Genomic DNA, 125,103 nt, shown 5'->3' with positions numbered 1-125,103 from the left:
GAAATTAAAGCCATTTCCAGTCATATGAAAAAAATGCTCTAAATCACTTTTGAGTTAGAGAATTGCAAATTAAGACAACTCTGAGACACCATTGCACATCCATCAGATTACCTAAGATGACAGGAAAATATAATGAAGAATGTTGGAGGGGATGTATTATCTGGTCTCTGGAACATCTTTTCTTGGGGCAATCTGGAAAATGGGTTGTCCTCAAGGGGCAACTCTTCCACGGAATTGTTTTATGATTCGAAGTTAATTATAGAGATACCTCAGATGTTCCTGAAAAAATCTCTTACAAAACATCTCAATACAAGTTAGCACAGCCTCTCAAAATTGTCCTTTTCCAATAACTAGTTCATGTTGGTAAAAACCAACTTGTAGTTCTAATTAGAACTCGTTGTTCTAATCTAATCAATCACAAAGCTGAAAGGGGAAACACCAAACTGGGAACCCATAGTTCACCTGAAACTTTAGGGGACATAAGTCTTTACATATTATACATATCTTACATATATTATTTACATATACATATCTTACATATATATTATTTACATATTATACATATCTTTACATTCTAATGAGTTAGAATCACTTTAACATACAAGATTATCTGATCTTATTGCTTTCTAAAAGTTTTCTACTCTGATCACAATTTCTTTAGGAGGATTAAATGCTAGTGAGGATTCAATCTTATACATGAAAATATAAGTAACAATACTCTTACAGGTAGAAGCTTTCCGCCTTAGGTTCAGTAGTTATACAAATGAATTTATGTATAAGAGGCTGATTTTACTCCAATTATAATAAAAGACTGAAAGGGTACTTAAGTTATTAATCCCCAATTACAGCACATTTCATAAAAAACAACAACAACAACAACAACAACAACCAAAAAAAACAAAACAAAACATGTTTGCACCATAGGACAGAGTACAAACAGATATTATTTCCACATTGGTAATAAATTTGAGCAAAATTTACTTTTCCATTGATGTTAACATAAAATATTCCATAAATTACATCTTTCCAAAAAACTGATTGCACTAAGATTCTCTTCTCTACTCCACACTGAAGATGTTTCTGATTTAGTTTCAATAATTAATAGAATAACAGTTGGGTCCCCACAGTTGTAGCAATATCCAATTATTCTTATATCATTTTGAAATATTTAAGGACCTTATTTCACACAGATATATACATCTAATAACAGACAGATGACTAGGCCAAGTACTCATTAATGACTATCTTTTGAGATGAAAACAGTAAGACCTTACTTACTTGCATTGTGCTGTGCCTTCTACTGACCACTTACTCAGATTATGTAAATTTGCTGTAAGAGAAAAAAATCAGGGATGTGATTATAACAGGATCAAACTGGTCCTTCAGGCTCAAGCCAAAGGGCACATATTTGGCAGGAGAAAGCATCATTAACTCTGGCCTCAGGTAGGAGTAACAACTGACAACCAATCATGCATTCCCAATTACATTTCATGGCCAAATTTAGGAATATTCAGGTGGGGAAATATTCCTGTTTAAAGGAACTCAAAGGGGAAATTGAGCCAAAAGGATCCCCCTTTGGACTAGGACAAAGGTCAACCTTCCATCTTTTCCCAGGGCTGATGACTTTGCTCACAAGATGGTTTCAAGAAATCTGGTAAGTTTACAAATTAAAGGGACCCCAGAAAAGGGACTGAGCCTGCTTGCCCCTTCCTGTCCATGCCATCTGCTCTTAGAACTGCCATGGGTTGTGCTCTTTGATGTCCCCTCCCACCCATCCTCACACCCATATGAAAGGGGGAATAGACTAATCCTACTGAACACTCTCATATCCCAAATGAATTGCTCTAAATAAGCAGAACCAATCCAGATAAGGCTTTTACCTCCTTTCCATACAGTAGTTAAATTTTTTTCTCCTGTTTTCATAATTTATCCAATATTTACTGAATCTTACCACTCAATAGTGGACCCAACTGGTAAGATTTTTTCTTTTCCCCAAACTATTGCAGCCCTGCGAGTTCTCTGGGAGAGGTTCCTTAAATAAATTTCTCTTTTGTTTTAGGAAGGAAAAAAGATGGTTCTTAAAATTCATATCTATTACAAAAATGGGTAGAAATCTCATATAATTTACAGTCATGTTTACAATTTTAACACAGACACATCAATTTTAAAAGCAATTTTATTTTTAAAATTGACCAGTACTTAAATTTAGTTTGTAAGACTCCCTAAATTTTAACTAGGTGTTCCAATCAAACTCAATTACTTTTTTTTTTTTTTTTTTTTTTTTGCTGAGGCAATGGGGATTAAGTGACTTGCCCAGGGTCACACAGCCAGGAAGTGTGGTATTCTATCCACTATGCCACCTAGTTGCTACAAGTTTTTCAAACTCTTAAATCTTCTGTTCACACTGTCAGCACCAACTGATTAGGATTTTCTGCCCATGCTCTTCCCATTCCTACGTGCTTAAATTTTCTTCCTTTTCTTTCTATATATGGATCCCTTTAGTGGACTTTGATTATAACTCCTTTAAAACTGCACGTCTTCTTTCTTATTCTGTTCCAACATTTTTCTTCTACTTGCTTTTACCATCATATCTCAAATAATCATCACTGCATTGAGTCTATTTTCCTTCTCTCTCTCTCTTTCATCTTGTCTCTCACCCCTCTGCATCTATCAGGGAAGGATGGAAGGGGAAAAAGAGAAAGAGAATCTCTCTTTCTTCTACACCATCTATTACCCACTCTCCTCCTCTTCCTTGAGGACCCCAGCTTTTGGGATTCCATTCCTCCCACACACTTGCCTGTCTTATCACCTTCCTGTCTACATGTTTAAGTCCCCTCAGCCGGGGTACCCAGCAAGCTGGAGTTTTTCTCTTGTCAGCCAAATTCCCATCTATTAAAGCTGTGGCTTTTCACATGTCTCATTCTAGCTGCATTTCCTCGGTTAAGCTTCGGTTTTTACTAAGTCGAGACCTCTATTCATGGCTCTCCTTATCACTGTAAGCAAAGGCCATCCTACATCAGCCACTGCTTTCTTTCCCTCTTCTTGATGGAACATATCACACAAGGAGGGGCTCCAGGCTCTTTGGCATTTTCTAGGTGTCCTCATACTCACATGATGCTCCACATGTGTCCAACACATGGATGATCTCACTTCACATTGAGATCTCAGGCTATGCTGGGATTCCCCCTGGCTTTGCTCCTGCTCCCTTAATTTCTTTGGTACCTTGCCAACTATGTCAATTATATGGTCCAGAGTTTCCCAACTGTAAAGTCCGGGCTAACTCTCTGGAGGGCCTCAGGATTAGTCAGAGTCCGTATCAGTCAAAGTCCTTGGTCTTTAGGGGGATAAGTGAAGGAGGCAGGCAAGCTGCCACATGACTTGCCAAAGATGTAGCCTGGATTATGGAGTCCAGACTCTCCAACTTCTCTCTTCCTCGTCCTGCAGCCAAGTGACCCTGACCTCTCTCTCTCTCGACCCTCCAATCCTTGCCTATGATTACCTCACTACCACATATTAAGCAAGCACCAATGGTGAGGGGAGCCATCATCTAAATATATGTTTATAGAGCCATTATCTCACATGGAATAGGTAATTAGCCTTGTGCTCTGCTGTCTGATTCAAGCACACCTTTTCAGAGTTTCAGCCCTCTACATCCAACCAAGGGAACTCTGAGCCTCCTTCATCCCCAAGCAAGGGGTACCCCTCCACCAAAGAAGCAAATTGATACTGAAAAAAGAGATTGGGAGTTCCATTATTATTATAAAAATCCTTTAATAATCATATAGGTTACTTACATAGGGGGTGTCTGGGTGTGGCCACCAGATGATTCTGTGAGTCATCATTGATTCACTACTTCTTCCTTTCTTCCTTCCTTCCTTCCTTCCTTCCTTCCTTCCTTCCTTCCTTCCTTCCTTTCTTTCTTTCTTTCTTTCTTTCTTTCTTTCTTTCTTTCTTTCTTTCTTTCTTTCTTTCCTCAGGCAATTGGGGTTAAGTGACTTGCCCAGGATTACACAGCTAGGAAGTGTTAAGTGTCTGAGACCAGATTTGAATTCAGGTCCTCCTGACTTCAGGGCTGGTGCTCTATCCACTGCCCCACCTAGCTGTGTACTGATGACCACAGCAGTAGTACTGATTCACTATTCAGTAAAATGTCCTACTCATCAGATGTCCAATTTAACATGTCCAAAATTGAACTCATTATCTTCTCTTCTTTCCAAATTGACTGTGGCTGTTTAAAGTATAACCATCTTCCTATTCACCCAGACTCACAAAGATAACCACATGTTATCCTTGACTCTTCACTCTCAATTCCCATAGTCATTCTGTTGCCAATTGTACCTTCAGAATATCTCCCATATATACCCTCTTCTTTCCTCTGATGGTTCCATCACCCTAATGGGTGCCATCATCACCTATATCTGGACTAGTGGTTGGTCTTCCTGCCTCAAATCTTTCCCCACTTCCATGTATCTTTCTCCTAACCATCAAATTGATCTTCCTAAAGTGCAGGTCTGACCGTGTCACTCTCCTATTTGGTAAACCCCAGTGGTAACCTATGGCCTCCATGATCAAATATGTGCTCCTCTATTTGGAATTTCAATATGATCCCCCTCCTACCTTTCCAGTCCTCTAACATTTTACTCCCCTCCACATACTCTATGATCTAGTGACACTGACTATTCCCCAAAAGATTGGATCAGGTCAACTAGCAATTGTTAAGACACTCCATCTTTCAAATCTGGGCATTTTTACTGACACCTGGAAATCTCTCTGTCTCCTAGTTTCTCTGGCTTCCTTTCAGTCCCAGCTAAAGTCCCACCTTCTATGAGAAGCCTTCTCCACTCTCCCTTCCTGCTAGTGTCTTAACTCTGAGACGATTCACCTGTATATGTCTTGTTTGTACATAACCGTGTACATGCTGTCTCTTCCATTAAGCTGTAAATTCCTTAGTATCTGGGAATGTTTTTTGCCTTTCTTTACATCGCAATGCTTAGCACAGTATCTAGCACATGGCAACCATTTCTACATGCTTTTTTTGGACAACATCTATTAGTGAATTAACAAACAAGTAACAACCACGTACTTGATAAAATCAAAGAAAGTAGAAGGAAGGAGGATCAAGAACAGAATCCTCTGACTATGGGCAATATAAAGAAGGGACAAGGGAGCCATGCTGAAAATGACACTTTAAAAAAATGCTATAAGTATTTTATTTTTTCCAATTACATGTAAAGATAATTTTCAACATTTATTTTTGAAAGATTTCGAGTTACAAATTTTTCTTCCTCCTTCTCCTGCTCCCCTCCCAAAGATGGCAAACAATCTGATATAGATTATACATGTGCAATCATGTAAAATATATTTCCCTATTAGTTATGCTGTGAAAGAAGAAACAGGACAAAAGGGAAAAACCGTGAAACGCCCCCCTCCAAAAAAACTAGAAAATAGTGTACTTTAATGAACATTCAGACTCCGTAAGTTCTTTCTCTGGAGATGAACAGTATTTTCCATCATGAATCTTTTGGGATTGTCTTGGATCACTGTATTGCTGAGAAGAACTAAAAAATCACTTTTGATCACCACACAATGTTACTGTTAATTGTGTAGTGTCTTTATGGTTCTGTTCACTTTAGTCAGCATCAGTTCATGAAAGTCTTTCCAGATTTTTCTGAAATCTTCCTGCTCATCATTCCTCATAACACAGTTATAGTCCATTACGTTCATATACCACAATTTGTTTGACCATTTGTCAATTGATGGGCCTCTCAATTTTCAAATCTTTGCCACCACTAAAAGAGCTACTGTTAATCTTTTGTACAAATAGGTCTTTGTTCTCATTTTTATATCTTTGGGATACAGACCTAGCAGTGGTATTGCTGGATCAAAGGATATGCAGTTTGCTAGCCCTTTGGGCATAGTTCCATACTACTCTCCAGAACAGTTGGATCAGTTCACAACTGTACCAACAGTGCATTAGTGTCCCAGTTTTCCCACATCCTCTCCAACAGCTATCATTTTCCTTTTTTTCCACATTAGCCAATCTGATAGGTGAGAGGTGGTACCTCAAAATCGTTTTCATTTCCATTTCTCTAATTAATGATGATTTAGAGCATAAAATGGAGTTCCCTTTGTCCATCTCAGTACAAAACCATGTATACTCTACTCTTATGACTGCTCTGAATCAGTCAATAGTCTTTGTTGTCATTGTTCTTAAGGTTCAGTCCTGACTTTCCGTGACTCTATAGTCCGTGTCTCGATAAGGTCTGTTTTCTGAACTGTGTGCAACTTCATTTCACAAAGATTAGGCCAAGACTGGGACCCCAAGGTGGCAATGAGACAGAAGCATGTGTTTTCTTGTATCCTTTTCCTATAAGGAAGTTTTCTACCTGTGGTTTAGGTGCTTTCAAGAAGCCCTATTGTTCGATTAGAAGTGGGTTTGACTCAGTTCCTTCAGATCCAGGATAAGGCTAGTGGAGATGTAGACCAGAAGGTGGTAGTAGAGAGCAGCTCAGCAAACACAACATACAGCGTGAGTCCAGAAGAGACACCCAGTAGAGATAGTATTGACCTGGTAGGAAAATGGAACCCAGGAAGATATGTTTCCCAACTGAGAACATGGGAATACATCATGATGACAATAGCAGAGGATATCAATGCCTCTCTAGCACTAGAGGTGTGAAGTGCCCTGGCCACATATGCTCCAGCCGTGTTCCCCAATCAATCAATAAATCAATGTTTACTAAGTGCCTAGAGATAGCAAAGTATAGCTGGCCTCAGAACCAGACAAATTTGGCTTCAAGTTCTTCACTGGACAAGTCAGTTCACCTCTCTCGCTGCTTTAGGCAACTCTCCAGGAATAGAAGTTGAAAAAAAAAGGTTCTGATCTGCAGTAATAATGGAGTTTTTCCATCTAGGAGTTTCCTGTACTAATAAAACCACAGACCTAGTCCCTGCCCCCATTCCTACGATGGTAAATACACAAAGACAAAAGTAAAATAATCTTTCCTCTCAAGGAACTTACATTTTATTGGGGAAAGACAGCATGTCCATGCATTCTTTCTCACCTCCACCTCCCAGAATCCCTAGCTTTCTTTAAAACTTAACCTACACGAGGCCTGTCCTGATTCCCCCAGCTCCAGTACCTTCCAAATTTTATCTCGTGTTTACATATATGCAGGTCTTGTCGAATGGTATGTTCGCAAAAGTTGTCTAAATGTAGTTCACTTGTGGCAGGAATAGATATCTCTGGAGACTGGCCAATGCTTTTCCAAAGGAGATTCTAATTTCCATCCTGAGGGGAGCATGGAAAAAGGCCATGGTTAGGCACTTGCACTTTTTTGTCAGTCTCTAACAGGAGTTATTATATATTACATATAATATAAAATTACATCTGTTCCCTCAAATATAGTAGTCTACAGCCCAGTTTCCTAAACTGTGGCTAGTGACCCCATATGGGGTCATATCACTGAATGTGGGGGTTGTAAAATTATGATTTATTATTTTATTATTTATTTGTAATCTTATTTTATGTAGCTATATACCCAGGGTCATGAAAAAATTTCCTGGGTGAAAAGGGATTGTAAGTGAGAAAAGTTTAAGAAACCCTGGACTAGGACTCAGAAGGAAAACCACTTCCCTGATTGCTCTTAAGAGGTAGCATAGGTCTTAGTTTACATCAATTTAACTCCTTCTCCTAAAATGCTGGCTATACAAATAGATCATTAGAAATAATAAATTGTGAATAAAATTGTGAGTGCTGTCAGTCAAGCAAAACAGCAAACTGAAATTGGAGAAGTTCTACAGTTTCAAATATACATAATGGTGAATAAACTCAAGCTAGCAGTGAGGTGAGATCTCAGCTCAAGCTAAGAGAGAATGCCCAGTCTGACTCAAGGAGATCCATTCTAGTAGTCTCTGGAGAAGCAAGTCAGAATTAAGAGACATGTTGAAAAGCTAGCTTCTTCTATCTGTCCGTAGTTTCTCTCTTCCATTTCATGTCCTTTCCCATTCTGAATTTCCAATTCTGGAACCATACATTTCTTCCCCAATACATTTTTCCATCACAATCAAATAAGTGCTTCACAGGAAATATGTAATGTCTCATGCTTAGCATTTTCTCTGACAATCTGGAGTCATGTCTCCTTCCAACGTATAGACACACACAAAATTTTCTTTTTAAAAAACAATTGAGTCATTTATTTGTTTATTTGTTTATTTTTTCTTTATTAAAGCTTTTTATTTACAGAACATATGCATAGCTAATTTTTCAACATTGACCCTTGCAAAACCTTGTGTTCCAAATTTTCCTCTTCTTCCCCCCACCCCCTCCCCTAGATGGCAGGTAATCCAATATATGTTAAACATGTTACAATATGTTAAATCCAATACATGTATACACATTTATACAGTTATCTTGCTGCACAAGAAAAATCAGATCAAGAAGGGAAAAAAAAACCTGAGAAAGAAAACAAAATGCAAACAAACAACAACAGAAAATGCTATGTTGTGGTCGACACTCAGTTCCCACAGGCCTCTCTCTGGGTGTAGATGGCTCTCTCCATCATAAGCTCATCGGAACTGGCCTGAATCATCTCATTGTTGAAAAGAACCTCGTCCATCAGAACTGATCATCACATAATCTTCTTGTTGTGGCGTTCACAAAATTTTCAAGGCCTAGTTGGAAGACAACTCAAGTGAATATACTTATTTTATGCGATCATATATATACTGCACTTACATGTAAATACGAGATACGATACAGGAAATTTGAAGTGGAAGGACAGTCCTCATGCAGGAGGTGATTCCTATAAGTGAGACAGACTTAGATTTTGTGAGGGCAAATAAGATGCAATGAGTCTGAAAGGGACTCTGGAGTTAGATTTTGAAAGGCCTTCAAAATGCCCCACTGAGCAATTTCTATTTTATATTAGAAGCATTTGGGAGTTACTTGAGTTTTGTGAGAAGACTGGTACTCTGGGATCTGTGTGGAGGTTGTGTTGGATAGGAGAAGAGAGAAACTTGAAGGAGGGTGGCCAGTTGAGAGATTACTGCAGGGGACTGAACTAGGTGGGTGAGCATGTGAGTGGAAGAGAAGGGAAAGAAGTATGTGGAAAGTGTAGATGGAGACAAAATAAGCAAAAGTTGGGAAAATGATTTGATATTGGGCACAAAAGAGTGAGTAGTCAATGATGTGGTCAATTTCCAGTTATTAATCTGGGAATCCTCTACATGGAAATGATAATAGAACCTGGAGGAGCTGATGACATCACCAAGAGAAATAAGTGTTGAGAGAGAGAAGACCCAAGATGGAGTCTTAAGGTACGCTCATGCATAGAGGTGAGACATGGAGAATGACCCCATCTAAAGAAGTGGCCAGTCGGGTGGGCAAGGGCCTTAAAAACCCAGAGAGGAGAGAATGTCTGGAAGGACAGGTTGGTCAACTGTATCAAATGCCGTGGAAAACTCAAGAATGAGGCTTGAGAAAAGGTCATTGGATTTAGCAGTTCAGATCATCAGCAATTTTGGGGAGAGCCATTTCAGTTGGATGATGAGATGAGAAGCCAGAGTATCTGAGGTTGAATAATCAGTCAGAAAAGAGAAAGTGGAAGTAATACAGTCCAAATCATTATTCTAGGAGTTTGACCTGGGAAGAAAGATGGAGGCCAATTGCCAAGTGGCTGGTGTTGTAAACATGGCAATGGCTTGGGCATATTTATAGGCAACAGGGAAAGAACCGGTAGAGAGGAAGAGCTTTCAAATTAAGGCAGGGGCTCATGGCAGACATAATCAGGGGGATTAAACAAGAGGGGATAACATAAAGGCATCCAGTAGAGCACTTGGCCCTGGGGAGAAGGGCTATGTCCCCATTGAAGACTGGAGCAGAGAAGGAGAGCAGAGAGAGTGACATGGAAGACTTTTCCCATGTAGAGTTGGTGGGAAGAGGTAAACATTGGTGGCAGGTGGCTTCTGTTTTATAAAGTGGCAGCAAGTTTAAGTCAAATAAATCATAAGGCCTCTGGCTGAGAGGGGTGAGAGTTTGGTGTAGGAGGTTAGAGGAGACAATTTGGGGGAAGGTGATGGAGATTCATCTGAGGAAGAGAAAAAGGATTGCCTTGGGCATTGATTAGCTAATAAATCTAGTACTCCCCAGCATGCTCTGAGTAGGAGCAGAGGAAGCAGGTGGTGGAGGGAATCCAAGGATGGAGTTTGGCAAGGCATGAATGGTGATAAGACAAGGGACAAGTAATTCAAGAGTAGAAGACTTGAGTAATGTTGACCTGGTTAACCACAAGCTCAAAAGAGATCGCACGAGTTGTAGGAAGGTGTGTGTTCTTCCCATTAATAGAACAACTTTTGGAAAGTATATCCCTAATGGAGGGAGAAGGAATTTTTCTTTTCTTTCTTTTTTTTAACCTCCTAATTTGCCATGCTATTTGATGAAATGACTTTTGCTTTGAATTAATGTATCTTATCAAATCAGCTTACTAAAAGTAAATGCATTAAAGAGAGCCCATTTAGCCATTTCCCAACTGATGGACATCAACTTTGTTTCCAATTTTTTTTTTTACCATTACCTTATTCCAGTTTTACATATAAAGAAAATGAGGCCTATAAATGGAAAGGGAAATTCCGATAAGCACTGAGATGAGATTTGAACAGAAAGCCAAAGCGAAGGTACGAGGCTCTTTCCATTAGGATATGGGGCTCCATGCCTATGGCTTTTCCTCCCTTCCTCTGTGGAAACTCCTTCCTCTGATGTGAATCAGCACCTGTTCTGTAACTTAAAAGTTACCTGAAGGGGCTGAAAGCTTAAGACTGCCCAGAGTCATGCAGTTAGGGCCAGAGGCCGGCTCTCTATAGTAAGCTCCACAGCATCTCTCACAGCAGCTCAGTATCGACTTTAATGAAACAAAATCTACTTTTAACGAGCATTTGTAAAAGAACTATCTTTGGTCAGACTCCCAATTTGGAGTTGGGAAAATAGCACCAGGCGTGTATATATATAACTGTTTAATGCTTTTTACCACAAGGTGGCAGTGTCCTGGTATATTTCAGAATCTAAACTGATTCTGTTTACAAGCTCCTAGCTAGATTTAGAGGAGGAGGACCTCAGGGGCCATCTAATCCAATCCCAATCTTCAACAGCCGAGGAAACTGAGGCTGGACGAGGGGAAAGGACTTGGCTAATGTCACACAGGCTGTAACTGACTGTAGAGCCAGGGCTCCTGCCACAGTACCCTGCTGGCTGATGGAGAACCCACTGAGGTTTTTAAAGACTCAACAGTTGCTGGTAGGGCCCTCGGAGGCCTTCAAGGCTTAAATGAGCAAGAGGCCCCTCTTTGAAATCCCCAAATGGCCATCTGAGCTCTTGGTTAAGCCCTCCACTATGGTGGAACCTAACTTCCTGAGGCAGGTTGCTCCAATCTTGGAGTGTCGGAAATTTTAACTTATATTTTGAAAAGCTGTATTTAGGTTAGGTTGTTCAGGGGAGAGAGCACTGGGTCTGGAGTCAGAAGACCTGAGTTCAAATTCAGCCTCAGATACTTACTAGCCGTGTGGCCCTAGGCAAGTCACTTCACCCTATTTGCTTCAGTTTCCTTATCTGTAAAATGAGCTGGAGAAGGTAATGGCAAACCACCATAGTATCTTTGTGAGAAAACAACATGGTCCACAGGGTCACGAAGAATCTTCTTCAGCCTTTTTAACTGAACAAATTCATGGGGGAGTTGGGGAGGCTTGAGTTCCAGTTTCTCTTCTGCCACATATGTCTGTGTGTCATTTCATTTCTCTGAGCTGGTTTGGTTGTCTGTACGATGGAAATAATTACTACGCAGAGTTGTTGGGAAGCTCAAGTAAGATAATGGGTGATAATTTACTTTCCAAATCTTAAAGCACTAAAGAAATATCACTTATTATTAAATCAAATGTAAATCTGCACCTCTGAATTTCTTTTTTTAAAAATTATAACTTTTTATTGAGAGAGCCCATGCCTGGGTAATTTTTTACATTATAATATATAATATATATAATACTCACTGAATATATATATATGAATATATGAATATATATTATGTATATTGATCCTTTGATCTATTATATGAATATATATATGAATATATATAATAATAATACATTATAATATTAATAATATAATATATATATAATACTCACTGAATTTCTAATAAAGACCTTGCTGTCCCCTCCCCAGTTCAATCCTCCAGGACCACAAAACTGCTCCTTTTTCTTCTTCTTCGACTTAAACTTCAGCTAGAATTGACCTTTAAGATCATTGAGTCCAATGATGAGCTGCAGATCGGCAAATTGAGACCTCGGGGAAGTCCAACGATTTGCCCGACATCACATAAGGGATAGAATGAGAATTCAAACCCATACCTGGCACTTCTTCCACAAGTCCAGGTATCAGAACCTGTTCTACCCTCCAAGGCTAAATACCCTCAGTTCTTTCAACCAAACCCAATATCGCAATATCAAAGTTTTCAAAGAAAACAGTTAAAAACAAATAAATAATAAAATTTGCAGTGGCAGCAAAGAGAAAGTTCTTTTCCTGTCCTGATCCCTGGATCTGAACATCCTCCGGTTTTTTAATGGCCTTCCTAGTATGTGGCCCCCTTGACCTGAACCCTCCCCAAGGTGATCTGCTCAAGGCAGAGGGCAGCGGGCCTCTCACCTCCCTGGCCCTGGACCCTCGACCTCTTTTCATGACGACCTAAGAGACCCTTCTGTTGTTTGGCTACCACGTTCTACTGCTGGGTCATAGCAAGTTTATAATTATGTGATTGTTTTTTCTGTCTAAACTAACTTATTATCTGAAAACTTATTCCCTCCTTCAGAGCAGGAAGGTGTGTATGGGGGGGCTATTGAAACAAAATATCTCATACGTTGTTAGATGTAGGTAGATTGTTTTGGCTTAATTGTTTGTTTTTTTGTTTTGGGGGGGGGTTTTGGACAAGGGAGGATTCAAACTGAGGGGGATGTGTGGGAAATGATCACTAATAAAACAGCTTTGAAAAGGAATGATCAGTAACATGTAAAAACTTTCAATGATGATGCAATGAAACTTGGACAGAGCAAGTAATATAAAAGGGAGCAAGAATGAGCCTGTGACCTCTTGCCACAAGAACTGCCCTCACCAAGGCCCAGCAATAAGTACTCTGTAATTTATGACTTTAGAGAGTCGCTTGGGTCACTGGGAGGTTAAGTACCCTGTTCCTTGCAATCACCCAGCCAAGATGTAGCAGAGGTAGGGCTCGCATCTACCTCTTCGTAACTCCAAGGTCTTCTATCTATCCATTGTTTCACAGTGCCTTTTACCAGAAAAATAATATACGGGAAGAGCCGGCTCCACGGCCGTGTATGTCAGTGTGACCTCTCTGGCAATGATATCCCCCAGATTCTATGTGGCGGTTCTCTAGTCACGCTCCTGCAATAGACGGAGGCTGGCCAGCTGTGGGGTTGGGGGAATGTGGGTCAGATGGTGGAAGGGTTGCCACAATGGGGGAGCAAGGGGGCGCCATCAAGGAAAGAGCCAGACCTTCCCCGAGCTCTACCTCCTAGAAGTGAGCGGACGATCTTCCCTAGTTGCTTTGTTGGGGAGAAAAGGGGGCAAATTGAGAGGTGGGTCTAGATGGTTCAGTGGTTAGGGTCTGTTCACTGGAACGCTCCCCCTGACAAAGTTGGCTCTCCCAGCTTATGTTTTGGGATAAACCTCCTTCATATGAGAGCAGGCTGAGAGCCGCGGGACACGCTTATCCTCCTAGATCAAGCTCAAATAATCTGAGCCGCAGGGTAAGAATGCTGAATTGGGAATAAAACAAAACATGGCTTCAGAGGATCTTGGGATCGTAGATTTAGAGACCATTGAGTCCAACCCATTTCATTTACGGATGGGAAAACAAACAAGTGACTTGTCCAGGGTCATATAGCTAGTAATTGTCTGAGACTAGATTTGAATTCAGGTCTTCCTGACTCTCAGTCTAGCACTCCATTCACTATACCATGCTGCCTCCCGATTCTACTCTTGTATCACTCTGGTAAATGACTTAACTCTCTGAACCTCAACATTCTCATATATAAAATGGGTATAAGAAGAACACTTATCTCATAGGATCGTTGTGAAAACCAAAGAAGAAGGCCCTTTGTAATCCTCAAAGCACTATAGAAACGTCAATTATTATCAACATTAATATTATGACTGCACAACTGAACACAACTAGGCGTGACTGGGCATAGAACCTTTCTTGCCAACAGGGCAAAGTTGAATTTAATAATCCAGAACAACAATAACACAGGCCGGAAACTCAAGTCTCCTCCTGTGTCCCCCGACACTCTGGTACAAGTGGCCACTGTTCAAACATGTTCTGGCTTCGTGGGATCCAGGGCTCCCCCCCCCCCATTCTCTTCATTGTTTGCATCAGGGAGAGGGATGAGGGGGGGGGGGATGAAAAACCAGAGAATCTCATTTCAGGGAACAAATTGTACCGGATTCTGCTTCCATTTGCTTAACAGGGAGCGTGGTGAGGGGTAAAAGAGGGAACTTTTTCTAGGGCTGTGCTCCAATTTTAAAAGCAAGCTGTAAGCTAGGGGAGGAGAAGGAACCTAGCATTCAAGGAGAAAAGCCCTTGGAGCCAAACAGGCCCCGGGGGGCTCAGGTTCTGGAGCTCCTTACTGGATTTCTAGGTTTTGTCTTGAGGGTTGAGCCCCTGGGGGTGTTGCCACCTGGGGAAAAGGGAGGCTGGGGCAGAGAGCTGATCCTTATTGAATGGAGACTTCCTAGCTTTAGAGCCTTCCCAGCAATCAGTCATGTAAGAAGCATTTATTAGGCACTTCTTGCGTACCTGACACTGTTCTACAGGAGATGGACAAAGAGGGAAATATGCCCTGCTTTTGACCAATCGACAAGCATTTATGGAGTGCCTGCTGGATGCGGGGCTTTGTATTACACGCCGGGGTTCGCACGAAGACAAGGAGTGAAACATTCCGTGTCCTCCCGGAGTTTCCGGCGGGGCGGGCTGGCATTGGGAGCAAGGCTGAGGCCGGGGGCTTCTCATCCCTCCTGCTGCCTCCAGCCAGCCTGCTTCCTTCCTCTCCAGGGACAAGAAAACGCTCGGCCCAGGCGGGGACAGCCGGGCAGGGGTGGGACGGGAAGGGAAGGCTGCCTGTGCTCACTTTCTGAAGGAAGGATGTGACTTGGCTAGTGGGAGCGGGCCCCTGAGCCCGGCCGAGGGGGCCGGGAGGAGGGACCTCTGGGCAGGGAGGCTGGTGTTCGTGCGGGGCTCTGGGCTTCGCCCCGGGTCAAGGGACCTATGAACAGCTGCTGCTAACTTTCTTCCTGCCCTCCAGGAGTGATTTACATGCTGTCATAGACCTCTGGTGGTTCCGCAGTGTACAGCGCTCTCTCCCGCGCTCTCTCCCCGGCTCTCCGGCTCTCTCTGGATCGCTCTGATCATTCTGTCTCTGTCTCTCGTCTCTCTCTCTGGATAGCAGTCTCGGGCTGGGGCTCTCTGCTTCGTTCTGTCTCTCTGTGTGTCTCTTCGTCTCTCTCTCTGTCTCTTCGTCTCTCTCTCTGTCTCTTCGTCTCTCTCTCTCTCTCTCTCTCTCTCTCTCTCTCTCTCTCTCTCTCTCTCTGTCTCAGTTTCTCGTCCTCTCTCTCTCCCTCTCTGTCTCTCTGTGTCTGTCTCTGCCTGTCTCTGTCTCTCTGTGTGTCGCTCGCTCTCTTTGCCTGGACCTAGGAGGGAGAGAGAGGCTTCCCCTCAGACTCTCCTTCTCTCCTGCTCCACCCCACCCCCGCCCCCGTCCCCGCCCCCTCCCCCTCCCCAGCCGCTCCCGGGAGTCTTCCCACTGTCGCTACAGGTCCAATCCCGAGTGCGGGTGGGAAGTTGAGAAACTCGGGCTGTGTGACCGGAGGCTGCGGCGGCACCACCGGGCGGCGGCGGCAGGAAGCCGGCCCCGGACACCCGGCTCCGCCGGACACCGACTGGGTCCCCGCGAGCCCAGCGGCCGCGGCTCTCCGAGCAGCCGGGGTTGTCGTTCGGGGACCGTCCGGGAGCCGCTCCGTCCCGAGCCGCGATGGCGCTGCCCTCACCTGTGGGGCTGGACTGCTGCACCTGCTGCCTGGACCTGGCCAGCCGCAGCGGGCAGGAGGCGGGCGGCGGCGGCGGCGGCGGCGGCGGCGGCGGCGGCGAGGGCGGCGGCGCGGGCGCCCCGGCCAGCCCCAGCGTGAGCAACTTTCGGCAGCTCCGGGAGCAGCTGCTCTTCGCCAACCTGAACGCCGACAAGCTCAACCGCATCATGCGCCAGGACTCGCTGGAACCCGTAGTGCGCGACCCCTGCTACCTGCTCAACGAGGGCATCTGCAACCGCAACATCGACCAGACCATGCTGTCCATCCTGCTCTTCTTCCACAGGTAGGCGAGCGCTCGGCCCGGCCGGCCGCGCCGAGGGGACCAGACCATGCTGGGGGGGGAAGGAGGGGGGGGAAGGCCTCTCTCTCAGCCGGCCCGGCGAGTCAGCGCGGGGCCGCGAGTCGCACCCTCCCAGCGCGCCTTCCCGCGCGCCACTGGGCGTCCGCACTCGGGGCCGCGCGGGGCGGGTTTCGGGCCCCTCTCTCAGAAAACCGGCTCGAGTCGCCGCGCCCAACGTCCGTTCGCTTATGGAGCCGATGGGCTCCATGGAAATGCGGCTCTCAAAATAGTACCAAAAGCCCGGCTCCAGGTGGGGAAGCGGGAGAGCGAAAGGAGTCGGAGGGGGGTGGGACGGGGAGGGGGAGGGGGAGGGGGGAGGCTGGAGGCTTCGCGGGACACTAGCCTATAAGTTGTCCCTGCCGGTTGGCACAGCTTGGGGGGCATCGGCCTCCCTGTAGGACCGAAAGCCTAGGCGGGGGTTACAGTGCCCTTGGGTACCACCCCAAAGGTTTTTCTCCCCGGGGCGCCCTCGGGGAGCGAGCTAGGCAAATATATCTTGGGATTCCAGATTCAGGGCTAGGAAGGTCCCAACCCTCTTCATCTTGTGAGGAAACCGAGATCCCATACGTGAAGTAACTTCTCAAAGTCACCGAATCTGAGAAAGGCAGCTAATCTAAGCCCTTCATTTTACAGATAAGGAAACCGAGCACACAGATGTGAGTTAACTTGCTTAAGAGTGTAGACACAGTTCTTGGGGATATAAGCCCAGGAGAAAAAACAAAAATAAAAAAAATCTATCTTAAAAAAAAAAGAGTGTAGACACGGAAATCTAAGTGAGGGTCTTTAATCCTTTTTTGTGGGCGTGTCATGGACCTCAGCAGTCAATCTCATGAAGAATCACATTTTAAATATATACAAATCAAGTCCAAAGGAAAATCATTATATTAAAAAACAATGATCAAAATGTGCCTTTTATTTTTAAAAACAAGCTCACAGATCATAGGCTAATTTAGATTGTGTGTATGTGGGTTTTTGGTTGTTTGTTTCCTTTTTTGGTGAAGCAGTTGGGGTTATGTGATTTGCCCAGAGTCACACAGGTAGGAAGGCCGGATTTGAACTCAGGTCCCCCTGACTTTAGAACCAGGGCTCACAGGTGTGAACCCCTGACATAAAGCTGGAAGGAACCTCAGTGGCTGACCTATCCATTTTCTTAATTATAGGAAAATCGAAAGCCAGAATTAGAGTAACTTGGCCCAATTTCATAGGATCAGATATCTAGAAGTCGACAAGCAACCTCTCATTTTCTACATCAGAAAACCGAAGCCCACGTAGGTTAAAGAACTTCCCAAGGTCATCACACCAGGGGGACATCTGAAAGTTCCAGCTGAAACAGCAAACTGGCCATGACTTTCAAATTCAAAGCTGATGTACCTAATAGGAAATGAAGAACAGAAATTTAAAGCTAATAGAAGCAGATGCACAAGGAGGTGGGGGGGGGGGGTGGCAAGGAAGGAAATTATCTGGGTCCCTTTGATGTTTGTAGGGTAACGGAGGTGGGAAGAATTTTTTCTTCCCACTGAGAATGGTGACCCAAAAAAGCAGACAAATGGCTCTTGAACCCTGGGAGAGAAGCTAACGGCTCTCAATTCTGTGCACAGGAGAAAGCTGAAACCAAAGGCTGCTCTGCTCTGCATGGCATGTTGAGCGATCCTGCCAGGCAGACTCTAAAGGGACAGGACTCTCATGCCTGAGAAAAGGCTAAGCTAGAAGCCCTCTCACTGATTTGGGAGGCAGCCCCCTTGAAAAGCCAACTCCTTCCAAGTAGGGAGAAGTTGAGCCTCAGGCAAAAGAGCCATCTCTTATTGAATGTGCTTATAATGGAGAGAGACTCCCAGCAACTTGCTGCCCCCTCACCCAATTCCCCAGTCTCTCCGCTGTTTTCAGCACTCCAAGGCTGGCTCTCCAAGATGGCTAACTTAAGGGCCCAGACCCCCTAGGGACTGCTGAAGCTCTAGTGGCATTTCCCCTCCATATTGACATGACTGCAAAAAGTCAGGCCGACACCAGTGCACAGATTGCTGGTGCTTGGGGGAAAGAGAGCTGGGTTGGACTTGGGGGGAATGTCTTCAAACTTGATTTCTGGTCCCAGCTCAGCCAGGGACAGGCTTAGTCCCTTCTCCATTGGGGACCTCAAGGTCCACTCGGAGATCTTGCAGCTTTAGGAGCTTTGCACCTACGTGATGAGGTCTGACCCATCCCTGGGAAAGGCAGTTGGCTCTCTAAGGACACCATGGCATACCCTGATGAATAGAAGGGATCCTTCAAAGAGTGCTTTAAATCCAAAAGATTCTTTGTGTATATATATATATATATATATATATATTTTCTTTTGCATGCGACCTACAATTTTATTCACAAAGGGAATTCTCAGGGAGAAAACTTCTTCCATCAATGTAAAAGGGCACCAAGAAGGGTCTCCCAGCCAAGATGTGGCAGAGCTAGGATTCCAGTCCAGGACTTCCCTACTAAGAGGGCCACTCTCTATCCACTGTGCCACAAATAAAGAAATAAAAAGGCTGGTCCCCAAAGCTACATCTCTTCAGAGAGAACGACACAGGGCAGGGACCCCAGATGCCACCCTTGGGTGGGGTAGCACACAAAGCACATCTAACTTTAGCAAAGGACAGCTCATCTTAGTGTGCAGTGCTTTTCCTATTGCTGTAGAACACAACTAAGGAGATAAGGCCATTGGAGACAGATAGTCATCTTGGACAATTATATAAAGGAACCAACCTCCGCAGGCCAGCATCCCAGAATACTTAATGGAATCGTTCCTAAACAGCGATCAAACAATGATTATGATCAGAGAGTGTTCATGGAATGCTAGGAGGTCCTGAACTTGAGCTAGAAGTTCCGACTGTTTTCGGTGTCCCGGACCCTTTGAGAAATTCATGTCTTCTCATGTCTTTTCAAAATGTTTTTTTTTTAAGTGCATAACATACATAAGATTACAAAGGAAGCTAGTTATTTAAAATAGTTATCAAAATCCTTTCCCCCCCAAAATCAGTTCACAGATCTCAGATTAAGAGCCCCTGACAAGTATAATCTAGTACTTTCTTTTGAAAAACCGGGGACAAAATTTTCAAAAGATTCACCTCAATTTCCATCCAGCCGTGTTTCTTGGAGGTAGTCCAATACAGATATTGGCCCAGATTCTGGTCAAAGGGCACCACCCAAGATCAAAGAATTGACTAGGATTTGTTCCAGGAAAGATTTTCTGGTATCCTAGATTTTTGGACTAGAGATGGATTATTTCCGATAGGCTTAAAAAAATAAAAGAGAGCGAGGGAGAATGTAGTATAGAGAAAAGAGACGCTGAATGGGGAGACGTGGGGTTTAAAGCCCTGGCCTTGATAAATAGCAAGCAAGTCTGAGAGCTGGGCTCAACTCATGGCTCACAAGAGCTGTACAGAATAACACTGTGCTATAGTGGACAGAACAGTGAATTCCGAGAAAAAGAAACTAGATTCAAATTCCACCTCTCCCACTATATGGCCTTACAATTTCCTTATCTGTATCACAGATGACAAATTCTCGAACTTTTATCTTGCTAATAACTTGAGAGAAATGGTAATTAGGGATACAGAGATGAGTTCTCATATTTCACCTTGAAATATTAAATTTTTATTGATACCTTTTATTTTTTTCATTTCTACACATATCCATCTCTTCCCTATTCATAGGACCATCCCTTGCAACAAAGATTTTTTTAAAAGAAAAAAATAAAATAAGAAAAGAGAAAAAGAAAGAAGTTCAGAAAAATCAACCTGCACATCACTGAGTTCGATAGTATCTGTAAACTCTTGCATATCCACAGCCTCCACCTATGGCAGGAAGGAACATTTTCTAACACTTCTGAGCTTGATCATTAGAAGATGTAACAGTGTTTCAGAGTTGTTATTGTGGTTCCTATTCTCATTGTTGTAGCCATGGTTTATATAGTTTTCCTGCCTACTGAATTGATTCTGAACCTCCCCATGCTTCTTCTAATTCTTCACGTTTGTTATTTCTTGCAACATAGTAATATTCCATTCTATTTTTAGATCACAATTTGTTCACGCATTTCCCAATTGATGGTCCCCTGCTTTGTTTTTCGAGTTCTTACCATAAGAAGTTCTGCTAGGAAAAGTTAGGTGCATTATGGGACCTATCTTTGACATCCTTTTGGGTTATATTCCTAGCAGCATGGGTCAAAGGACATTTTAGTTACTTTGTAAAGCACAATTTCAAATTGGTTTTCAGAAGGATAGGACTAATTCACAGATCATTAATGTGCTTATGTTTCCTTCGCCCTCCCAATATTGATCGTTCCCATCTTAATCAGTTTGGAGCAGGGTGGGGTGGGGTGGGTGTTGTGTGAAACTATGGAGGTGTTCTTATTTGCAATTGTCCTTTTATTAATGATTTGGAACAATCTTTGATTAATACTTTGCAGTTATTTTTGATAGTATTTTATTTTTCCAAATACGTGTTAAGGTAGTTTTCAACATTCACCTTTGCAAAACCTCTTATTCCACATTTTTCTCCCTCTCTCACCCCCTCCCCAAGACAGCAAGCAATCCGATATGTTAAACATGTTGCGCTTCTTCTAAACATATTTCCGTAATCATCATGTTGCACAAGAAAAATCAGATCCAAAGTGAAAAAACATGAGAAAAGAAAAAAAAAAAAGCAAACAACAACAACAAAAAGGTGAAAATCTATTTTGCAGTTATTTTAAGATTTATTTGTTCATATCCTTTGACCACTTATCCAATGGCTCTTGTGTGTGTGTCTTAGATTGATATACTTAGAGATATTTGATACAAACCTTTTTCTTAGGCAAAGATTGCCTTTTTTATTTTACTCGTGCAAAAGTTTTAAAATTTTATATATTTGATATGACATCTTTTATCTTTTGTGATTAGCTCTGTTCCTTATATGGCAAAGATTTCTCCACCTCAGCCATTTTGAATTTACTGTTTTTTTAAAAAAAATTTTTATTATAGCTTTTTATTTACAAGATATATACATAGGTAATTTTTCAGTATTGACAGTTGCAAATCCTTTTGTTCCAGCTTTTTCCCTCCTTCCCCCCACCCCTTCCCCCAGATGGCAGGTTGACCAATACATGTTGAATATGTTAAAGTATAAGTTAAATACAATATATGGATACATGTCCAAACAGTTATTTTGCTGTATAAAAGGAATCGGACTTTGAAATCGTGTACAATTAGCCTGTGAAGGAAATCAAAAATGCGGGCGGACAAAAATAGAGGGATTGGGAATTCTATGTAGTGGTTCATAGTCATCTCCCAGAGTTCTTTCCCTGGGTGTAGCTGGTTCAGTTTATTACTGCTCCATTGGAACTGATTCGGTTGAACTTACTGTTAAGGTTTATGGTATGTTAAGATTTGTGAGAGTCTTTTTGCTAGAGTTTTTAGAAATTGTATGATCAATGATGTTGGTATACAGCGGAGAGGGGCAGGGAATAAAAATTGATACAAGCACACTGATATCTGTTAGAGAACTATGGAAAACCATACCATTGCCCCAGTTCCTTATGGTTTACCTACTGTTATAGTTCCAAGAAGATACTCCCAGACTCTAAACTGAAATCTCACAGGAAAGGCAGCAATGGCTTTTTAGAGGCAAACCCTCTTAACAGTTTGAAAATTCTTAAGATATAATTGAAACTCAGAGTTATATTAAAGTATCCCCCTTGACATTACAGTTCCACATACAGCATCCTTGGGCTGTTTGTAGGTTTCACAAAATCATGGACTTCAGAATCCTACAACTTCATTGTTAGAAAGACACCCCAGCCATCACATATCCCAATCTATACCTGAAAAAGGACCCCCATGCTTACTAAATGATTTATTGGAAGACACGGAGAGTTATCCTGCCACATTCCTTTCAGCAACCCAACTTCTTAAGATTCAGACCCAACCACCAAGATTGAAGAGAAAAAAGAAACATCTCTTCAGCAGCCCTAGGTTAACAGATAGTCCTATCTCGTCATAAAAGGAGACCTAGGACGTGGAGTGTCTTTCCATTAGTTTGGGAAGTCTAGCTGTTGGCTGGCAAAATCCACAATCTGCCCTCCATTTTACTTCTGTCGATGGAAGAGGAGGGTTATTATGGCAACGTGGAGGCAGGTCAAACCAGTTTGACCTGGACTACTTCCACCAGAGAGGGAGATGGAGCATCTAAGGAATTGAGACACAGATCCATCTTCCCAGCTATTGGCATTCCAAGTTTCCACATGCTGAGGTTTGCTTAGCAAGTGGATTATGGGAGATGGAAGGCATTCTCCTGTTGATGTCACCTGCAATGACCCTTATAGTTAATCTCAGACTACTCTGTACAAAAACATCTTTGAAGAATGAAAGAAGCATCTTGAGGCTTCAACTCTGTCTTTAAGATCCCCAGCGGTATCTGAAGCCTTGTTCAACCTTACACTCTCCAAGGATGGGGAGCTCCTTATCTCCCGAGGGACCCAAAAAAAGACCTACCTCAAACATCTTTGTCCTTTCTTCTGAAGGACCGGGCCAGGGCAAAGAAAATGAGAACTGGAAGAGGGGAAAGGGAGGAGAAGAAAAAGGGAGAGTGAAATGGAAACCCAAGGAGAAGGGAGGGGAGAGAGAGGTTGCTGCCCATGCTTGGCAAAAAGAATGAAGTAGAAAAAATGCCCCGTGTAATGCAAAGGGTAGGTCATACAGTATAATCGAATTTTATTTGGCACATTTAAGGTGTAGCATTTTGGGACACTCCCCAACTAGTACAGTGGGTTCCTCAGACAAGTTTACCCCAAGTTCAAGATATTCTGGAGATCTGTAGCCACTCAAAATAATAGTTCGGGAGCCCCAACTGATGTGTTTACTTTTGCTAGTCAGCCAGAGGACACAATTAGGTCAAGACAAAGGCATTTAATGAAATAACATAGTAAGAAAAGTAGGAATAAAATATTTCCCCCATAAAACTAGGGCACACTTTTCCTCAAAGACACTATCAGTGGCAAAAATAGGTACCTATGTAAGGTACACATGGAGAAGCACACGTAAGGAACAAATGTCTAGAGCAAACATAAGGAGAAGCACACGACAAGGGAACAAGGAAGAGACAGTTGGTGATTGAAGACGATGTGTAGAATTGGAGAGGGGAGGGTGCTCTCGGTGAATGGCCTCAATCTGCATGTCGGGAGGTGAGGTCCTCTGCTGAGAGGAAGGGGGCAAGCTGGATGGTGGGGGGGGGGGACTTGAGGAAAGAAAGGAAAGTTTGAAAAAATTGCTAAAGGGAGTAGGATCAAACATCAATCAGGGAAATATTAAGGCCTTGCTGTGGAGCAGTGGGGGATCAAATGACAGTAGGTAACAAATGTGTGGGGAACCTAGTCAGCACAATTGGATGTAACAGTAGCTCAGGCCACCCCCCAGTGCCATGCAGTGAATGCCAGATGTCAACCTAGTCTATATTATACCCTTGAGTTCCTTACTCCACTGTCTTATTCCTTCCACATCCCAGCCGTGGATTACTGCCACCATCCTTCTCATTCATTCTAGCTTGAGTGCCGTTGTACCCCCTTGACAGATAAATTACCATATATTTTATATTATCAACAGTTATTTTAAATGGAATTTCTCTTTGTATCTCTTGCTGTTGGATTTTGTTAGTGATGTAGAAGAATGCTGAGGATTTATGTGGATTTATTTTGTATCCTGCATCTTTGCTAAAGTTGTGGATTATTTCTAATAGCTTTTTAGTAGAATCTCTGGGGTTCTCTAAGTATATCATCTGCAAAGAGTAATAATGTGGTTTCCTCATTACATACTCTAATTCCTTTAATTTCTTTTTCTTCTCTTATTGCCAAAGCTAACATTTCTAATACAATACTGAATAGCAATGGTGTTAGTGGGCAACCTTGTTCCACTGCTGATCTTAATGGGAATGGTTCTAGTTTATCCTCATTACATATGATGCTTGCTGAGGGTTTTAAATAGATGCTAGTGACTATTTTAAGGAAAAGTCCATTTATTCCTATACTTTCTAGTGTTTCTAATAGGAATGAGTGTTGGATTTTATTAAATGCTTTTTCTGCATCTATTGAGTTGATCATATGGTTTTTCTTAATTTGGTTATTGATATAGTCAATTATGCTAACAGTTTTCCTAATATTGAAGCAGCTCTGCATTCCTGGTATAAATCCTACTTGGTCATAGTGTATTATCCTAGGGGTGGCTTTCTTTAATCTCTTTGATAATATTTTATTTAAGATTTTTGTATTAATATTCATTAGGGAAATTGGCCTATAATTTTCTTTCTCTGTTTTCACCTTACCTGGTTTAGCTATCAGCTCCATATCTGTGGTCATAAAAGGATTTTCCCCCTATTTTTTCAAATAGTTTATATAGAATTGGAATTATTTGTTCTTTAAATGCTTGGTAGAATTCACATGTAAATCCATCTGGCCCATTTTTTTCTCAGGGAGTTGGTTAATAGCTTGTTCTATTTCTTTTTCTAAAATGGGACTGTTTAAGTAATTTATTTCCTCTTCTGTTAATCTGGGCAATCCATATTTTTGTAGATATTCCTCCATTACACTTAGTTTATCAAATTTATTGGCATAAAATTGGGCAAAGTAACTCCTGATAATTGCTCTAGTATCCTCTTCATTGGTGGGTAGTTCTCCCTTTTCATTTTTAAGACTAACAATTTGATTTTCCTCTTTCCTTTTTCTAATCAAATTAACTAAAGATTTATCTATTTTGTTGTTTTTTTCATGAAACCAACTCTTAGTTTTATTTATTAATTCAATAGTTTTTTTAGTTTCAATTTTATTGACTTTTATTTTTAGAATTTCAAATTTGGCATTTGGTTGGGGTTTTTTAAATTTGTTCTTTTTCTAGCTTTTTTAGTTGCAAGCCCAATTTATTGATCTTCTCTTTCTCTATTTTATGCAAGTAAGCCTCTAGAGATATAAAATTTCCCCTTATTACTGATTTGGCTGCATCCCACAAATTTTGGTATGTTGTCTCATTATTGTCATTCTCTTAGATGAAATTATTGATCGTGTCTATGATTTGCTGTTTCACCCATTCATTCTTTAGGATAAGATTATTTAGTTTCCAATTGCTTTTTGGTCATTTTCTCCTGGCCCCTTATTGAATGTAATTTTTATTGTATCGTGATCTCAAAAAATGCATTTACTATTTCTGCCTTTCTGCATTTGACTTTGAGGTCTTTATGTCCTAAGATATGGTCAATTTTTGTATAGGTTCCATGAACTGCCGAGAAGAAAGTGTACTCCTTTCTGTCTCCATTCAATTTTCTTCAAAGGTCTATCATATCTAGTTTTTCTAGTATTCTATTTACCTCTTTAACTGTTTCCTTATTTATTTTGTGGTTTGATTTATCTAGTTCTGAGAGAGCAAAGTTGAGATCTCCCTCTATTATAGTTTTGCTGTCTGTTTCTTCTTGCAACTCTCTTAACTTCTCCTTTAGGAATTTAGATGCTATATCACTTGGTGCATATATGTTTAATATTGATATTGCTTCATTATCTATAGTACCTTTCTAGCAAGATATAGTTTCCTTCCTTATCTCTTTTAATTAGATCAATTTTGCTTTTGCTTAATCTGAGATGAGGATGACTACTCCTGCTCTTTTGACTTCACCTGAAGTATAATAGATTCTGCTTCAACCTTTTACCTTTACTCTGTATGTATTGCCCTGTTTCAAATGTGTTTCTTGTAAACAACATATTATAGGATTCTGGCTTTTAATCCAGTCTGCTATCCACTTATGTTTTATGGGAGAGTTCACTCCATTCACATTTAGAGTTAAAACTACTAATTCTGTATTTTCTGCCATTTTATTAACCCCAAATTATCCTTTTCTCTTTCCTTTTCCCCTTTCCCTTCTCCCCAATATTTTACTTATGAGCACTACTTGCCTCACAGTCCTCCCTCTTTAGAGACTCTCCCCCTTTCTTATAACTTTCCCCTTCTATTTAGCCTACCCCTTCCCTTTTCCCCTTTCCCCTTCCACTTTTCTATAAGAGATGTTTCTCAGTGAAACCAAATATATCTAATATTCTTTTTGGGGGGGCCAAATCTGATGAGAGTAAGATTCACAAATATTCATCACCCTCCCTTCTTTCCCTCAGTTATAATATGTTTTCTTTGCCTCTTCCTGAAATATAATTTCCCTCATTTTACTTCCACTTTCCCCTTTTTTTCTGTTACAATCTCCTTTCCATCTCTAGTTTCTTTTTTATATTATAACAGTAAAATCAGATTATACATGTATTTTCAATGTATACCCATAACAGAAATACAATTCTCAAGAGTTTTTTTTTCTTTTTACATTTTTATGCTTCTCTTGAATTCTATATTTGGAGGTCATTTTTTTTTTTTGTTTAGCTCTGGTCTTTTTATCAAAAATAAATGGAATTCACCAGTTTCATTGAATGTCCATCTTCTTCCCTGAAAGAAAATGCTCAGTTTAGCTGGGTAGTTTATTCTTGGCTGCATTTCAAGTTCCTTCACCTTTTGGAATATCAGATTCCAGGCCCTTCGATCCTTTAATGTGGAAGCTGCTAGATCCTGAGTAATCCTTATTGTGGTTCCTTGGTATTTGATTTGTTTCTTTCTGGCTGCTTGTAATATTTTTTCTTGGTCCAATAATTCTCAAATTTAGCCACAATATTCCTTGGGGTTTTAATTTTGGGGTCTCTTTTAGAAGGCCTTTGGTGAATTCTTTCAATAGGCATTTTACTTTCTGATTCCATGATATCTGGGCAGTTCTCTTTGATGATTTCCGGAAAGATAGTGTCTAGGCTATTTTTTTCATCATGTATTTCAGGGAGTCCAATGATTCTTAGATTGTCTCTTTTAGATCTATTTTCCAGATTGACTGTTTTCCCAATTAGGTATTTTACATTTTTTCCTATTTTTTCATTTTTTTGGTTTTGCTTGACTGATTCTTGTTGTCTCATTGACTCATTCATTTCCATTTGTTCAGTTCTGAATTTTAGTGAATTATTTTCTTCATTTATTTCTTTTACTTCTTTTTGTATTTGTCCAATTGAATTTTTAAATGTGTTGTTTTGGTCTATGGAATTTTTTCCATTTCACAAATTCTATTTTTTAAGGAGTTATTTTCTTTTTCTATTTCACAAATTCTGTTTTTCTGGGAGTTGCTTTCTTTTTCCATTTCATCAAATCTATCTTTTAAAGAGTTATATGCTTTTCCCATTTCACTAAGTCTATTTTGTTTCTCTGTCTCTCTGTGTGTCCTTGTCTCTGCCTCTCTCCTGTCATTTTGTTCCTGCATCATCAACCACCCACCCATTGTATATTCCTAATTAGATGGTCCTGTAGACATCTTAAAGATGTCCAAAACAGAATTCATTCTCTTTCCTTCAAAACCGTCCCCTCCTATATCTTCCATTGACTCCTCCACCCACCTTCCATCTCACTGCCCCCTCCTTAGTTCAGGTGCCCATTACCTCTCTTCTGGATTACTGCAATAGCCTCCTATTCTGTCTCCTTACATTCATTCTCTCCCCTCTCCAGTCCAATGCACCCAGCTGTCAAAATCATCTTTCTAAGAGCAGATCTGACCATGTCACCCCTTACCCATCCTGCCCAAAAAGATCCCAGAGCCCCATCTCTCTTCTAGATCAAATATAAGTTCCTCAGGTTGGCCTTTTAAAGGCTTTCATAATCTGACTTGTTCCTTCTGTTCATGTACCCCAAGGTCTATACAAATGAGTTTGCTCCTATTCTCTCTGTACAACATTCCATCTCCCACCTCCACATATTTGCACAGGTAGCCCTCCCTGTCTGCCATGCACGTCCTCCTCCCTTTCACCTCACAGTTTCACTACCTTGATTCAGACTTCAGATCAAGTGATTATCTTCTGAAGAATGCATATCCCAATTCTCACTTCCCTTCCCATCACAATCTCTTTCAGAAATTCATTTGTCATTAATTTTCTTTATACATGTTCACCACACCACCTTCCACACACAATGAAACATAAGCCCCACTTGCTGTTTTTCTATTTTTCTAGCCTTATTCAGTTCCTAGAACTAAGAGTGGTTTCATAGATGCTTGTAGAAAGAAGGAAGGAAAAAAGGGAAAGAAGGAAGGAAGGAAGATTGGAAGAAAGGAAAAGTGGAAGAAAGTAAGGAAAAAAAGAAGGAAGGAAACAAGAAGGGAGGGAAGAAAGAGAAAGGAAAGAAAGCCAAAAAAGGATGGGAGAAAGTAAGGAAAAAAGAAGAAAAGTAGGAGGGAAGGAAGAAGTGAAGAGGGAAGGAAGGAAAGAAGGAGAGAAGCAGGAGGAAGGGAAGGAAGCAAAAAAGGGAGAAAGTAAGGAAAAAAAGAAGAAGAAAGAGTAGGGAGGAACAAGGAGGAGAATGAAAGAAGGAAAAAAGAAGGAGAAACAAATAGGAAGGAAGAAGAAAAAAAGAATAAGTAAAGGTGGAGAAGAGGAAAAGGAGACAGAGGAAAAAAGAAGACAAGGAAGGAGAGAAATGGAGAGAGAAGAAAGAAAAGAAGGAAGGAAAAAGAAAGGAGGGAAGAAAGCAAAAAAGCAGGAGAAAGAAGAAAAGAAAGAAAAGAAGAAAGAAATGAAGGAGTGAAAGAAGGAAGGAAGGAAAGGAAAGACAAAAGAAAAGAAAAAGGAAGAGAAAGAAGGAAGGAGAAAGGGAGGGAAAGAGAAAAGAAAGAAGAAAGAGAGAGGAAAGGATAAGAGAAGAGAAGGAGTGGAGGAGAAGAAGGAGAGTCTAAAGATCTAAACCGGAGAAATACATTGTCAAGTAGGAAATTACTTCAAGGCCCACTGAACATGAAAGAGCTGTTGGTAGGGAGAGTTAGGTTGGAGGTGCTGAGAGATTACTGGTTAAGGGTCGGCTTCAGGAAGTGAAGAATCAGAGGGCTGGCCTTCTTTAAACCCTTGGCTCAGGTGGGCTTGCTCTGTTTGAGGAATGATTCTTCTCTAAAGCTCTTCCTTTGGTCAATCCAGGAGGTCCTGGCTAAACATTCCAGGTTTGGGCTGCTTTGTTGTTAACTGAGGTTAAAAGTCTGCTTCGACCAGGGAGACCCTCAAGGGCCCCTTTCCTCCCCCACTGCCTGCAGTGGCTCAGGCCCCTTCAAATGAAACCCTCTGTTTGGGAGGAACTGGTTAGGGTTTCCTTTGCTTTTTCTCCTGCCTCGTGCCAGTCATGCCCAACATTCATGTATGATTTGGAACGGGGTAAAAAGTTAATCCTCGGCCTTAACAGGCAGAGCCCTCAAGGGGTTCCCAACTTCAAGGAGTCTATTTAGGTTGGTTGGTTGGTTGGTTGGTTGGTTGGTTGGTTGGTTAGCTGAAAGAGGGAGCCTTGACCTGTGATTTCTTTGGCGTCAGGACTTCCTGATGTGAAAAGCTGCTTTCTGCCAGAGCTGAGCAGCAATTGGTGAGCTACGGACAGGCCTCGAGAATCAACTGAGGCACCTCAAAAAGTAACAGTCTGCACTGAAGCTAGGGCCGACACCCACAAAGCCATCTCCGAGCCTGGGGTCAGTGCTGTGCCTTGTCATGATTATTTATTTTGAATGAATTTATCAGAAGCTTTTATATATCTGAGCTAGCTCAAGGCACAGCTTTATAGGAACAGGACGGCTGAGTCTGGGGAGGGTCAGAGGCAGGGCTGCCAGTAGGCAGCCCAGAAGGGGCTACGAGGCCTGAAGCACCCTGAGGGTCTGGGGGTGGTAAGGAACACGAACGGTGACAGGTGGACAGGCAAGAGACACAAAGTGACTAACTTGGCCTCCACCCCGGTCTGGCTGAGACTCTCCTCAGTCACCCGCTGCTCATTCGGTGCTTTTGCTTTCCTGTCCCTGAGAGACAGGCCGCACTGTCTCCTTGGGCCTATTTCTGTCCTCTCAGATGACTTCCCAAGTCCCCGATTCCAGGTTGGGTGCTGGCGACATTCTTCAAAGCAGCCTCAAAGGCCAGGAAGGAAGTCTGGGTCGTGGGGACCGAGGAGTCCGCAGCGGACCAGAGGACCGCCACGTCTCCGGCCGCCTGCCGGGCCTGTGTTTATTTACTGTGACTGGGGTTTAACTGGAACGTTCTTCCCTTTTGTAATAAAGCGCCATTCAATGGGAACCGTTGCCAGTGTCAGGTCGGGATGCCGTTTGCCAAGGACTTGGCGTGGTCACTGGAGAGAGGGGTGGGAAACAGGGATTCTCTTTTGGGTTTAGGAAGAGAGAGCAGCTAGGGACAGACTGTCCCAGGCTAGTGACGAGCAGGAAGGGACAAGGGTCATGTCTACATTTCAGTGCAGTAGCCTTGTCAGGCAAGGCACGGAAGGCAGCAAGGCATCTCTGCTGCCAGAAGGCCTGAGCCTACACTGGATTTAGCCCCAGTTAATGCCTTGGGGAAGCGGGCCAGAGGGCCACAGAGGGATGGAGGAAGCTTTCCACAAGGCCCCCCACAAAAAACAATAGAGATGTAGGGGCAGCTGGGAAAATGGATACCTCTTCTCCATTTTCACCAAAGCAACATTTCCACCTTCATTCTGCTCCCTGCCCCCACTCCCTCCAAGTGGTGTAGCAGGTGCTTTGGGACATGGGGGAAGGGATGTGGCCAGGCAAATGTGCTAACCTTCTACTTGGGATGGGACTAGATCTTGGCAAGACTGGGGAGGAGGCAAGATCGGGAAGCCAATGTCTGCTGCTCTCCCACCCATCCACGCCCCCTTCCCACTGTGGTAGTGGTCCTTTTGCAAACTGAATGTGTGGCCCAGGATGGCTACTGGGTGCACAGCACAAACTGTTCTGCATGGAGTCGAGGGAGGGGTGGAGAATATCATGCTCATGTCTCATTGTTCCACGGTTCAGTGGGCACATGACCAGAATGGCTTTTTATCCCCCTGAGAGTCCTTTTCCCTGTAGTCAAGGCCTACCTGAAGAGAAGCAGTGCGGTTCAATGGATAGGCCCCAGGAAGATCTGGCTTTCGATTGTGACTCGCTCCCTTTCCCTTCCTGAGCTTCACTTACCTCTGTGCTAAGAGGAGGGACACTGGTGGTCCTCGAACTCTTTTCTCAGAGCTCCCAGACACCAGAGGCAGCTTCCTCAAGGAAACTTGCCTTCCTCACCAAATATTTGTGCTTTGGTATTCAGCTCATTTCCTCTGCTCAGGGGAGATGGAAACCATCTGGTAACATCTCAGGAATCTGGCCGGCTCCACTCTCGAAGGACCTTCCAGGTGGGGGATCAGTTAAAGCCAGAGGAGAAAGGGGAGAACAAGGGAGAGGGAGGGAAGGGATGCCAGGCTCTACTTCCTAGCTTGTCCCGCCCCAGCTCATCCACCCCCAAGTTTGGTTGGCAAGGCTGGCAGACAGAGCCCCGACCCACGTTAAAACCCGATACTACAGAGATGTGCTGCAGAGATCCCTCTGGTGTCCCAGGGGCTACTGGTCTGGCTCAAGTTCATGGTGATTTCAAATAGTCTCGTCGGGGGGGGGGGGGGGGGAGGTTTGTGAGGAACATACTCATAATCAAAGAAACAGGCCGGGCTTCAGGGGTGCCGCACACACAGCTGGAAAAGCCAAGGATGGGATGGAAGGGGCTTGCTGTGTGGGGTTCACCGGGGAAGGGTGGAGATGTCGTGATGGAACAGGCTAGGGTCTGGGGATAATGGCACTGTTGTTACCAAGGGGAACACCAAGATGCAATGATAACCAATGGCAATGGGCCCCTCAAACCAAGAATCAGAAGTGGGGTCTCCCCACCCTTTGGCCCTACCCTTTCTCCCCACCCTTTGGCCCTACCCTTTCCCCCCACATCTGCTTCTTGCCTTTGCTGCTCTTACTGAGGATTAAAGGAACTGTTTGCTGTTCAGAGAATTGTCCTCGGGACAGACTTGACCATGTGCTGATTCCAGATCCATTGCCCTTACGTTCTGAAAGTCAACCAAGCTAGCATGAGTGCAGAAAGGTTCTCGGTGGTTTTTCTGGCTAAGCCTGAGAATTAGGTTTCTGGTTTAGTGCAATTAAGCCCCTATTGACTTAATCTAAGAAATGGCTCTCTAATGAGCTAATTTGCCTACATTCCCTTCACCACCACCCACTAGTCCCATTAATCATCGATTTCATTTGCTCCAAGAATCAATTAGTCCTCCCCCTCTCTTTCTTCTCCCCCGTCTTCACTTTCATTACTCTAGGGAAAAAGTCTACATGGCAGGGGTCCTCAAACTACGGCCCGCGGGCCAGATTCAGCAGCTGAGGACGATTATCCCTCTCACCCAGGGCTAGAAAGTTTCTTTATTTAAAGGCCCACAAAACAAAGTTTTTGTTTTTACTATAGTCTGGCCCTCCGACAGTCTGAGGGACAGTGAATTGGCCCCCTATTTAAAAAGTTTGAGGACCCCTGGGACTCTAGAGGAAAAGGAAACTGTTCTTGTAAAACAGAAAAAAAGAGAAAAGAAACAAGAAAGCAAAGCCCATGAAAAAGAATAATGGGTCCATGACTTGAACTCAAAGCCATGGTAAAAATGCAATGTTGCCCTTCGATGACGGGGAGGTCCATCCTCAGCATCATTAGGACTTCCCAAGGCCATTCCTGCCAGGGTTTTGTTCATAACGGGACTTGTTCGTAAGTGACCTTGAGTACTTTCTTGGGGAAGTGGTATGATGAGAAGGTCCAGTGAAGCTCCCGATGCTGTAGTAACTGGGAAAGCGATACAGAATCATCCTCAGGTTTCTGGCTTCTCACTGGTGGGGAGCATGGCAGTTCCTTTCCAGTGTCCTTACCTTCTTCAGATGGTACCCAGCTTTGGAAACTGAACCCTCAGTCTTTCCACTCACAGCTAAATGTTAGATTGCCCCTAAGACACTTTGACCAATTATGTAAAAAACAATTAATCACATCAATCTCTTTGGTTTTAAATGTGACATTTCCAAATAGATCTCTCTCCACTTCTCTTCCCGATGGGCAAAAACAAAGCCCAAAAAGGCATTTTACCAAACGAGGCTGACGATACATCTACTATTGCCCTGACCTCTCCCAAAGAAAGGAGGGCAATACAATGACTTCCCCACATTCAAACACAGTTACAGCGCAACCAGTTTCTGTGGCTCTTTTTCTATTCGATTCTTTCCATTTCCATTGGTACAGCCATCATGTCCATTGTCTTCCTGGTTCTTATTTCACTCAGCATCAACTCATGCATCTTGGAATTCTTCAGACCTGTTCTTTTTTATGGTACAGCGATAGGACATTGCATTCATCTAACACAATGTATCTAGACACTCTCTCTGCCTTGCTTTACTCCAGCTGTTGATTAGAAGACTATGCTTGAAAGGGAGCCTAGGGAAGGGGACACCTGCATCCAATGTCCAACTTTTGATGTGTTGGTTGCTGGGCTGAGTTGGGGTTTTTTAAACCTCTCTTTTCTTCTTTGTCTATGGGATGGCTCTCTTGGAGTTGGAAGGAAAGAGCTGCATTGGGAAATGTTGGTAAGGTCGATACAAAAAGATATCAATACATTAAAAACCATTTTCAAGCTCTGTCACTTGGCCCTTCTCAAGGCAACAACCTGAGTTGTCCTTCAGCGGGTGGACGACACGCTTTTGGCAAATGAGACAAATAAGCAGAGACAATTTCTGGAACATCCAGCATGCATTAAACCAAAAACAAAAATAGCCATTGTTATTTAATAGGTGCCATGGAATATATGAGAGAGACAGCTTAGCGTAGAAGTTGGAGAGCTGGCTTTGGAGTTGGGAAGACTTGAGTTTGTCTCCCTCCTGACACATCCTGGCTATGTGTAAAGTCTCAGTGCTCTGGTCAGTTCTCTAAGAGTAGACTTTGCAGAGAAGATGTCAACCTAGATTGGTAGATGGAGTTTTCCTCACCTGGATGATTCCAATACTAATGAAATCTCAGGGCTAGTCCCTGTCTCTGTCCCTTTAGAGTATATAAATCAGGTCCATCAGCATTTATTAAGCACTTGTGCTGTTAATTCATTAATGTGCTATATTAAGGCCCTGTGCTAAGCCCTGGGTATACAAAGAAAGGCAAAAACAATCCTTGCCCAAGGAGCTCGCTGTCTAATAGAGGAGACCAGATACAAGCAGCTATGTACAAACAAGATATCTACCAAAGAAATTTGAGTATTCTCAGAGGGAAAGGACTGACACTGAGGAGAACCAGGAAGGGCTTTTTGCAGAAGATAGAATTTTATCTGAGACTTAGAGAAAGTCAGAAAAGCGAGGACTTGGAGGTGAGAAGGGAAAGAGTTCTGTGCACGGGATACAGTCAGGGAAAATGAATGGGGTCAAGAGATGGAAAATCTTGTTGGTGGAACTGCCAGGAGGCATTGGATCACAGAGTACATGAGAAGGAGTAAAGTGTAAGAAAATGGAAAGGGTAAGAGGGGCCAAAGGGTTTTGAAAATCAAATATGGGATTTTCTATTTAATATTGGAGGTAATAGGGAGCCACTGAAGTTTATTGATCTGGTGAGTGACATGATTAGACTTTGATAGGTGAGTAAAAAATGGAGGCATTTGAAGCAGGGAGACTATTCAGAAGGCTATTGCAATAGTCCGAGCGTGAGCCATTGAAGACCTGTGCCGGAATGCCAGCAGTATCAGAGTAGAGAAAGGAGTGTACATGAAAGATGTTAATAAGGTAGAATGACAGATCTTGGCAGCTGATTAGGGATAAGAGAGAATGACAAGTTAGACCTGACTCCTAGGTTGTAAACCTAGACAACTGGGAGGATGCTAGTGTCCCCAACAATAACAGGCAAATTAAGAAGGAGGAGCTCCGAGGGCAGAAAATGAGTTCAGCTTCAGATACATTGAGTTGCTGATGTTTATGAGACATCTAGTTTGAAATATCCAATAAGCAGTTGGAGATCAAGACTAGAACTTCGGAGAGAGGTTAGGACTGGACAAATTTAAAAATTATCAGCTTAGAGATGATCATTGAACCCGTAAGAGCTGATGAGTTCACTAAGAGAAGGAGTCTGGAGCCCAGCTTCTTAAACTGTGGGTTGTGACCCCATATGGGGTCTCATAACTGAATGTGAGGGAGACAAAAGTTTGATTTATTATCAGTAAATGTTTGATTTGAATACCTATTTTGTGTATCTATATACCTGGGGGGGGTGTCGAAATTTTTCAGATGGAAAGGGGTGGAAAAAGTTTAAGAAGTCCCAGTGTAGAAGGAGAAGAGAAGATGGCCAGGCGTGAAATGGGGGTGTGGGGGTGGGGGTGGACATCTGTCATTAGCAGGCAGGATCTGGGTGAGGATCCAGCAAAGATGACTGAGAATGAGGGATCATACAGGCCAGAGGGGAACCAGAAGAGAGGGGTGTTATGGGAACTCTAGAGAGAAGATAGTAGCAAGGAGAAAACCAGCTTGAAAGAATGGTTAGTGCTAACCCTTAGTCTTCCCTAAAAAAAGGAATAGGAGTTCATCATCATTCAGAGAATCCTGAATGGATGCTCAAGGAAAGTATTTTGGCACCAGAAGAAGTGTCCTTGGAAGGATAGGGGAGAGATAGTTTGAGAGGAGGAAGGAAGCCATTCCCAAAGGGGACCAGGTGGGGCAAGAGTGAACCTGTTCTCTCAGGGTGAGTTTGTGTTTCCAGGGACAGGCAGGTCAGTGAGCTGGATTTCCTGTCCTTCTCCTCGCTCCTGGCCAGAATACTGACTTTTAGGACTTTAATAGACAGGAGAGAGGAGAGACCTTTCTGCTCCTGGCTAAATTCACCCTCTGAACTCTTGGTCCAGATGGAGAAAGGAAGTGGAATGGGGAAAAGAGGAGTGAGCAGAACCGGCAAAATTCAACTTGCTTGCTCCTCCTCCCTCCTCTTCCATTATCCCTCTCCTGTCTTCTACCTAGCCCTCCCCAGATCCAGGGGCCTCATCTTCTCAAGGCTGTTCAGAATTCAGATTTAGCCCTCAGCCTTTCTGCTAGCAACATCTGCTCACAAGGTCAGATTTGTAAGATTGGTCAACTGCATCCCGCTAAGGCAGGAACAGGACGGGAAGACAGGAAGGGGTCGGCGTCTGTGGCACTGACAGGTCCTTCCAAGTCCATGCCATCCCAGAGCTCTTTGAACATGTGAGTAAAGTATCGATAACTGCTTAAAAGTGGCAGAGAAGGGACTAAAATGCATGGAAAGAAATGAATCTCCTGACATCAATCTGGTACAAAGAAACAAAAGCCCCACGGGGGGCCTCCAAGATGGAGGATTTCTGGAACTACGATGGCAACCGCCCAAAATGAATCTGTAGCGGTAGTATTCTAGGTGTTGAAGACAGACTCACAGGGGAAATATTTGAAGGCCAAAGGGGTCTTCCAGTTCATGCCACAGAGACGATAAGGCTGTCCCTGATAGCAAGGGTGACTAGAAACCTTTGTGTGCCCCAGCTGGACACTTGACAGCATTCTGACATTTCGATGGCCCGAGATACAAATTTAGAATGGATTACAAATGTCATGAATTTATCTGTGTTGGAAACCTCCTGGCATGTGTCCTGGAGAAGGTGCAGAGAAAGACAGCTATGATGATTGAGGAGATGAGAGGGAAGGACAAATAAAGGCTGAGAGTAGTTGAAATTAAAGTCTGTAAAATGGTGGAGCGGAGAGAATGATCGTGAACTTGTTTACTAAGCAAAAGCAAGCCTGCTTATGGGATTTGTAGGAATCATAAGGCAAGGCTAAAAATCTTGGGGTTATTTATTTAGAAAAAGGAGTTAAGGGGTATAGAGGGGAAGGAGAATGGATAACAGGCATTTTCAAGAATATGAAAAAGCAAAAAGAGACCAAAAAGAAGCATAAATGACATCACAAAGGATTCAGATGAGCCGTCAGCAAGAATTTCTTGACAAAGAAAGTTCTTAGCCCCTGAACTACTTTCTCGGTGCTTACATGCACAGCGTAACCATAGAAGGGGTGAAATACCTCTGGGATGGTAGGAATGGTGCACTGTCTAAAAGTGTCTGAGATCCAGTTGATAATTTGGGCAGGAGGACGATCTAGAGAGACAATGGGAAAAACGGGGGTGGAATGACCCAGCGTTTCTATGAGCTAAGTGGAAAAGCAAAACTGTTGGAAACAGCAATCTATATGGAATATTTGCAATAGGTGAAAGTACTTTTGCAGATCTTTTTATAGTAAAATCTGGGAAATCTTTTGAGGTCATTAAAACCAGGATGGCGCCTTATATGTCTGGTATGCTTTGGGACAGGAGGGACTGGGGGCCCAGGAGGGTTCATTCCAGATTCATGTTTTTATAATTGTCATCCTTCAGCCTTCTCTTTTCTTTAAAGAAATGTAATTTTTATTTTATTGATAACTTTTTTTTAACATCACTTTCATTTTTCAATATGGCCCTCTCCTCTCACCTTCCCGGTGAGGCTATCCCTGGTAACAAAGATTTCAAAAGAAAGAAATGAAAAAACAGTCCAGCAAAATCAACCAACATATTAACTGGATCTTGCCATATATTGTGGCACTGAAGTCCCTCGCCTCTGGGGCCAAATGTGATCATTAAAATGACACGGGGTTTAATTTTGGTTTTGAGTTTTGCTGTAGTTCTTGCCCTTATGGATGCTGTTTTCTTGGTCTTACTTATTTCCTTCGGCATCAACTTATCTAAGTCTTCATATTCATTCTTTCTTACTATTTCTCATCACATTCGTGTATTCCTATTTATTTAGCCATTCCCCAATAAACAGACCTTGGCTTTGTTTCCGGTGTTTTCCTACCACAAGGTTAAATAATCTTTATGTCTGAATGGAAAGGTGGTTTCCATTTAGTCTTATTTTCCAGCTCTTTTATCACTTTTTTTATGGTGGCCCCTCAGGTTCTTCCAGTGAAGCCATACTCCAAACCCTTATATAATGATAATCAACACTATGTGTATTTTGCAAAACAACACTCTCAAGGACAATCCCAAATTCTCCAAGTCCTTAATTCTCATCCCGACGCACAAAGAGAGAAGTAGCTAAAGACCAACCTCCAGGCGGTGCAGGAGTTCCCTAGCACAAAGCTTCTTAAACTGTGGGGTTCGACCCCACATGTGGGGTTGCAGAATTGGATGTGGAATCATGAAAAATTTGGCAACAGTAAAAGGTATCCAATGTTCCACCAAGATTGAGTTCTCTGTGTAAAAATAAACAAGCACATCCATCTCAGTAGGATGCAAATTTGCTTTCATCTTTAATATATGGTAAATTCTAGAATTATCTTAAAGTAAATGTCTTTATGATTTATTATCAGTGTTTGAGTTGTATACTTAGTTTATATACTTTTATACCCAGGGCCGTGTAAAACTTTTTCAGGCAAAAAAGGGCCCCGAGTGGAAAAAGTTGAAGAAGTCCTGCCCTAAGGGAGCACCTTTCTGGCTAATTTAGGAGTACAAGGCATAAGAACCACAGTGGTCCTGGAGGAAGGTTGCACAAGTGTGCCCGTGGAAGGGGAAGACAATTAGAGGATACCTCCGGAGAATCTGGCTGATTAAGGCATAGGAACGGGATGCTCCTTCGCTCCTTAGAAGGAGTGAGGGAAAATCGGGGAGGAATGTTGCATACACTGTGGGACTCGGGTTGATATGTTGCTTGGGTTCCCTTGCTTACTGTTGATTGAATTAATTGTATCAGAGAACCTTCTCACACAAAGTACTCCTGTATTTTGTAGACTTTTCACTTCTCTGGACTTTCCCCTCCAACTCAGGTGGCACATACATACAATGGTTTATGGTAGTCTCCCCCAAACAAACCTTCATAAATACTCAGATCCATAAGGCATTGAACAACGGAAGAAGGCCCAGAAAGGATTCACACCTAAAGCCAGAGGCAGCAGGGTCCAAAGGGTCCTCTTTCAATATTTCCCTTTCCCCTAGCCCAGGAACCTCTACAGTCCATATGACTCACAGTACAATCCTAGATGTTGTTTTGCGGGAGCAAAGGTCAGAGTTTGCTCCTCTCTGAAGCTCCCCATTGTAACGCTACCTTCCATAGCTCGGATCTTGGTTGCTGCCCTTCATTTCTGGCATGTATCATGAGACCTTCTTGTCAAAATCCCCGGCCTCTGCTCTCAGCAGTTGAATGTTAGTTATCCGCAGTATTTAATTCTCTCAAGCAGAAGGCCAGCAGAATAATATATTGACGTCTCTACTTGAACCAAATCCCAGCATACTGAAAGCTCAGAGAGCAAGAGTTGGAAAGGCCCTCAAAGACCATCTAGTCCAACCTTCTCATTTTACAAAAGAGGAAACTCAGGCACAGAGGGAGGGGTGACTTGTCCAAAGTCATACATAGGAGTTTAGCTCTAGGGCTGGAGGGCACCTCTGGTACCATTTGTACAACCACCTCATTTGCTCCAACGTGATAAATTTAGTCCAAATGAAAAGTTTCCTTCCTACAGGAGGGTGTAAACCTGTGGCCCTCAGTCCAAGAGGTAGAAGATACTGAGAATATATAAAAGTTCCAGGAGAGTTTAGAAAAAAATAACAACCCTCCTGTAGGAAGGGTGTAAACCTGTGGCCCTCAGTCCAAGAGGTAGAAGATACTGAGAATATATAAAAGTTCCAGGAGAGTTTAGAAAAAAATAACAAAATAAATAGGGTGAGTTAATGAGGACACACACCTAATATTTGAGGCTAAAAACAAAGCCACACCGTTCCACAAAGCTTCCCTGTTACCCCTATCAGAGCCAAGATACAGAGGCTGGCCACGATGACTTGGCTTGGGTTTTTGAATATCATCTCTGCCTGAGTTCTCATCTGGTACCATATTATCAACCTTATGGTGCCCCACGATGGTGCTCGGATCTAGAACGACTAGCACCTGGGAGAGAATGTTGTTAACCCACTTTCTCTGTAACACCCTACTCCCCATGCCCACACCCACACACAAGCACACTTACACACCCCATTCTCCAGCCATCCCCTACTTTCTCTAGTAGTCACACACCAAGGCTAGCTTCTGTACTGCCAAGCGGCACGATTGACATTTGTGGCCTCTTCGACGTCATCGAGTTCGTTATCTGCCATTTGATCAGCGGATATCTTTCCGAACCGGCACTTCTGTCATCAGGGACGCCGATTGCGGTGCCCTTGAGAAGAGTCTGAGCCTTGAAATAGACAACCAAGGTTTCCGCAGATCTGACATATTTTACTGTGCTCTCGTTCTTTAATGCTGGGTGATCACTGTTTAGCTTGAAGCAGAGAAGGTTCAGGGTGATGGGCAGTGTGGGGCAGTACCTCCAAGTCCGTGGAGGATTATCTTATTGAAGGATTAGGCTTGCTCTTTGTGGCTCCAGAAGGCTGAACTAGGGTGGAAGGTTTTAAAGAAGCAGATAAAGGATTGATGTCAAGAAGGACTTCCTCCCGATGACAATGGCCTCCCAGTGGATTGGGCTTCCTTGGGAGTTATCAGCCTCTCCCTCATCGAAAGGCTTCAAGCTGGGGATGGCCACTCCTCAGCCCAATGTGTTATAGTAAGGGTTCCCTTCATGTGTGAGTGTGATGACATGACCGCAAAGGGTCCTTGCAACTCTCACATCTTGGGATTCAGCGTTCCCCACCCCTCCCCAACCAAGTCTTCTCTTCTGCAAGCAAAAAATCCCCCCATTCCCTTCCCTCGCTGCTCCAAAGGCATGGGAGTGGAAGGCAGTGACACACATGTTGGAAAGTGTTTTGCTCATGTAGACATAAGCTTCCGTGCCCTTTTGCCAAGCTTACCCCAAGTGTAAGAATAACCTCCTATTTTTACACCTATGATGCTCTACTTTTTCCTGGGCTACTCAGCAGGCAGGATTAGTATCAGACTTAAAAGGAATTCTCTGTTTCTTGATAACAAGCTCCATTTTTCCTCAGCTTCTCTCTTCCTTGTTCTTCCTGTCAAACCTGGATTTCTTGTGATTCCATCCAAGGACATGGCTTCTGTTTTTTATCCTCTAGCTATTTTTATATTCACTAAGGTGGCACAGTGGAGAGAACTATAGGCCTGGAGTCAGGAGAACCCAAGTTCCAATCCAGTCTCAGAAATGTACTAGCTGTGGGACCCTGGCCAAGTCACTTTGCCCTGTTTGCCTCAGTTTCCTCATCTGTAAAATGAGCTGGAGGAAAAAATAGCAAAGCACCCTAGAACCTTTGCCAAGAAAACCACCAGTTGTGTCACAGAGGGTCAGACACAACTGAAAAACGACCCAACAATGACCGGAACCTGTGAGACTGGACAGATCACTCTCCTTCTCTGCTCTTCAGTTTCTTCCTCTGCAAAATGGAGAAAATAACCATTTCATTCCCAGCCTCACCGATTAGCAGTGAGGAAAGTGCCTTCTAAACATTAAATCACTAGAATAGGAGTTCTTATTATTATCAAATACCATTTCACATGGGGGAGGAAGCATGGGAGAATAGAAAGAGCACCGGGAGTAGTGTTGGAGGCTCTTACTTAGCTGTGTGACTTGGGACAAGTCCCTTCTCTTCCCTGGGCCTCAGTTTCCTCCTCTGTAAAATGAGGGGGTTGGACTAAGACTGCTGAGGTCTCTTCCAGCTCTAGGGCTAGGATCCAATGTGTGACCCCGAGCAGATAATTTCCCCTCGTGGGCCTCAGTTTCCCACTCTGTAAATTGAGGGAATTGAACTCAATGGCCAGTGAGGATCCTGCCATCTCCAGTGCTCTGATCCTATGAGCCTGTATGCTGGAGTCTAGTTATTTTGAATCATCTATCAGCCTTCCTTTTTCCCCAGTGAAATATTATCCCAGTTCTCAGGCTTTGGAACTCCTGGGTACTTGCATCTTCTGATCTTTCAATTCTCCATCCCTGCTCAAATCCAGCTCTTCCCGTGTGCGCCACCCTCCCCCCAAACGTATAGGGTACACCTCGAGTTGTTTTGATGGCAGCGGGGCCAGGGTTTGCCCTCCATTGTCCATCCCATCTCCCTACGAGCCTCCTTGTCACACACTTATTTAGAAGACTGATGAACAGACTTCAAAGGGCGAGTCTGTGATCAGGTGACCAAGCAACCCCAACTGCCCCACAAAGACATCAGACCTTTGGGGAACGGGCCATAACCTTGCTCTCATTTTCCCAGTGCTCTCGGCCAGCTTAGGGTGATGACCCAAAGTGGGGATAATATTTCACTGTGGAGCGGCTGAGTGCTGGATGGAGGCAAAGGATTACCTCATAGCTCCTCTGTGATTTAGTCCTGTTCAGAGGGCCAAGTGTCATGCTTCTTATATACCTTTCAATACTCCTAGAATATAGCTCCCATTAATCATTGGGAGGAGGACAGCACAGACAGAACCCTTATGTCCCAATGTAGATCGTAACAATCCAAAGGACAATCCTTCTTACTTTCTTTTCCTACCTATGTGATCCTTCCTTCTCAGTCTGGGATGTAGGCTCATCTGTCGCCTTACCCAGAAGGCCCACTATCCCCAAGGCTTTAACCTAGAGCCATTTTCTCTCCTTATTCCCTTGATGATCTCATCCATTCCCATGAGTTTAAGGATCATTTCCACATCAATGACTCCCACATTATATACTGAGCCCTGCTCTCTTGGAAGTTATTTTGTACTTGCTATGTATAGGATACCCTGTCCCCCCAAAGGAAGAAAGATCCTTCCCCCTCCCCATGTGCCATGATTAAATCCAATGTGATTTGAGGAGTGAGAACATAGTAACAGTTTGGAGGAGCGGACAAGACTCAAGGAAGGGGCAACACTTGAGTTTAACCTCAAAGAAACTTAAGGATTCTACATTTTAGCATTGAGGAAGGAAAGCTTTCCAGGCACGGGGGCTAGCCTGTGCAAAAGCCCACAGGAGAAAGATGGGATGACGGGCCGGGGAAACGACCAGTAGGCCGATCTGGTGGGAATGCTAAGTGGAGAAAGGGAAGTAATGTGTGTGGTACAAGATGGATGAAATAAAGGGGGCTCCAACGGCAGAGGCCGAATTGAGCTTTTCTCCTCAAAGTAACATGGAGCCAGGAAATGACATGGTCGGACCTGTGTCTCGGGATGATTTTGGCAATTGTACGGAGGATGAATTGGAGAAGGGAAACGCTGGAGACGGGGAGAACAACCCAACCTCCTTAACTCCAGTCCCACATCACCAAGTGCCTGCTAGACATCTCCACCTGGATTTTCCATCAGCACTTAAATTCAACATGTCCAAAACAGAACTCTATCTTCCCCCTGAAGCCCCCCCCTCCGAATTTTCCTATTTCTCCGGGAGGCACCACCACCCTTCCAGTTAACTGTATTCATAGCCTTGGAGCCATCCCAGACTCTTCCCAGCTTTTCCTATCCAATCCGATGCCAAGTTCCAGAGGTCCTAGCTCCCCAGAGTCACATTCTGTCCCCTTCCCTGCACTCACACAGCCACTACCCTAATCCGGGCCCCTCTCGCCTCTCACCTGGCCTACTGCATTGGCTACCTAATTGGTCTCCCCGCTTCTAGTCCCTAACTTCTCCCATCCCGCCTCCACACAGCTGCTAAAGTGATATTCCAAAGGTCAGCTACCACCATATGCTAAAGTTGCAGTCCTTTCTAGGTGTCTGTTTCAAAGTTATTTTTGACTCCAATGCTCTTCTTTCCTCTCTGAGTGATATTCTCCCCCTCCGTCTCGGGAAATAATCCCAAGAAGGTTAGGGATCGTGAAATCCCAAGCCAGAGACTGAAAATTATCAAGGTGCTTTTTCCATATTTGCTGCTGATTGAAGGCAAAGGCTTTAGGAGAAAAAGCTATATTTGAGAAGTGAGTAACCAAGCAGAAAGATCCCATCTGAGGATGTGATTCAGATTTCTGGATGATCGCTTAAAATATAGGAATGACAGGCTCTTGGCCAAGGATGGAGTGTACCTAACCGGAGCCATAAATTCCAGTTTTGGCACCTGAGGCATGCAGCATGAAAGTGCTTTCAAATCTACTTTGTAATTCATTATGTAAAAATAATATAAGGAATAGGGGAGCCAAATTCGGTTTTGCTAGAGGGGAGATTAGTTATATTAGCTCTCAGATTATTAACTCTGTGAGCCCCAGGTAGTCTCCTATTTAAACTACCCATTCTCTGATAAAGAAAGCAATGCTCTGTGAGTTGTTTCTACCTACTCAGGGAGTGCTTATGCACATTTTGGGTGGGGCAGAAGGAGCTTTGGACTTGAAATCAGAAAGGCTTGGGTTCGAATCCCACCTCAGACATTTATTAGCTGTGTGACACTAGACAAGTCACTTAATTTCTCCGAGCTTCAGTTTCTTCATTGTAAAATGAAATAATAGTAGCACCTACATCACAATTTTTTTGTGTGGAAATCAAATGTGATAATATACACGTAGTACTTGGCAAAACTTACAAGTGCTACAGCAGTGTCAGCTATTCTTATTCCTGTGCCCTTTAAATCCAGTGCCCTAGCACAAAGCCCTATTCATCCTGTCTTAGTTGTGGATCAAGACCTAAAGGTTCGCCTGGGATCTTGTGACTCTGATCAAGAGAGCTTTACACTGAAGATGGAATGGTGGGAAAAAAACTGGCTATTTGTGTCCATCAAGTTAGACACTCCAAAAAGTAGCAGCTGGAGCTCATCCGGCCTACCGATTTGTAGTCCCAGCACTCAGCACGGTGCCTGGCCCATGGTGGGACCTTGATAAATACCTGTTGACTGGCTTTTGCTGAGAATCAAAGTCCTTTTACTCCTCACGTCCTGATCTTTGGGGAAACATTTGTCCTCATCTGTTTGCACACCCAGTAGTTCTAGTCCCAGGTGTGCCACAAGGAGGTGACTCTCCCAGCCGCCAAAGCAAAAACGAGACCTAGAATAAATGGCAAGAGGAATTAGCTTCTACATTATGGAGGAATGCTAGCGGAGAATATGTCTATGATGCAGTCCCATTTATAGTAAACAGCATCACTTTACTTCCCCTTCGCCATAATATCTCTATGATTTCAATGAATCCAAAGGAGAGTCACGGACCCCCAACTATGAGGTGAGAAATAGCTCCACTTTTATATACAATGGCCATAGCTCTAAGGCTGGCAGGGACTTCGAAGGCCATCTCCCCGGCTCCTTCATTTACAGATGGGGAAACTGAGGCTGTGGAGGTAAAGTGACTTTTCTAAGGTCACACATAGGAACTCAGAGCTAGAACTGGACGGTCCCTCAGAGGACTTTTAATCCTCCCCTCTCATTTGACAAATGAGGAAGATGAATCCAAAGGAGGGAAAGTTTAGCTACCTTCAATTGGACATGTAGTCAGTCAGTCAGTAGCCGAGCTATAATTTGAACCCAAGTCCTCTGCCTTGGAATCCAGCCCTTGTCCCACTGCACTGCCCTGCTCTGAAAGTCTAGTTGGGGAAGGTCAGTGTCTACCCTGATACCCCAAGCAAGCCTGGGCTAGGGCCTTTTATTACACTAGCCAGGTGTCCAGGTAGAGTTAGTACCGAACTTGGAGTCAGGAACATCCAAGTTCATTTTCAATAGTATTTTAGTTTTCCAAATATGTGTAAAGATAGTTTTCAACATTCATGTTTGTAAACCTTTGTGTTCCAGATTTTCCTCCTTCCTTCCCTCCCTTCCCTCCCCTCTCCTCCAAGCAGCAAGTGATCTGATATAGGTTTAAATATATGCTCTGAAGACTCAAGTTCAAATCCTGCCTCAGATACTTAGCAGCAAGTCACTTAATCTTTGTCTGCCTCAGTTTCCTTATCTATAAAATGGGGATGATAATAGCATTTACCTCCTAAGACTGTTGTGAGGATTCAGGGAGATTTTATTTGTAGAGCTATATAGAAATGTTAGCTACCATTATTATTATATATATTATATTATATATAAATATATATGTTATATATAATGATATATATATGTAACCAACAGGTCTGCCATCTTGTTCTGTCTGTGCCCTTTAAATTCAATGCTCTCGTGCCTCCGCCTCAATTTCTTGGGGTTCAGAGGTTAGATGACATGGCCAAAGTCTCACAGCTAGTTAGCTGGGTTGGAGCTAAGATTCAACCTGACGGGCGATAATCAGTTTTCCAGTTGGGAGGCCCTTGGAGACAGCCACCCCAAGCTTTTCTGGAGCGAGCTGGAAGAAAGCCAAAGATGACCTTGCAAAGGGCAATGAATGTGCTCCAGATAATCAGCACAGAGTACAACACACCCCTAGCAGAGCATGGGAAACTTAGAGTCCTGCCGGAGCCAGAACACCAATGTGGGAACCACGCCAGCCCTGGGCGGCCCCTGTTCTAGGCTGCCCAACGAGGCTTTCCCTGGTTTCCTTAGTGAATTAACAAGCATTTTGGGAGCGCCACGCGAGGAGCCCCTGCCTAGGTCCTGGGCCTGCTCTTGCTGCTGGCTCTCTGGAGCTCCGAGTGCCCTCGGGCTCTGCCAGGGAGTAATGACTAATGAACCAAACGTCAGGGAGGGGCCTCTGATCTCAAGGACAGAACATGCCCATGAAGGCAAAGTCTAATTTGTTTAGCAGCCGACAGCGAACACTCCTGGGATCTTAATGACCAGGAGGATGGGTGCATCCCCTTGGGAGAGAAAGGCATCTTCCTCGCGGGCCATGGCACCTTGGCTCCCGTAAACAACCGGAGCTGTTTGTGCACGGGTACAAAGTTCAGGCCGCAGCAGTTAGCCAGTCAGCCAGACAGACAGACAGGCAGGCAGGCAGGCAAACAGGCGGGCTGGCGGGCGGCCAGCACACGCAACCGAACCACACTCAGGCTCTTAAATGGCTCTCTGTAATACTAAAAGAAACTGCAAGGAAAAGGAGCGAGGGCAGGAGGAAGAAGGGAAAGGCTGATGGGGAGGAGCCCAGCGGCAGCTACCATTGCCCCACCCCTGACAAAAGAAGCCCCAACTTCTCACCCACAACGGGTCCCAGAGGGGGGAAATCGCTTTTTCACCTTCTTGGCTCAGCTCATTAGAAAGCCCTGGAAGACCAGAGAATGATTTCACAAACTTAGCTGGTGGCTCCATATGGAACCGGGCAATCTGCCCATTTCTCCTGTCTCATCCCCCCATTCCAAGTGCTGATTTTACTTTGAAAAGATCAAAATATTCCATTTGTTGAATGGATATTCTGGATCTCCTTTTCCAAAACGGAGGACGTAGTTCTCCGGGGCCAAGCTATGACATGGCATGTGTACTTGTTCTGGAATCAAAGAGCTAGTGAAGCTCAGTACCACATGACTCTGGTCAAGTCCTTGCCCCTTCCTAAGCCTCAGTTTATCCTCCTGTAAAGTAAAAGGGTTGGACTAGATAGCTTCTGAGGTTCCCTTTCAGCTATAGGTCTAGAATCCTGTGTGGAATCTTGAAAGAGTCCCTGCTCCTTTTCCAGGCCTCAGTTTCTCCTCCTGTAAAGTGAAGGGGTTGGATTAGCCAGCCTGCAAGATCCCTTCCAGCCTGTTCATCTATGACCCTGTCTTTACCCCTGTTACAGTGGGGCTCCAGACCAACCCCATAAAGAGGCTACTTTGAGCAGGCACTTGGGGACTGGTCTCTGTGTCTTCCACTGAAAGTTCGGTCTTGACGATGCCCAGGATCCTTTGCAGCAAAGGCCAGCGAGCATAGCAGAACCGGCCCTGGGAGAATCTTTGGAGTAAAGCTGCTGGCAGGTGCTAAATGTTAGCTGGTGCTTTGTCAGTGGGCCAAGGGAGAGAACTCTGGGAGGACTTTCAAATGTCCTTGGGGACCTTCTCCCCAGGAAACCTAATGAAGTGCCATTAAAATACTGTTTTCAGAAGGGACCTCAGAGACCAGCTAGTCTAACTCCTCGTTTTACAGAGGGGGAAACTGAGGCCCAAAGAGTTTGACTTCTGAGGTTACACTCAGAATCCTAGATCTGGAGCTGAATTGGACCTCAAAGGTCATCCACTCTGACCCCGTCTTTTTCCCAAAGGGGACCTAGGGAAGGCAAAACGCCCTGTCCAAAGTCATGCCACGTCACAAATGGAACTCAAATCCAAGTTCTCTGACTCCAGAGGCAGGATTCTTTCCACTTCACTCCCTGGTAAGCCTTTTACATAGCCACTCAACCACTTTCTCCCTTATTCCCAAAGCCACCACTCGTGTAAAGCAGGGCATGTCATCCAATGGCCAAGTTGGAGGGGGCGCTTCAGAGATTCTCCCTCATCCGCCTGAGGTAGAAATTGCAAAGCACGCAAAGCGATTGGCCTGCTGGTCCTCAACACGAAACAGTTGCTCTTCTTTGGGTGGTTACTGTGTCTGTCCGAAGGACATTGTGCTAGGCCCCGGGAAAGGAGAAAGATCAGAGAGAGCATAAGAACATATTGTCCTTATCTTCACAAGGCTCTCCATGTACACACATACACACACACACACATGCACGTTTTTCCATTTAATTGACTTTTTTTGGTATCTAGCATAGTCAGTACCTTCAGGACAAGGACTGGGTACAGTGGGGCTCTCCCAGAGAGAAATCCCCACCAGATTTAGAGGTAAAGGACGTGGGTTCAAATCCTGGCTTTGCTACTTCCTATATGACTTTTCTTATTATTTTTTTTAATATACAAGGCAGTCAAAGTTAAGTGACTTGCCCAGGGTCACACAGCTAGTAATGTCAAGCATCTGAGATCACATTTGAACTCAGGTCCTCCTGACTCCAGAGCTGGTGCTCAGAGGTCCACTGCAGCGCCACCTAGCTGCCCAGCAATTCATTTTTCAAGCAGAAACTATGATATGGTGAAAAGATCACTAGCTCTAGAGTTGGAGGTCCTGGATTCCAATCCTGCCTCTGACACATAGCACCTGTATGACCTCGGGTGAATCCCTTCCTCTCCTTGCACCTCAGTTTTTTCCTCTTTAAAATGAGGGGGTTGAACTAGATGAACTCTGAGAGCTGTTCCACTTCTCCATTTAGGATCTTTTGCTCCTCGGGATATTCTGTCTCTCAGTATTGTCCACGGTGCTCAGAAAACAGTCCTTGAAGATGATGAATGCCTCAAAGAGAACGGAGGATGGCAACCTGCATGACTTGAGAACCGATAGGACAGTTAATGAATCTGTTTTTACCTTAACATCAGTTATTTACATATCATACAAGATTCAGTACTCATCAATGTCAGTCAATAAAAAAACACTTATTAAGCACCTACTATGTGCCAAGCACTGGGGAAATAAGAGACAAAAATGGAATGGTCCTCGTCCTTAAGAAGCTTATATTCTGTAGATCGGGAAGGGATGATCCTAAAGAGCATACCCAGATATCAGTTACCATTGGATCGTTGTCGCCAGAATCAATCAATCGGTAAACATTTATTAAACACTTCCTATTTGCCAGGCATTGAATGAACCTGATCCCAACAGGCTCAATCTTCCAACCAGAGTGGCGGGACATTTTTACTGTGGCTGTGGTTCCTACTTAGTTAATGACTGATTACACCCTAAAGGCTTTTCTCCAGTGTCTTACCATGGAATATAGATTAGCCAGCTTTCTTGGAGGCTTTGCCAACAGAGCTCAAGTTCTGTCACGTTCCGTCATGTAGGAATGGCTTCGAGTATGATCCTAATGGCAGACTACATTAAGAGCAGCCTACTTAATTCCAGGGGGGGCTCATCTCCAATTAGATAGTGAATCTATTGGTCCCGGAAGAAAGCAAAATCCAGCCTGGTCCTCAGTGCCAGGGAACTGCCTCCACTCTTGCAGCGACTGTGCAAAGCGTCAGAGAAGGGAGCAGAAAACAAAACGGCGATCCAGGACAATTCCAAGGGACTTGCGAAGGAAAATGCCATTCACGTCTAGCCAAAGAACCGTGGAGTCTGAACACAGATAGAAGCATAGTATATAGTATTTCCATTCTCTCCATTCTCCCTTCATCTTTGTACTGCTTTTTGGTTCTCTGTTTTTCATGGCTTTTCCCTTTTGTTCCGATTCTTCTTTCACAACATGGCTGATGGGAAAATATGTTTAATATGATTGTCCATGTATAACGTTACTATATCGGATTGCTTGGGGAGGGGAAAGGGAAAGGAGGAAGGGAGGGAGAAAATTTTGGAATTATTTTTTAAGTGTAAAAACCTTTTTAAAAAGAAAAGGGAGCAGCAGAAGGGGCTAAGTTTTTCAGTTGCCTATAATTCTGACTTAGCTATTGGTAGTCTAAACGGGAGCTCCTTTACTGATGAGCGATACCACTGGAGGAACTGATATGTATCAATAATTCTCATCGCGAATGAATCCAGAAGACCAAAGGAAGTTGCGGCCCAGTGGCAAACTGACTGGCAGATCCTCCTCAGGGAGGCCAAGAAAGGCACGGGTACAGCTGAGGTGAAAGACAACAACTAAAATTGATTAAATGCTCATCTATCGTGTGCGAGGAGTCTCTGTGTGTGTGTGCCGGATGTCAGGGATCTGAAGGAAAAGGGGGCTACGAGGAACTGCATTCTGGGGTGGGAGGAGTGCACCAACAGCCAGGGGATGAGCTTGGAGAACAAACAAAGCAACTGAGCCTTGAAGGAAGCCAAGTAGAAGGAGGGAAAAATGAAAAGGAAGGGCATCCTGTGCACAGGGGGTTGGTGAGGATTCTGGGAACGGTTAATAATCACACAATCAATCGAATAAATCATTTTGGCTAGAATAGGGCATTCAGGAAGGGAAATACTATGAAATATGACTGGAAAGATGGGCGGGAGCCAGATTGTGGAGAACCTTGAAAGTCAGGCCTGTCAAGGACTTGTTTTTGTTGTTGTTGTAAGAATGCCTTCCAGTGTTACATCACAACCTGCCTAGCGTTTACCGTCTTAGAGAGTTGCCTGAAGCTCAGAGATGTCAAGCATCTAGCTCATGGTCACACAGCTATGTGATGCCAGAGGCAGTTCTTGAACCCCCATCTCTCTAGGACTTACAAAATAATAGCTAAAGTGGGATCTCTGTTGCAAGAGATAGTTTCCTGTCCTGATGAATATGCAGTTATTTCAAAGGTTCGCATCACTCTGTTTTATCACATGGATTATTACTGAGTTATTCCACGAGAAGCAAGTTAGCATTGTGGTTAGAGAGTTGGCCTTGGGGTCCAAAAGACCTGGGGTCAAGTCTGAAGCCTGGCGCATTATAGGTTGTGTCACCCAGGAAACTTTTAAAGCAAGTTGTAGAGCAGGTCCCAACCTGCACGAGGAAAGGGAGTTTCCTTGTCCTCATATGTTCTCCGAAGCGGTGCCCTTCACCATCTAGCTCCCACCCACGACTGGCTCGTTAATTATTCTGTCAGCCTCTAATTCCTTCCAGCTTAGCCTCTGTGTGTTTGTGTGTGGATCCAGATTGCCGGGACGGCTGGATGTGTGAAGATATATATGTATGTTGGGCAGGGTGTGGTGCGTACATGTGTTTCTGAGGGAGGAACAGCTGGAAGCGTGGTAACTATATCTGTGGAGACGGGAAAGTCAGACATCGTGGCTTTCTGCTACTAGGGAGGCTGGTGTTGACCAGTGGATCGCTCGAGCTTTGTAGTAGGTAGGGTGAAGACCAGTCAAGTGTCCACACTGAGTCTGGAAGGAATATGGCAGGTCCCCTGAGCAGGAAGGTCCCCCAGGAGCGGGGACCACCAGGCTGCCTAAGGATAGGGTGAACTGGGCAGGGTCAGAGACGGAGGTCACGTATGTAACCTATGTCCAATTGCTCAGCCTTCTTAAAGGGAGCTAGAGGAGGGAGGGAGAGAATGGGGAATTCAGAATTTGAAGAAAAATGCTAAAATTGTTTTTACGTGTAATTGGGGGAAAATATTAAATAAAAATGGAGTAGGTCAAAGTTTGTGGAGAAATCAGTTTTAGTATTGGGGCTGGGGGTGATCATTGAACTTCTGTCTCAAAAGTAAACAAAAAATATGCCTCTAAAGGAGCATGTGTAGAAAAAACAAAGTGTATCTGAAAAGGAACATGTGTGAAAAAAAAGCGAACAAAAAGGTATATCTGTAAGGATGTTTGTGTCAAAAACAAACAAAAATGTCCATCTGTAAGGGAGAGTGGGAGGTGGGTGGGTGGATGGTTGTGTGTAAAAAATAAGCAAAAAAGCATATCTGCAAGAGAGTGTGTATATATCAATATATATATATATATATATCCATAAAAAAAAAGTGTATGAAAAGCAAACAAAAAAGTATGACTAAGGAAGTGTGTGTGTGTGTGTGTGTGTGTAAAAAACAAAAAAGTTTCTCTGTAAGGGAGTGTGTATGTGTAAAAAACAAAAATATATTAGTAAGGTACTTTGTGTATGCATGTGTGTGTGTGAAAAGCAAACAAAAAAAGTATAACTGTAAGGGAGTGTGTGTGTGTGTGTGTGTGTGTGTGTGTGTAAAAAACAAAAAAGTTTTTCTGTAAGGGAGTGTGTATGTGTGAAAAACAAGGATATTACTAAGGTACTTTGTGTATGCATGTGTGTGTGTGTAAAAAGCAAATAAAAAAGTATAACTGTAAGGGAGTGTGGGAGGTGGGTGGATGGTTGCCTATTTATGAAAAACAAACAAAAGAGTATACTCTGTGTGTGTGTATGTCAAAAACAAACAAAATCTGTGAAGGACTCTCTGTGTGTGTGTGTGTGTGTGTGTGTGTGTGTGTGAGAGAGAGAGAGAGAGAGAGAGAGACAGAGACAGAGACAGAGAGACAGAGACAGAGATAGACAGATAGAAAGAGACAGAGACAGAGAGACAGAGACAGAGATAGACAGATAGAAAGAGACAGAGACACACAGAGAGACACACAGAGACAGAGACAGAGAGACACACACAGACAGAGAGAGAGAGAGAGACTTTAAGAGTCTATAGCATCTATCATTCTCACTCTGGACTCTCTGGGCAGGTACTCCTCAGAATAGATTTCGAAACCTTGCTTGGTGCACTCCACTAAATGCTGGGCAAAATTCTCTTAGCTCCCAGATGCAGACCTGAAAGGGACATCGGTGGCCCTCTGGTTTACAGAGTTGCAAACTGAGGCCCAGAGAGGAGGAAGTGACTTGTTTGTAAGGTCACATAGCTGAGAGGAACCTCAGTGGGCACTGAGTCCAACATCCCCATACCCTTGTTTTACAGAGCAGGAAGGTGAGTCCCAGAGAGCTCACCGAAACTACGGCCATGGGGAGTATCAGAGGCAGGCTTGGGCTCTGCCATACTATAAAGCCTGAAGGAGAATCCTTGGCTAGCTCCAGTCCAGCCTGGATCTTTCCTGAAGCTGGAGTCTAGGAAGGCCAGAGCTAAAGTGCCCAAACTCTCACGCCAGCAGAAAGACTAATGATCAAAGTGCTCATTGGAACAGGAAAGTGATTTCAGTCGGCAAATCAAGTATAAACAAGGCCCGAATTAATTAATCTGTTAAGAGTAAGTTCCCATTATAAGAGGCAGCTTGGTGGTATGGCTAGTCAGACTTGGGAGCAACAAGAAAGGCATGATTTCAAGGTTCCCACTGGCTGCATAACCCTAGGCAAGTCACTCCTCTCAAGGCCCCAAGATAGCTCTGTGACTCACGGAGATCCCGGCTCTGCCTTAATGAAAGGACTTTCTGTACTGAGTGTTCTTATACCAGGAAAGGCATCAAAACATACATTTAGAATTGGAAGCACTTCAGAGGCCAGCTCCCTTACTTTACATGTGAGGAAACTAAGGTATAGAGAAAGATTAGATGACTTTGTCAGGTCACCTAATCACTTGGTGCCGTAAGTGACACAGCTAGTGGGTGGAGAAGGCAGGATTTGAATCCGAGACTTCCTGAGTTCAATCAAGGCCAGTGGCCTGTCCATTATGCTGGGTTAAAAGATCTCCAGCTGGGAAAGGAAGGAAGGAAGGGAGGAAGGTAAGAAGAAAGGGAGGAGGGAGGGAGGAAGGAAGGAAAAGAGGGAGGGAGGAAGGAGAAGAGAGGAAAAAACAGAGAGGTGGAAGAAAAAGAAAAAAAAGATGGAGGGAGGAAGAAAGAAGAAAAAAGAAAGATAGGGGGAGGAAGAAGGAAGAGAAATAAAGAAAATGAGAGAAGGAGGAAGAAGTAAAAAAGGAAGAGAAAGAGAGAGGAGGGAAGAAGAAAAGATATAGAGAGGGACAAAGAAGGGAGAGAAAGGAAGAGAAAGATGGAGAGAGGAAGAAAGAAGAGAAAGAAAGGAAGAGAGAAAGAAAAAGAAAGAAGAAAAGAGAGGAAAGGAGAAAGGAGGAAATGAAAGAAAGAGGAAGAGGGAACAATAAAGAGATGGAGAGAGGAAGAGAAAGAAAGAAAAAGAAGGAAGAAAGAGATGGAGGGAGAAATAAAGAAGGAAAGGGAAGGAGGGAGAGAAGAAGGAAGGAAGGAAGGGAAGGAGGGAGAGAAGAAGGAAGGAAGGGACAGAGGGAGAGAGGGAAGAAGGAAGGAAGGAAGGAAGGGAAGGAGGGAGAGAGGGAAGAAGGAAGGAAGGAAAGAAGCCTAAAATTAGCTTAAAATCCCTAACCTTTAGGCAAAGTACTTGGCTGCAGGTCCCACTGATGGACCAGGAAGCAGCATCTGTGAACGAGAGGCTCGCATTCAGAGTCAGCTCTGTCCTATATGTATGTATCTGCTTGGCCCAGCAGCTCTTTAGCATTCTCAAAGGAGTCTACTTATCCTGCAAATCATTTTTCAGATACATTCAGATACATTAACACACTTAAACAAGTAAACAAAAATAAACAAATGGATGTGAGGACACAAATAAATGTATACTACAAATGTAGTAATAATTTTTTCATAATATCTTTTAAATAATTATTTTAAGCTCTTAAAAATACTGCCAAGGGTATAGGGTGGAATGAGCTCTGGCTTTGGAATCAGAAGGCCTGGGTTCAAATTATTCCTCTTACGCAGCTCCCTGTGGGACTTTAGAGGAGACTTTTCCTCTCAGCTTGCTTTCTTAGATTAGCTGCTCTAGAACCAGAGTCCTACGGCAGTGGAGAACGGATGAGACGTATCGCCCTGTGCTGCTGCTATCTACATGGATGATTTCCTCATCTCCGAGTCTTTTGGAGATCGAGGCAACAGATCACATATAAGTGACACTTTCCATCACAGTCGCTCAGCTTATGGGGATGCAAACATTTCCACAGCCACGTAGCCTATGTAGCTACGGAGCAGAATGCTGCTACAGGGAGGATTCTGGAGCAGGGTGCGAAGCAGAATCAGCTCCCAGGTCTGATGGAGAGTCTGCAGAAAGGGCCCCACCCCCAATCAAGAACTTATTTATTGTTTCAACAAGATAGGCCCAGTGAGTCAGCTGCCATGCTGACCTTGAATGGCTCACAGAAACAGCTTATTCTTTGTTACAGTGGCTAAGTGGGACTGCAGCTTTCAGTACTCATTATATATTCTTCAGAAACCATAGACTCCTCCCACATTTTCAGTAGGTACTAAACAAGCAATTTTTATTCCTTCAGAGTCTGTGATTATGGTGGTCCAAGATCCATGACCACATGGCATGATCTAGTAGACAAGTTTGGGGATCAAGGAGTTTCTTAGAGTCACTGAGATGTTCTACATAATATCCGAAAGAAAATCCAGGCCACTCTTGAGCCTAAGAGTATCCAGTACTGCACCCCACTCGCTGTTTGTCTACAGTGTACTGTACCTGATGAACTAGCTCTATGGGTTGTCCATGCCGTGGCGTGATATTGTTCCATTTTTCATCCACTTAGTTTTTCTAGTGTGAATGATTAAGCCAATATCTTTTGAGTATTCATAGAGCTCACTGAGGAGGCCAAAACATTACTTCAGGGACTTAATGCAATGCTATCACCTGTAAACAAGAGCATCTCCTCAATGTATGGGCAGTACTCCCATTTGGATCTTGTGCTTTGTCCTCCACAAAAGCAGCAAACACCCATGGGGAGTGCGGGTCTGTCTCCATCTGTCTCCATTTCAAACCTCTCTGGATATTGACAAAGTTATTGAAGAAAGTTATTTCTGGGACCTCATTTATCAAAGAATCTTGAATAATGTTAACATATGCAGGAGAGACCTTGTTGAAAGGCTACCTTTAAGACTGTGTTCTGTAGAGAGCCACAGACAGTGGGGGAACTCTGGGGGAGGTATAAGACCCTTCAGCCCGGAGGGAACCTGCTGACAATGTCTGGTTCAGCTCCCTATCTCCCCTAAGGGCTCTCACCCTTCTTGAGAACTCGGGAGGGGGGGCATGACCACCTGAGTGTCACTTGAAGCAGAGATACTTACAGTAAAAGAGGTATTCACATATTAATAGCAGGGTTTCTATAGTTAGCACTTGCTCAGTGTGCGGTGATGTAATTACTGTATTAAGGTATTTAGGGCTGAGAGAACTTGAAATAAACTGGACTCCATCTTTGACCATCCTCGTGGGTCCCTGCCTTCATCACTCCTCCACTAAGACCAAGGACTCAGGCTGGTCCCGAGATCCTCCAGAGAGCTAGTCCAGATGGTATATTTTGGCACCCCAGTGTGGGGGCTCTAGAAAGCATAACACATTTTGGCACCCCAATTTGGGGGCTCTAGAAAGCACAGACAGTGTTCTGCTTTACCCAGTCAAATATAACCAGCAAACAACAAATGCAGATAGAGTTTATCTTCTCGACACCTTTCTAACTGTAAGGATGTGCTCTACTGTGCAAAATCCTTTGGGAAAGCTTGTTAGAGCTCTTCTCACTTTTTCATCAAGGACACCCTTGATCTGTGTAATTCAAAATAACTTTTTGAAGATGAGAAAGTAAGCAACTGAAATAGCTTTAAGATCTGTAAGAGACCACATTCTCTCATTTGAGCCTCCCCAAACTTTGTGAAGGAGATACTATAAGCATCCTTACCCCCATTTCACAGATGAGAAAACTGAGGCTCAGAGTGACTTGCCCATGGTTCTACAGCTAGCTAGTAAGTGTCAAGAGAGGAATTTAAATCTATGTCCTTATGATTCCAGATACAGTGCTTTTCACATTTTAATTTCATTTATTCATTAGCTTATACCTATACATTTTTTTTTACAATATTTCCATGAGTCGGAGAAAAATCAGAACAAAAGGGAAAAACCAAGAGAAAGAAAAAATAAAACAAAGAGAAAATAGTTTGTTTTGATCTCCATTCAGTCTTTGTACTTCTTTTTCTGGATGTGGATGGTATTTTCCATCCAAAGTCTATTGGAATGGTCTTTGATCACTGTATCGCTAAGAAGAGCTAAGTCTATCTCTCTGTCACACAATCTCGTTGCTGTGGGCAATGTTTTCCTGGCTGCACACATCAGTTCTTGTAAGTCTCTCCAGGCCTTTCTGAAACCCTCCTGCTCATCGTTTCTTATAGAACAATAATATTCCCTAACATCCATATGTCACAGCTTATTCAGCCATTCCCCAATTGCTTGGTATCGACTCCAAATACAGCGCTCTTTAAAGCGTGTCAACTCAGCTTCAGGTCGATGTCTCAAAGGAAGGGTTCTCAAGAATACGAAATCTATTGTCAACCTCCTGTAGGCAGTTCTGGGATTTCTAGTTTAAAGTTGGAACTGTCATGTACCTCAGAGGCCATCAAGACCGCCCCCCACATTTTATAGAAGGAGGAAACTGAGGTCCAGGATAATGAAGTTATTCACCAGTAGGCACATGTTGGATCGCACGATAGAGCTGGAAGGCAGCTTAGAGGCCATCAACTTCTCACTTGACAGGCTTAGAAACCGAAGACCAGAAAGTAGAATTCTCACCCAGGAAGGAGAAGGGACTTGCACACAGATAGCCTCAGAATCAGGATTTGAATCCAGATCTTCTGCTTCCAGAGTCACACACTTTGTAGCACCCTGCCCCCTAGATGATTTGCTGGAGAGACTACTCATATTGATTAGATCAAAGATCGAGAGGAATATTTAGTCACACAGGAAAATGAGAGCTACTGTATAGGACCACGCTGTTCAAAGCTCCCCAAAGCATTACCAATGCTGGTGCCAGGTGGAATCAAGTAGCTCCATGTTTATGGGACCCATGTTTGTGGGAGCAGGCTCTGTGGCCAGAGGGATCTTCCCATCTTCCCTGAGTTCTTTGGTTCAAATCCCGGATCAGCAATATAACAAACTCCCAAGAGAGACATCTTTAAGTGCTGAAAAGAAAGAGCAGGGAGATGTGGGCTTCATTTGGGAACGCTCCCAGAGGACCGAGATCGGGGAATCTGATTTTTAAAGAGACAATGGCCATACATTAGCAAAAAGAAGAGAAGGGAGGGACTTCCAGTTGGGACCGGCCCAAGCAAAGTTGGGCTCTTTGGCATCTGGGCTTGTGGGTTGGGGCTGGGAGTGGGCAAACTGAATGGTGTTCCCTGGAACGTGCAAGATGAGATGTGGGAGTGAGGGGGTGACGGGGGGGGGGAGGCCTTAAAGGTCAGGTTGAACCCTTTAGAATTAATCCAAAGCAAAAGACCATTGGAAATTCTGAAGCAGGGAAATGAAAGGCTGAACAATATGTCTTTGGAACATGATTTTGGCATTTTGGAAAGGCAATTGCTGGCCTAAGAAGAAGACTATTTACTCAGAGTCTGTTTCTTTTATATCTTTGGTTCCATGTGCCTACATTAATGATTATATTCTATAATCAGTTATTTTTTTTTCCTGGTGTGAAAATTATTCCTTGGGAAGAATCCGATCTAAGAAGTACTCATTAAGTGCATGCTATTTGTAAGGCACCGTGCAAAACCAAAACAACAGCCAGAAACAGAAAAGTGTCCTCAGGGAACTTACATTCTACTGAGCTGATATCACAGGTATTCCTACATGAGAAGAACACTGGCTTGAGAATCAGTTCGACTCCTGCCTCCATCACTTACTAGCTGTGTGACTCTGGGCAAGTCACTTGATTTTCTTCAGTCTCAGTTTCCTCCCCTGTAAATGAGGGGGTTGGTCCAATGGTCTCCAAAATCTCTTGCAGATTCAGATCGATGATGCTTTGATTGTCTGAACAGGAAAAGAACGCCAACAACCAAGAGGAACAGTTAGGAAAGGCTTCATGTAGGCCCTGACTTCTCAATTTTTTTTTTCAATTTTTTTTCTTTTTCTCTTCTTTTTCTCTTTCTTTTTCTCTTCTTTTTCTTTTCTTTTTTTTTCAATTTTTTAAAAATTAGATAAATAAGTATAGAAACCAAACATTTACAGATAATAAATCACTAAGACATTTATTTTAAAATTCTTTGGTATACATACAATTTTACCATTTATTAAAGATGAAAGGAAATGCATTTTAAACTTCTTTGATATATATATATATAGTTACCATTTATTGAAGACAAAACGAAATTTAAACTTCTTTGGTATACATACAATTTTACCATTTATTAAAGAAGAAAATAAATTTATTTCAAATTTCTTTGGTATATATATGCAAAATTTTACCATTTATTAAAGACGAAAAGAAATTTATTTTAAACTTCTTTGACATACATAAAAATTTACCATTTATTAAAGACAAAAAGAAATATGCATATTAATGAGATGGATGTGCTTGTTTATTTTTACGCAAAGATTTAAATATTGGGAGAATAGTTGATATTTTTATTATTGTCCAATTTTTCGCGATCTCCACATTCAGTTACTCGACTCCGTATTGGGTCTCAACTCATAGTTTAAGAAGCTTCGATGTAGAAGGTGGCCTATAAACTGAACTTTAAAGAAAGGCAGTGATTCTACGAGACAGATTAGGAGGGAGTGCATTCCAGGCAACGAGACAACCATCTGTCCCCCCCTCTTCCTTCCAAGGGATGACCCCTTGTCATCCTTCTACTCAAATTTCAGTGTCCCAGGCCAACCGTTTAATACTCTCCACCATGTCAGTCCCCCCATTCAGTAAGCTTCCTAGGAACAGATACAAAATGCTCTGTTTTCAAAACCCTTCATCGTGACCTAACCCTCTCACATACTCTTTAATCCACCTCCTGACATAACACTGTCCTCCTGATTGTTTTATAAGACCCTCCATCTCTCAGCCCCAGTCATTCTCTCTGGCTGTGTCCCCCATGCTCGGAACGCTCTCCCTCTTCCACTACTCCCTAGCTTCCTTCAAGGCCCAACAAAAATCCCTTCTTTTCTATAGCTTCTTGAACTATGGCTCCACGACCTCATGTGGTGTCACATAACTGAAAGTGGGAGGGTCACAAAATTATGATTGATTACCAGTAGATGTTTTGTCTGTATGCCTAGTTTATATACCCATAAATCTGGGCTTGCGTAAAAATTTCTTGGGCGAAAAAGGGTAGCAAGTGGGAAAAGTTTAGGAAACTCTGTTCTTTCCCAGCCCTTCTTCATTCCATTGCCTTCCCTCCGTTAATTATTTCCTAGTAATCCTGTGCACGGCTCGTTTGTATACATTTGTTTACATCTTTGTCTCCCCGATTTGAGGGCAGGGATTTGTCCTTTTTCTCCTTTTGACTCCCCAATAGTTAACACCCATAGTAGAAGCTTAATAAATGCTTATTGACAGACTTGCCTTGGATGAGAGGTGGAATACTGAGCTCAGGGTGAACAAGTAAACCAGTTTGGCTGAAACAGAAAGTGTGAAGGATTAGGAAAGTGAAATAATCTTGGAAAGGAAGGATCAAATCAGATTTTGAAAGGATTCGGAAAAGCAAGATTAGGAGTTTGTATTCCTATCCTGAGGGCAGTTAGAGATCACTGGAGGTTCTTAAGCAGGGGTGTGACTTGGTCAGCCTTCGGCTTTAGGAAGATTATTTTGGCAACCAATTTGCAGGTGAGAAGAGACTAAAAGCAGTAATCCAGCTGAGTGAAGAGGTTGTTACAAGAGTCCAGGCAAGAAACGGTGAGGGCCCGAATTGCGATGGTGGCCATGATTAGAAAGAAGGGGACAAATAGAAGAGGGGTGATGATTTGACCCAGTTAGAAACTATATTGTCTCTTTGTGGGAACAGCCTTGGATTGGGGGGGGGGGAGAGGGGGTCAGACTCGTAGCAATGTGATTTACTGTCTGGGTGAAAATGAGCAAGAAACAGGTTCTCTCAGCTCCAGATGTTGGCACTACCTACCTCACAGAGTTTTTATCTTATACATCCACAAATCCACCAATAATGTATTAGTGTATGTCTTCCTCCAAGCTCTCCGACACGGAGAAACAGTATCATTTGCTAATGATAACACGGTGGGAGGTTGCACAAATAGCGAAAGGGAAAGCTGTATGTTCCCTGGGAGTAGGGAAGATACACTCCCCCTCCCCCAGAAGATAATTTCGTTGTTGGGTTTTTTGTTGGGTTTTTGATAGAAAGACTCACAGAATTTTGCAAGGAAGAAAGATATAGTTGGAAATAAATGTTACATGAAAACACGAAGCATCAGTAAGATCAAGATATATTTTTAAAAGGTATATTGTTTCACTTACACATTATTTCCTATATCCTGTATATAACTTGTTTCTATACATTTGTTTACGTTTGTCTCCCAGACTGTAAACTCTTTGAGGGCAGGGATTTGTCCTTTTTCTGCTTTTGTATTTAGTTAGCACAAAAGCTTAATAAAAGCTTATTGACTGACTTGTCTGGTAGTACAAAAAAAAGAAAAAGATTTAAGGGGAACTTGGGGAACTTAAAGAATTAGAATAAGGTAAGGAAGAAGGATCAGAAATGAAGACCATCTTGAAGGACCAAGCTGTATTAACTAAGGTCCAGGGATGGGAGGTAGAATGCTGAGCTCAGGGAACAGCAAGAAAAATCAGTGTATTTTAAAGCAAAATGATAATATCTACTTGTGATTATGTATAATTAAAGTGTATTTGCACAATTAGGATAAATTATAGCAAATTATAGTAATTTTTAAAAGTATTATATCACAGAATTTAGTTTGTAGATTTTTAACACTAAGTGGACCAGGCATATCAATTGCTGAAAACTTTTAAAATAATTTTCATAACAGTATGTGCAAATGCACTATGTCAAGTTAATACAGCTTGGTCTTTCAACATAGTCTTGATTTCTGATCCTTCTTCCTTAACTTATTCTAATTCTTCAAGTTCCCCCTTAAATCTTTAGCCCTTGTGTGCTTTGTATATCCCTCTCTGTTCTTTCTTTTATCCTTCAGTTCAATTTATTATTGCTAAACAACAAATTGTAAACATAGAACAAATGATCTCATGACTTCCAAGGGCTTTTTTTTCCCTTACTAATTGTACTTTCTTTAATAATTGTACTTTTCATTTCATTTAAAATGATATTTTAATTTTAAACTTATTTTATTTTTATTTAATAATTGTAGTTCCCCACCCACACCTTAATTGTACTTTCCTTAATAATTGTACCTTTTTTGTTTTTTGGAGTTTGCTTATTTGTTTGGAGTATGTGCAAAGTGAATATTCTGCTCACCTTTAGGTTTTTTGTTTGTTTGGGGATTTGGCGGAAGCCAGAAATGCCTCAAATTCTACTCTTTTTTCTTTTCAGGTCTATCTTCTTTTTCCACGATGAATTAGACTCAAGTTTGTAGAATATATTATTTGAGGAGTACCACTTGAGCTCCTTTTCTTTTTTAGAAAATCCTATTCCATTCTTTTACCTAGTTTCTCACAAACACAGTGTAATCCTGGGTTTTTGGAAATGGCGTTCCTTCATAACCGAAGCTTTCTCCTGGTGGCTTGCAAAATTTGCTGTTTGTTGTTGAAATTGTGAAATCTAACCATTACATGCCATATAATTTTCAGAGTGGGAGTTGTCTCTGACAGTGAACTGTGAATTCAGTTAATCGATGCTTTGTTGTCTGTGTTCAAAAGTTCCAGGCAAGTTTATTTTTAATTTATCCTGTTATATGGTTTTTTTAAAAATTATCATATCCTTCGGGGAGATTTATGATTCTTAAGATACCTAGTCTTCAAAGACATTTGCTTTGGCTCATATACAATTCGGATGTTCTTTTAAACACGTTGCTTTTTGCTTCCTGTTTGTCGAATTTTCTACCATATCTGTATTTTTGGTGTTCCAAATTTGGTGGCCATCCTGTCTCCCTCTCTGTCTTCCTCCCTTCTTCCCCTCTTCCCTTCCTTTATCTCCTTCCCTCCCCCTCTCTCTCCTTCTGTCTCTGACTGTGTCTCTGTCTCTCCCCCACCCCCAGTCTATCCTTCTAAGTTCTGGATCCTGTTGTTTATCTTCTTTAATTCTGCACCGAGAGCTCTGATTGCTGATCTAATTTCATCCCTCACATCTTCTATTTAAAGCATTATTTCTCTTTTGAACTATTCTGGAGTTTCTGCTGCTGATCCATGATCTCTGGGGTGTCTGTAGAGTTTGGGTTGTTTTCTTTGATCTGTAAATTTTGGTTCCATGTCCATAATATACTCGTTCGTTATGTTTTAGCCTCTCTTTGAGTCTTTGAGAAAAATTTAATCTTTCTTTCTTTCTTTTTTTTATCTTTCTGTTGGTCTTTAAACACACACACATACACATATGTGTGTATAGACATGCATATATGTCTGTGTATATGTATATGTCTTTACCTACACACACATCCCTGTCCCTTGGATTTTTGGTCTTTCTCTTCTTTTCTTATCACTTGAATCTAGTTTTCCTTCTCTCTCTTTGGGTTCTTCTCCTTTCATTCATACACACATGCTCCCAATCCCGCCCCCGCCCCCAATGCTGAAGATTAACCTCAGTTTCCTCCAGTCGGGGGCATATGAGGGTCTGGCCTGGGTCCCCGCTAGAATAAGTTCCGAGGGTGGACGACTGACCCCAGATGGGCTCCCATCCCCTTTCCCTCAGACAGAATCTTCATTTCCCTCTAGCCAGCCCTGTGCTACCCATGTCTTCCTTCCCAAGCTCCCCTTACCACCTCCACTTCCCTTCCTCTCTTTTGTGTAGTAAGGGGGCGTCTTCTTCAATCCCTGCTACAGGGAAAGCAGTCCGGCACTGACACACGAGCCTGTAGAGGTTCCGTGAATGGGGAGGGACGCCGAATTTCATCTCTCCGATGTTATTTCCTGGGTCAGGAAAGGTCTGCTGCTTGAGAGTGTCGGAGGAGAAAAGTCATTTTCAGAATCTTAGGAGTCTTCGAAGCAGCAAAGCTGGAAGGGGCCTTAGAGACCATCTAGGCCAACCCCTTCATTGTAGAGAGAGGAAAACAGAGGCCCAGACAGGAAGGCCATCCGCTAGTTAGCAGCAGAGCCAGAATTAGAAACTAGGTGCCCCGAATCTCCATCCTGTCACAAGACCATACCATAAGCTCCTGGACTTAGAACTGGAAGGGACCTAAGAAGTAATCAAGTCTACCCAACTCATTTTACAGATTGGGAAACTGAGGGCCGGCTAGGTTGACTGCCTCTCACCTTGGGTCACATAGTGCCTGAGGCAGGATTTGAACTCTCCCTGTCTCCAAGCCTGGTACTACCTAGTTCTTTCTTTCACAACCCAGCCATTCTCTTTTCAAGGTGAACATTCAGGATACTCCCCCGTAACATGCACATGCATGTGCACGTGCACACACACACACACACGTCACAGCCTATGCTTGAAGCATACACTCTCCCACTCAGAACGTTGATGAGCAGGGGGCACTGTTTTCCACATCAAGGGCTATGGCCCAGTGGGTTCGGAGAAGGTAAGGCAATTCCAAAGGCCCCCTTTGGCTGAGGCAAGGCCTACTTCTGGTAGGCTTGAGCGTGCCAGGGGCACCATACTGTCCTATAGAGCGGGCCTTCTGTCTGGCCAGGAACCAAGTAGTCTGCCGAGCCTCAGGGCTTTTCCCGAGCCGGAGTGGGAAACTCCCACAGCCCTGACCCACGGCCCACATTCCCTCTCTGAGTTTCAGGGCAAGGTTTTTGCTTCTGAGAACTAGGTACGGAGTAGAGGGAGAGACAATAAAGTATGGGGCCGGAGCCCTCAGTCAGGTGTTGGGATATGTTTGAAGAGCCTGCTTTGGGATACTAACAGGAGCTAGAACCAAGAATGGGCTGCTCTTCTTGTGGATCTGCTCACATCATGGGCTCAGCAGAAAAGAACGCTGGGTCCAGAGTCATCGGACCTACATTTAAGTCTCAATTCTACCAGCCGAGAGACCTTGGGTAAATTTCTTCTCCTCCTGGACTTCAATTTCCTCCTCTGTTAAAATGAGGGACTGGCCCTCTTACGGCCTCTGTGGTTCATTCCTTTTAACTCTAGTTCTAGAATCCCCCTGTGGCACTGGGCTTCGCCTTAGCCTCCATGGCCCTCAGTTTTCCCAACTTTAAAATAAGACAATTGGACTAATCTTTTCCTCCTCTGGCTCTGGAGTTCTATCTGTGACCATGGACAGGTCACTTTCCCTTCTTGGGCCTCAGTTTCCCTCTTTGTAAGATGAGAGGGTTGTCCCGGTAGCCTTTGAGGTCCCTTTCAGTTCTAGATCTGGAATCGCCGGCCCCCGGTGAGGGCTGTGCTGCCCACTTCCGTTGGAAAAGAGAAGCAAAATCGATGGAGCTGGAGGAGCTCCGGCTTGTGCCTGTTTCATCAAAACTGGATTTTCCCATGCTCTGGGGCCTAGCCGCCATCGTCTTTCACACGGTGTAAGTTGAGCCGAGTCTTCCAGGATCTACCCCAGGACTCGAGGCTCCCCTTCCCAGCTGCTTCTCCCCCTCAGCAGCAGCTGGTACAGATCACCGTGGCCTCCGAGCAGCTGCCGAGGCACCAGGCTGAGGGAGAGAAGCCCCAGGCTGTGATGGGGAGCCCTCGGGAGGCCCGTTAACGAGCGGCTCAGCCCAGGGAAGCCCCCACTCTGCTGTTCTCCCTGGGGGGCGCTGGGGGGAGCAGAGCTGGCTCACATCCCTTGACAGAATCAAGTGTCTCCAGGAATATGGGAAGAGAGTTGGGGGGGGGGCTTGTCCGGCCGGGGGGTGGGAGCTCCCAGTTTTCTCATTGCCCTGGAAATAAGCTCTTTGAGGGCAAAGAGGAAGAAAAGGGGGGGGGGAGTGTTCTGCAGCGTTAGCCGCCACCAGCCGCCTTCTGTCCCAGTCAGTTCCAGGGTCAGATTGATGACATCATCAGCTCACGGCCCTGGAGCTAGAAGGGACCTTAGGGGTCACCCGGTTCAACCTTCTCATTTTACAGAGAGGGAAACTGAGGCTCAAGGAGGGGAAACAATTTGCTCCAAATCAGAATCCTGGATCTGGAGCTGGGGGGCGGGGCTCACATGGATGGAGTTGGGTGCAGGTGGGCAGAGTGTTCGCTAGCCCAGGAGGCGTCTGGTGTGAAAGCAAAGAACACAGGCCCATGGCTAAGGGCTCAAGCGGCCTCATGATCCCGCCCCGTGTTCTGAAGCGCGAGACTAGCGTCCCTTCTCTTCCCTTCCTTTAGGGGGCCACCGCCGAGGAAAACACCGTGATTTCTGCTCGACTCCCTCCCACAAGGGATCTCAAAGTTAACCAAACAAAATCGCTTCTGGGGGCTCTTCTTGGAAAAGAGGCAGCGTGTATATGTGTATTGTGAGAGAGAGAGAGACAGAGACAGGGGAGAGACAGAGAGAGAGAGACAGGGGAGAGACAGACAGATACACAGAGAGACACAGAGAGACAGAGAGAGACAGAGACAAAGACAGGGGAGAGACAGAGACAGAGAAAGAGAGAGACAGAGGCAGAGAGAGAGACAGAGACAGAGAGACAGAGAAAGAGAGAGAGAGACGGGGGAGAGACAGAGACAGAGAGAGAGAGAGACAGAGAAAGAGAGAGACAGAAACAGGGGAGAGACCGTGACAGAAAAAGACAGAGAGACAGAGAGACACAGAGACAGAGAGAGAGAAAGAGAAACTGGGAGGCTATATCAAAGGGGAGGGGCCTGGTGTAAAGCTAAAAAACAAAGACAACATGCTTGAGTTGTGTGTTCCCAGGCCACAGGCTACAGGACTGGGAGTACTGCCAAGGGCTTTATCAAAGGAAGCAGCCACCCAACAGCTGGAGATGGGAGTTTGCCAGCTGTGAGTGTTTCTCTCTCTCTCTCTCTCTCTCTCTCTCTCTCTCTCTCTCTCTCTCTCTCTCCCTCCTTTCCCCCTTCCCTCCTTCCCTCTTTCTGTATCTGTCTCTGTGTGTGCAGGTCTCTGCAGCATGTGCCTTCTCCCCGTTTCCCGGGCCGTCCCTCTCTGTGCCCCTCATCGTGTGTCTGTACGTCTCGCTCTGCCTCTGCCTGCGTCCCTGGGTGTGTTTCTGTGTCCCTGTTGTTGTTATATAATACCTGAGAACAGAATCTCCCAGCTGGAAGGAACACTGTAAATCATCTTTTCCAATCCATAACTGCACAAGAACCGTGTCTACACCAGCCTCCACCAGCTGGTCAAGTGTTTCCTGGAGGACCTCCCAGAAGGGGGACCCCGCCATCCCTGAGGCATCCCGTTCTACTCTGGGCTAGTGGGGATTATTCGGGTTTCATCACGCCTAAATCTGTCTCTCTGCACCTCGTCCCCTCTGCTCCTGCCTCTGCCTTCCGGGCCCCTTTTCTGTGGACCCTTTCAGCTCATTTTCACGTCCCGTGAAATCTCTCTTAAATCCCGTCCCTTCAGTCAGTCCTCACTCGTATGGCCTGAATTTGAGGCTCTTTGCTATCCCGACTGCCCTTCTCTGGACACCTTCCAGCTTATCAATGTTCTTCCCAAAATACGACCAGGCCGGGGCAAAGTACAGCCGAGCTATTGCCTCCCTGGGCTTGTACGCTTGGCCTCTAATTACCAAACAGCCCAAGATTGCATTTCTTCTCTTGACTGCTGTATCAAAATAGTGATACATTTAGGGGCTTGCAGTTCACCTAGACCCCCGAATCTTTCCCCATGAATTGTTGCCTTATTATGTCTCCCTTACCCTCATCCTTGGGAGATTGAGTTTTTAAACCCACACATAAAACTTTGCATTTAGAATTGTTACATTTCATCTTTCATCATTTGGTACGAATATCAAGATGCTGTGCATAGAGATCAGACTCCAGAGAGACATGAGTTCAAGTCCCAGCATGAATGCACACTTGCTGTGGGGCAGGGGAACTCTCTAAGTCCTTAAGGAGCAGATGCTGATCTGCCTTGATAGAGTACTCCTTCCTGGAGTTCTCTCTACCAGTGAAATCACAAATCTGGGGCCCCCCAAATGTCATCTGAATACAATTGTCCTAACACTCTAACCTGTCCAGATTTGGAAGGGAGGGCTACTATGCAGTGAAAAGCACTCAACTTAGAGTCAAGAGACCTTAGCCAAGTCACTTAACCACTCTGTGCCTCAGTTTCCTTATTTGTAAAGTGAGGAGGTTACCCAGCTGGCTTCATCTCCCAGCTAAAAGTGCATGAGTACTGACTGCATTGGTTCCCTACCAGCAGCTTCCCTACTGGTATCATCCAGATTCATTAATTAGCCAATTGTTTGGTTTTGCTTCTCTAAATGTCGGCTTCCACGGGACAGTTTGGTCAGGAGGGGCCAGAAAGCCCAACCACCAGAATCTCAGAGTTGGCAGGACCTTCGGTGTTCATCAAGGCTGGTCTCTGCCTAAATTAGAATCCCTTCTCTGTGATACCTGACAAGGGCCCATCCCATCTCTACCGAACTCACCTTTTCTAGAAGTGGCCCGAACCATTCTTGGACAGCCCTATGTGTTGGGAAGGTTTTCCTGAAGTTGAGCCTAAAATGGCTGCTTGAAACCTTCCACCCCCTGCTCCTAGATCTGCCCTCTGGGGCTAAGTAAGACAAAGCTACATCCCCTCTCCAGCCTGTCACGTGAACAGACTCATCTCCTCCGGTGCTCCCACCTAAAGCTGCTCTTCTCTAGACTAAATATTCCCAATTCCTTCAACTCCTCTGACAGAAACTCAAGGCCCTTCACCATTCCCATTGCTTTCCTCTGCCCTGCCAAGCTTCAGCCTTGGATTCCTCCCACCAGCTATTGCCTTCTATTCTTGGGCTTTGGAAAAAATCATGAAACCGTGCTGATTGGATTCAGTACAAATCTAGGTTACATGATCCCAACTGGGTCCTTACCACAGCAAGACAATCCTTTAACACCCTCCCTAATCGATTCAGCGTCCCTCTCACCACGGTGCTTTTTTCAAACTTTTTCAACTCTTCTCAAATCTCCCATGATTCCCACAGCTCTCGCTCTTTCAGTTAAGCCCCCTGCCTCATGTTTCATTGAAAATTTGAGATTGTTTGCTGAAAGCTGCCTCTTCTGCCTCTTCCTCATCTGCTCCCACTATCTACTCCATCATCTCATATAAGGACAAGGCCCCTTTACTTGTCAAGACTAACACCCTTACATGCACATGGGGTTCCATTCAGTCCCGCCTTCGCCAGCAGATTGCCCCCGGCCCAACTATCCCTGTCTATTCTGCTTCCTTGCTGCCTACAAACAGCCAGTCCCAGCTCTCCCACGTCCTCAAAATATCCTCACTTGATCCTCCCATCCCAGCCTGCTGTCGTCCTGCATCTCTCCTCCCTTTCCTGGCTAAGCCCCTTGAGAAGCCGGCCTACAATAGGTGCCTCCACTTCCTTTCCCTTTACTCTCTTCTGAACTCTGCAGTCTGGCTTCTGACCTTGTCATTCAGCTCCCTCTGAAGTTCCCCGTGACCTCCTGATCGCCTTTCCTCAGTCCTCATCCTTGATTTTCCTGCAGCTTTGGACACTGTCGATGGCTTTCTCCTTCCTTACTCTCTCCTCCCCAAGCTCTGGAGACATTGCTGCTTTCTCTCCTGCTTCTCCTCCCGCCTGTCCACTTACCTCTTCTCAGTCTGCTCTGCTGGCCCTTCACATGGCCCCCTGCCTGCTAATGGTGGTTGCCCCCCGGGGCTCCCTCTTCTCTTCTCCTGATGTACCCATTCTCTTAGTGACCACATCAGCTCCCATGGATCCCATTCTCACACTTCTGCCGATGACTCGGATCTATTTGTCCAGTCCAGACCTCTCTCCTAGGTTCCAGTCTCTCATCTCTAATTGCTCTTGAAATAGTTCAAACTGGATGGCCCATAGACACCTTAAACTCAGCGTGTCCAGAACTGAACCCATTAACTTCCCTCTAAACCCTCCCCTCCCACTTTCCCCCTTAGTATCGCAGGGCTCCTCAGGCATCCGTCCAGTCCTTCAGGTTCCCAATGTAGGAGTCACTCTGGATCCTTTGTTTTTTTTCACCTCCCACAGCCAACCTATTGCCGGGGCCGGTTGATTGTACCTTTGCGACATGTTGGACCCATGAGTTTCTTGAATGGGGGTTGGGTCACAGGGTCAGACTGGTGCTTTAGGGAGGTCATTTTAGCTGCTTTTCTCTGGCCCTGACAACGTCCCGCTGCAGACCCTCAACACCTCCCACCCGGACTGTTACAAGAGCCCACAGGGAGCCTGGGGAGGGGAGAAGGGGAGAGGGAGAGCAACGGCCTACCTGCTTCAAACCTCTCTTCATTCCAATCCATTCTCCATCAGCGGCTAAAATTACCTTCCTAAAGCACGGGTCTGTAACACCGCCCTCCCTCCCCCATTTAATAAACTCCAGTGGGTCCCTAGAACCTTCAGAATTGAATATAAAATCCTCTGTTTGGCATCCAAAGCTCTTTGTAATCTGGCTCGCTCCTACCTTTCTAATCTCACATCTTATGTCGTTCTTAGTTGTTTCAGTTAACTCTTTATGACCCCATTGGGGTTTTCTTGGCAAAGATACTGGAGTAATTTCCTGTTTCCTTCTCTAGCTTGTTTTAAAAATGAGAGAACTGAGGCAAACAGGGTAAAGTGACTTGCCCAGGATCACACAGCTAGGGAGTGTCTGGGGACAAATTTGAACTCCTAAAGATGCATCTTCCTGGTTTCAAGCCCTGAACTCTATCCACTGCAGTGCCATTTAGCTATCCTTACACCTAATATCCAAGCACATTCTCTGCCATCCAATGACTCGAGTCCTTGAACAAGACTCTTCACCTGCCATCTCTGCTCACTCTCCCTGGCTGTGCCCCATCCCTGAATTGCTCTCCCTGTTCATCTTGGCTTTCCCAGAATCCTTCAAGCCTTTGTCAGAATGCCCCCTTCCACAGGAAGCCTCTCCCCATTGCTCCCCATCGATTGTCTTCACTGTATCCCATCTAGCACTCATTCCCATGCTAGCCTCCTTGGGAAGAGAGGCCACTTTGGGTTTCGTTTGCCTTTCTTCACATGCCCAATATTTAGCACAAAGCCCAGTATGTGACAGGTGCTAATCGAAGTTTGTTGATCAATGTCTTTCTAAAATATGGCACCTAGAACTGAACCCAAGCCTCCAGCAAGCTCCCTTTGTCAGGATTATCACACTGTTCGTGGCACTGATGAGCGTGGCTGGGGAAAGGGAAGATCCGCAGCAAGGTGGGTGGAGGTGAAGATATCCAAACACACTGACCCTGACCTAGGCTAAGAAGACTCCAAGCCAATTCCGAGTTTGCCCGGTCCCTGGCAGTGCCAGCTCGTTAGAGTTCAAGGTTAGGAACAATGCTGGAGCCCAGAGCCAGAATCATGATTCAATGTCCTTAACCTGCAGGATTCTGCCCCTCCTCCCCCTGGACCAACCCTACAAATCAGCACAGGACCAGCTCTGAGCCCCCTGCCCAGGGCACTTCCACCTGCAGCCCTGAGCTTTCTTCTGCACTACTTTTGTCACCCCCTGACTTCCCTTTCAACTTTGGTCACCCCTCGTCTTGCCACTTGCATCCCTTTTCCATCCCCAACTTGTCTCCAATCCTTCGTGTGTGTCCATGAGGCCTAGTGGTAGGGCCAAGTTGTGTGACTGACTGTATCATCTGGTGAGCTTTTCTGGATTCTGAGTGTGTGTGTGTGTGTGTGTGTGCGTGTGTAAGTGTGTGAGTATGTGTGTGCATCTGTCTTGGCGGGATATACACAAGGGCCACTCATTCCATAGCCAGATGATGATTGTTTGGCCTTCTGCACATCTGGGCAATTGCAGGGTCACAACTTTGTTCGCTTACGACCGTTCACAGGATCTGTTCTCTCTCTCTCTGGCAGACTTAGGATTTAGAGTCAGGTCTTCTCTCAAAGCATTTCCTCTCCTTGGCACCAGCATCATGTCAGCTGCGAGGAACCAATGGTGTATGAGAAGAGATTCCAGGTCCTTTCCTTTCCTTCCCGAGTTTGGGATCATTTGTTGCTGTCTCAAGGTCTGGGGAGTGCCAAGGCCACAAAAGACAGTTTGTCTAGCATACACAAGCTCTTTGGAGCCTGCAGTGTCAGCCAGCCAACTGGCTCATGGCTAGGCCCACTTCGTGCTTCTCGCATCCGGCTTCAACAATGCGGCATAGTGCTTCGGGAGCCTAGCAACCACACCAGGGTGGCCCAACGGTCCAAGGTCCCCAACTCAAGGGAGGCAGGCCCACAGAGGTTCCCCGCATCTAGGCTTGAGAGATCCTTCCCACACTTCACTTAGCCAATCCATGGTTCGAATATCTCTCCTGAGGAAGCAGCCCTGAGCTACTATCTGCCAATAACCAACTGAGCCACCCATCCCCGGGGCCGGTCTGACCCTATCCAAAGGTCACCAGGCAACCAAGAATCCTCAGATCTAGATCTCTACCTCACAAACCTTTGCCGTATTGCACTTCCTCAGCAGATTGACAGGTGCCAACATCTTGCCTTACTGAAAGCCAGCTGAGCATGCAGAGATTTGAGTGGCACAGAGTTGCAATGGCCGGGGGTGGGATGGAGACACTGACTGTGGGATCTGGTGGAAAGCACACAGATCCAAGAGAGAAACAGGACAATCTCTCCCATCCCGATCTCTCCCATCTTTGGGAAAAAACCTTCGCTTGAGCCATCATCGTATATGCCTCTTCCCTTTTACAGTCAAACCATCATAAAATGCCATCGACACTTGTCAACATTGCTTCTGTTCCTCTCATTTATTTTCAGTCTCCTAGCATCTCCCTTCTAGAGATACAAGCCAAGGGAAATTGTTCTCTCCAAGGCTACCACAGCTCTTTTTATTGCTAATTCCGATGGCCTTTTCTCAGTTCTCATCCTTGACCTCTTTATAGCCTTTGATACTGTTGCCCATTTCTACTCCCAGATACCTCGCTCCTTCTGAGTCTTTTGTGACAATGTTCTGTGATTCTCTATTTGTCTCATCCATCCTCAGTCTTTTTTACCAGTTCCTATCCATGCTCATCCCATTTAGGGTGTTCCCCAAGATGCTGCCCTAGTCCCTCTTCTCTCTCTATTTTCTTCTCTTTGGGGATCTCACTAACTCCAATGGATTCAACTAATCATCTTTATGTAGGTGACGCATACCGCTCCATCTCTCCTGAGTTCCATCGGCATATCTCAAACTCAATGTGCCTAAAACAGAACTCACTGAACTCACTCTCTTTCCCCCTAAGCCCTCTCCCTGCCTCCTTTCCCCATTTCTGTTGAGTCCCACCACTTCCAGTCACCCAAGCTTGAATCTCTGAGCTGCACCCTCTAATCCATCCAGTTGCCAAGTCTTCTCGATACCATGTCTTTAATATTTCTATCATCTGTACTGTCTCTCACTCACACAGCCATATTCAGGTCCTCATCAGTTCTTTTCAATGCTTTTGGGACAGCTTGCCAATTGGTCAAACCACTCAAGCTCTCTTTAATCTACTTTCCAGAGTCACCAAATCAATATTCCTAAACTGACAGTGTCACTCCCCTGCTCCAAAGCTTCAGAGACTCCCTAGTACCTCCAGAATGAAAACCAAATTCTTCTATTTGCCATTTAAGACTCAAAAAAACTCGGCTGTTGCTTATGTTCCCAGACTGCATTGCACTCAGCCTGATGTCCCCATGTGCACCACACTTCCACTGAACACATTGACCCGCTACTCCCCATACATCTCATTCCCTCTTCCACCTCCAGGCTTTTGTCCCGGTTGTCCCTTCAAGGCTCCAGTTGAACGCCGTGTCCTTTGAGAGTCACTCTCACATTATTGCCTATCCATGCCATATATCCCAAACCGTTGTGCATTTTGTATATATCCTTTACTGACCCAGCAGTGACAGTGTTGTACACTGGCCCACCTCCCCCAGAACGGAAGCCCCTTGAGAGCAGGGGCGGACTCCCTCTTGGGTTCCCAAGTGGCTCTCTAGGCAGATTTCTGACTCGTGGCCTGACTTGAATAGCGTGACAGTGTGACCGAAAGAACACAGAACTGCTTGTCAGGAAACCTGAATTAGAATTCCTGCTCCACTATTAACTTGTTTTATAACTTTAGCCAAGTTCCTCCCCTTCTATGGGCCTGAGTTCCCTCTTCCACAAGACGAGGAAGTTGGAATCTACTACAGGACCGTGGAGGGAGGGCCCGAATGGATCTCGGAGACCATCTAGCCCGAGTCCTCGGATTTACAGACGGAAACCGAATCCTAGGGAGAACCGGGAGACAATGGGGGTCCATGATCCGGAGTTATTTAGGCCTTTGTCTTCCACACTCTGGCTTAACCAAGCAAAGAATAGGGACTTAGCTTCTCTCTCCAGCTCTCTCCTCCCACCCTGGATGGTGGCCACAGCTCAGCCCTGCTGCCAGAACAGCTCAGGTCAGGCCCTCCCAATAGATCAATCTTGTCAACTCAATGACTTGGAGATCTTTCCCCGATGCCTGACTCTTGCTCTTCCGTTGGCTTGCACGGTAAAGCTGGAAATGGCTTCTCCATCTGTCCCCGACATGCCCCTTCCCTGAGAGCTTCTGTGCAAACACAGACCCCCTTTCTGTCTTCTCCCAGCCCTGGCATCGGGCTGGGCCAGTAAGCCTTGTCTCTCCACTTACAGTAGTGATCGGGCATCCAGGGGTGGGCTGGCAAACAGGATGAGGGCGCCACGCGAGGGAGACTCGCCAAAAGAGGGCCTCAGGCAGGGGGAACGCCGACACCCAAGATGCTTTTGGAGGATCCTGTTACTAATTTTGAGAGACATTTGATACTGCCCTTTTCCAGGAGGAGAGAGGGATACCAATGTCAAATCTGGCTTGACCTGCCTGCTCTGCGTGGTACTGCAAAAGGTCCCAGGCATCTCTCCATCTCCAACCTAATGGCCACACACACTTCCAACGTCTCTCTTTGCTGCCAGAGGGCACTGGGGGTCCTCCCTGTGACTGATCGGGAGCCTAGGGAATAACTTCCCGGGACCAGAAAAGGGTCATAGGACCCTTCCTGCCCCCATAGCCGGAAGGGACCGTGGAAGTCACCAAGTCCAACCCTCTCATTTTCCAGAGCAGAAAATTGAGCCAAGGGAAGGGAGGGGATTCACGCAAGGTCATACATGGATTCGTATATTTAAGGTAAAGAGAGAGCTTATAGGTCTTTGAGTCCAATCAGGATAAAACTGAGTCTTGAGAAGAATAAGCAGCTGGCAGATGGCACAGGAGATGGCTCCACGTGTGGAAGGGACCCCATATGTGCCTAGATTTGAGTTGATGCCGCAAGCTTGACTGTCTTGCCTCTGTCCTAAAAAGTATTCCAGTCAAGCACGTTGTCTATTCCTGGGGCTTCTCTGTTCTTTGGGGCCAGGCACTCGCCCTTCTGACTGCACAGTCATGTGATTGTTGAGTCCACAATTTGGAGGGAATCGGTGAAGACCAGATGGCCCTGTCGCCTGCTTCCTATGGCCTCCGATGTCCCAGCTCTCCTCAGCAGGGTCCCTGGTGGCTGGACCAGGAATCTCCAAAGAAAGTGAGATCTGGAATCAGGAAAACCTGAGCTCAGATAATTACTAGGGCAAGTTACTTCATTTCTTGCCTCAGTTTCTTTCTCTGTAAAATGAAAGAGCTGAACTCAATGGTTTCGAAGATCCCCTCCAGTTCCAATCTTCTAAGCTGGCCCTTCGGGGGGGCCTATATCTACTCGGCCTCAAACCAGCCACCTCGCCACATGCAGCTGGGTGGCTCACAAGATAGAGCTTTGAGCCTGGAGTCAGGAAAACCTAAGTTTTTAACCTCTTAATTGGGCAAACCACTTCATCTCTGTCTGCCTCAGTTTCTTCATCTGTAAAACAGGGATCATAACAGCACCTAGCTCCCAGGGTTGTTACGAGAATCAAACAAGATCTTATCTGTAAAGGGCTTTCCAAATCTCAAAGCACTACATAAATTTCGGGTATTATTGTTCTTATTCTATGATTCCCAATGATGAGAGGAGGGATATAGGAATCCCTGCTCCCTCATCCTTGCTTGCCCAGTCATGTGAAGACTCGGGCAGGTCAAGACGGCCCCGTGGAACTTTTATCCCACTGCACTCTTCCTCCTAGGCTTAAAACAAATTCCCAATAGGTCATCATCTAGATGTCGGCATTGGGGCGGGGAGTCGGTATATCTGGGACATTGGCAGAGTGGCTCTTCCCCCTTGCAGTGTAGACCGTAAGCCATTCACTTCTCGTGGTGCTCCTGGCCCCAGTTTCTCCACAGAGGATTGGCCGTTCTCAGAGCGAATCAGCACTCTGTGGGGATTGTTGACAGTGCAGCCCAACGGGCAGAGTTGTATATTTTCTGATTCCACTGCTGTGAAAAATCAAGAATTGGACCTACGGGGTGTCCCCCAAATCTTAGTACAGTTGTAAACTAGTTTGGGGGACACCCTGTATAGTGTAGTTGATTTGTGCGGATAGCATAATTTGTGTCACTCACGATTTTTCTTCTCTAAAGATCGTGGTGTTCCATTATTTGGCACCTCATAGCATCACTGTAAGAATAATGGCGTTTCAAAGACGGAGGTGGTGTGGGAAAGCAATATATAATTTCCCCAGGGAAATCTGGCCCTCTGTCTTTCTCCTCTTCATCTCCAAGTCCAGCTCATCGGTGGCCTGCTCGGCCCCCCCCCCCCCCGGGCGGCTGTCTTGATGGACTCAATGGTTGGACTGACCAACCAACTGTGCACCGGGGAGCATTCTTCAGCCATTTGTTTCTCCTGTATGGATTTGGAGGATAATCATTTTTAGAGCAATCAGAGCTGTCACATCAGAGACTCTGCAGTGTTCTCAGACTCCATGCAATTGGCCCAGTGCCTCGTGGGAATGGGAGCCGGTGGGGAACCTAGTCATCTATAGGTAATCTCTCTTCTGTCCGGACTCTGCCATCCATCCTCCTGGGCAGTGCCTAATGTACTTGTTGAGCATCTATCTGTGGATTTTATGCCTTGCTTGATATTAATAGGTAGAGGATCATCAAATAAGGTTTTCTCATTTTTGGAGCTCAGTGGTATTGACACCTAGAACACCCATAGTCAGAGCAAGCATGCTCTGGCTCTAGCCTGCATGGGAAGATTATAGGGAGGCATTCAAAACCATTCCTCTTAAGAAAATAGAAGGGTTTTGGGGGAGGTTAACGAGGGGAAAACCCCACATTTCTGCTGCAGTGCCAGAGTAGAACTTTCTGGGATGTAGCTTGTTGATTCCTGGCCACGGTGCTTGGTATATAGTAGGTGTCTAATAAACGCTCGTTGACCCATTGGTAAGAAACAAGCCTAACATGAACTCTAAAGAGCATAACAGATTAGCCCCAGGGCTAGGAGTTTCTCAGAAGTAGAAGGGGAGAGAGAAGGAGGTCTGAAGCATGGGACATCGTTCCCATTTTATGGAGGAGGAAACTAAGTCTCAGAAGGCTTAAGTGATTTTTTACCCAAGGTTCTACAGCTAGGCTGATAAATTTTCCCTTAAAAAGGTGGAAGAAGGGGTGTTCGAAGCCTCACTTTTATTTCCCAAGCTGACCCTAGCAGGTCCTTCCCCAGTCTACAGGAAGGGCAGGGCCAGGGGAATGGAGCAGGAGTACTGGCCTTCATTGCCGCAGATAACTCTGGCTGTCTTGCCACTTTCCAAATAATGAGCTTGTTGCCACAGCTCCGATTGACTCTAGGCCACTTATTAGCTTTGCCCAGAGCTCAGACTCACAAGCTCCTGGGGAAAAATAGACGGGTGGGGAGGAGGCTGTGCTGATGGGTTCTGGGTCCATTAAACCCTATCTTAAGGGCGTTAGGGCAGCCCATTGTTTCAAGGGATGTTATGGCAAACTCTTTTGTAAAGTGAGGACATAGCCGCTAATGCAGGGCTCCCCAACCTTCTCCTGATTTCCTGAAGCATTTAGAGGAGAGCAAAGTCCTTTACGGGAAGCAGGCTGCCAACTATACTCTCTTCCCTACTGGGAATCCCCTACTAAACCACAGAAAGGGAGGGCAGAAGATGTGGGCCGACAGCAGCCCTGGACTTCAAGATCAACCCAGTAAAGCTAGGGATCTCCAAACTTGGTATCAGGAGACTGGGGGCTAGCCAGGCCTGCTCCAGAGGGGGAATCCCCAGCACCTTGTCGTCCAGATTTGGCTCAGAGAGCAGTCTGGAACTGCTGAGATGATGTGACTGGCCTAAGGTCTCCCAGACAGGATGTGTCAGAGATGAGACTCGAACCCAGTTCTCGCTGGCTCTTTCTCCACCTTGCTATGATGCCATAAAGCTCTGTGTGTGTGTGTGTGTGTGCATAGACATATGGATGTGTATTATGTACATGTGTGCATATGATCACAAGGATCAGTGAAACACTAAACACCAGTCCGGGATATCTGCTCTAAGGCATCTCCCGGGGAAGTCTGCATTTTTCCTTTAGCAGGCTGGCTCTCCCTCATCCAGATCAAATGGGTCTGATGAATTCTGCCCTCCTTCCCTGTGACACGGGATAAGCCCAAAGAGCATGTGCTGCTGGCTTGGTGCCCCAGACTCTCTTTGAGGTGTTAGCACTTCTGGGCTGGGGGCTGAGCCAATACATAGAGCAGGCTATGGAGCCCGACCCTCCAGGCCTCCATTTTCAGCCGGCACAGAGGGCTTGGAGCCGGAGTCTACTGGGTGCTCCACAGATGCAATGTCTCAGCTAGAAGAAGCTAGAGGAGGCTTTTCCAGAGGCAGAGAGTGGAGGGAAGAGTTGGACAACTGAACTGCAAGCCTAGACCTCAGCCTTACAAAAGATCCTCTGGCTGCTACTTTCATTCAGGGGGAAGAAATAATGAGAAGCAGGTCATCAGTGCATGGAGTAATCTTATGTTGCTGTTCCTGGGGTGACATGAAGGCTTTCCCGCTTCCGACGGGCTCTGTTGCTATCTTTTGTTTTTTCACATATCAGATCATAGTATCTTAGATCTAAAGTTGGGAGGGTCCTCCCCAGAGGCCTACCCCCTCTTTTAACAGAGCAGGAGCTTTCCAAGAGGGAGGAGAAGGGGCTCATGGTCCCACAGTTGGTAACAGCAGAGCTGTGATCTGAAAGCAGATTCTCTGACTCCAAATCCAGTATTTTCCCCCAGCCTCTGACATCCCCCGAGAGCCATCCCTTGTAATAAAAAATAAAATAGAGAAGGGAGAAAAAGCAGTTCAGGAAAGCCAAGTAACCTATTGATCGCATTTCACAATACATTCCAGAAAAGGAAAAATATTTTCCAAACTCTTCTCCTTAGTCAAACTTGGTCATCATCTTTTTGTTATTCACTTCATATCACTTCACTCACGTCTGACTGTGACCCCTCTGGGGATTTTCTCGGCAAAGATACTAAAGCGTCTTTGCCATTTCCTTCTCCATCTCATTATACAGATGAGAGGAAACTGAGGCAAACAGTGTGACTTGCCCAGGGTCACACAGCTATGGAGTGTCTGAGGTCCTTCTGATTCCAGCACTTGTGCCGCTATTTTCAGGGCCAAAATTCCCAGAATTTAGAGCAAATGAGATCCCTGGAAAAATGTAAATGCCCCTTAGACAGAAACTCTATTAACTTAGGGTTAGTCATCAAAAGATGACCCCAGATGTGTCTGTCACCTTTGAAAGCTGGGACTTGGGACAGGTTGGGTTCTGATGCAAAGGTGCGAAAGTGAAACAGAAAGTCTTGAAATGAAGACACTGCTTTCATTTTAATGAAGAGAAAGTCCCAGAAAGGTTAATGATTTGCCCAAGAGTCGAGATCGGAACTTGGGCCCTGTCTTTATCACCTCACTACATCATTTAAACCATAGTAGCAGTATCCAAGTTTTCACCATGTAGTTCCACCAGGCTCGAACCAATGGCCATATAATTAGAAACTTCAAATAGTGCAGATCTGAATCCACACGAGTCTTTCTCAGTATTTCTTGTTGGCACTAATCAGGATCTGGTTTTATCAGCTGCAGAGAAGGGGCTGACCCGAATGGGAGATCCTACTTTTTTTTTATTATAATAACTTTTTATTGACAGAACCCATGCCAGGATAAATTTTTACACCATTATCCCTTGCACTCACTTCTGTTCTGATTTTTCCCCTCTCTCCCTCTACCCCCTCCCCTAGATGGCAAGCAGTCCTATATATGTTGAATATGTCGCAGTATATCCTAGATACAATGTATGTGTGCAGAACTGAACAGTTCTCTTGTTGCACAGAAAGAATTGGATTCAGAAGGTAAAAATAACCTGGGAAGAAAGACAAAAATGCCAACAGTTTACGTTCATTCCCCAGTGTTCTTTCTTTGGGTGTAGCTGCTTCTGTCCATCCTTGATCAATTGAAACTGAACTAGATCTTCTCTTTGCGAAGAAATCCATTTCCATCAGAATCCATCCTCATACAGTATCGTTGTTGAAGTATATAATGATCTCCTGGTTCTGCTCATTTCACTCAGCATCAGTTCATGTAAGTCTCTCCAAGCCTCTCTGTATTCATCCTTCTGGTCATTTCTTACAGAACAATAATGTTCCATAACATTCATAATCCACAATTTATTCAGCCATTCTCCAATTGATGGACATCCACTCAGTTTCCAGTTTCTGGCCACTACAAAGAGGGCCACAAACATTTTGGCACATACGGGTCCCTTTCCCTTCTTTAGTAGGGAGATCCTACTTTGATGAAAGACCAATTAAAAGGCCTCAGGGGCAGGGAAAATCTAGGACTGTTCCAGATTGGTGGTCCAGATGGCGACATCTGAACACGGGCTCTGGTGCACCGGTTCTGTCAGGTGGGGTTTCCCTTGATCACCCCCGCTTTGCCAAGAACACAGACGTCATCTTTGTCTCTCTTTGCTGCACGGGACGAGGGATTCAATGGGCATATTTCCTCGTGTTTCCACTCCTGGCACTGAAGGGGCCTTTAAGGGCCATTTTTCCCAGGCCCTGAGGTTTTAGCCCTTGGCACACTTTGCTGGGCTGCTCCTCTGGGGGATGAAGCAAGTGCTCCCAGTGTGCCTCAGACTGGGTGGGCCCTGTGTCATCCAAACCTTTAGTTTGGAATAACTGGACTCCCCCCCCCCAATATGCACAACACCTCCCCATCTGCCCATGCTGACCTGTCTCCCTGAGCTGAAGAAAGGACAAAAAAGGTAATCCTGACATTGACAGCCAATGTGGGGGGAGGGGAGACGGGATATTTGGGGGGAAACAGTCTGTTTTTAACCCTCAAGTCGTCACAGGAAGTAAAAACAAAAAGTATAAGAAGGCAAATAGGAAATACAACCCTCATCCCCCCCCCCCAACCCCAACAAGCCTTCAGGAAATGTAGCAAAGCTGGCAAAAATAACCAGGCCCCCTCCTTGGGAGAAGGAAAGAATCCAGGGGCCAAGTAATGGGGTGAGAGAGGAGATGGGATACGAGGGAGTGAAGGACAGTGGGAAGGCTGACAGAAAAAAAGTTTGGAGCATGGGAAATTGGGCCCATTTTAAAAAGGAAGAAACTGAGGCACAGAAAGGTTAATTCAGAGAATCCTAAACTTAAGAGGTGAAATCAGTTAAGAAGCATTTAATGAATGCCATTAACATTCTGAGCACTGTGTATATACTGAATATGAATATTAACCAAAAAAAAAAAAAAAAAAAAAAAGGGAAAGATAATCCCTGCCCTCCAGGAGGAGGGATTTGATATGCAAATGACCATACACAAACCAGATGTAACTAGGCTGGATCAGAGAGAGGCTCCAAAGGAAGACACCGATGTGAACTCCATCAGGAAGCACTTCTTATGAAAGATGAGTTTTAGGTAAGTCTGGAAGGATGAGGTGAGGAGGGAGGGAGGGAGTTTCAGACATGGGGCACAATCAGTGCAAATGTTCAGAGGTGGGGGATTGTGTTTAAGGTCACTAGATGGAAGAGTGGTTGGGGGGGGGGGAGGGGGTACAACATAAGGATAAGGTGTAAGAAGATTGGAAAAGTAAAGAGGGCCAGATTTGGAAGGACTCCAAATGGAGGATTTTCTGTTTGATCCTAGAGCTAAGACTGAATTTGAGGATGAGGCAGAGGAGGATGACCCTGGACTTTAAAAGATTACTTTAGTGGCTGAATGGAGGATGATGGCCTGGAATGGGGAAAGACTGAGGCAGGCCAGAGTTCGCAGCGGCCATTGCAAGGAGTTCAGGGGTGAGGTAAATCAAGAGATATTACAGAGGCAGAAATAACTGGTGATTCTCTGAGTTGGGTTGTGTTTATGAGAAAACAAAGAGATTTAGATTAATTTAGATTGTGCAGTCTTAATAATAATGTGGAACTTTGGAGGAGAGGAGGTTTGGGGGAGAAAGATGAGGTTTGGGGGAGAAAGATGAGGACATTTGGGGGAGGAAGATGAGGAGGTTTGGGGGAGAAAGACGAGGAAGTTTGGGGGAGAAATACAAGATTTGGGGGAGAAAGACGAGGAGAATAGGGGGAGAAAGCCGAGATTTGGGGGAGAAAGACAAGGAAGTTTGGGGGAGAAAGACGAGGTTTGGGGGAGGAAGACAACGAGTTCAGTTTTGGAACTTAAGTTGCATATGGAATGTCCAGTTCAAGAGGCAGTTCAGGCTGTCAGTTAGGAGAAAAGTTAGGGCTACTTAAGTAGATTTCAAATCAAATATCAAAGAGGAGGTTCAGCAGAGAACCCAGGACAGACCCCTAGACTGTGGGTTATGACCTCATATGGGATTGGGTAACTGAACGAGGGAGTCGCCAAAGTATGATTTATTATCAGGAGATGTTTGCTTTCTGTGCCTGTTTTCTTTAAATAGCTGGAATAATGTAAAATGTAGCAAGTGAAAAGAGGTCACAAGATAAAGTTTGAGACGCACTAGCTAAACCACAGTTTCTTAAAGTGTAGGTCGTGACCCTGTATGTGATCGTATAACTGAACATGGGAGTCACCGAAGTATGATTAATGATCAGTAGATGGTGGCTTTGTATACAATTTGTACTATTTTACATACATCTATTCCCTGTAAAATTTTCTTGGGTGAAAAAGGGTCACGAGGCAAAAAGTTCAGGAAGCTCTGTGCTGGAAGACAAGACCACAGAGCTCTCTCTGAATGGGGATGCAGTAAAGGAAGCAACCTTGAGCCTAACCTCATTTGACAGTTGAGGAAATAGGCCTACAAAGGCAAGTACTGTGCTTGAGACCACCTAGGGTCATCAGAGGCAAGATTTGAACCCAGGTCCTGTAGCACCATAGTCAAGTTTCTTTGTCTCCTACAATGTTGTAGAGCCAATATTTGGGCATTGCATTTGCGTGTTTTAAGTGGGAACTCCCAACAAGAAAATACCTTTGCCAATGCAGCTTGATGTCCCCTTTGCAATTTACCCTTTGAGTTGCCTGGAGGCACTGAGAAGTTAGGTAACTTGTCTAAGGCCACACAGCAAATATGGCTTCATTTCTGTTGCGACAGGTGAGTGTATCCCATGGTCATGCTTTGCCCTCATCCTGGGCCTTGTTCGCACTCGCAGCTGAGGAGCCTCATAGGCTTGATGTCTGCTAAGTTGTTTTCCTTTTTCTCTCAGTTAGATGTTCCTTTCTTCTTCCTCCCCTCAGCAGCTCCACATTTCCTTTCCCCAATTCCAGGCTAAGCCATCTTCTTCTCCCACAAGATCTCTTTCCATTTTCTTTTTCTCAATTAACAGGTATTTTCTCTCGCTTCCAAGTCCCCACTGAAAAAGAAATATCCTTATTTCCTTAATCCCTATTAACAAAAGGAGTTTGGGGTTGGCCACGCTCTTCCCTGCCCTCAGTTCCTCAGCAGCCGTCCTCAGAGGTCAGGGGTCAGGAGGAGGGGAATACTGTCATTGGGCCTCTGGCACATCCTAGTGAAAGTTCATGCAGGGGGCAGTTGGGGAACCACCAGGACAGTTTCTTCTATTCCTAAATTGCCGGCCCCTGCTGAGTTAGGGACTCCTGGCTTTGGGAAGCCTGTGCTGAGATCAGGGCCAAAGCTCTCTAAAGTCACTGGGTTAGTGTATGACTCTTGTCCTCTGGATACACGGCAGCCAAACTCTGAGAGAAGGGCTCATAATAGAACACGGGGCCCCTACCCCATGCCTTTTTTTACCAAACCCTCCCTCTTGAACTTCTAGGACCAGGAGCCCCAAGTATCACACATCTCCAAAAAAAGGAACTCTGCCAACCAGGGAAGCAAATACCCTAGGCTAGAGGCTGGATACTTTGGGAGAGAAAGAAGCGTGGGAGAAAAGGTCCCACCAACCAGTGTCTGTCTGCAATTGTGTCTGACCTTGAGGGACTGACTAATGGAGGAAAGGGAAGGCTAAAGAAATGATTTGGGTGGGGGGCAGCTAGGTGGTGCAGTGGATAGAACACCAGCCCTGAAGTCAGGAGGACCCGAGTGCAAATCCGGCCTCAAACACTGGCTGTGTGACCCCAGGAGAGTCACTTACCCCCAATTGCCTCAGCAAAAAAAGGAAAAAAAGAAATGATTCAGGGTCTCTGTTTCTTCCAAGCTGCCAGTCTGAACCTTAGTGGGGACCCTGGGCTATGTGCATCCTCTAGAGAAAGACTTCTTGAACTGTGGGTCCCATCATTGGATGCAAGACTTAGAAAATAATGTTTGATTTGCAAACCTATATAACTACCTATCATATGATAACTAGCATGTAAAAATGTCTCCAAAGAAAAGGGCTTGTGAGGGGGAGTTAAGAAGCCCTGGGCTCAAGGACGGAACCTTGGCAGTGGAGGTTGGCCAATGTCCACCAAGCCCCATCCTAATATGGAGGAAAGCCCCCAATGGGGGGTTCATAGCACCCACTAAACAGAGGCAGGTGGGGGGTTTCCCACTGAGGAATAAAACCCAGAAACGTTGCGTCCCCCACTGTCCAGGCTGCCAGAGAGGGAGACGGAATCAGAGAGCTACTCCATGTTGGGCCTGAGTTGCACACAAAGGCTTCTGCCCCCAGCTTGGCACACGGCCCTGTACCCAGCCTCCCTTCACACTGAGGAGTCTGGAATAGAAAACACTTCAGGTACATTCTGGCTTGAAAGCTAGGAGCCTCCACACAATGTCCCATCAATCCATTTTGCTCCATAGGCCTCAGTTTCCCCTAAATTAGAAGCAGTGGGTTAGATCAGAGTCTCGGAGACTCTGCGAGGTTTATGTCTAGGGATCTATGGGAGATCTCACAGGAGCCACTAACCCCCTCTAGGCCTGTTTCCCATATAGACACGGCAAAAGATTCGACAGGATGTACTCTCTGAGACCCTACAAGTCCAGGTCAAAGACCCATGGGTGATCTCACTGCAGTCAATAAACTGCTCGAAGCCTCAGTTTCCCCTTAAACACAGCTCTAGCTACGTATGTGTGATGACACAGTGTGCACTAAAATTCTCTAGGACTCAGCTTCACCTCTAAAGGACAAGGAGAGTGAGGCAGCGGCGTGGCATCTATCAGCAGCCACTAAACCACTTGAAGCCTGAGTTTCCCCATGAGCACAACAGGGGGTTTAGGAAGATATGGGGGTCAGCAGCCACTAAACTTAAGGCCTCAGTTTCCCTGAAAAAAAAAGCGGGCAGTGAGGCAAGCTATTCACTGAGACCCTGCCAGCTCTAGGCATAGGTTATTACAGGGAAGGCCACAGCAGCCACTAAATGTCTTAAGGCCTCAGTTTCCCTGAAAAACCCAGCGGGCAGTGAGGCCGGTTATTCACTAGACCCTGCCTGCTCTAGAAATTGGTCAGTATGGGGAAGGCCACAGCAGCCACTAAACCACTCTAGGCCTCAGTTTCCCCATGAGCACAACAGGGGGTTTAGGAAGCCATGGGGGAGTCTCACAGCAGCCACTAAACTTAAGGCCTCAGGTTCCCTGAAAAAAAAAAGCAGGCAGTGAGGCAGGTTATTCACTGAGATGCTGCCAGCTCCATATATTGGTCACTTGGGGAAGGCTACAGCAGCCACTAAACTTCTTAAGACCTCAGTTTCTCTGAAAAACCAGCGGGCAGTGAGGCAGGTTATTCTCTGAGACCCTGCCTGCTCTAGAAATTGGTCAGTATGGGGAAGGCCACAGCAGCCACTAAACCACTCTAGGCCTCAGTTTCCCCATGAGCACAACAGGGGGTTAGGAAGCCATGGGGGGGGGTCTCACAGCAGCCACTAAACTTAAGGCCTCAGGTTCCCTGAAAAAAAAAAAGCAGGCAGTGAGGCAGGTTATTCACTGAGACACTGCCTGCTCTAGAAATTGGTCAGTATGGGGAAGGCCACAGCAGCCACTAAACCACTCTAGGCCTCAGTTTCCCCATGAACACAACAGGGGGTTAGGAACCCATGGGGGGGGGTCTCACAGCAGCCACTAAACTTAAGGCCTCAGGTTCCCTGAAAAAAAAAAGGCAGTGAGGCAGGTTATTCACTGAGACACTGCCTGCTCTAGAAATTGGTCAGTATGGGGAAGGCCACAGCAGCCACTAAACCACTCTAGGCCTCAGTTTCCCCATGAACACAACAGGGGGTTAGGAACCCATGGGGGGGGGTCTCACAGCAGCCACTAAACTTAAGGCCTCAGGTTCCCTGAAAAAAAAAAAAGCAGGCAGTGAGGCAGGTTATTCACTGAGATGCTGCCAGCTCCATATATTGGTCACTTGGGGAAGGCTACAGCAGCCACTAAACTTCTTAAGACCTCAGTTTCTCTGAAAAACCAGCGGGCAGTGAGGCAGGTTATTCTCTGAGACCCTGCCTGCTCTAGAAATTGGTCAGTATGGGGAAGGCCACAGCAGCCACTAAACCACTCTAGGCCTCAGTTTCCCCATGAACACAACAGGGGGTTAGGAACCCATGGGGGGGGGTCTCACAGCAGCCACTAAACTTAAGGCCTCAGGTTCCCTGAAAAAAAAAAAGCAGGCAGTGAGGCAGGTTATTCACTGAGACACTGCCTGCTCTAGAAATTGGTCAGTATGGGGAAGGCCACAGCAGCCACTAAACCACTCTAGGCCTCAGTTTCCCCATGAACACAACAGGGGGTTAGGAACCCATGGGGGGGGGTCTCACAGCAGCCACTAAACTTAAGGCCTCAGGTTCCCTGAAAAAAAAAAAAGCAGGCAGTGAGGCAGGTTATTCACTGAGATGCTGCCAGCTCCAGATATCAGTCACTATGGGGAAGGCCACAGCAGCCACTAAATCACTCTAGGCCTGAGTTTCCCCAGAGAGCCCAGCAGGGGGTTAGGAAGCCATGGGGGTCTCACAGCAGGCACTGAACTTCTTAAGGTCTCAGTTTCCCTGAAAAACACAGTGGGCAGTGAGGCAGCTCTAGATATAGCTCACTATGGGGAAGGCCAGAGCAGCCACTAAACCACTCTAGGCCTCAGTTTCCCTATAATCACAGCAGAGGGTCATAAACCGATGTGGGGGCCTCACAGCACCCACTATCTTTCTTTAGGCCTCAGTTTCCCTTATAAGCCCAGCAGGGGGTTAACCAGCATGCTCTGTGCCCTGGCTGGTTCTAGGTCTTCCCCGCTAGATGTGGTCCCTCACAGACACTGACACCCTCAGAAATCAGTTTCTCCTCTAAGCACAACAGGGCTTTGGCACTTATGTAGGACTCATGGAATCCACTATAACTCCCTAGGCCTCAGTTTCCTCTATAAGCGCAGCAGGTGGTTAGATACCCACGTGAGGTCTCTAAACTTCTCAGCACCCTCTGAATTTCCAGAAGCCTCAGTTTCCCTTATAAGCCCAGCAGGCAGTGAGGCAGTATATTCTCTGAGACCCTGCCAGCTCTAGATATAGACACCTACGTGGAATCCCCCAGCAGCCACTAAACCGCTGCAGGCCTGAGTTTCCCCAGTGAGCACAGCAGGGGGTTAGCTACCTAAGTGAGATATGCCTCAGTTTCTCCTGGTAGCACGGCAGGGCTTTTTGCACTTATGTGGGATCTCCCAGCAGTTGCTAAACCTCTCTTTGCCTCAGTTTCCCCTCCAGTCCCAGTAGTGGTTTAGGTTCCACAGTGTCTGAGGCCCTGCCAGCTCTAGGAGGTCTAGGCCCCTATGTGGGATCTCCCAGCAGACACTAACACCTTCTAGGACTCAGTTTCCCCTATATGAACAGCTGGGGATTAGGTACTTATGTGGGATCTCCCAGCGGACACTAAACCTCTCTGCCTCAGTTTCCCCTACCAGTACCCCAGGGTTTAGACTCTAAAGCCTCTGAATCTCTGGATCAGGCCTGAACCTAGGATCATATGGCTGATCTTACACTGGTCTCGTCGGTTCTCTGGCCTCAGTTTCCTCCTCAGTGACAGGTCTTTAAGGACCCTGCCGCCACAATTTCAGTATACTCATCTGGGATGTCCCAGCCTTCGTGTTAGCTCCCCAGGCCTCAGTTTCCCTACAGTCACAGGAGGGCATTGAACTTCAACGCTTCTTGGCCTTATCAGCTCTAGGATTTGAAGCCTGTGACTGTGTGACTTTGGACAAGTCACCTCTTCTCTCTCGGCTTCTTCAAGGTCAGCCAGGCCGTGTCTGTTTCCTCCTTGGGCTAGCCGGGGCCCTTTTGCGCAGCGGGGCGCCACAGAGGTCAGGCCCTGTTGGCTGAGCAGTTGAGCTCCGCAGGGCGCCTCGATGCTCCGGCAGTGACGCCAAAGGAGAAAACAGTGAGGAGGCTCGAAGAAACGGCCAGTTTGGCTCACGCCCAGTTCTGCCGCTGGCTCTGAGGAGGGACAAGCCCGAGCGCCCCCCCCCCCCCCCCCCCCCCCCCCCCCCCCCCAATGAGGGTCGCAGGTGCCGGCCGCATATCCGACATCGCGGAACAAAGGGAGAAGCTGCCCTGTGAGAAGCGGGCCTTGTTCCGGGGTTTGTCATCCCTCTGTTGGCCTGGTCCCCGTGTCATTCTGAGATGGGCTGCGAGGACCACATCTCGCACACTGCCCAGGCAGGCAGCTGAAAGGCCCCATTCATCCCCACTGCAATCATATGGTCTCCGTGCATACCCAAAATAAATCGCTAACTGCTTTGCAGAGAAAGCCCTTGTCAAGCCGGGCTGCTTTCAGCTCCCTCCCACCGGCACCGCCGCTGCCTCCCGTCTGCTCCCGGCGCCCCTGCCTCTCCCCGAATTCTGGGGAGGGTCAGCCACTCTCTCCACCTCTCACCATCTCCCTCTCTCCACCTCTCGCCGTCTCCCTCACTGGCCCTGCGTTTGAACCTTGGGGATTTTCCATGGGAGAGGAGCCGCTCTCCTAGTGGCCATTGGCCTTCCTGGCCATAGATCTCCACCCTGGGTGGAACCTGAAGGGAAAGGACAGAAGAGGAGCCCAAAGTAGCCATGGAATTCCAGCCTCCTTATTCCCCCAGCCTCTTCAAAAGAAAAGACAAGTAAGTCAGACTCTTAGGAGGGCAGCCTCCCCTGCCTCCTCCTCTTCACTTTCTGGGGCTCCCAGCTTTGCTTCTCCCAGCTTTTAACTTGGGGATCCCTTCTGACCTCCTGCTTCCCGTCCTTCTCCAACTACCTTATCCTAAACCCCTGGACGTTGCTGGCAAAGAGACGGAGTCTGAAGGAAGCGGGCCTATAAATAGCCTCGCACTCCACGGCCCCTAGGGCTCCAAGGGAGACAAAGGGGGGAATGAGAGAAATGGTCTCTTCCCCGCTCCAGGCCTGGCGTTCTCCCACTGGCTATTGCCACCTGGTGATTCCGCAAGAGTTTCCGACACCCTCGCCTCTCCCCCCTTTTTTCTCTTATAACTTGGGGCCAGAGACAGCCAGCTCTCTTTCACCCTCTTCTGCCTGTTTGGGAAGGAAGCCACTGACCCCGCTTCTCGGGGGTAAGGCTAGTTCTTGTTAGTTCTCCTAAAAGTTTGGGCAACGGGGCCCGTATCTCCTGAGCGTTTCGAGATTGCACCAGATCGAGCTGAAAGGAAGCCTTCTGGTCCAAGTCCTCATTTTACAAATGGGGAAACTGAGGCCCAGGGTGGGGAAGGGGCCTGGCCCGGATTACACATAGGATCATAAATTTTAGAGGTGGAAAGGCTCTCAGAGGCCAGCGAATCCAGCCCCCTCATCTTACAGAAAAGGAATAGAACTGTGATGTTAGAGGAATATAACTGTGTGACCCTATCCAAGTCGCTTCCCCTCCTTGGGCCTCAGTTTCCCCATCTGTAAAGTTAGGGATTAGATTAGCTGCCTTCTGAGAGCCCTTCCAGCTCTAGATTGAAAAGCCAGGAAACCCCAAGGAAGGACAGTGATTTATCCAAGGTCAAGGGTCATTTGTCATTGTCAAGACCACAGGGTCATCCGTCTTAACGCAGCCGCTTTTCGTTCATTTTCTATTATTTTAGAGCTGGAAAGGCCCTCAAAAGCCATCTAGTCCGACCTCTTAGTTTTACAGATAGGGAGACTAAGGCCCAGGGATATGAACAGGTGAACTGAAAGCTCGTCCCACATCTTTAGCCTTAGGCAGAATGAACCTGCAAGAAATGGGCCTGAGCGTGGGACACTGCTCGCTCCCATTTTATGGACCATGAAAGTGACATCCCCAAAAGTTTAGGGATTGGCTCAAGATCACAAAATCAAACCACTCCCTTGAAGAACAATGAAGAGGCTAGTTTCAATGACTTCGTAAGCCTTTCCAACTCCAAATCTCTGATGTTATTAGAATTGATGATCCTTTCAATGTTTCTGTTTTCCATCCACAACCCATTGGCGAAGATCTAAGTACAGTGAGATGTGAATAATATAGCACTTGGTTTGGCAATTTGAGATTAGACAACACAAATTAAGTACTGGCAGACCTCTATTAACCTGACCGCCCAAGGAACGGGCTGTTCTGAGTAATAAAATTCTCTGATTAGCTCCAGATAAGTATAAACTCCCTTTTGTCTCATGCCCAGTCACTGCCGGCAATCTTTCTCCAATGCCCGAGTCCATTTTCTTGTCTTAATAAGTGGAGTCCAGTCAGCATTCCCTGAATCTTTGCTGATTGAAGGGTTTTTCAAGGTCTCCAGGGCAGAGCTCTCTTCCATCAGGCATCTAGTCCCAGAGATCTGCGGTACACTGAGAAAAAGCAGGCGATTGGTTGGAGTCTGAATGGGGCTCGGCACTTCCCGAAGGTGTTTGCTGGCCTCCTAATTAGATTGCCGATGGAGCTCGTTTCCTAGTCTTTTGGCCTTTGAATTGTCTGGTGTCACACGTCAGTGAAGTAGCTCAGGATGTCGTTGGCCTGGCCCCTAGTGAGCGGCAGTTTGGGGACGTGCCGTTCCTGTCGTTATTGTGACTGGCTTCAGAGTTTACTGGACAGAATACCACCACGATAATATTATAGAGGACATCCTGAGAAACCACCAAGTTAAACCAATGCTTGGCTGGCGGCGACGGTTTTCTTTGTATTTTATTTTGATGGCACTGACTTTCGGGAGCTGACTGGGTGGGTACCTTCTAGAAATGAGCTGATTGATTGGAAAGGCCTTCCCCAGCATTCCCCACACCCCGGGGATGTGCTTGTAAATGTTTAACAAGTGACTCTTCAGGAAATCAAAAGCCCATGTAGGTCACCTACTTTTCACTTTCCCCTGCATTATTGACATGTTCTCCATTGCTTTCTTAAGTCCAGACAATCAACAAAACAGACGAGCAAAGCTCAATTTCTGCTCTGTAAATAGTCCCCCTGAAAATTTAACAACTGGCTCTCCTGGGCCCGTTCCAGCTATCCGGTTGAATTTCCAGAGTATTCCAGATAAATTTGTAAAACAATCATGAGTCAATCCAACTTGCTTTGCGACAACCAGCATTTGATATACCACCGCCACGGTGGTGCTCAGCACCCATTCTTGTTGGCATAATAATAAAGCACGGGAGCTGTGAGAGAGGCCTCTCCCATCATGCTAGGAGTCCATGCTGGCTCTCAGGTAGACCCTTCCAGACAGACATCTGTCACCCAAATCTCCTGACTGTCAGCAGAGCTCCCAGCCCAACCTCCTGCCCCATGAGGTCAGTCTTATACCCATCTGACCACTACCTCATCCCGTTCAGCTGCACACTCCCCCCTCTCCCAGATGGGCATCCCCTTTGCCAGCTCAGTCACCATTATCTATGGCCTCTGCTAGTGGATCTCCCAACCACGGGGCCGTCTTCCCTTCCTCCACAGCCAGCTGCCAGGGCAACATCCTGGGGCAGGAAGGGGACAGCAATCATTTCTTTGGGAACAATTTATAAGGCAAGGAAACGCTGACTCTTGGGCTTCTCCCAGACCGATGGACAGATTAGGGAAGCGGCTAATTTTAGCCAGTGTAATTTCAGGTAGTGCTTCATTGTTTGGTACACAGTACTTACTGCCTCTCTCGAAGGGCTGGGAACCTGAGATGGACCGGCATGTCCCGGCCGTGGGATCATGCGTTTAAGGCTGGCGGGGCCCTCAAAGGTCAGGAAATCCAATCCCTGACGTTACCGAGGAGGAAACTGAGACCTAGACAGCTGAAGGGCCCAGTATGGGAGAACCCACAGGACTCTAGTCCTAGAGCCGATGAGGCCTTCAGAACAAGGGAGACCTAGAGAGCTTTAGGGACTGGTGTCGGGTCACCCATGAGTTCCCTGATTTCTAGCCCTCCTGGGCTATGGAGTTCTAACCTCTTTCTGCTACCGAAGAGGAAAGCCCTCCTGCTGGGAAGTCACCCTTAGGAGCCACAATTCATAGCTGGTAAGGTCACACAGGTGATGAAAAGCTAGATTTGAACCCATGTCCTCTGACTTTAGAGTCAGCATGCTTTCTACTGCCCCACCCTGGGAAGCAAGCGGAGGCCTCCTGGTCCTGAGCCCAGGGTTCTTTGCAAACAAGCGTCTGGGCTGCAATTTCAGCTTTGACGAAACGACAGGCCTGCAGCTCGAGCTCACTTGGAGCCTTGCCCAGGATGTCCGTGCCAGGCACCTGGTCAGGAGAAATAGCAATCACCTTTGCTGCTGATAAGAGGTCCTAGTATTTTTCCAGTTGCCCGGTTTCATAGATTTCACCAGATTTAGAGCCGGCAAAGACCAGGGAGATCATTTAGTTCACCCCTTTACAGAGAAAGAAACCGAGGTTCACAGAGGGGACTGGCCTGCCCAACGGCACGCACCTCAACTGTGACCAAAATGGACCAAGCACCTGGGACCGGCAAGACTGCTGGGGGTCGAAGGAGACAAAAACAAGCTAATTGCTGCCTTCCAGGCTCTTCCGTTCTGCCCTCGGGAAGGGAGCTCAGTGAAGGAATCCCCCATGAAGTAGCATCTTATCTCCACTGAGGAGTCTGGGGGCTGTTCTTAGCCTGGATCCCAAGATCCTACCTTTAGAGATAAAGGGAGGTCTTAAAGGCCACCAAGACCTCAAGAGAGGGAAACCGAGGCCCAGGGAGCTCAGGGATTTATCCGAGGCCACGAGGTAGTCTGTGTCAGAAGTGACATCTGAAGCCAAGCTTTTCCTCTCTAGAAGGCCGTGCCTTCTGGACCCTTGCTCCCAGACCCTTGCTGTCTCCATTCTACTGTATCCCATGGTCCCCAGCCTCTTGAGCACTGACTCGAGGCTCCGAGTCACCACTCTCCGGCCAGATATAGACCCAAAGTGGGTTGCTGTCTGGAGTTAGCCTGTCCTCATGCCTCTCTCTGTCCCCACTCCCCCACCCCCCACCCTGCCAGCCACTAGATGGCCTTGTCACCGAGCAGGATTTCAAGGGCAAGGCCCTGGGAGCGACTTAAGGACCTGCAGAGTCTAAATAGATTTCAGTGGAAAAACCTCTCTGTAGCTGTTCCGAAGCAACAGGCTCCTCGTGTTCCCTGCGGTCAGGAATCTCCCAAACTTGTTGTTTTTTCCTGAAGGAACCTCCAAGTGTTGTGATGCACTGGGCCCCATGTGGGCTCTCCCCGCCACCAGGAAAACAGGCTGCCTTTTGAGCTCGGCTGCTGTTTACTGTTTGAAAGAAACAAGGGGAGACACTGTTTTAGAAGGGACACAGACAGGTCTGGGCAAGGTTGGTTTTGCTTCCTCTGCACACTGTAAACCCGAGCAGCAGAGACTGGGAAAGGTGAAAAGGGCACCCGCCTCGCGGTTAAGGAACTTGGGTTCAAATTCTGCTTCCAGAGATTGCCAATCGATGACCCCGACTCGGTCCGGAGTCTCGTTTTCCTCTTCTGTAAAGTGCGGGTGACCTAGCAGCCAATCGATGAACAGGCATTTATTAAACACCTACTGGGTGCCAAGTAGCATGCGAATCCAAAGATTAAAAACAGATCAGTGGCAAGTATGTGATGTTGGAGGGAGTGTGAATTAGTGCTACCATTCTGGAAAGCCATAGCATTTTACAAGTAAATTGGCCAATTTATTAGGTTACCTAGTAACCTATTACCTGTATATATACAAAGGAGGTCACTGGTTAAATAAAATAAATGAATAAACAAAATAACATAAAAAAAAAAAACAAAACCAAATCAGTCCAATGTATACAGAGTAATAATAATGATGCTGATGGTAACAATGATGACAGTAGTTACTTTTACTAGGAACCAGACACTGGGCTAAGTGCTTAAATAATTATTCTCTTAGTTGAGCCTCACAACAACCCTGAAAGGTTGTTCCCGTTTTCTAGAGGGGAAACTGAGGCAAACGGGATTAAGTGACTTGCCCAGGGTCACATAGCTAGTAAGCGTCTGAGGCTGAATTTGAATATCAGTCTTCCCGATTCCAGGTCTAATGAAAGAACATACACAAAATAAATACCGGGGCATTTGGAGGGACCCCCAACAGGGGCTTCCAACCTGGGGTAGGTAGGAGAAGCTTGTCAAAACATATAGGGAATGTTTGTGAAATAATTATATTATCCTAGTAAAAAATCAATGTACTTTATTCTATGCAGACACGTGGTAAACACCTTATTTAGTTCCCTTTAGAATAACTGGAGAGTACAGGAGGATTTACTGAAAGCCAAGGGATATGGGGACAGAAAAAAGTTGGCATTCCCTGGTATCGTGCATAGAGAGCTGCCCTTGGCGTTAAAGAGTCCTGGGTTTCAGTATTGCCCCTGATATGCGTAGTGGCTGTGTGAACTTGGGCAAGTGCCTTTCCCTCTCTGGCCTTCGGTTTCCTCCTCTGAAAAATGAAGGGGTTGGACTCAGTGGCCTCTGAGGGTCCCCCCAAGCCTAGAACAAGGATTCTCTGTGAGCCCTTGTTATAGGATGGGCCAGAAGGCAGAGAAATAAGGGATTAGGATAAGTGGAGGTAGGTATGAAGAGGCGATCATGAAAAGGTGGCGAGACATTTTAATGCTTGAAGGGATAAGCCTGAGTTATTTGGAAAATTAACTTCTATAGAACAACTTGGTCTCCACGGTTGATGAATGAATGTGCTATTGCTATGTTATAGGCATCTGACTGCTTGCTCAATTCATTATACTGATCTATGTAGAACGCAAAGGCTTGTGGGTCGGTTCTAGAATATAAGCTTCATAAAGACGAAAAACAAGCTACCGATTTCCCCCTTCCATCAGTATAAGGTTATCTTGGAATATACTCTATTCATCACAGGTGCTCAAAAAAAGTTAACTAAAAAGATTGTCAATTCCTTGAGGTCAGGAACTGTTTCATCTTTGTTTTTGTCTCTTCTAGCACAAAGCCTTGAAAAGCAGGCAGGTTTTGGAATTGGATAACAAACTCCCCTGGAATGGAAATAACAACAACAACAACAATTGTGATCATTACAAATATTTATGTGGTGGTTGAAGGCTTGCAAAATGCTTTATAAAAGCACTTGGCATATATTACCTCTTTTGATTTGACCTTCAGCACACCCAGTTAGGTGCCCTCCCCACCTTACAGAGGAGGAGCTAGAAGAGGTTGTCACTCATTCAGGATCACCCAGCTAATTATTTAGGTCTAAAACAGGATTCAAACTCAATTCAGACTCTAAGTCAGGCATTTTATTCACTATGGCACCCCCCCCCCCTTCTAAAGTATTTGTTTTTTAAAGTTCTGGGTTATATTCAAGTTAATAATAGAAATCATAACTAACAATGACATAGAGAAAAAAAAGAAAGGAAGGAGGGAGAGAGAGAGAGAAAGAAAGAGAAAAAGAAAGAGAGAAGGAAGGAAAGAAAGAAAAGAACCAAAAAAAGAAAGAGAAGGAAGGAAAGAAAGAAAAGAACCAAAGAAGGAAAGAAAGAAGGAAGGAAGGAAAGAAAGAAAGAAAAAACCAAAGAAGGAAAGAAAGAAGGAAGGAAGGATTGGAAAGAAAGAAAGAAGGAAGGAAGGAAAGAAAGAAAGAAAAAACCAAAGAAGGAAAGAAAGAAAGAAGGAAGGAAGGAAAGAAAGAAAAGAACCAAAGAAGGAAAGAGAGAAAGAAGGAAGGAAAGAAAGAAAGAAAAGCAGAAAGAAGAGGAAAGAAGAAAGAAAGACAAAGGAAAGAAGAAGAGAAGAAGGAAAGAAAAGAACCAAAGAAGGAAAGAGAGAAAGAAGGAAGGAAGGAAAGAAAGAAAAGAACCAAAGAAAGAAAAGAAGGAAGGAAAGAAAGAAAGAAAAAACCAAAAAGGAAAGAAAGAAGGAAGGAAGAAAAGAAAGAAAGAAAGAAAAGAACTAAAGAAGGAAAGAGAGAAAGAAGGAAGGAAGGAAGGAAAGAAAAGAACCAAAGAAAGAAAGAAGGAAGGAAAGAAAGAAAGAAAAGAATCAAAGAAAGAAAAAACCAAAGAAGGAAAGAAAGAAAGAAAAGAACCAAAGAAGGAAAGAGAGAAAGAAGGAAGGAAGGAAAGAAAGAAAAGAACCAAAGAAAGAAAGAAGGAAGGAAGGAAAGAAAGAAAGAAAAAACCAAATAAGGAAAGAAAGAAGGAAGGAAGAAAAGAAAGAAAAGAACCAAAGAAAGAAAAAGAAGGAAAGAAAGAAAGAAGGAAGGAAGGAAAGAAAGAACCAAAGAAAAGAAAAGAAGGAAGAAAGAAAGAAAAAGAAAAGAAGAAAGAAAGAAAGAAAGAACCAGAAGAAAGAGAAAGAAGGAAAGAAAAGAAAAAAGGAAGAGAAAGAAAGAAAGAAGGAAGAAAGAAAGAAAAAAAAAGAACAAAGAAAGAAGGAAGGAAAGAAAAAGAACAAAGAAGGAAGAAAAAGAAAGAAAGAAAAGAACCAAAGAAAAAGGAAGGAAGGAAAAAAGAAAAAGAAAAGAAACAAAGAAAGAAAAAGAAGGAAAGAAAGAAAGAGAGAGAAAGAGAGAAAGAAAGGAAAGAAAGAAAGAGAGAGAAAGAAGGAAGGAAAGAATGAAGAAAGAAAGAGAAAGAAAAAGAAGGAAAGAATGAAGAAATAGAGAAAGAAAGAAAAGGAAGGAAAGAGAAAGAGAGAAAAAGAGAGGGAAAGAGAAAGAGAGAAAAGAGAGAGAAAGAAAAAGAAAGAGAGAAAGAGAGAGAAAGAAAGAAAAAGAAGGAAAGAGAATGAGAAGAAGAACAGAAAGAAAAGAGGAAAGAAAGAGCACAGAAGAGAGCCTGGAAAGGGAAGTGACCCCCATACGAGAAGAATAGATAGCCCGAAAGAGAAGAAAAGAGGAAAGAAGACCAGCGAAGCTAGAAAGGAAGGCTAGGAATTAGAGAGAAGAAGAGACAAGGCAGAGAGACAGTCCAGGTTGAACCGTGGAAGGAAGGAAATGGAGAGAGTAGCGAAGACAAAAGATAGAGAATTCTGTAGCTGAAACTGGAAGTCAAAATGACTCCGGAAAGCGCAAGAAAGGGGAAGAGAAAGAAAAAGGAGACAGGGGATGAGAGGACAGAACTGAGAGGCTTGAGAGAGCCAGACTGAGACCCTGAGTCCAGCTCCTGACCTCATTTTACCCGGGAAGGACCTTTGTCCCCAAGAGCGTGGGTCGAGCCGACCCAGTCTGAGCTCCGGGGTCCGATTGCCAAGGGCACATTTAGAGGCGGGGCCCACAGCGTAGCCGGTGGCCTGTCGCTGGACCAAGTTGAGGGTACAACAGCGAATTGTTGGGAGAATCCTGGCGCCCTCGCTCCAAGTCTGGCCCAATCCTGCCTGCTGCAGCCTGACATCACTGGGCCGCTCCTTCGGACTCCGGAGCCTGCGCGTTGCGGGTGAGAAGCAGCGGCCGGGCATGTGATCTGGCCGCTTCCTGACCAACTCCTTTTCGGGGGCTTTGACTGCCTGCGTTCCGGTGCGACTCGGAGCCCCGATTCCCGCCTGCCTGGCATGCATTCCAGCCCGGAACGGACCGCTTGCACTCCCGTGGGGGGGGGGGTTGGGGAGGAGCAGGACCCCCGACGTTCGGAGCTCCGGAGTCCCTCGGATTGCTAGAGAGAGGGCACCTTTAAGTTTTGAGGATGTGAGGAGTCAGCGTGTCCTGGGGGTTGGCACTTGGATAGGCAGGAAATACATGAAGTTGGGCGATTAAACAAACAAGCGTAGAGAATTGCTGGTTAATCTGAAATCTCTTGGCCCCGTGTGCGGCTCATTCTGGCTCTAATGCGCTGCCTGGCTGGCGCGCGACTTTCCCCCAGCCTCGGTCGTTTTACAGACGGGGAAACTGAGGGCCGAGAGCTAAAGTGACTTGCCCAGCATTCCCCAGAACCAGCCTCCCTTCATTTTCCCGGGGAGGGCCGGAGGTGACCTGGCCCCGCGCTCACCCGGAGCATCTCCGAAGCCCCCAGATCCCGTCCCTGTGCGGCCAAGGTCAGATGCCGCCCAGACGCACCGTGCACCGGCCGCACTCCCGTGGGGGTCGGCGGACGGAGGGATTCGAAGGCGAACGCTCGCGTCCCCGGCAGGACCGGCCGATTGCACCGCGGCTGCCCTAGGCGGGGCGGCACCTTCGAAGAGGCTGGCTTTTCCAGCCCAGGGGGAGGGGGGGGGGGGGGGAGAAGCGCGCCGGGGAATGCAAACTGCCCCCTGCGAGCAGGAGAGCTTGCGGAGCGGGGCGTGGCCTCCCGCGCTCCCCGGCCCGGCCGAAGGCCTATTTGCATGCCGCCTGACGCTGGCTGACGTCACGGACTCGCCCCGTATTTAAGCCGGCCGAGCTGCGCCCTCACCAGCTCTGGGCTGGCTAAGCGGGAGGGCGTGGTGTCGGAGCCGTCTCTGTGTGGTCACTCGCGTCCCAGCCGCCGCCGCCTCAGCCGCCCCCGCCCCCGCCCCGCTTTGCAGGACCCGCCGCCCCGAGGGCCCAGAAGGAGAGCCCCCGCCCTGCCGCCACCGCCCCCGAAAGCAGAGGCCGAAGCGCTTTTGCCATGAGCTCCGAAATGTGCCAGTTCCCCATGGAGGTGGCTGTCTACCAGCTGCATAACTTCTCCATCTCCTTCTTCTCGTCCCTCCTGGGGGGGGATGTGGTCTCTGTCAAGCTAGACAACAGGTAACCAGCCCCGCTGGCGCCCCGGGGAGCTGCAGCGCCGGCTCGGGGGCAGAACCATCGGGGTCACGGTCACGCTCGGGGTCAGGGTCAGCCAGTCGAGCTTGGAGCGGGGCCGGGGTGGGGGGGGGGGTGGAGGGCCCGGCTTGGGGCATTCGTGGGGTGCCTAAGGGGAAGGGGGCAGGTGGGAGGCGGGGATCCAGGGCCAGACGGAACGCCCGGGGGCGCTGTTTCAGCATCCCCAGGTGAGGGGTGGGGGACGGGTTTCACTGCGGGGCGGCTTTGTGATGGGCTCTTTCACTTTATGTCTCCCTCAGTGCCTCCGGAGCTACAGTCGTGGCCATAGACAACAAGATCGAGCAGGCCATGGTGAGTCCCGGTGCGCCCTGCATGGCACTTCCCCTCCCCACCTTCTCCCCTGCACCCTCCCTCCTCCCCGTCCGCACCACCCCTCCCCCAGTTTTGCTGAGACCACTGAGGTTGAAGCGGGTCTCCGAGGCGGCTCGTGGCCGGTCCCTGGGACGGGTCCAAGAGTAGGAGGGGGGCCTCCGGGGGACCCGCTTGGGTGCTCTCCAGAGCTACCTGGCCGGGACCTCGTGGGCCGGGGTAGGGCCGGCCTCGGCGCCCCCCTCCGGGGGAGATCCCCCCCGACATCGGGGGCTCGCCTTTGTCTCAGGGCTACGTTAACAAAGTGTGGAGCCCGCTGCAGTCCCACTGCAGAGAAACCGGCTCCCGGGCGCGAAGCGAGCGAACTCCTGAAGAACGAACGCGGCTCGGAGCTGGGCTCGGGGCCGCTGGGCGCGGACTGGGCTTCGTGCTCCCACACGCACTCCCCGGGAATCGGGGGGCCCGGACTCCCCCGGGACACACGGGGACCGTTTTCTGGACTTGGCAGCCCAGTGGCTGCATCGGACGCCCCGAGTTCGGGGGGGGGGGTGCACACAGCCCGCCTCCTATCACAAAGGATGCGGGAGATGAGGTCCGACTGCAGTACAGCTGCATATTTAATGTCCTGGCTGACAGAGATGTAGGTGAGGATCAAAATAGCCAGGCCATTATTGCAGCGTACGGGGAAAGCAGGAAGGAACCCGAGCTCGGCCCTCATTTGGGCGCACCCCCCCCCCCAACCTCCATAGAATATAACCTTGTGGAGGGCAGGGACCATTTCATTTTCCTCTCAAAATCTCCAGTCCCAGCCCACGCTCAAAGGCCACAGTGCAAACACAAAGGTGTCCAAAAGAAACCCTGTCACCCGGGTCCTGCCTCCTGGCAGCCCTCCCTCATTAGAAGCCTTGTAAAATTGGGGGGCAGATTGGATACAGGGGGTATTGCTTCTGGATCTCCTTGCCCAGTGCCCCAAAGGCCCCCCCTTGCCATACTGGCAAAAAAGCCAGCTGAGAAAGTAAGCACGCCTCAGGCCAGCTTCTCCACTTGTCTGCCATCAGTGGCATGGCTCAGTAGTGAAGTGTTCCCTTTGGGTTTGGCTTTTGTCTACACAGGACCTAGTGAAAAATCACCTGATGTACGCGGTTCGTGAGGAAGTGGAGATCCTGAAAGAACAGATCAAGGAGTTGGTGGAGAAGAATTCCCAGCTGGAGCGGGAGAACAGCCTTCTCAAAACCCTGGCCAGCCCCGAACAACTGGAGAAATTTGAATCCCAGCTGAGCTCTGATGAGCAGACCACCCCTGCTGCCACCAATTCACCTGAGCAGGGTGCAGGCTCTGCTGTGTAAGTGGCTCTGTCCTGGGGGTGGGCAGAGCCACTGAACTTTTTTCTACCTAGCTCCTTAAGAATATGATTTTTTTTCATCCCCAAGTATCATCTCACGTGGAGAATTGCCCAGCTGGCTTCAGCTGGGGCTGAGATGTTCAAAGGGCACCCTCATGGGCCCGCCCTAAGCGTTTGACCTCTGAAGAAAGAGCTCTTTTTTGGAAGTTGAGTTACATAAGGAGATGATACCCTAGCTCACACCCACCGGCCCTGGGACAACCAAGGCAAGTGCCTTGGCCGTTCCTGAAAGCAGATCGGGGCTGTATGCATTGTTGTTGTGGTTCTTTTTCTCTCTTTCTTTATTTTTTTTTAACATAACCTGTTAAAAAAAAAAAAACGTGGAAACCAGCAGCAGTTAAGACAGGGTCAGACTTCGAATGGCCCCGGCGGTTTTCTTAGCGAGTTCTGCTTTTTTTGCTCTGTGCCAGCAGACAGCGCTCACTTTTTGACACCCATTCTGATATCTTGAAAGAGTGGATCTTTACTTGTTGAAATGTAGAATGATATTTCAATAAAGTTTTCTAAATAGAAAATTGGACTTCTTTTAATTTGAAAAAAAAAAAAAAAACCAGAGGGTTATGAGCTGGGGAAGGGAGTGGTTGGGAGGGTGGAGGGAAAGGGAATAGATCCAAGGGAGGTCCAGTATTAGGACCTTCCTGGCTTCTTTGGCCTTTCATACTCCACTTCGAAGTCAGGGGATTGGGGAGGGGGGAGCAGGTAAGGAGGAAAGTTTCTCACTGAAATGGGAGAGAAAGTTTTGAATTCACTTCTACCTGGGCCCCCAGATTAACCTGTACAGGTTTCTAAGGGGCTTATGGGGGAGTCGTCAGACCAACTCTTGCAGAGGCTGCCTGATGTAGTCCTCAAACTCAGCTAATGCCTTCATGCCCAGTCTCCTACATGGCCCTTCCTATTTTCAAAGCAGCTCAGGGAATTCTGGCTGGGGCAGGAGGCGGGGGGTGGGGGGGTGGGTGACTGGGAGAATTTCCCACTTGGATGTTCCTGACCCAAACCTCAACACCCAATGTCCTCGGAGCAGCTCAAACGGCCAAGCCGACCCCTCTTCTTCCCTGAATCCTGAACCTTTGGACGACCACGAAGCCACTCTTTCCCTGCCCTTTCCCACCACCAAAAGTCACCCTGCAGGGACACTTCATGTTCCCCTGAATGTTCATCCCCGACACCAGCTGGTTCATCCAGGTCCTAGCCAATCCAATGCCACATTTCCACTTTCCATATTCTACTTGATCCTAATGTGTTCTGGGCCAGAACTCCGAACTTGAAACAAAGGATTCTTACCAGATACTAAGTCAAATGTCGGCATCTTAAAGAAGAATATCACACTAATGTCCCATGGATCCATTTTCTGCCCTCGACCCAAAGACCTCAGCCATCACTTCATAGCTTGCTGGGGCAAATACAAACTTCAGGCCTGAGTATTTTAAGTCAGAAGCATTTGCAAGCCCTCTCCATCTTTGCCATATAAGCCACCCCCCTTCCAGTTGAGCTGAATTGATTGCCTGAGTATTTCTAGTAAGCTTTTTCGTGACAGGTGGCTAGAAACGGGAGAATTGGAGTCAGGATCCAAACTGAAATTCCAACTCCGACACCACTGTGAGACGACCTTGGCCAAGCCTCCCCCCACCCATCTTTCTGAGCCTCAGGTTTTTCAGCTATAAAAGAAAACAGTGTCAGACGAGGGGCCTCCCCAAGCCTGAATCTCTGACCCTATGATCTCATGTTCCCTCTGCTTCCCACACCCTGTTTCTGGTGTAAGGACAAATGACAAAAATTCAGAAGGAAAAAAAACAAACCCCGTAGCCCGGAGCCATTTATGTTCAGTAAGTTTTTCTGTATGGGAAGTGGAATCGAATTTGTCCCATTGTGAAGCCGGGGCTAAGTAAAAAAGAATATCTTCGTTTCTTAGGCAACCCTAGTTAAACAGAGACAAACAGGACAGCGCTTGTGGTCGTAGCGGTTAGTCAATCCGATAAGAGGAACTGTTTGTTTAGATTCGTTTAGTCACATACGTGAAGGAGAGCTGCAAAGGGAGGGAGGCTGGGAGAAGATGTGCAGAAGCCCCCCGCGGTGGGCCTTCGGAGGTTCAAGCAACAGAAACAGCGCCTTGTGTGCTCCTGGGACTCGGTTTTTCCAAGCACTTTCAAGTTACAAGTTACAAACTCTTGCTTGTGCAAACACACACAAGGTCCCTGCCCTCTGGAAGCTTAATTTGGAGTCAAGGGAAACTGGAAGGGGTCTCTGAGATCATTTGATTTAAGGGGTAACAAGGACAGATGAGCATTCCTCATTTGACAGATGAGGGAAGTCCCAGAAAACTCTTTGCCCAAAGCATCTGAGGCATCCCTGCTGCTTGCTGGCTGTGTAAAATTGGGGAAATCCCTTCCCTTCCCTGGTCTTGGTTTCCTCCTTTGTAAAAATGAGGCAGTGGAACTAGATGATCTCAAAGTTCCCTCTAGCTCCAGAACTAGAATCCTGACTGTAGAGAGAGCCCCTGGGAAGGTTCAGAAAACAGACCGAAGAGATGGGTAGGTAAAGAGGTAGGCAGGTTGTAGGTAAGGCTACAACGAAGTCCTTAAGAAAGAGGGGTGAACGGAGACAGCCCTTTGAAACCCAGATATTTAAACCACCATCTGCCCCTTCCTCTAGAAATTTTAGAAGGACTTCTGGATAATCTTTCCAGTACTGAGTGGGTCATAAGGTTATTGACCTAGATCTGGAAGGGCTCTTGGAAGCCAGCTAGTCCAAGTCTCATTTTACAGAGAAGAAAACAGTCCCAGAAGGTTACCCAGGAAAAGTTGGCGATTTTGTAACTCCCCAGATCTTCTAAATGTGGCCAGAAATGCTTAGGGAATGCCTGGTGATCACCTTGGCTACAATACAGGAGCTTTGATAAGGAATAAGGAACACTGATCTTGGAGTCATGGGTGGGAAGGCAGAGAAGGGCCAGAGCAGTAGATGAATGCCCTGGGATGGCAGGTCACAGAGTCGAGGTTTGATCAAATGGATGTGACAACAAGTGCTCGAACCAAGAATAAGTTCTCGAGCACAAAATAAGTATGACACACAAGGTATTTATGAACGATCCTTTCGTGACTGAACCTAAGTGCCTGATTTTACATTTACATGTCATCTTATTAATATATTAATTATTTTAGGAATTGAGATTCAACAATGAAGTCAAATACTCTGTGTCCTTCTAACTTGGGGAGGCAGAAAGAGGGGAGGACAGATTGCAAACAGAGCAGTGAACATATAATAAGTACAAAGTAGTTTTAATAGGCAGACAAAGCTTTCAACTAGAAAAATCAGGAAAGGCTTCATGTAAAAGGGAGTCCCTGAACTGGATTTTGAAGGAAACTTGGATCTCAATTTTGTCACTTAGTCATACCAGCTCGGTCACATTCCCAAGCTGAATGACACAAAACATAGCTTTCCAAACTTAGTTCAACTTATCCCAACTCATCTACCCTCTCTTCCGGCTTTTGTTCTCCCATCCTCCCTTCCACTGCTTAAAACCCCTAGCTCCAGAGGCCTTTTTTGATGTTTCTTCCCCCTCTCTTTCCACCTCCAGGACTCTTGAACCTGAATGTCCTTTGCCTATTTTTCATAGGCTCAAAGAACCACAGATTTATTTTAATTAAATGTGATTTCTTTCAATTAACCAAAGTCCACCTCTCTCTCTCTCTCTCTCTCTCTCTCTCTCTCTCTCTCCTCTGCCCCCCAAGTGAAAAACAAAAGAAAACAAAGTCCTTGTAACAAATGCATATAGTCAAGCAAAATTAATTCCTTCATTAGCCATGTCCAAAAAAACCTCAATCTGTCCTGAGTACAGACTAATTAAAAAACCAACAACAAATAAGCACTCCATAAGAGAGCTTCCATTAAATTGAAACTTTGTTATGTACCTCCTACATGAAGAGAATTGTGGGAGATTATAAGTCTAAACTGTTGCTTGCCCTCATGGAGTTTACAATCTTGAAAGGGGTTAACCCAGAGACCAGGTAAAATCAAAACATATTCCCTGAATCTCCGATGTGGAAAAGCCAGAAGAGGCTCTCTAATTCAACCACTTGAGCATCCTGAACAGCCTTTGCTTAATGATGTCCAGGAAGGAGACCCCCCACTGTCTCCAAATGCTCTACATTTAGGGCCTCTCTAATGGGTAGGAAGTGTTTCCATGTAGCAGATCTAAATTTGCTTCTTTGTAACCTCTATCTGTGTCCCTAGTTCTGTCCTGTGGAGAGAGGAGCAACAAGTCCCCTCCATCCTCTATGCTTAGAGGCGTAGGTGAAGTCCAGGGTGGGACAAGGAAGACTTCTTGGAGTAGATAAGTTTGATATGAGCTTTAAAGGATTAGTAAGGATTCATCCATCAGAACAAATGGGCAATAGAGTAAGCAAAGGCAGGACTCTGGGGCAGAGCCTTCCATTTTAGCTGAAGCCCAAACTGAGGTGTGTAAAGGGGAGTAACATGGAGATAAGGAGGAGGCAGCTAGGTGGATAGGACGCAGAGCCTGGAGGAAGGAGGATCTAAGTTCCAAACTGGCCTCAAATTTGTGTGTCCCTGAGCAAATCACTTAACTGTGTCTGCCTCAGTTTCTTCATCTATAAAATGAGCTGGAGAAGGAAATGGAAAACCACGCCAGTATCTTTACAGAGAAAAGCCCAATTGGGGTCAAAGAAGAATTAGAAACAAATTAAAATAAAAATGACCGAACAACAATATGGTGATAAGATTAAAAGGTAAGGAAATTCCCTGCGTCTTCGAAGGGCTTGAATGCCAAATATGGGAGTTAGCACTTTACTCGGCAAGCACTAGGGAGCTAGTGAAGATTTTTAGAGCAGAGTGACGCCATCAGATCTCTGCCTAAAGAAGATTATTCTGGTAATGGTGTGAAAAACAGATTGAAAAGGAAAAAGACTGGAGCTGGAAAGACCAGTTAGGGGACTCTTGCAATACCTTCTACGTAAGGAATACCAAGGATTTACACGAGGATTGTAGCGGTGGAACTGGAGAACAGGGCACAGATGTAGGAGGTGCGATCTACCAGAGTTGTTCACTGATTGGATAAAAGAAGTTAAGGCAAAAACAAAACCCAAGCTAGCCCTAGGGTTAGAAGGCAGGCTTTGGCTCCCTCCGCGTCGACATCAGTCATTCAGCCCCAGTTCTCTATCTAACTAACTCCATTAGCAGCTAGTCCCTATTGCAGGGCCCCCCAAACCCACCCCACCCCATCTTGTCCAAAAGGACATCATGAAAGACTTTCTCATGTAGTTCATTGAATCCTAGTACTGAAAACTGTGACTTGGGCCTGGGGAGGTGGGGAGGGAGAAGAGTTGTTGGAGATTGAAGAATTAAATTTAAAAGAGTCTATTCCCCCCCCCCCCCAATCTGAGGTATTCAGACTCTGGTTGGTTGTTTTTTTGTTTTGTTTTGTTTTGTTTTTGTTTTTGTTTTGTCATATTTTCTTTTGTTTTCTTTTGTTTTTTGTTTGTTTTTCGGAGAACCCCTGATCAATTAATTTGATGGGATTGCAAAACATGGGAAAAGTACTTTCCATGAAGAAAAATGCCCCCTAGTCTCTCGCTAAGAGGACACTGTGACTGTGACCTTGATCTCCCCTAATTGGTCCCTAGTGACTGAGGCTACCTCTGACATGACCGATAGTTGACAGCTGGAAGGTTGAATTCTTCTTGGATTACTGGCTTTTCCCCAGTGAGCCAGAAGAGTGAGCTATGAATTTGTTAGGTCCCTTCTTTTCCTTTTAGGGAAGCAGACTTTAGACAAGGCATTCTACCTCTCTATCCCTCAGCCTCCTCAACTGTAAAATGAGGAAACTGGACTAGCTGGACTGTTCTTAGGTTCCATCCAGCTCTAGATCTAGGATCCAATGTGTGTGAATTTGGTCAAGTCATTTCCTGGGCCTGTTTTCTCCTATAAAATGAGAGGGTTGTACTAGAGGGCCTTCCGAGGTCCTTTCTAGCTTTATGACTTTCTTTATATATTGGACTTCCAGAATAAAGGACAGAGGGAGAGAGGTTTTCCCCCTATCCTTGCCCCTTGCAGGGGTGTATGGGTGTTCAAGGACTAGCCCCTCTGGTGTGGAAACTTCCTGAGCCTCTTTCTACCTGCCGCCCAACTTTCGCCTGAGACTCCAGGAAGCTGCAGCAAGTGCAGTGACCGCAGCCTGGTAAAAGTGATGGGCTACACCTGGTTGAGGATAACTGACAGGCTTCCAACCCGTCAGTGAGTTAGGAGGAATTTTTCCTGTTAGGAGTGGAATTCCTGGTGTTACTTCGGGCACTTAGAAGTGGAAGGAAGCAAGGCCTCTACCCGGAGCACCTCCCTCCTTCTCCTGCCGGATGCATGAGACCAATCTATTTCAATCGCCATGTGGTGGAACGGTGAGCACTTAGAGCCCTACCAGCCACAGGAGATGCCAAAGTCATCCATTGCATCCTGGGTTGTCTCAGTCATCCTGACTTTTGTTTTGATGCTGGATTTCACTGATTCTCGAAGGGAGAGGCCGATAACTTGGCTCAACTCTGCATAACTATTGCAGTTAGTTCTGCCATGGCCTAATTGATGGGCCCCCCAGACTTCTTTAAACAGAAACTTTACAGAGTTCTAGGACTCGGATCTGGCCCCTTAGCTTCTTGCAGCCTGTTTTCTCATCTGTAAAATGAGGATCTTGAAAGCACCTACTTCCAGGAGTTGTCAAAGTTCAAATGAGGTATCTATACAGCACTTTGCAAACCTTCTAACCCTACTGTATAAATGCAAGCTATGATTAGGAAAATGCTAGGTAATGCTAGCTACTACTGGAAGTTGTTATTAGTGTTACTTCATTGTGTAAATGTTAGATATTAGATTAAGAATGATAGTAATCATTCTTAACAATAATTATGAGTGTTGCTATTATTAATAACATTGTTGCTATTATTCTTTCCCAAAGCACTATTATGGCTATTATTGATAACATTATTGCTCTTATTGTTTTCCAAAGTACTATTATGGTTATTATTGATAACATTATTGCTATTATTGTTTTCCAAAGTACTATTATGGTTACTATTGATAACATTATTGCTATTATTGTTTTCCAAAGTAGTATTATGGTTACTATTGATAACATTATTGCTATTATTGTTTTCCAAAGTACTATTATGGCTATTATTGATAACATTATTGCTATTATTGTTTCCAAAGTACTATTATGGCTATTATTGATAACATTATTGCTATTTTTAGTTTCTAAAGAACTATTATGGCTATTATTGATAACATTATTGCTATTATCGTTTTCCAAAGTACTATTATGGTTACTATTGATAACATTATTGCTATTATCGTTTTCCAAAGTACTATTATGGTTACTATTGATAACATTATTGCTATTATTGTTTTCCAAAGTACTATTATGGCTATTTTTGATAACATTATTGCTATTATTGTTTTCCAAAGTACTATTATGGCTATTATTGATAACATTATTGCTATTATTGTTTCCAAAGTACTATTATGGCTATTATTGATAACATTATTGCTATTTTTAGTTTCTAAAGAACTATTATGGCTATTATTGATAACATTATTGCTATTATTGTTTTCCAAAGTACTATTATGGTTACTATTGATAACATTATTGCTATTATTGTTTTCCAAAGTACTATTATGGTTACTATTGATAACATTATTGCTATTATTGTTTTCCAAAGTACTATTATGGCTATTATTGATAACATTATTGCTATTATTGTTTCCAAAGTACTATTATGGCTATTATTGATAACATTATTGCTATTTTTAGTTTCTAAAGAACTATTATGGTTATTATTGATAACATTATTGCTATTTTTAGTTTCTAAAGAACTATTATGGCTATTATTGATAACATTATTGCTATTATTGTTTTCCAAAGTACTATTATGGTTATTATTGATAACATTATTGCTATTATTGTTTTCCAAAGTACTATTATGGCTATTTTTGATAACATTATTGCTATTATTGTTTTCCAAAGTACTATTATGGTTACTATTGATAACATTATTGCTATTATTGTTTTCCAAAGTACTATTATGGTTATTATTGATAACATTGTTGCTATTTTTAGTTTCTAAAGAACTATTATGGCTATTATTGATAACATTATTGCTATTTTTAGTTTCTAAAGAACTATTATGGCTATTATTGATAACATTATTGCTATTTTTAGTTTCTAAAGCACTATTATGGTTATTATTGATAACATTATTGCTATTTTTAGTTTCTAAAGAACTATTATGGCTATTATTGATAACATTATTGCTATTATTGTTTCCAAAGTACTATTATGGCTATTATTGATAACATTATTGCTATTTTTAGTTTCTAAAGCACTATTATGGTTATTATAGATAACATTATTGCTATTTTTAGTTTCTAAAGAACTATTATGGCTATTATTGATAACATTATTGCTATTATTGTTTTCCAAAGTACTATTATGGTTATTATTGATAACATTATTGCTATTTTTAGTTTCCAAAGTACTATTATGGCTATTATTGATAACATTATTGCTATTATTGTTTTCCAAAGTACTATTATGGTTATTATTGATAACATTATTGCTATTTTTAGTTTCCAAAGCACTATTATGGCTATTATTGATAAAATTATTGCTGTTTTTGTTTTCCAAAGCACCATTATAGCTATTATTGATAACACTATTGCTGTTATTGTTTTCCAAAGCACTATTATGGCTATTATTGATAACACTATTTCTATTTTTAGTTTCCAATGTACTATTATTGCTATTATTGATAACATTCTTTGTAACAATGGGTTTGTAACAATTTTAACAGATTTGTAACAGTGGCTATCATCATAATATAGTGATAAGAGCTAGCATCTTGATAATAACAATAACTTCTCAAATTTGGAGGATTGGGAGAAAGATGTTAATTAGCAGGAGTTTATCTGACATCTGCCTTAAGAATAGGAATATTATAATTATCGTCATTATTAAAATGCTGAATAAATGCTATTATCAATATGTATTTATAATAGTTAGCATTTACATAATGCTCATAATAATAATAGTATAGTTGCTTTATAATAGTATAAGGCAACCATCAGGAAAGGACACTTGGCTTTTGCCAGCTACCATCTTTCTCCCAATGCCAAGTGAGAGATTCCTAGTGCTTTAGTTAGGTAATTTTTTTTTTTAAAGCAATTTACCAGGGGGAGGCTAGTTCCTTTCAAACCTTTTGCTTGGAAACTCCAGATTTGATCCTTGTGACCCCCTATTCTGTTGTGTATAGAAGCCTCAGCCCCTTTGATGGTACCCCTTGATCTAAGATACTAAGAAGATTTTCAAGATGAATTCAAGTAGACATGGACCACGTCCCTGGACTGGGAGTTACCAAAAAATCAGCCCCCCCTCCAAGCCCCCAATTCCCACCCCCTCTCCCCCACCTCCCTCCTCCCAAGGCTGGAGATGAGTTGAGGGGAAACAAGCACCCAAAGCAAAATCCTTTCCCTCCCCGGGCCTGTGGGTAGGAGGAACTTTGGAAAAGTTTCTCTGCTGACCCCTCCGCTGGATCCTCTCTTCAATTCAGCTAAGATTAGCGGAGCCAATAGCCCTTGAAACTCCACCCCCTAAATGCTGAACATTCTGTTTTTGCCCTTAGGAAAAAACAGTAAATAAATGCTTTTGTTTCCTCTTTCCCTCCCCCACGGGGAAGCCAGCTGAATTGGGGCCTTCAGCTAACTTTGTGGTTTTGATGGGCTGAACACCAAGCTTCGAATTTTTGTCCCAGACACATGCTGGGGCTCAGCCAGTGTTCTCCTGGGTGACAGGCAGGGGAAGAAGCTGCTGCCTTTTAAAGCCCTGGATGCGAGGCTTGTTTGGCCACAGGCTTCTAGGCAAAACATCCCGCTTATTTGGGGTTCCCCCGCTGGAAGGGACGGGGGAAATGCTATCTAACAAATATTACCCAATGTTCCCTTAAGAGCCAGACCGTGTGGCCCAGTAAATGGTGCTGGGCTTGCAGGTGGGGAGCCCTGGGACAGTCGCCTCATCTGCTGTGGGCAATTTCCTAGGGTTCAAGTAAAAAGATGGGGATGTTGGTCAGCCATTCGCCTTGGTGGAGGGGCTTCCTGTACTGGGGTCCATAAAATCATAGTCAAATAATAGGGATGCTGAGAAATACAAGAACACAAACCCTGTGTTTACACAAGTAAATCCAAGTCAGTTTGAGGGAGAGACCCCTATCAGATCAGCTTTAGTGCCCAATGAGACTTCAGAGGTCATTTAGCTTACCTCCTTCCACCCTATTTCACAGACTAGGAAGCTGAGGCCCAGAGAAGTTAAACAGCTTGGGCAAGTTGACACAAGTAGTAAGAACTCTCCTGGGAACCCCAGGCCCCCAACTGCATGCCAATTAAGCACTCTCTCATCTCCTCCTTTGGTTGAACAGAGGGCACAGGGACACCTTCAGCATAGCAGTATGTGGAGTCAATTAATTGCAAGGGCTCTCCTCCCTCCTCCTCCCCTTCTCCTTCCCCCCTCCACCCACTAATTCTTTGGCTCATTATGCCTTCACCCAAAGTGTACTCTGGGAAAATCTCTGAATACAGGATCGGAGTAAAAGGGTGCTGTAAGTACATTAAATTCAAGATGGCCTTTATCATACCCCATAAGAAATGCATAAATACAAAACACTAACAGGAGGCTTGTATGTATATAATGCTGAAAATACACAGAGACTCACAATTGCCCCTAAACTATAGGAACCATTTTCTTCTCCCCAAAATTAGTTTGATGTCCTACTTGTCTAGGACATTGTCTAGGATTGTCTAGGACAATCTTTGATGTCCTAGATAAAGCACTGGACTTGTTAGGAAGAAGAGATGGGTTCAAATCCCATCTTAGACACTTACTAAAGTTGTGTGACCCTGGGTAAGTAATAATTGCTCTTCCAATCTCAGTTCTATTCTGTAAAATGAGGGAGAGGGCTAGATTAGATGGCCCCTGAGGGCTTTCCTAGCTCTAGTTCTCAGATTCTACAACTGACTTTAGACCAGACTCTTCATTATTCATCATTCATCATTCATCATTCATCATTCATTAGAGTCTCTCAATTACCAAGGTTGGGTCAGATGGTCTCTTCAGCTTTAAATGGATGATACCATGATCTTCTCTCTGGTGATTTGCACTTCCCCTCGGAGATCAAAGCCTTCATCCCTATAACATCACCCTGTGATTGAGATTCCCTTCAGAAATACACTGGAGTTGTTAGACAACGTCTGGATGCTTCTAGCAAAAAGCCACCATCTTTAAAACTCGGGGCGATGGTAGAAAGTAAACCTGAGTACCTTTCTCTCCCAAATGTCTTTAGTCCCTTGTTGCTCCACCAGCCTTGCAGGCTATAGTCAGGATCTTTTTCTCCTGCTGCCTAGAAATTCCCTTTCTGATAAAATGCCCATCTATCTAAACTCTTGAACTTGAGGCAACCCTCGGGGCAGGTTCTATATAGGGAAATCCTTTCTCTTGCTAGAAAGCTAGAAGCCTGGGAAATCCTTTCCATAGCTGCCATGTGGTTGAGAGTGTGTTTGGTACTCCACCACTGGCCCAGCTCTTGCTGTCTCTTTGATGCCATCTCTGGGGCACTTGCCCATGGGATTCCCTGCTCCATAATCAATCAGTCAATAAGTATTTATTAAGTGCTTGTGTTACTGCAGACCCTGTGCTAAGTGCTGAGGGTACAGAGAAAGGCGAAAGACAGTCCCTGGCCTCAAGGAGTTGTCATGTTATTCAAAAAAAGCCTGTGCCTGTCATGTGCCTTGCCCCAAGTGGCTCCCTGATTGCCAAAATCCCAGTCCAATCATAGCTCTGCTGAAAATATGAAAGCAGAGTGGAATGGGAAGGTTGTGAGTAGGTTCTCTTTAAAAGGCTGACGCAAAGGAGCGGTTCCTCCCCTAACTCCTGCTCTCCAGGAGAGGAACCCATCTTTAGGGCATCCCCAGTCACTAAGACTAAATAAGTCTTCTCAGTAGAGGAATAAATGGACTTTTCCTTAAAATAGTAGCATCTATCTAAAACCATCAGCAAGCATCATATGTAATGGGGATAAACTAAAACCATTCCCAATAAGATCAGGGGTGAAATAAGGTTGCCCACTATCACCATTCCTATTCAGTATTGTAGTAGAAATGCTAGCCTTCAGCAATAAGAGTTGAAAAAGAGATTAAAGGAATTAGAGCAGGTAATGAGGAAACCACATTATCTCTCTGCAGATGATATTATGGTATACTTAGAGAACCCCAGAGAATCAATTAAAAAGCTATTAGAAATAATCCGCAATGCTAGCAAAGCTACAGGATACAAAATAAACCCACATAAATCATCAGCATTCTTATATATCACTAACAAAATCCAACAGCAAGAGATACAAAGAGAAATTCCATTTAAAATAATTGTCGATAGTATAAAATATTTGAGAATCTATCTGCCAAGGGAAAGTCAGGAACTATATGAGCAAAAGTACAAAACGCTTTCCACCCAAATAAAGTCAGATCTAAACAATTGGAAAAATAGCAAGTGCTCTTGGATAGATTGAGAGAATATAAGATGACAATACTTCCTAAACTAATCTATTTATTTACTGCTATGCCAATCAGACTCCCAAGAAACTATCTTACTGAACTAGAAAAAAATCACAACAAAATTCATCTGGAAGAACAAAAGGTCAAGAATTTCAAAGGAATTAATGAAGAAAAAAAGCAAATGAAGGTGGCTTAGCGGTACCTGATCTAAAACTGTATTATAAAGCAGTAGTCATCAAAACCATTTGCTACTGCCTAAGAAATAGACTAGTTGATTAGTGGAATAGGTTGGGCTCACAGAACAAAATAGCCAATGATTATAATAATCTAGTATTTGACAAACAGAAAAGCCCCACCTTTTGGGATAAGAATTCACTATTTGACAAAAACTGCTGGGAAAACTGGAAACTAGTATGGAAGAAAGTAGGCATGGACCCACACCTAACACCATATACCAAGATAAGGTCAAAATGGGTTCATGATCTGGACATAAAGAATGATACTATAAACAAATTAGAAGAACATAGGATAATTTACCTCTCAGATTTGTGGAGGAGGAAGGAATTTGTGACTAAAGAAGAACTAGAGTTCATTATTGATCTTAAAACAGATAATTTTGACTATATTAAGTTTAAAAGTTTTTGTACAAACAAAACTAATGCAGACAAGATTAGAAGGGAAGCAATAAACTGGGAAAACATTTTTACATCCAAAGGATCTGATAAAGGCCTCATTTCTAAAATATATAGAGAATTGACTCAAATTTATAATAGTTTAAGCCATTCTGCAATTGATAAATGGTCAAAGGATATTGTATGGGACAGAGCTCTGAACTTGGCTCCTGCTGTGAAGTACCACACTCCTTAATTTCATCAGAATTGTACTTAACTCCTTTCTTGTCTAATTCTTCATCCTTTTCATCTAGTTTGTCAGTATCCTCCCCCTCCTGTACTTTCTTCTTTTTCCTTATTCTAATATTTATATAATTCCTTAAAGCCAGTTGTATTAAGTTGTATGTATAAAATGTTGCTTTGGAAATTGAATCAGTGCCGTTATCATTGTAGTACTCACATAGTTTCTCTCCTACTAAGTTCCACTTGTTTGGATCTAATCCTTTTTCCTTATAGAATCAAGGAGATGTGTATTGTAATGTTTCTAAAAGTTCAATGATCTGTTCCCAAGTTACAATCAAACTTTGGCTTTTAATGAGTTTAACTATGCTCTTGATGTAGTTTCCTTGAAGTGGAAAAGGCTCCTTTCTAAACATTTGTCCCATTTCAGCTTTAGCCTTTAACAAAGTTTCCTTCTTTTCTATTTTTGTACTTACCCTAATTTCTGGATCACAGATGTAGGTTCTTAGCCCCATGTTGGGCACCAAAATGTAGTGTTCTTATTTCCAAAATGTATTGTTCTTGTTGGTTTTCCTGGAGGTCTTGGAGCAGTCTTCCTTCCAGCAGATTAATCACCACAAGAATAGCCAGGTGTTAAAATCCAAAAATCTTTATTGTCTCCTTGACCTGGTGCTCAGCTAGCTTTCTAGTGGCCTTCAGGGGGGACTTGGTTTCAGTGGAGAAAATGCAGGAGGACAGGCCAGCCACCACAAGGCTGATGAAGATGGAAATGAATCTCTCTCTCTCTCCTTGGCTCCGAGAGCTTGAGCTCCTGCCTCCAATTCTCTTGTCTTTTCTAGTTCTCTCTCTGAGCCTCTCAGTCCCCCAGGAGAGCCACCAGGGTTTGACTGAAGGTGGAATGAATCTTGTTCAGTCCTTGCTGGCTGTTATATACTCCATTATCATAGGTGTGAATCTTGTGGAAGTATATTAAGTACTAAGTACATGCACTGAACTATTAAGCACCATGCTAAACTAGATAACCATTGTCTTAACAAGTCCACTGACTTAGCACCTTGTAAGAATCCTTGTTTCAGAGTGCTGGCCCATAACAGGATATGAACAGATAATTTTCTGATGAAGAAATTGAAACTATTTCTAGTCATATGAGAAGGTGCTCCAAATCACTATTGATCAGAGAAATGCAAATTAAGACAACTCTGAGATACCACTACATACCTGTCAGATTGGGTAAGATGACAGGAAAATATAATGATGAATGTTGGAGGGGATGTGGGAAAAGTGGGACACTGATACATTGTTGGTGGAACTGTGAACGGATCCAATCATTCTGGAGAGGAATTTTGGAACTATGCTCAAAAAGTTATCAAATTGTGCATACCCTTTGACCCAGCAGTGTTACTACTGGACTTGTATCCCAAAGAGATCTTAAAGGAGGGAAAGGGACCCACGTGTGCAAAAACGTTTATGACAGCCCTTTTTGTAGTGGCAAGAAACTGGAAACTGAGTGGATGCACATCAATTGGAGAATGGCTGAATAAATTATGGTATATGAATGTTATGGAATATTATTGTTCTGTAAGAAATGACCAGCAGGATGATTTCAGAGAGGCCTGGGGAGACTTACATGAACTGATGCTAAGGAAATGAGCAGAACTAGGAGATCATTATACACAGCAATAACAAGACTATATGATGATCAATTCTGACGGATGTGGCTCTCTTCAACATAGAGATGAAACCAGTTCCACTTGTACAGTGATGAAGAGAGCCATCTACACCCAGAGAGGGAACCGTAGGAATAGAGTGTGGAACACAACATAGCATTCTCACTCTCTCTGTTATTTGCTTGCAGTTTTCTTCTCAGTTTTTCCTTTTCTTCCTTCTTGATCTGATTTTTCTTGTGCAACCAGATAACGTATAAATATGGGTACACATATTGGATCTAATGTGTATTTCAACATATTTAACATGTATTGACTACCTGACAGATAGGGGAATGGGTAGGGGGAAGAAGGGGGAAAATTGCCACAAAAGGTTATGCAAGAGTCAATGCTGGAAAAATTACCCATGTATTTGCTCTGTAAATAAAAGGCTTTAAATAATTTAAAAAAATGAGTCCTCTCAAGGATGTGCCTGTGTGGGACACTAATGCATTGTTGGCCGACTTGTGAAATGATCCAACCATTCTGGAGAGCAATTTGGAACTATGCCCAAAGACCTATAAAATTGTGCACACCCTTTGATCCAGCAGTGTTTCTACTGGCTCTATATCCCAAGGAAATCATGGAGTGAAAAGGACCCACATGTGCAAAGATGTTTTTGCAGCTCTTTTTGTGGTGGCAAAGAATTAGAAAATGAGTAGATGTCCATCAATTGATAAATGGCTGAATAAGATATGGTATATGAAAGTAATGGAATATTATTGTTCTATAAAAAATGATGAACAAGCTGATTTTAGGAAGGCCTGGAGAGATTTACTGATGCTGAGTGAACCAAGCAGAAGCAGGAATATATTGTACCCAGTAATAGAGAGATTGTGCAATGATCAACTCTGGAAGACTTGGTTTTTCTCAGCAAGTTCAGTGATCCAGGGCAATCCCAATAGACTTTGAATAGAAAACACTATCTGCAGCCAGAGAGAGAACTACAGAAGACTGGATGTATTTCAACACATGCTATGTTCACTTTTTTTTTTTCCTCTCGTGCTTTTTCCCTTTTGTTCTGATTTTTCTCTCCCAACATGATTCATAAAGAAATGTGTATAAAAAATGAATGTACATGTACAACCAGAAAACAATAAAACAATATAATAAAAGAGGGATGTACCATTGAACAGGTCCTCACCCTTCATATTTAGATCCTCTCAAAAGTCCCAAGTTAATCAAGCCCCCTTCCCCAACTTATTCCTATACAAAAGTCCACAGCACATGTGGCCACTTACAAAAGACTTGTCATGACAAAGTATGTCGTAAACATTTTATTCTTTCATTCAATAAACATTTATTATTAAATGCCTACTGTGTTCCAGAGCACCCAGGTGATGCAGTGGGTTGTGGAGTGCTGGGCCTGCAGTCAGGAAGACTTGAGTTCAAATCTGGCCTCAGACACTGTGTGACCCCAGGCAAGTTGCTTAACCCTGTTTGCCTCAGTTTCCTCATCTGTAAAATCTTCCACCGGAGATGGAAAATCACCCCAGTATCTTGGCCAAGAAAACCTCAAATGGAGTCACAAAAAGTCAGACAGGACAAAAATGACTAAACAGTAACAACGACATTTCAGGTACCATATTAAGCACTTTGGGAAGAACAGAGTGAGCATAAGCAAAATCGATGGTTCTATCTTGCTAACTTGGGATCTAAGGAATCGTTAACAGGGTTGGCAGCCCTTGGATAATTTCTCTTCCATATACATCAAAAAAGTATGCCGATGTGAAAGATCACAACTGCTATGTAACATCCAAAGGCAGAAAAGTTAGCGACCAACAGTGGATAACCAGGAAGGCGTCTTCAGAGAGAAAGCTTAGGAACTGGGTTTAAAGGACAGGTGAGACTCTGACAAAGATAACAAGGAAGGGCATTTGAGGCCTACAATGAGCCAGTAGTTAAATGTTAGTTGGGTCCTAGACTTTCCCACTGACACAGGACCCAATCCTGAAAAGGTTAACTAGATGTCAGCGGCGAGACCTCTGGACCTTCAAAGGAGGGAAAAGTGAATGTAAAATTGGTAGCAAGGAAAGGTTTCCAAGCACAGCCAACCAACCTCAGGCTCCAATACCCCTGACACAGAGCTCCTTAAATGAATTACAGTGGAAAGCCCAAACTCGTGTTTTCTCTCCCTTTAATTTAGGCATTTAATAAACTGATTGCATCTCTCCCTCCGAAATGGGGAAGGTTAATGATTTCCTTGGCACAGAAAGTTCCAAGCAACTCCCAACAGCTTTGTGGAGATTTTCAAAAGGAATTTTTTTTTAAGACAAAGCCTGTGAAACTTTTTATATTGGATTGTAAACTTTTTACTAGACCTTCCTATCCCCATTAACTCATCCAGTATCAGCCAGACAGGCCGACTGCAAAGTTTGGGCCCAAGTTGAAAGTATGAAGCAATAGATGTCTTGGCCTTTGACTTCACCGGCTCTCTTTTGTGATGGCTAGCCTCAGTTTCCCCCTGGATACTCAGGGACTCTACCTAGGGCTCGGCAGGTCACACTGTGCCAGAGCTCTGGACTTGTCCATATCACCCCCTACTACCCCCCCCCTCCCCAGCAAATCTTCCTGTTCCCAGATCCAGGCCTGCTGACTCTTGGCTGCCAGGGTGGAAAACCATTGTAGAATCAATTTCACATCAAAGTGTTGGTGACTAACAATAGCTTATGTGTTTGTGTTCCACTAGAGGCTAAAGGCCCCCAAAGTGACTAACCTAAGCGTGAGAGATACCGCGGAGGGGGAGGGGCAGGCCTTTGCTCACCCCTCAAATCCCAGCCCCGAGGTGGCAACTGATGTGGGAAACTAGAAGGCCGGCACCTAGCCCGCAGCTTCCTTCCTTTCCCAGCTCTCCGGGGCTGGAGGGAGAAGTCATTCCGGCAGCTAACCTTGGGGAATTCAATTCAGCAAAAAATCAAATAAAAAATAAAAATAAAATAAATAAATGGATGAAAAATAAATCTGTTGAACCGAATTTGCTGCGACCTCTTGAAGATAGAACGTTAGAGTGGGGCCCTCTCAGAGCAGTCTAAGCACCCCTTCCTTACTGCATACGGGAGGAAGGGCCGAGAGGGACCTTGCCTAAAGAATTGGTGGCCTGGGCAAGATTGGAGAGTTTCTGCCCACTACACCGTTTACGCAAGGCCTGGGGAAGGGTCTCGGAGAGGGTCTGGAGGGTCCCTGGGGAAGATGTCTCGGAGGGGGTCTCTCGGGGGGGTCTCCCCGGGGGGGAAGGTGTCCCGGGGGGGGGGGGGTCCCCCTGTCAGGGCTGGCCAATATCCCCAGACCTCTTAATGCTGGAGCAGCTTTGCTTTCTTTTGCAGCCCCATCAGTGTCACCCGTCGTCCGGGACTTGAGTCTGGGGCTCGCACACTTCGTCTAAACCTGACCGCGAGCCTCAGGCAGGAGCCCCAGCTCCGCTGGCACCCCGAGCGCCAAGCCGTAGGCAGCAACACGCCCCGGCACGTTTGTCGCGCTCGGATTGGCCGGCCTTCAGCCGGCAGCCAATGGCATTCGGGCGAGAAGTCCCCCGGTCCCGCCCCCGCGGCCTCACGTGGCCCCGCATGCTGAGAGAGCGCAGGGCTGCGGCAGCTCCGGGCGTTTTGCCCGGCCCTGCGGCCCAGCAGGAGTGCTGGGACGGCCTGGCAGGAAAGGAGCTGTGGCCAAGGGGCGCGGAGCGAGCCGCCGGCCGAGCCGGGGCCCGAGGAGCTGGCTGCCCCGGCCCGCCCCACCACGCCCCGGCCGGGTTATGTAACGGAATAGGATGCGCCCCCGCCGGCCCCGCCTCCTTCCCTCCCCCCACTTCCCCGGGCCTGGGCCGGACCTGTATTCCGCCCACTCTCCCTTGCGGCTTCCTCGGGCTCCTGCTAGCCGTACCCGCCCCAACTAAGCTAGAACTCTAATCCAATCCTCCCCTTTCTCGGAGGAAGAAACTGAGGCCCATTGAGGGAAGGGGCCACCAGATGTAGACCTGGAAAGGGCCTCAGGACCCTGTAACTGAAGAGACAGCTTTGTGTCATTGAATCCCTTTGGCAGTCATTCTGATGGCTCCCATGAGCCCTCTCTCAGTATAGTGTTTTTTAAGTACCTAAAATAAAATACATGGAATTATAAAGGAAACTAACCATATTGAAATACTTTTGTCAAAGTATTTTAAGGACAAATTCACAGACTTCAGGGTAATAACCCTGATCTAGTCCAAGCAGCCCATTTTACAGCTGAAAGAGAAACTCAGGCCCAGAGAGATGTGCCCCAAAAGGGGCAAAAGCGCAGGCTGGGGCCAAGCAGTAAAAGACTTTAAATACCAAACAGAGGAGTTTATATTGGTAAATAGAGAGTCAGGGCCGTTTATTCAGCAGTGGAGTGGCTTGCTCAGATGGGGGAGGGGAAATTGGAAAGGGAAGGGAACAGCATTTCTATACTACTATGTGATCCTTGACAAATGTTATCTCCCTCGATCCTCGATCCTCGCACAAACCCTGTGAGGTTAGGTGCCCTCATTATTCCTCATTTTACAACTGAGAAAACTTAGCAGACAGAGGTTAAATGACCTTCCCAGGATCATACAGCTAAGAAGTAGCTGAGGCTGGATTTGAATTCAGGCCTTCCTGATTGCGGGTCTATTGCTAGCCACTATGTCCCCCAGCTTACATATTAACAGAGGATTATCGTTGCTATTGAGTCATTTCTGTCTTATCCAATTCCCCGTGAGCCCACTGGGGGTCTTCTTGTCAAAGATACTGGAATGAGCTGCCATTTCCTTCTCTCGTTCATTTTACAATTGAGGAAACTGAGGCAAACAGTGTTAATCAACTTGCTCAGGATCACACAGCTAAGCTCTGAGTCGATTTTGAATTGAAAGTCAACTGAAGTCAAATCAGGTCCTCCTCATGCCAGGTCAGCCCTCTATCCACTGGACCAGCAGCATAGAATAGTAAATGGATTTGTGATTTCCCTGACAAAGGGAACTATCCAACTCTGCACTTATTAAGTGAAGTGATTTGCTCAGGGTCACACGGCCAACATGTGCCAGAGAGCCAGTGTGATGTACTACATTAGTCTCAGAGCCAGGAAAACCCCGGCCTTGGGTCCCACAGGCATATTCTGTGGGCACCATTGAACTTCTCAGCCTGTCAGGGAAGGCTGTCGGAAATAGCTAGGTCTCCTACCTGAGCGCCGACCAACAGCCCACAGGCTTTCAGGAGGATGAATGAGAGTGTGCTTCAGAGAGGGGCAGAAGGGGAGCTCCTAAGCAAGGACCTGAAGACAGCAATGAGGAGTGGATTATGAAAGGACTGACTGGGACAGAAAATCAACATATCCTTGGGAGCTAGAAGAAGTAAGATTAGATAGGGAGGGGAAGCCCAGAGTCTACGAATGAGCATCAAAGCCAAGTTGAAAAACTAAAAAAAACCAAACCTTATAGCAAGTTAGAGCTGGAAGGGGCCTGAGGGGTCATCATCTTCCACTTACCCTCTAATTTTACAGATGGGGAAAACAGGCTAGGAGAGGAACTTGCAAGTCACAAAGCCAGTAAATCTCCAGGCCAAAGCTAGGACTCCGATTTCCTGTCTCCTTTCCACCCTACCACACTGGCGCTGGGACTCATGGGGATTACAGAATTGACAAGCTGGAAGGGGCCAATCCACCCCCACCCCCACCCCGGCATATTGCAGAGGGCATAACTCGCTTTTCTCATTTTTATATATTTTCTTGGTTCAGCACAGTGAAATGTTTCATTTCCCATACTTCTCAGGCAACCATGTGACCGTAAATATACAGTCTGCTGTATAGATTATTAATTACAAAAGCCTGTCACGTCCCATCTCGAGCCTCTGAGTCTGTGACTATAATTCTCATAAAAAATTCTATAAGATGGTAAAGTAGACATATGAGTTAGTGCTTATTGATATTCTCTCCATCACTTTTTTTTTTAATAAGAAAGTCAGAAATCCCCCCTCCCCCAGCCTTGGGTATTCATAGCAATCCCAGCCTCTGATTTATTGCGGTTCCCGGGGATACGGTTCAGGTGGACCTGGTGACTTGAATTATTCAAAACCCTTCACTTGAATCTCCCATCTCCATAAGCTATTGAACTATATCTCTTCTTTCCTTCACAGCTAAACTCCTAGAAAAAGCTTTCTATATATTTCTTGCCTCCATTGCATTCCTCCTACTCCTTTATCCTCTTGTCATCTGGCCCCATATTTTACCACTCAATGGCCCTTCCTCAGTTTTCATCGTTCTTGACCTCTCTGCAGCATTTGATTTTGTTTTCCACCTCCTTTTCCTAGAAGACCTTTCTTCCCCTGGATCTTGACATGCTACTTTTTCATGGTTCTCCTATCTGTCTGGCTGCTCTGCCTCAGTTTACTCTGCTGAATCATCATCCCTGTCCCATATCCTACACAGATGCTCACAATGCTCCCTTCTGGGCCCTTTTCTCCCTCTACCCCTTTTCTTTTAGGGATATTATCAGCTCCCACTTCTCATTGCTGTCTTCAGGTCCTTGCTTAGGAGCTCCCCTCCAGCCCTTCTCTCAAGAACACTCTCATTCATCCTCCTCTTCACCTCTTGAAAGCCTGTGGGTTGTTGGTCCAAGCTCAGGTAGAAGACCTAACTATTTCAGACAGCCTTCCCTGACAGGCTGAGAAGTTCAATGGTGCCCCTACCCCATTCACCATTTAGAACTCAATGAGAAAAATTTATTTGAGCATAATCTCAGTTAGAAGCTCAGAGGTCATTTATACCCTCCCAACACATCCATTATCTGATTCCGAATCTCCTTTACACAATGGACAAATGGTCATACAGTTTTTCTTGAAGGCCCCGAGTGACAGTGAACATAGCCATAAAAAGTAATTTCAAGAATGATCGTAATAAAAGGGAATAATAATAAGAGGGATAATAACAAGAGGGAATAGGGGAAAGTATGGAGACCATTTGTGCAAAGGCAATAAAGTGAGAGAGAAAATGTAGGAAGTAGCTCCAGAGATAATCTTTGAAAGAAATTAGGGACCCTTTGATGCATAGATGAGGAGGAAATACCCTTCAGACATGGGAGCACTATTGGTGTAAAGGCAAGGAGATGGGAGGAGAAACATCAGGGGGCAAGCCCTGACAAATTTGACAGGGGAATTGTATAAAATCCGACTGAAAAGATAGGTGGGAGGCAGATTATACCGAATGTCTCTATATTGTTCTGTGGGTAACTCTCAACTCTAATTCTTTGGAGAATGGTATTTCATAACTCACAATCATATAGTATCAGCAGAAAGACACCGATATAAAAATGGTGCACCTTTGTTTTTAGGGGGAAGTTGGGGGTCATCAAAACCACTAAGCATTTCTCAAAAGTAATTCATTCTGTTCAGTTCTGAGCCCATTGTTCATCTAACATGTCAACCCAAGGTGAACCAAGGAGCTATAAATTATCTGGCCACTCTCTGTCAAAGACTAGACAAAGTTATTCTACATCCATATGATTTTTCCTGTATAGATAGTTGGATAAAACACTTTTAAGTGATTGTGAAGTCCATTTAGGAGTTCTGCACCAGTCCAGGGTTTATCTCAGTCAGCAAAATGACAACCACAAACAGGGGCATCTGGAGGATCTTCCGATCTATAAAGAATGCTTCTTCAATTTAGACTGCTCCACGACCAATGAGACAGACATGTGTTAGGCAAACACACACTTCCCTGTTGTTGTATTCTTCTTTTAATATTAACAATCAAAGGGACATCAAATAAAAGTGCCTCATATCTTTCAAGGAATCTTCTATTGATCTTGATATAAGCACAGGAAACATCTTTTTTTGAGGAAAACCTTCAAGGTCACGCTTTGACATACTGAATCAAATGCTTTTCGCCAGCCAAGAAACAGTAAAGACGGGATTCTGTAGTTGCTGCATCTTTTAGTCATTTTGCTTACTGGAAAGATGTGACCGGCTATAGAAAAAGCTCATTCTTTTCTCATAACAACTTCATCAAACCTGGCTTCAATACATTTGTTGATTATGCTAAAATTTTTGAAGAGATGGCAAAGAAGCCAAATGGGTTAGTAATTATTGATGTTTTTCAGGTGCTTTTGGGGGGGGGGGTTAATAATAAGGTTCATTATTTTTTTAAATTATCTATCATCCTCTCATTTTCCCAATATCTTGGGATTCAATTCCTTACTACCTTTGAAGTTGTTTTGCCTCCAGTATAGCCCTTTTCTTTTCTTTTCTTTTTTCTTGGCTTGGTTCAGATCATCTTTGTGGCACTTTTACTTCTTCAAACAACATATCAGTGGCTGTAATATTAGG

The 125,103-nt window shown here is 45.0% G+C and overlaps 1 protein-coding gene across 1 annotated transcript; it reads left to right on the top strand.

The window, feature by feature from the left end:
* The first annotated feature begins 15,718 nt into the window (after positions 1-15,718).
* Positions 15,719-102,161, top strand: TSC22D3 (TSC22 domain family member 3). Its single transcript, XM_031944819.1, has 3 exons — positions 15,719-16,424; positions 100,175-100,226; positions 101,357-102,161. Exons 1-3 carry the CDS (start codon positions 16,087-16,089, stop codon positions 101,588-101,590), a joined length of 624 nt encoding a protein of 207 aa, XP_031800679.1. The 5' UTR covers positions 15,719-16,086; the 3' UTR covers positions 101,591-102,161.
* The last annotated feature ends 22,942 nt before the right edge of the window (positions 102,162-125,103 follow it).

Source organism: Sarcophilus harrisii, chromosome X, assembly GCF_902635505.1.
Source record: "Sarcophilus harrisii chromosome X, mSarHar1.11, whole genome shotgun sequence".
Classification (NCBI taxonomy): Eukaryota; Metazoa; Chordata; class Mammalia; order Dasyuromorphia; family Dasyuridae; genus Sarcophilus; species Sarcophilus harrisii.
The sequence above is the reverse complement of the archived record's forward strand: the minus strand, read 5'-3'. Positions and strand labels throughout refer to the sequence as shown.

Excerpts from the sequence above, each read along its gene's own strand:
- TSC22D3 (XM_031944819.1), top strand. The coding sequence starts at position 16,087 with ATGGCGCTGCCCTCACCTGTGGGGCTGGACTGCTGCACCTGCTGCCTG. Across the intron at positions 16,425-100,174 it reads ATCCTGCTCTTCTTCCACAG|TGCCTCCGGAGCTACAGTCG; the intron begins GTAGGCGAGCGC and ends TGTCTCCCTCAG. Across the intron at positions 100,227-101,356 it reads ACAAGATCGAGCAGGCCATG|GACCTAGTGAAAAATCACCT; the intron begins GTGAGTCCCGGT and ends TTGTCTACACAG.